Raw genomic sequence first — 144,179 nt, forward strand, 5'->3', positions numbered from 1 at the left:
CTTTCTTCCCTTATTGTAGCTGATCTCACATTTCTCTTTATCCTTGGTTCCCCTGATTCAATTTATATTCATTTACTCCTTCGAACTCCGGCTTACCAGGTGTGAGCAGAAAAATTGAGAGAGTGACCAGAGACATGACCCCCAGGATGACCACCATGGCGATCCCAATTCCCTTCCAATTCCGAGGAGGTCCTCCCGTGCTGCCTAGGTCCTGCTCAAAAAACAAAAGCAACAGCATTAACTTTTCTCCCCTCATACACATAGTTTCTGCAGTGCTGAGGGAGAATGTATTAGTGCTGCCTCATTTGCACTGCCTCAGAGCAGGGATTTCATGTGAGACGCGTGTATCAGTGCAGCAACCCTCCAGGGGAGAACGAAAGGACCTCACTCTGACAGAAATCTGTGTCATTTAGAGCATTGCTTCAGAAAACCAGCAAGAAAAAAATTCCTGGAGTGAAAAATGAGAAGCTAATTGAGTCATATTTCTGCCGTGCCTTAATTTCCACCGAATGGTGTCTCATTTCACCTATAACAGCTTTATGTACGTGAAAGTGTGCATGAGGGTGTCATTTTTCGCTATGCGGGGGGCGAGGTTGGAGTTTTAGGGTTTGGAAGCATGCAGAGATGCGTTCTCGATTGTTTTTCGAAGCTGGATCCACTGCAACAGAGCCGAACAGATGAGACGAGTGAGGATTCTCTTACGAAACAGTATATTAGATGTGTTTTCAGCTCCCAGAATGCCTCAGTGACAGCCAAGGCTGAGGAAAAAAGCTATAGCGGTGCATCTGACGGGCAAGTTGAGAGGGTTACGAGACCATCAGTCATAATCAGGAACAATAAACAGCCACTTCAAGGCTAGTGGAAAATCACTACTGGTGGCAGAGAGCGGGGACCATGGAGTAAGTGTTTACTCATTGACTGTCCATAAAACTTAGTCTTCATTATCTCTGTCTTATGTTTGTGGTTTCAATGGGAGAAGCGAAGCCACCACTTCTCACCTTCCCTCAGGGGTAAAGGTGAATGAGAGATATGTGTTAGTAGGGGGGGATAAAACTCATAACTTTACCAGCTGACATCCTAGCAGACTCCTTAACCTCAGCTGTCTCAGAACAAAAAGAGCACCATGAGAGCAGACTGCCTGCCATATCTCACCTAAACACCTTCTGACTGGCTGGTAGCTCTGTACCCTATTAATAGTGCATACAGTAGTCAAGTAAACAAAAGTTGCTTTAAGCCAGTGAGAGTTCATTACTAACAGTGTTGTGTCTATGTTACAAAAATCAGTAAATATTTCACAGCAAAAAGACAGGACCTGAATAATTTCTCAGAATTATACTAATTATATTATTAGTAGCTAAGTATAAATGATCAATCAGACAATCAAACGCATTTATCTAATTCAGATTTTTCAGTAAGGTTTTATGTTGTTAATTTAAAGGCCTTATGGTGTGTGCACACCAAAAGCAAATTTAATTATTTTTGAATTAATTGAGTAGATTACATACAAAGTCAATGTTAAGACATGAATAGATACGCCGGGCGATGCAAATAACACGAATTGGGCATTACCATGAACGAGCAATATTCGCCTCAATCGCATCTTGTGAAAATTCGCATGATGCTTTGTCGCGCAAGCCAATCAGTGAAGAGCTTATTGACACGTCCGGTTTGACATGTCCAGTTGTATCAGTACAAGTACTTGAAACACAAATTCGCATCTGGCATTGCGAATGACACAAATTGGGTGATGCGCACAATATTTGTCTCAGTCCTGTTTTCTGAGCACACTGAAAAATTTCAACTTGCGCAGGAAATTTGCATGACACGTTATTGCACAAGCCAAATAGCAAAGAGCTTATTGACATGTCCGTTTTGACACGTCTGGTTGCATCAGGAAATGAAGAAGCGCATTATGTGAGTAACGGGATGTGAACGCGATGAATACAACTTCAGTTCAAAGATGAGAATAGACACAAATTTGCAACTGGCATCGTGAATGTCGCAAACCGGGCGATGCGACTGGTGCCAACGTGTGACATTCATCTCAATCCTGTTTTCTGATTCGCATCTGGCGACGAAAATTAAGCAAATTGGGCAACATAAATTACGTGACGTGCCTGCTACGAATACACAGTATTTCTCTCAATCGCACACAAAAAGCGAATTTAATTATTTGTTTAAGTAGATTACATACAAAGTCAATGTAAAGACATGAATAAACACAAATTCGGACCTGGAGATGCAAATGACGCAAATTCGGCAACTCGATTGCCGACAATTTATAGCCTTAATCATGTCTTCCAAGAAAGCTGAAAATTTTCAACTCAAGCAGGAAATTCGCATGGCATGTTGTCATGAATGCCAGTCAGTGAAGACGTCTGGTTTGACATCCGTATGTATTGAAAAATGGAAGAGAGCATTATAATATTTTTATTCGTGAAAAGCATCTTGCGAGTAATGTAGAGCAGTGGTTCTCCACTCCAATCCTCAGGGCCCACTGCTCTGCACATTTTGTAAGTTCCTGAATCTGACACACTCATTTCAGTTCATGGATCTTTCTCTTAACAAGCTGATGATCTGAATCAGGTGTGGTAAATGAGGGAGACATACAAAATGTGCAGAGCAGTGGGCCCTGAGGACTGGAGTTGAGAACCACTAATCTAGAGCGAATAACATGATGTGAACGTGATGCATACAAAGTCAATGCAAAAACACCAACAAACACGAATTATGGTTATTATTATTAACAAGTCCAGTTTGAAACGTCTTTTTCTAACAGAAAATGGAAGAGAGCATAATTGTGTTTTTATTTGTGAAAAACATCCCATGAGTAATCTAGAACAAGTACTCAGTGCATACAAAGTCAATTCAAAGACGTGAATAGACATTACATTTGCACCTGGCGACAAGACTGCCGCAATTGTGTGATATGTTTTTATTTGCAAAAACTTCAGGCAAGTAATCTACAGCGAGTAATGAGATGCGAACACGTCAATCCAAAGACACAAATAGACAAATTTGCACCTAATGACACAATTGCCACTAATGTGCAATATTCCCCTCAAATGTGTCATCCACAGAAGTTGAAAAATTTCAACTTGAGTGAGAAATATGCACGATATGTTGTCGCGAAAGCCAATGAGCGAATAGCTTATTGACACGTCCGGTTGTATCAGAAAAAGTTTTTTATTGTTTTATTTACACAAGTGATGCAAAAAAACATCCCACGAGTAATATAGAGCAAGTAATGCGATGCAAATATTCACTTCACTTTGGGTGTGAACACACCATTATGGTGAATTCGCACCTGAAGATATGAATGACACAAACTGGGACGTTTATATCAGAAAATGGAGCATTGATACATTCCTATTCGCGAAAAGCATCCCACGATTAATCTAGAGCAAGTAATGTGATGCGAACATGATGCATATAAAGTCAACGCAAAGACGCAAATAGACACGAATTATGGTTTTTATTACTGACAAGTCCAGTTTGACACGTCCAGTTGTAACAGAAAATGGAAGAGAGCATTATTATGTTTTTATTTGTGTAAAACATCCCATGCGTAATCTAGAGTGAGTAAAGCAATGTGAATATTTGCTTCGCTTTTGGTGTGCACACACCATTAGCAATTTGTGTCGCAAATATTATAAAATAGGCTTTAAACTGTGAATTGCCACACTTAGAATGGAATACTAGTTTACTGCTATGCTATATAATGCATACTTTTATTGTAAGTGAAACAATAGACATTATTCTACTTTACACATTTAAAACTATTATGCTAGTGTCATATGATCTTGTCACTTTGCATGTTTTTTTTATTTTTTATTTCTGGTTCATTCATCGCACTAGAAATATAAGGTTAAGTCGAGCAAAATGCAGCGTATCTGTTCTATGGCTGAATTCAGAACAGTACACTAGCATTCTACACATACTATTTCAGATATATCTTTTACATGGTAGAAGTATTAAGATTAGTATGCTAGTATGCTATTCCAAACTCAGCATTTGCATACTGTGTAATGCATGTCATTTCATAGACTGTGTGTGTGTTTTTTTAGTAGGCAGTATTTAGTGCACACTGTGCATTATAAGCAGTATGTTTGGAAAACCTGTTTGGAAACAATTATTAGACGTACAAATATAGCTTTCGCAAACTTCTATATTAAAGTGCTGACAATCATTAATATATTCAAACATACAAAAGGAAATTAGCAGGTCTGTTTCTGTGGCCTAAATTCACAGCATCAGAAAGTCTAATTAGAGCCTCTGAGTTCTTGGATGCTGTTCATTGTTGTGAAACAAAAAGATAACTTCAAAAGCTTCAGAGGTTGCCAGCATGGATTCTTGCCAGAGGCTCATTATTAATAGATCTTACTGGCTGCTTCACACAATTAAAACAGCTGCTGATAGTGTCAGATAAATCTATCTGCGCTCGTGCAGCAGGAAAGAGAAAAAGAGACCAAAATTGGCTTTTTTTCAGATTCCACAAATCTATAATACTTGGGCTTGAGAAAATCATTCCCTTACATCAAGTTAATCCACAATCAGATCAAGGCTGAACTTCTTTATTATGTGAAGCAATAGCAGTCTCAGATCAGGGTGAAAGATACTGACTGCTACACTGAAAAAAAAAAAAAACTTTTTTCTTGTTCTCAATAAAAATACACCGTTCAGAAGTTTGAGGTTATTAGGTTTTTTAAAGTTTTTTTTGTTTTTTTTTTATGCAGCGAAGTTTTATTGAATTTGATAAAGAGTGACCCCAAAACTGCATTAAAAAAGACTTTCAAAAATCTATCTTGAATTAAGCCTATTTTTCTGAACTAGAAAATTGTTTCTCTTGTATTAACATTAATGTGACATCATTTAGTGAGGTCTAACACAATTTGCACAGTTGGGTAGGAAAAAAATCTGGAAAACAAGGTAAAATACTGATTAAACTGATGCTGATTTTGCAGTATAAGCTTCTGACTCACCCACACTCCCCTGTATAGTTATAGTGGCAGCTACAACAACACAATTAATGTAATTTGTTCACACTGTTGAGTACAAGACTGACACTGTTTTCATTTCAAAGGCATCTCTCTCATTACAGGCTGAGAGCCCAGTATTTTCTGTGTTAAAGCTTCATCAGCTCAGTTCCCGCAGGTCCCATGAGCTCTGAAATGATACTACACTCCCAATTAGGAAGACTGTTTTGGGAAACAGGGGAGAACCCTGCATCACAGATGAGAGTATCATCAGACTTGTATGTTAATGCATGTTATATTGGGAGAGAATTCCCCATCTGAGGGATGCAGTGATATGACCGATTTATATGATAGCAGTTAATCACAATAACAATCACAACAAATATATACAAAATTGCTGACCAACCAAAACTAAAATCTTTTAATTGAATTACATTTTTAATTCTATTTTTTATTTAATTCAATTACAGTCAAGGCCAAAAATATGGGCACCCTTGCAACTCTGTCAGAAAATGCAGCACTTCTCTTAGAAAATTGTTCCAATTGCAAATGTTTTGGTATTCACATGCTTATTGTTTTTGTTTGCACTGCAACAACACAAAAAAACAAAGAAAAGTCGAACTTGATAAAATTTCACACAGAACTCAAAAATGGACTGGACAAAATTATTGGCACCTTGTCAAAATTGTAAAAAATAATTGCTTTTCAAGCATGTGATGCTCCTGTAATATGTATTTAGACACATCTGTGGCAAGTAACAGGTGTGGGCAATATAGTAATCACACTTGCAGCCAGTTAAAATGGAGAAAATCTGACTCAATCTTTGTGTTGTGTGTCACACTGAGCATGGAGAAAAGAAAGAAGTATAAAGAGTTGTCTGTGGATTTGAGAGAAAAATTGTGGAAAAACACGGACAATCTCAAGGCTACAAGTCTATCTCCAGAGATCTTAATATTCCTGAGTCCAGTGTGCGCAATATCATCAAGAGGTTTACAGCCCATGGCAATGTAGCTAACCTCCCTGGATGTGGACGGAAGAGAAAAATTAATGAAAAATTACAACGAAGGATTGTTCGAATGGTGGATAAAGAACCCCGATTAACTTTCAAACAAATTCAAGCTGATCTTCAAACACAGGGTACAACACTGTCAGCTTGCACTATACATCGCCATCTGAATGAAAAGGGACGCTATGGTAGGAGACCCAGGAGGATACCACTGCTGACACAAAGGCATAAAAAAGCAAGACTGGAGTTTGTCCAAACTTATGTGCAAAACCAAAATCCTTCTGGGAGAATGCACTGTGGACAGATGAGACAAAAGTAGAGCTTTTTGGTAAAGGACATCATAGCTCTGTTTACAGAAAAAACGAGGCCTTCAAAGAAAAGAACACAGTCCCTACAGTCAAACATGGTGGAGGTTTAAAGATGTTTTGGGGTTGCTTAGAACACCTGTGGAGAGTTCTCAAAACAGCAGTTGGGAGAAGGCATCCTTCAAATCTGAATGACCTGGAGCAGTTTGCAAAAGAAGAGCGGTCCAAAATTCCAGTAGAGAGGTGTAAGAAACTCTTTCATGGTTACAGGAAGCGACTGATTTCAGTTTTTTTTTTCCAAAGGGGGTGCTACCAAACATTAAGTTTTGTCCAGTGCATTTTTTGGGTTCTGTGTGGAATTGTATCAGATTTGACTTTTCTTTTGTTTTTTTGTGTTGTTCCAATGCAAACAACAAAAAATGAATACACATGTGAGTACCAAAACATTTGCAACTGCAATTTTCGGCCATGACTGTATATGGCACTGCCTTTTTTGGATAATTAAGTGAACTGAACACTTTAGCAGACACAATCAAAGAAAAAATAAGCAAAATCTGCACTGAAAATCAAAACTACATACAATAACTATATATAAAAACCAAACTATTACACTAAAACTTTTACATTTGATTGCACAAGTCATTTTCAATATGATAGTCCAAGGTCTTTAAAACCCCATATTCCAGATCAAGAGTTTTATTATTCTAAAAGCTGTTATGAAAAGATGTGACAAATAAAGCCATGGAGAAAAAATGACAGAAGCTGGCCTTCAAAAAACCTGGCAACGGTGTCAAAGTGACACATTTTCGGCCGGGCAGAGTCCCAAGCAGACAGATTTCTCATTGTATTCCACTCAAGCGCTCAGTTCACAGAGCAGCGCCTCTACAAAGCTGCCAGTCACATATATTGTGCCACTCCTGCAATGTAGAAAGCAAGGCTTCCCGCGTGGGCGACAATCTCATCAGAGATGCTCTCGTGCTATAGGAGGCAAAGAAACACGTCTAGAGGTTCGATCATGTACATCACGTTAGAAAAATCTTAACGTACCAAACCTCAGAACTAGCATAGGAGATCGATACCGAGGGAAGTGAGGGGAACTCCAGTGGGAAATAATTAACATGAGAGCGGGGAGCTAATGTGAGCGTTCTAAGAGCAATGCTGTCATGTTTGAAGACTTTTCTAATTTAAAGTAGAAACCAAATAAAAACTGTGTGGAACGGTAACTTTGCGATTAAAAGAGGGCTTATATGTTGCAATAACAGATATGGGCTTATCAGTGGGAATTGCTCATATCGATTTCAAGAGTAGAGTTGTTGGTGTTGCTGTTAATAACAGCAAAGATGTAAACAAATTTGCTGAAATGAATGCTTATTTCAACAATATGTGAGTTTTTTTTACCTTGAAATATGAGTGTCAAACTCAATCTGATGGCTCATAAGGCAAATGACTACTGTTTTTCCACATGCAAGTTTCTTTTGTAAGTTTGGGGAGTGGGTACGAAATTCCGCGAAATTGGCGAATTGCTTTATGGCAGGAACAAATGCACGACAGTGAATTGCGCTCACTTAACTGCAGGAGGCTCCAAAGTCGCAAAAATACACAAAACTATGTACAGTTGCTTTAATATACACTCAAAATTAATATTAAAATGATACATTACAATAATTTGAGAAAGCTGTCCTCTAGCATTTACATTAATCTCAATGGGAGTAGGTCAGCTGGCCTTTTAATACTGAAACTGATTATAGGAAAGTGCTTTTAGCTGTCCTTCAAAAAAAAAAAACATTATATTTATAGCAGATTTTTACTAATGAAATACTTGCGATTCATATGTTGCTATAAAATATTTGGCATCAGGGATTAGAAATGGGTCGACGAATAAAAACAAATGCACTACCAGTCAAACCAGTTTTTGAACAGTACGATTTTTTATGTTTTTTGAAGAAGTCTCTTCTGCTCACCAAGCCTGCATTTATTTGGTCCAAAGTACAGCAAAAACAGTAAAATGAAATATTTACTGTTTAAAATAACTGCCTTTTATTTGAATATATTTTAAAAATTTATTCATGTGATTTCAAAGCTGAATTATTCCAGTCGCATGATCCTTCAGAAATCATTCCTATTTTTTAATTTGCTGCTCAAAAACATTTGATTAATAGAAAGTTCAGAAGAACAGTATTTATCTGAAATAGAAATGTTGTAATATTATAACATGTAATATTGTAATATTATGTCTTTATCATCACTTTTGACCAATTTAGAGCATCCTTGCTAAATAAAAGTATTAATTTCTATAATTTCTTTCCCATAAAAAAAAATTATACTGACTCCAAGCTTTTGCATGGTATAGTGTATAACGTTACAAAAAGCTTTTTATTTTTAGATAAATGCTGATCTTTGGATCTTTCTATTCATCAAACAATCCTGAAAAAAACTTGATTCAACTGTTTTAAAACACTGATGATAATAATAATAAATGTTTCTTGAACTGCAAATCAGTATATCAGAATGATTTCTGAAGGATCATGTGACACTGAAGACTGGAGTAATGATGCTGAAAATTTAGCTTTGATTACAGGAATAAATTACATTTTATAATATATTTAAATAGAAAGCAGTTATTTTGAATAGTAAAATATTTCACAATATTACTGCCTTTGCTGTATTTTGGATCAAATAGATACAGGCCTGGTGAGCAGAAGAGACCTATTTAAAAAAAAAAATCTTACCGTTTAAAAACTTTTGACTGGTAGTGTTTGTGAAAACTATCAATCCAAAGACCAAATAATTTTTTACCACTGTCCAATCCATTACTCTTATTCCTACAATTCTGTCAAAAGTACATAAATATACACAAATAAAATGTTTTTGATTAAGTTATGATTTGAAAAAAATTGCATGTGAAAAAAAAATGATTGATGTCATATTCATTTCAAAGCTTATTAGTACAATGTGCTCTAAAACATTATTAACTATTCATTTATTTTATTTTAACATGTTGCCATTTCTTACGATCTGGATTCTAGACAATTGAAGTGATTCATAAAATTGAGCCAATTGAAGTGATTCATAAATGTGATTCACAAAATCTAAAAGATTATTAACCACCAATTCACCAGATAAAGTAAAATAGTTACACATTGTCATTACATGAAATGCCATAGACAGATTTAAGAAAAAATGCTCAGAATAAACTGTGTAAAAAATAATTTCAAATACCTGATTGCTTATGAATGAAACATCCATATGTCAATCGATCAAAAGTACAACCTTAGCAACAATCTTACATATGAATGCCACTCCTGTCAGAAAATGAAAAGTAAACACATAGATCTCACTGAGTGTCTCACTTTACTGATGTTTGTCATTCCAGCTGGAAAACATTAAAAGAAGCAACATTACAATTTTTCACTCTGCTCTCTAGGGATCCTGGCTGCCTCCGTGGGGATGGAGTAATTTATAAATGAGACTCATGGGAACTTCTGAACTTCAGTGTTTGGTCATGATGAAAAATCACTTTGAGCTAAATCACAGAGCTAATGAGATGCATGAGCTTTGCATAATTATGAAACATATGGTGGACTCCTGTTAAGCAAACTTGAAGGCAAGTCTTTCAAACCCCAGAGGGCAAACAAATGACCTGCAATTTAGTAAATATCAGCTACGGCTGGTAAATGGATGCATATGAAACGAATATTGACAAATTCATTACACTGAAGCCACGTCATGTCTAATTGTGATGACAGATGCTGACTCGTTGGATAGAGCCATACCCAATATCAATAGAATGTGCCCCTAAATGTGTTATTCTGTCTGCGTGTTAGCTATTGATAAACGAGGAGCATTAAATTGTTGAATGTGTTTAAAATAGTTAAACAGACACCATACTGAATGACATATCATACTGAATGACAGGCTTTGAACACAAATGGTTTGTTTTGCAGTACAAGGCTGTTTCAATTAGAAAACATCTCCAGGGGCAAAGCATAAAAAGTCCATTCACGTTACTGACAGCAAGTCTTTCTTCTTCTTTGGAAGATTTTTTCAAACAACCCACATTAAGACAGACATAATTTAATCAACTGCAGCACCACACTGATTGCTGTCAGGAAATAACTGTTGTTGTTATGCCTCACACATACACAAGTAAAATTCAAAAACCACCTTACCAGAAATTACGCAAAAGAAAACAGCAACACATATTTGAATAGTCGTATTATGGAGCTATGTTGCTCCGCCCCTTTTCAGCACTGTGCTCGTTGTCTTCTCTCCACAGCGTGAAGGTAAGGTTGTGTGAAATTATTAATGAACCGCTCGTTTTAAAATCTTCCCGGTCTGCTGACATTTGTTATGACATCTGCTTCAAACGTTACAATGAAAAAGAAAAACTTTGTTAACGCTAAAATATAAGTAAATCCACTTCACCAGCTAATTATTTAACAGAGATGCTATCCACCTTATTTTAATAGTGGGCGTGGTCATCCGCCTCAAACTGCATCCTGTTATTTCCCTATGGCGGCTAATGAACCGGAAGTCTCGCTTATAGGCTTACTTCTGCGTTTAAGGTGGATAGTGTTACCTTAAAAATGCAAGTACAAAGACAAGATTCTAAATATGGCTGTGCAATTGTTTTTGAAAATACACTGAAAAATAAACCTGAAACTGTATCCTGCTAGCACCAGAAACTGTTCAATTATGTGAGCAGTTTTCAAATGCATTTACATTTTTTACATTTACATTTGTTTGTTTCTCACGTTTCTCATGCATGGATAAAGTTTCTCATGCACGTTTCTCATGCATGCATAAAAATGCTTTGTACATTGACTGGCTGTTAGAGTTATTAGCTTGTGTTCACAAAAACTAATCTAATATGTTTGTTTACCTACTAATATAATTGTTGTTTACCCGTTAGTGTTCCACTGTACCATCTGCGGTAGGGCCTACACTTTGCATTTAGTTAGATTTTACAGGAATGCTAAGGAGTTACCAAAAAAGGAATAAAGCCTAATTGGAAAAACTTAAACTAAAATACATTTTCATGAATCTAAAACTGAAAAAAAGCCTGTCCCAGATAAGGGTATGAATATTTATGCAATGGAATAATTTAGGTTTTTTTATTTTTAATACATTTGCAAAGATGTTCTTTTTTTTTTTTTTTTTGGTGTATGGAGTGTAGATTTATGAGGAAAAAAAATAATTTAAAGCAGTTAAATTTTAAGGGGTTTGAATACTTTCCCAGGGCACTGTAAATACATAAATACACATCTTTAAAATTCAAAACTTGCATAATCTTGCTGACAGACAGTCCTGATTAAACGTAAATAATAATACTAAAAGTAACAGTCATTGAGTGAAAGCTGAAAAGTAAAAGGATAATATAAACAAACAAACAAATAAATACAAGGCTCCGAAAAAGGCAAAACATCATGATCCTGCTGACAGTTAGTTCCAACTAAAGGTGACAAGATGAATAAACTTTAAAATTAATTTAAAATTAAAAAATTCAATAGCCCTAGACAGATAATCCCAACTAGAAGCATAAAAGTAAACTAAAAATAACTGTCATACACTGAAATTGAAATTACGTTCATAGAAAAATGAAATACTGAGAATAAATGAATAAACAAACATACATGTGTACATGCATAACCTCAAAATTCAAAACTTCAGTAACCAGACAGTGCTCTGGGGATTTAACCATAGTTGCCTCAGCATTGGAGAGGAGAATGTAAAAAAATTACATGCTGCACCTTTAACAGCATTAAAAACACTATCAAACTGAAACATTATGTCTCTAACAGTGTACTAACCAACAAAACAGACCAGCTGTATAGTCATAATGACCTGCTCTTGATGTGAGTTCAACACATTGGTGCCAAACATATGGTGAACTCCATATGCTCAGCTTCCGTGACATTATCCAAACTGAAAACACTATTCCAGGACAGCCTAAATACGCTAACCCCCTGTGTGCAACTTCGTGACACCAGCGAATGTAGCGTAACATGATTTCTCCTCTAAATTACATTCTTTGAATATTGAATTCAATCATTTTTTTAATATTTTTAATCCTTGTTGTTGGTATCGAGTTACACTATGTTGCTATAGCACTCTTTTATATTGCTCCCGCAGAAGCTGTCACTGGCCGAATGGGAAGGATGTCATAACACGAGGAGGTGGAGAAAAGGCACCTACAGACCTTTCATTATCCATCCACAGTGCAGCTCTGGTCCAGAGTCATGACAGTGTCGGCAGTGCCGCCTCTGTGTGCTCTCGTAGCTGCCATCAGAAAGTCTTACCGCCCTCCTTCACTTTTCAAACAGCCCACAGGTCCTCAGCTTCACAAAGGACCCCGTGGATGGAGCACGACAGCCCCCGCAAACCTGTCTCCCTCATTCTAGCTACAGACAAGGAAAACATCTCAGAGTTGGTGTTCAGCCATGCCACTGAGTGAATCATACATGTCAAATATGACTATGAGTAAACAAGAATTACACATTTATCAGCTAATGTGACTCGAACTCTCTGAAACAGTTTGTATTTGTGTCAGATTTACACATAATGAAATAAAATGAAAGCATGATGAAATACATCAGTGGTACTGTGTGTGTATATGTATATATTAGATATATTAAGATTTTTAAAAGTGTTCACCAATGCTGCATTTATTTGATTACAAAGACAGTAAAAACTGTAATACTGTAAAATATTATTATAATTTAAAATAACTGCTTTCTATTTTAATGTATTTTAAAATGTAAATTATTCCTGTGATGACAAAGCTGACTTTTCAAAGCCATTACTTCAGTCTTCAGTGTCACATGATCCTTTAAAAATCAATTCTGCTGATTTGTTTACTAATTATTATTGGTGCTCAACTATTAGTACTAGTTCTTATTATTATTAATGCTGAAAACATTTTGCTGCTTAATGTGTTTGTGGCAACTGTGACACATTTTTGTCAGAATTTTTGAGGAATAGAGAGTTCAAAGTTCAAAGAATTTATTTGAAATGTTTTTTATAACATTATAAATGTTATGCATCCATGCTAAAAAATATATATAAATTTTGTTTTTTTATGTCCTATTTATTCCAATCTTTTTATAATATACATACATACACTTCATGTTTGTATGTATATTATACTTTATATTATAATTCTTTCTTTTATTTATTTAGGAGTGAAACATTATATCCAATAAGACAAAATATAGGGCGAGGCTTGATTTTATACATAAACAAATGATTAGATGGTAAAAAGTGGGCGTCGCCTAGAAGATCAGAGCGAATCAGAGCCAGAGCGAATGCAAATTTGCTAAAATAATTATAATATCTAAACATTATCGGTAACACTTTACAATAAGGTTCATTAGTTAACATTAGTTAATTGCATTACTTAAAATGAACTAAGAATGAACAATACTTCTTGAGCATTTTATAAATCTTAGTTGATGTTAATTTCAGCATTTAAGTTGTATTTGTTAACATTGTTGCATTGTGAACAAACAATGAATGACTGTATTTTTATTAACTAACATTCACAAAAATTAGTAAAATTCATTGTTCGTTCATGTTAGTTACAACATTAACTAATGTTAACAAATGACACCTTATTGTAAAGTGTTACCGCATTACCCACACTTAAAGTCTCTGCATATTAAGCTGAAAAATGAGAATGAGTATTTTAACACTGAACAAAAAAGACACACTTCGCCTTTAAGCAAATGTACTTCATTTTACCCAGTACTTGCTTATATAATTACATTCCAACACTATAATGTGAAGTGTGACACAATCCTCATTAGACAATTAAATGATTTAGAGAAGTCATCCCAGAATACAAGCAAGCATTGTACTATGTGACATTGCTCTACATTTTGCCTTTACTCTGATAATGAGAGGAAGCTAATTCCCACAATTCATTTTGAGAGATGTCACTGCACGCAAATTGTCTGACTAATCACAGCAATTTAACCACCAACCGCTGAATACAAATATAAATGGGCTTGAGATGCTTTTTAATATACTCACATTGGTTGATGGACTCTTAGGAGTGTTATTTGTTTATTTATTGTTTTATTTATCAGGGTCAGAAATTAACTTTCCCATTAAGGGGCAATACTTGGCCTTCCTGGAACTGATTTCCACAGGCATTTTTTACATTTATAAGAGCAATTTTTATAATCACCTTGTCTTTAATGTCAAATACTTTTTTAAACTGTTGTCAATAACAATAGACTGTTTACAATTCTCTAAATTATATCTAAATTAAACATGTAGAAACAAGAGCTCATATGGCTGCAATATTATGACAAAAATCATTATTGTAGATTATTGTTCTTTATTGTAATAATGAGTATTAATATGTTTTGTTTCGTTTTAGGCGCGTCATATTCTGGCTTTATAGACAAACATGTCGGTCCATGACGTTACCCAGGTCCAAGTCTAGCACAAGTTATGCAAAACTCCCATTATAATCACTGAAGCCACGAAATTAATATTTTACTTACATCGTAGCTGCTTTGCGTTGTTTATGTGTGAATTCGCGAGTGTGCGCATTCATCAACAACCATTTTCAGCGCTTACTAATCAAGCGCCTCTGATTGGCCAATGCATTCCTAAGTTCAACGGAAACGCGTTTGATTGGTTATAAGGTTCAGCGCTGCACAAAACGCCGCGTAAATGCAATCTGATTCAGTGTGAGAGAATAATTTCACGAATTGACACTTTTCATTCACTTTCACAATTCATTTTAATAGCAACAGCCGTAATACTTTGTTTAATTGTGCTTTGTCTTTAATTCACGGGGCATTTTTGTTCGTTTTGGTGGCATTTTGCCACAAACCTCTGAGCCTAATATAGTATATTATATAATATGTAGTTGCCACTGAGGAAAACAAAAAACAGAAATGCAAATATCATAAATAATAACAATACAAACACTACTACTAATAATTAATAATAATAAAAAGGAAAAATCATATATAATTTAATATAGTGTAGTATTATATTTATTAATAATAAATAATAATAATAAAATATTAATGATTTTAAGATATTATATAATCAAAATAACAAAAATAGCATTATATATTAATTATAGTATAAAAATACAATAATATACTGATCATTTCTGCATATTAGATAAATAATCTATATCAAGATATTAAAAATAAAATATAAAATGGAATAAAAACAATATCGGACAATGTCTTTCAGGTATAGATTGTCTCGTGGACATTAATGGGGTAGATGTATCTACACTGAAAGAGAAAGCAAAAAAGCAAACGCTTTGATGAATATTAAGTGCTGCCATCAGCATGTTTGGGGATGAATCATTTACAGCTGTCAGGCAACACTGTCTAAGAAATATGACTCACATTTAATTGGCATCTAGCTGGATTTATGACAATGAGAAGACACTAAGGCTTACTCACAAAGATATTAGACACAGAATGCTTTATTAAGGATCTTTCAACCAAACAGAAAGCCCACTCAATCATGATCAGTCTAGGAGTAACTGTCAGGATGTGTTCTCAGAGTATCTGCCTAAAGCGGATAGCACAAAGTCAGCTCAAATCATGGTTTTCCTCCCACAGTAATGAGATGCATTGGTTTTAGTGAGGTTTAGGATATGAAATATTACCATCAGAAACGAATCTGCATTTTGAATAAATAACATCTGAGGTGTTTGCAGTCATATTCTTTCACAGATACACTCTCCCTCTGAGCAAACTTATCACAGTCGTTCACACTTTTCTGAAAACTGCCAAAGCATTCTAAATGCTCAGAAAAAAACACACTTAAAAAATTATCAGTATTTGAAAATGCACAGAGGAACCGCACTAACCAATCTCCAGCCAACTGCTGCCGTTTGATCCAAAACCTCCTGAATAGTGAATGCTTGCTGTGAAACCGCTCCTCATGAATAGAGCAAAAAACAAAGGAAAGGCTGGAAAGGGTGTTATGCAGCTTAAATCGATGACACAAAGTACAGTTACATAATTAATGAGCTTCCTCCACGGCTTCGTTCACGTTAACATTTGAAGCAGGTGACAAAGTGGTCGCCGTCTCAGGAGACCTTCTACCTGTCAATAATCTGAGAGGAAAAAGTACAGTTCTAAATATCATTTCCTCATATGTATCGCTGATGGATAACACTTTCCGAATGGATAAATGGATTTTGCGCCAGATAACATTTTAATATTATTTGATGGATTAGATTTTTACATCTTCTTTGGGCCTCATGCAAAAAGTTGCCAGGCCATTACTCTGTGTTTGCCTAAGTGTCCTGAGTGCTTTTTAACAAAATGCTATCTTCATATTATATTAATTGATATACGCTATTAAGATATTTTACATTATATATTTTTAAATTTTACATTAACATTTATTTTATGCATTATTTTATATTATATTTTTACATTTTTTATTTAGATTTATATTTTATGTTATTATATGTATTAATTTAATATATATGACTTTACACTGTATTTTATTATATTATATTTAAATTATTTTAGAATTATTTAATTAATTATTAATTTTTGTATTTTTTAAATTATATTATATTATATTTATATTTTTTGATGTATTATGTTTGTTTAAGTAATATTTATATATTATTCTATATTATTTACACATCATATATTATTTTACATTGTTATATTATTATATATTTTACTTTTTTATTAATATTTATTTTTTGTTCATATTTTAATTCTTTATTATTTATTATTTTATTGTTTACCTCATATATTTTATTATCTTATCTTATATTACATATATTGTTATATTATATTTAAATGTTTTAATATTTATATTTATCTAATTATATTATGTCTAAATAATATTTATATATTATTTTATATAATTTTACACATCATATTATATTATTTACACAGCTATTTTAGATTATTATATATTTTACATTTTTATTAAGATTTATTTTTTATTTATATTTCATTTATGTATTATTTTATTTTATATTGTTTACCATCATGTAATTGTAATATACTATCTGTATTTGATACATTACATTAAATGATATTATTTTACTATATTATAATATTGTATCCAGAGCAATTACAAATCTAAAAGAATCTGCACACACATTATCATATTATATCATATTATATTTTTGTCAAACACACTAATATATTACTAAATTACTTAATATTAATATTTTTGTATTATTTTATATCATTAACATAATATTATATTCTTTTTTACTTTTTTATATTATTATTTTTTTTACTTTTTTATTCATATTTATTTTTAGTTATATTTCTTTTATGTATTATTTTATTTTATATATGTATTATTTTATACATAAAATTAAATGACATGACTATCATATAATTATCTTCTTATATATCATTTTATTTTATATTGTTTAAAATATTATATTATTTTAGTATAATATTATATTATATATTATTTTACACTGTATTTTATTACTTTTTATTAATTCTAATTTTATTCATATATTGTTTACCATCATGTAATGTTACCACCAATTGTAATATATTATCTTACATTATATTTTATTTTATATTATTTGATATATTATATTATTTTATTATATTATACTCAATGCAATTTTAAAAAAAATCACAAAACTGCATAAACAATATTTTTGTCTCTGATTTATTGTACATTTATTACAATTTATTTTAAATATTTTGAATATTGTAATTTAATATTCTTCTTAATGCAAAATGTAGTCTTCCCTTAGCCAGAAAGTTCAGTCCAATGCATTGAATGAGACAGATCTGTATAGCTTTTCTTGCTGAGGTCAGCAAGCATAGGTTGCTCTGACATGAGGAGAGTAAATTCAAACCTTCCCATCAGGAAGATAGAATAATTTCCTGTCACTCAACATTCAGATGATGAACCAACATTTTAAAGCCACACTCAAGGTCATTTTTCCTCATTAGAAATGTATTACACATAATGAACCAAACAGAAATTTTGTAAATATGTTTGAAAGCATATCGCTGACCTATAAAACGGTTGTATTTCAAATCACGCAAAGTTGAGCCAAATTACTATTCACTTTATCACAGCAATCACTCTGTTATTGATCACTTATGAAATTAATTATTCGTGGCTAAGAACATCATTAAGTGAGAACATTAGGGAAAGCAAAAACAAAATATTGAAATTTTATCTTTAAATGAATAGATGTGTGGTGTTCAATAATATCTGCACACTAATTGCACATTGAATTTCATCAGTGCAGTAGTTATATAAAAAAACTAATTACAGGAATGCTGCAGAACATTAGTTTTCAGATGTGAAGGGGGAAATACAATGCAAAAGAAACTAATTACTCCTGGTGTTTCTTATCTGCTGGAAACAGAGCTGTATTCACAGTCCCACTCACTTCATAGACCCTTGCTAATATAATACAAAAACAATGATTAATAGAATTTACACATTGCATTTTTCTATAATATCTCTTATCTTATTATATTGACGGTCATAGCATCATGCACCTACTTAATCGTTGCTGTTTTTATTCCCAAACACAAACGCAGAAACTACAATAACATTTAGTCACAGTGACATTTCTGACATGTCAGCAGTTCTCTGGCCGTTTATCGCCATCGCTCTACGCACGCAGGTTGCTCTTTATGGTTGTGGCACCAGGCAGAATATATGCAAATGAGCTGGAAACTACAAAGAGAGGGAGTGATTTGATTATGTTTCAGTTAAAGATGCATCACATGAGTCATCTGCAACCAAAGAGGAGAAACGCTGCTCCTTCACACTCCCTTACACTCTAACAACCTTCTAGAATAGGCTCTTACATAAACATTTCAGAAATAAGCGTCGTTCGCTAGGTGATCATGCTTATCAGTGCAGCATGAATTACTGTGCAAACACTGACCAGGAGCAACAGTATCAAGAGATTGGGTTTCCCGGCAAGGAGTACAGACGAGAATATAATCTTTATTTGAAAGAGACGTGGAAATAATATTTATATGGGTGAAACCTATCAAGAACATGTGAACTGTTATATTTCACCCCCAATTCAAAACTGTTACAGGACCTTTCACATCAAAACAATTAAGCAATATTGTAATTTCCATAATGGAAAAATAATCCTATATTATAAATTATGTTTATATCAAACGCTGTTATAATATTATTTTATTTCATTATTGTATTCATGAACACTCTGGTTTGTACACTGTAAAATCTAATTAGTTGGGCTTACTTAAAAAAAGCATGCAAACCGATTGCCTTAAAAAAACTAAGTAAAGTGAAATAGGAATAGTATGTTGTAGTGACAAATGCTTAGTTAGTATAGTTTACTTACACAAGAGTTCTAGTAACTAAAACAGAACCGTAGTGGGTACTTAATCATTTACTTTAGGCTTACACTTGACTTAGTATAGCTACTCACTGACTCCCAGAGTGCACTGCGGCATGAATAAATTATGCAATTGGTTTGTTTTACTGTTGTTGTTTTTATTTGCTAATTTTATTTACTGACTTCTGTCAGTAGTAACACAACAAAAAGAGAAAATAAAATAATATAATGGTTATTGTCACAATTAATAAAAATAAATAAAATTGAATTGTTACCATTGTTGCGATTCACGTGCTGAATGTTGAAGTCTTTGACTTGAGCACATTACCACAAATATTAAAGGACTGTCTCAACCCAATAAAGTTTCTCAAGGTGTTTATGAAGAACAATAAAATTGTGAAAGATCATTAATAAATATAAAAAATACATTCGCTAAAGAATTAAAAGATTTAGCAAATCAAAATATCAGAATTAGAAGGTTACTTTCTAAAAGCAACCAACTTATTACTTTTCTTCCCTTGAAATCAAAAAATTGTGACTTCATGTTGCATTGCTGCATCAATAGGAAGAAAATTATAATAAGAAAAGCAAAGTTCCAAGTGCCCAACCAAACGGAACATTAATCACTATAATGGTAAGTAAAAAATAAATAAATAAATAAATAAAATAAGATACACAAACAACATTTTACGAAAATCAACATCAATTTATGAAGTCAGCTTGTGATGTTCTCTCAAATATATAGTTGTACTGAAACAACATTCAAGATGACTTTGGGAAATGACTGAAGGTAACTAGTGAAAAATAACTGCAGATTAACATTTGCCACCTCAAAAAAAATTATTTTCTTCTTCTTCTGTTGTTATTTCGCAAATTAACAACATATTAGTGCACTGCTGCCTCTCACTGGTTTATTAATGTCATTGGTTCCTTTGTGGCTACTTGAATATTTTAAGTAAGCGTCACTCAAAGTAGTAAGTAAACTGTTTTACTTAAAAGTAGCTGTAACTTAATAAAACCTAGTAAGTATAGCAACTAAGTAGCAACTAAGTAAAGATAACTAATTATATCTAAGTAAGGTAAACTATTGGATTTTACAGTGTATAGCATAAATAGTTTTACAGTTTACTGCACTTTGTTATTCTTCCTGTTATTTACCTATAGAAGCTAATGAATCCGAAGTCTAGCCCATTCACTACAGAGGGTTTGCACTTACATCATGGTTTGGTCAGTTACCTGGATGCGTGGCCATATTGGTGATACTTGGATGTAAACAACAGCATGGATTGTATGGTTAATGTACTATTTAATACATTGTTCTCCTAATTTATGCCGTTTTAACCACTGAAAAAACGTATGGAAGCTGCTAAATCATATAGAGAAGGACTTAGTAAGCAGGAAAGGGCACAATATTTTGACAAACTAAAGTTAATATGTGGTAAAGATACATGTGAGCAATATTAATTAAGATTTATTTAACATTTCACCTACCTGACTGGAAATGATAAGAACAAACACGAATGTTGTCAAGATTCTTGCCCTGGAAATCTTCAGGTTCAGTTTGGCCAACCACAAACGCCTTTTGTTCCTCTTTTGCACTCTTCTCTTTGATTTGTTATAACTTTTGACAGTCTGTAAGGACTGCAAATGTTTTTCCTGGTCCGACCGATTAGTACAGCCCAAAACAAAACAATAATTGACCATTCTCAGCAGCAATAATCAGCAAAATATGTGAGTTTTGTTCAGTTCAGTGGGATTGTTTACATTCAGTGCCGCCAATATGGCCGATTGATGACGCGTTGTGAAAACACTCTATAAAAAGATTATTTCTATGTTGAAATATCTAGATATAATGGAAATATTTGTCACACTAACATTGATTTAGGAATTAAATTTGTATCACAGTGATGTTTTGCAATTATTTATTTTGATTAACTGTGGCATGAAAACAGCAAACATGCTGTAAGGTCTTTAGTCACATGACAACAAAATAACGTCTTTCATGTTGGTTTGTTAACACTGACTTGGCGGTTTTTAACGGTTTTTTAATATGTTATTTTAAAAGAAAATACAATATTTTAAAAGGAAACGTCTTCACTTATTATTTTTTTTAAATATATTTTTTAAATATTTTTCCAAACTATCATTTCGTTCTTTTTTAGCTTTTTAATACGACTTTTTTTAATATAACAAAACACAATTATAGCCTCTAGACGTTTTGTTTTAATGCCTACAGTAATGTAAAAATGACTTTTAAACGTTGGTTTTCGAATCATTTTGTATAAACTATTTTTGAAAAACTGTTTCTGAAAAGATCCGGACAGCGTTCGTCACGTCATTGACTCTTATGCAGATATTTGTGTAGGATGGATAAAGAGTCTCATTAAGGTTTCTTACACATTATCGCGGCTCTTCCAACCTTTAAACAAGAATTAAACGTCCAGAGCTCTTTCCATCTCCACAGCGAATTCACATGACTTCAAGACAGTTGTCAGCTTCAGTTGCGCGACTGAACAACACAAATATCGAACTCAGCTATAACCTTTAAGAAGAAGTTGAAAACGACAGCCTTTTGGAAAAGCCCTACTTCAATTAATCAGTGAGTCACTGGAAAGCACTGCAGTAGTAACTGGTGTAACGGAACGAAGCAGATGGAGGGATACGGACAGCTCCTCTGAAAGTATGAATGAAAACCGAGGCGAATCAATGCGAGCAACACCTGTGCTGAAAAAGCACGTGTATTAATGCACTTTGACGGATAAATGAGTTGAAACAAGCTTAGATGCAGTTCAAAATAGAATAGTGGTCGCGTGCACGGATTTGTATTATCTCGCACGTGCACGCGCTCCTTTGCTGCGGCTCTAGTTCACACAGATGTGTAAAATACAGCATCAAAACCGTTTTATCCCCAGTCTGTATTTAGTCTTTGCTCATGCAAAACATAAACATGCTGTTTAGCATCGTTTACCAGCTCCGTTGTCATGTTCTGCTGTGTGGTGGCAATCATGTTTGCAGGATTCGGCACCCCAATTCAGCACGGATCCAGCTCCTAATGCAGTTCACTGCTCTTCCAGCACTTGAAAGCCTTGTTTGAGTTCGTGCTGCAAGTTGCTCTACACACCCCACTGGCGGATCCCTTTAATAGGATGGTGTAAAGTTGGCCATCCCTCTTCCTCTCTCTCTCTCTCTCTCTCTCACACAGTTACAGTGTCGATGCCTATTGAACAACTAGGATATTAATCAAGACAGCACGCGGCTTCTGGCTTCTGCCCCTTTTTTAATTTGTCTAAGGCATCAGTCACACTGTACATGCTTGATTAACAGTGAGCTGAGATAGACAGATGGATAGATAGATAGATATATAGAATGATAGATTGAGAGTAGCTTAAAAAGGGAAAGCCACTGTCAGACATACTATTTATAATGGCAATACGCATAAATAATCTCTTATTCATTAACAGAAAGGAAATATTAATTAATTATTTAACTAATTAATTTATGTTTGGCCCACTTAAATTACCAGCACGAAAAGCAGCAGTAGGACAGGGTTTTTTAAATTTGAGATATTACAGACCCCTAAATATGATCATCCTCATGCCAGGAGGGACCCACCAACCTACAATTGGAAAGGCATCTATTTGTGCATATAAAGACCCAGTTTATACTGTGGAAATTAATATTATAAATATGGGTAAAAAACTATTTGGAAAATGTTTATTTTTATTTACATTACATTATTACATTTCTTTTTCTAAAACAGTGCACTGCTGAATTTGTTCGTTTATTTATTTATTTTAATTGGAGTTTATGTCAATTTAATTTTTTTTTTTTGTTTATTTTAATCAAATTTATGTAGTTGACTAAATCTTGTTTTTTGTTATCTATTAATTACCTCTTTTTTTCCTTTCATGGAGCTCTTTATACTCCCAAGCCTTAAACATTTTCGCTAGGTTTAAATAACCAAACGAGACACTATATATATATATATATATATATATATATATATACGTATGCACACTGCACATGTATGTTAATGCACACACATATATGGTATATCATATGATGTGATATATGATATTACATAAGATATTTTACATTATATATTTTTAGACTTTTCATTAATATTTTTAAGCTTTATTTAATATTTTTACATTTTTATTTATATTTATATGTTATTTATGTTTAATGTATCATTTTACATTTTTTACATTTTATTTTTATTCTGTTTTTGTTTATTTTTATTATGTATTATTTTACTTTATACTATTTTATACTATTTATTATATTTTACTTTTTAATATTATTGTGAATTATATATTTTATTTAATATTATTATATATTTTACTTTTTAGTAAAATTTTAAGTATTCTTTTTATTTTATATTATTTACCATCATATATTATATTATATTATATTATATTACGCTGTATTTTATTTTATATGATTATATATATTTTACCTTTTAATAATATATATATAGTATTTATATTTATTGTATTATTTTACATTTTAATATTTTATTTTTATTCTATGTTTTTGTTTATTTTTATTTATATTATGTAATATTTTACTTTATACTATTTTATACTATTTATTATATTTTACTTTTTAATATTATTTTGTATTATATTTTAGACTGTATTTTATTTAATATTATTATAGATTTTACTTTTTAGTAAAATTTTAAGTATTATTTTATTTTATATTGTTTACCATCATACATTATATTATATTACATTATATTATATTACGCTGTATTTTATTTTATATGATTATATATATTTTACTTTTTAATAATATATATAGTATTTATATTTATTGTATTGTTTTACATTTCTTAATATTTTATTTTTATTTCTGTGTTTTTGTTTATTTTTATTTACATTATGTAATATTTTACTTTATACTATTTTATACTATATATTATATTTTACTTTTTTATATTTTATTTATATTTATATTTATCATTATATTCTATATTGTTTACCATCATATAACTGTAGTATAATTTATAAATTAAAATTAATTACATATTTTAATATATATAATTTTTTTCTTTTTTTTTTAAAGAAACTACATTATCCCCAGTTTTGCCTTTTTTATGTCCTTTTTTAATTGTTGAGTTTACTTGTATAACTATTATGCAGACCCCCAAATTTTAGGGAGGACCCTATTTGTCAACAAGCGGTACAGCAGACGCACGGCCTGTACGTACTGCGTCGACGCGCATACGTCAACACGCTCGGGGTGCGATGATTGGCTGGCGGGTAAATTTGAAACGCAACTCTTCTGGACGCTAACGTTAACAACATATCCGGGTAAACCTGGTTGAACAAACCGGTACGGTGCTGTTGTCCCTGGAGAAAATCTCGTTTTACGTTATAATTTTGAATCACATCGTTTCACAAACAAGGCTGGACGTCTACACAAATCCGTAAGTTAAAATATCTGACGACTTGCTTTAATGAATCAATGTTTGTTTGTAATGTTAGTGTTTGTTACTAATGACGAGTCGGTTATAAGACACATGCTAGTGTTTTACTGTATTTACATTGTTCATAACTAACTTAATCATATCGTGATTTAAATGCGAGCATGTTTATGTTATCTACAATTTATCTACATAAACCCAGCAAAAACGAGCGTGATACTTTTATTAGCATTATTGTGGTGTATAGTGAATTTTTCAAAGATATTTAAATAATAATAATAATAATTAATATGGTCACTTTATTTATGCATTTTTACTTTAGATTTTTGGTACTACTAGTAGTAGGTTACTATTATTATTTTTTTATATTTTATTCAGGCACATATTAATATTCATTATTTGGCCACGCCCCAACATTATGTAAGACTAAAAAGCTACATAGTGTCCAACCAGTGGCATGTAGATGGTCGTGAGATATTAACAATAATCCTATGCCAACTTCAAATAAGTTGCTGGGTCTCAGAACGATATAACTAGAAGCAAAATAGCTACCTAGCTAGTTATTTGAACTGATATTCACACCTAAAATGTTTTTCTGCAACGCAGGAGGACATGGAGACTGCTGTGATCAATCTTCACAGCCTTTTTGAAAGCCTGCGGGCACAAGTTGATGTTCTCAATGAAAGTATTGAACCTCGTAAGTACTGCTTGTGGCTTGAAAATTTGAAACAGAATGCATACTGTACAAAATATTCACTGCCATTCTTTATCTCATTGTCAGAGTTCATTCAGTTGGCTGTGAACTTTGAGGACAGCCGTCGTAAATGGCTAAGAGTCGAGCAGGAGCTGAATGCTTGTAAGGAGGTGCTCACCAAGGCTGAGACGGAGCGAGGAGCTCTGGAGGTCAAGCTCAAACATGCCCGCAACCAAGTAGATGTGGAGATCCGTCGGAGACAGAAAGCTGAGGCTGACTGTGCAAAATTGGTTTGTAGGCTTCTTTTTGCATGTTTGCGTTTTTGTGCTTTATACCTTTCTCTGAATTTAGGCTAAAACCAGGTTTCTCATGCTTCTGCAGGACCGTCAGATCCAGCTCATCCGTGAGCTGTTGGTGTCTGAAGGCTCCAGTAACAGCATCCAGTTAAATGAGGAGCAGCGCTCAGCTCTGGCTTTTCTGAATGCCCGTTCCCAGAATCCTGCAAACCTCAACACTAGTCGACGGTAAGAGAATGAACATGAAATCACATTATCAACCATTTTATTTCTGTAATATCATGGATTTCTGACTAAACCTTGTTATTCTTCAAGAAATCCTTCAGGTTTGGCATCATAAAACATTAGAACTGGGCCTTTCAGTTTTATAAACTACCAGTCAAAAGTTTTTAGACTGTAAGATTTTTTTTTTTTTTTTTTTTTTTTTTTTTTTTTTTATAAAGAAGTCTCTTCTCACCAAGCCTGCATTTATTTGGTCCAAAATAATAATATTGTAAAATATTTTTACTATTTAAAATAACTACTTTCTATTTGAATATATTTTAAAATGTACTTTATTCCTGTTATCAATAAGCTTTTGTAACAATGTACACTATACCATTCAAAAGCTTAGGAAAAATTATAGAAATTAATTCTTTTGTTTAGCAAGAATGCTTTAAATTGATCAAAACCTTGCCTTTAAATGGACTGTATCTTATTTATAAGGAGATAACTACATGAGTGTCAAAAGACAAAAAGTAATTTATGATTGAATTGTTTCTTACTGCTTACCTTTTTTTTTTTTTTTTTTTTTTTTTTTTTTTTTTTCCTCTCACCCTTTCTTCTAGACTGACAACCATTGATGAATCAGCCTCTATCTTGTCAGACATCAGTTATGATAAAACTGATGATTCTTTGGTATGCCTTTTTCTTGAATATTAAAAACATTATTCTTATATGTATTCCAGTCTCAAACTTGACAGGGAGAAAGCACATTAAAAAAAAAAAATTGAATTTAACATTTTAATTTTGTTAGGCCGTCTCATCTTTTATTGATTGGAGTTTTATTGTTGTGGTAATTCATTTTTGAATGAACTTTTCTCTGAAAAAAGGACTGGGACTCTTCTGCGATCAGGACTGTTCGTCTCAAGAAACGGCAAAAGAGAGTAAGCTTCCCAAATAATGCTGTATTTAGTCAAATTACTTCCACATTACGATCAATATCTGATCATTTAATCTGTCTCAACACAGCGCTCCTCCCGAAACCACACTGACGGCCCCCCTGCCGCTGCCAAGAGGTCCCGCTCCACCGGCCGAACCTCTGAGAAGGTAAGAGCGGCTTACATAAGCACAAGACTGACTGTCTAATACTGGGAAAAGACTCTTCAGTTTAAAGGCTCCCTGCAGGGCTTTGCTTTAGTCATTACGAGTAAAATGTTTCCACCAATTCCCACAACCCATAGGAGTGTGAATATTGGACGATTTTGTCTTCTTTTGACATTGTGAGGGCCAACAAGCTATTCCCTGGTTGATTCTGATATGCTGTTAATGTCCAATTAATACCTCCGTATTTTAGTTAAATGCGTAGTCGCTTAGAATTTTTTGACAATTAATTCAAGTCACGTTTTCTCAGGGTAATGAGTCTCTGGTGGCTAAGACCACCGTGACGGTGCCCGCTGATGGTGGACCCATTGAAGCTGTCACCACCGTGGAGGCTGTTCCTTACTGGACCCGGAGCCGCCGAAAAACTGGTAAGCTAAATTTATTATTGTCATTTGTGAGGGCGCACAGTGCAGAGAATATTTGCATGAGTCATTGATTATGCGATTTTCTTATTGACTGAATAATAATGTGCAGGCTGCTGTTTTATAAATAAGCTCCGCAGTGAGTCATGATATGTGGTTGCAGTATCATAAATATGTGGTACTTTATCGAATAGGGTCAAAGATTAATTTTTTAAATAATTTAATACATGCTTTGTAGGACTCTAGGGTGTTTTAAATTGACCCCTTGTTGAGTCTCCAGTCTGGTAGTCTTTATTGTTGTTTTTTTTTTTCTTTTTTTTTTTTTTTTTTTATGAGATGGCTGTTTTGTATGGGATGTTTTTCATGATCATTTCTCACACCCTGAGCCTTTGCATATCTGTTTAAGTATTCTGCAGTAGTGAGCAGTGCTTCTCTCTCTGCTTTGTTTCTCAGCTGCTCTGGAGTGGGACACTGCTGACACCGACTCTGTTCGGTCTATGGATGTGTTCAAGCAGCCTAGTCAGCCTAATGGAGAGCTCAAGGCAGAGCCCAGTACTCCCCAGGGCAACGGAGGTGTCCGCCTGCATGAGTTTGTGTCCAAAACGGTATGATGCGCTGTTGCATACAAATCTTTTTAATCTCTCAAATCAATGCGCTTCTCCAATTGCACTGCTCTCGAGTCCCAACCAAAGGGTTGCTTTCTACTAGTTTTTGAAGTTATACAATTGTTAGATCCATTTATAATATGATTCTGTAAGTCAGGGCTTTTCTAAATTGGGTTCATGAGGGAAATATAGTTGTTGTAAAGCTGATAAATAATGAAATGTGAAACTTAAAACGAATTGACATTTGAAGAGATAGTTCACCTAAAAATGAAAATTGTCATTACTCATCCTCATGTCATTCCAAACATGTAAGACCTTTGTTCATCTTCAGAACACAAATTACGATGAAATCTAAAAGCTTTCTGACCCTGCGTAGACGGCAACACAACTAGGGCTGCAACAATTCCTTGATTCTATTTGAGTATTCGATTTAATAAAATAAAATAAAATAAATTAAATAAATTTCTTGATTGCATTTTGGCCATGTCGAGTAATCAGCAAAATAACGGAAGTGGCGCATTCTACATATTGAACCCATTTAAAAATCGCATGCATAATGGTTTTAAGAATTCACAAATGCTACAAATCAATTAAATAAATGTCATGCAGGTTGTGTGTGTGTGTATATATATATATATATATATATATATGCGCTTTCATTATTTACATGTGGTAGATTATGTACGTGCATCTCAGAGCGGCTCCGTTCACAGTAAATGCTGCTACACAAACTGTTATCATTTACATGTGTGGAGTGTCTCAAACTCCATCTCTGCATGTTGTTATGAGTTTGGGATTATAACGTTAATCTGGGAACGCAACATATGCCATTTCATCAGATTTGTAAGGTAAATCATTTATAAACCTGTGCAAACACAGGAAAATACATTATCTTTCTCAATGTGCTATCTGTTCATCACGCTTTCAAAATAAGTTTAAACCCTTGGCCATAAGAAATGGCCAAATATTAAAGATTAAGTAGACATTTGAATGAAATGTTGATGAGTCAATATTAAACATGGACTAAACTGTGCAGTAAAGTGTAAAAACAATCATCAGGCTGTTGGAGCCCTCTGCAGTCATTTGTTTTAATGTAATGTACATTAGCTCTATTGTTTATAATACATTATTTTACCAGTTTACAGTTAAGACACTTTATTTTATTTGTTTATTATTGCCTCATTGTTATTATATAAGTATTTTAAGTCATTTTAAATGATATTGTTCTACTTTTATTACCACAAAATGTATTGTCAGATCACTCGATTACCAGAATAATCGTTAGTGACAGCCCTAACTGCAACTACCGCATTCAAGGCCCAGAAAGGTAGTAAGAATATCGTTAAAATAGTTATTAGTGGTTCAAATATATTGAATAAATTGTTGAATAAAGACATTATTTTAGTTTTCTGTACACAAAAAGTATTCTAGTAGCCTCAAAAAATTACTGTTGAATCACTGATCTCAGAGTGGACTATTTTAATAATGTTCTTACTACCTTTCTGTGGCACTCGTAAGCCGTATTTGTTATCATGGCAAAAAAAGCAAAATAGTTTTCCATATTATGACTCAAATGTCCACATCAAGTAAAGGATTCAAAGCATGTTAAACTGCTAAAAACACAGCTCACATCTGCCTTGCTGTTGTGCTTGTTTTAGGTGATCAAGCCGGAGTCTTGTGTACCATGTGGTAAGAGGATCAAATTTGGGAAGATCTCCCTAAAGTGCAGAGACTGCCGTGTGGTGGCCCACCCCGAGTGCCGTGAGCGCTGCCCTCTGCCCTGCATTCCAACCATGACTGGGACTCCAGTGAAATTTGAGGAGGTGACACATTTTTATAAAGCTTTATCATTTTTTTTTTTTTCTTAATTTCTTTAAACATAAATACCTTATTCACTGATTGCTTCTGGTGTCATTTTTCAATAGGGCGCCCTAGCAAATTATGTGTCCACCTCCTCTCCCATGATTCCTTCGCTAGTGGTGCACTGCGTTAATGAGATTGAGCAGAGGGGCCTACGTGAGGTAAGTCAATAAAGATCCTGAATTCTTGAATGCTAAACAAGGCCAGTATGGTCTGAAAACCTACATATTCCCTTGATAGACTGGTCTGTACCGGGTTTCTGGCTCTGATCGCGTGGTAAAGGACCTGAAAGAGAAGTTCCTGCGTGGGAAGACTGTTCCCTTGCTCAGCAAGGTGGAAGATATCCACGCCATCACTGGCCTCCTAAAGGACTTCCTGAGGAACCTCAAAGAACCCCTGCTGACCTTCCGCCTCAACCGTGCCTTTATGGATGCTGCTGGTTAGTGTGGATGTATGAATGTACACCACAGTTCGAAGGTTTGGGGTTGTTGGGGAAAAATTGCCAAGGATGCATTTATTTGATCAAAACTACAGTGAAGACAGTAATGTTGTGTAAAATGATTATATATTTTAAAATGTAACTTATTCCTATGATCAAAACTAAATTTTCAGCATCTTTAGGCCAGTCTTCAGTGTCACATTATCCTTCAGAAATTCTTTCTAATTCTAATATGTGGATTTGCTGTTCTAGAAACATTTCTTCTTAATAATGTTTAGAACAGTTGTGCTGCTTTTTTTCTTTTTTTGGGGAAACTGTGATACATTGACATGGGGTTCTTGTGAACAAAGTTGAAAAGAATAGCATTTATTTAAAATAGAAATATTTTGTGACATCGTGATTGTCAGTGTCAGTACATTCAATGGTATCCATTTACTCTCTTCTCATAGAGCTGTCCGACGATGACAACAGCATCGCCTTGATGTACCAGAACATCAGTGATCTTCCACAGCCCAACAGAGACACTCTGGCCTTCCTCATCATCCATTTGCAGAGGTAAATGGCACACATGCTGTTTGGTTCTACTGAATGCTTTATTACTGCTGCAAGTTGCTAATACTAATTAATTCTAAAAACCAACTGTTTCTTACCAGATTACACTTAAATTTGTGATATTCAAGGTTTAAAGCAGCTACAGCAGTTTGTGGTGCCTTAAAGGAGAAGTCTGCTTCCAAAACAAAGATTCACATATAATGTACTCACCCCCTTGTCATCCAAGATGTTCATGTCTGTCTTTCTTCAGTCGTAAAGAAATAGTTTTTTGAGGAAAACGTTTCAGGATTTTTCTCCATATAATGGACGGCTATGGTGCCCCGAGTTTGAACTTCCAAAATGAAGTTTAAATGCGGCTTGAAACGATCCCTAATGTGGTTGTAAATGATCCCAGCCGAGGATCGAGGAAGGGTCTTATCTAGCGTAACAATCAGTTATTTTAATAAAAATAATACTTTTTAATCTCAAACGCTCGTCTTGCTTTGCGCTGCCTGAACTGCTGTCTGGACAGTTAGGTTATGTTGAAAACCTCCAATCGTATTTTCTCCCTCAACTTCAAAAATAATTTCAAAATCATCCTACATCACTGCAGAAGTACCAACCCAGTCTTTGCAAAGTGAACATGCAAAGATCAAACACCCTTAACAAAAAAGGTAAAACAGCGATTTAGGATGATTTTGAAGTTGGAGAACATGAGATGGGAGTTTTTCGACATACCCTAACTGTCATGAACTGGAAAAAAAAACAGTCCAGCCAGAATAAAACAAGACAAGCATTTGACATTTAAAAAAAAAAAAAAAAAATTGTATTATTTTCATTAAAAAAATAACCGATCGTTAGGCTTGTTAGATAGCAGTCCATTATATGGAGAAAAATGCTGAAATGTTTTCCTCAAAAAACATAATTTCCTTATGACTGAAGAAAGAAAAACATGAACATCTTGGATGACAAGGGGGTGGGTACATTATATGTCAATCTTTGTTTTGGAAGTGGACTTCTCCTTTAAGAGATAGTTGTACCGGAGGGTGTAAAAGCATAAATGTAAAGCCTTTACTTTTAAGCATTACCAAAAACTTTCCTTTATGTATGATGGTTATACTCTTGAAATGGTGTTACAGTTGCATATTTTTGATATGTGGTGCTGTAAATACCCTGTAGACATCATGCATCATTCATCTTCAGAACACGAATGAAGATATTTTTGAAATCCGAGAGCTTTCTGAGCCTGCATAGACAGCAATGCAACTAGAGATGCACTCTCGAGAATCTGCAGTGAAGACTGACAAAGAAGAGAAGAAATTGTTTAATAAAGTCGTTCATTTTGTTTTCTTTACAAGCAAAGTGTTCTTATAGCTTGTCATTGATGTCACATGGACTATTTTGACTATGTCCTTAGTACCTTCGAGGGCCTTGAACATGTTAGTTGTGTTGCTGTCTATGCAGGGTCAGAAAGCTCTTAGATTTGATAAATAATATCTTAATTTGTGTTCTAAAGATGAACAAAGGTCTTGTGGGGTTGAAATGACATGAAGGTGAACAATTAACGGACAGAATTTTCATTTTTGGGTAAACAACTCTTTAAACTGTATTTGACCATGGCATTATTTCTACAACAAACAAAAACATCAATAATATGGTTACAAAATTTTTACCAGATATACATGTAATCAATCTTGGAAGCACTACTTTTTTTTTTTTTTTTTTTTTTTTTCCCTCTCCAAATGTTTTGTATTTTCTCCTTTTTAACAACAATGATACACAATGTAACATGAAGAGCTAATTAAGGGACTGTCTTCACTATCTTTAAACAATAACACTGAATGTGTATGGGGTGATGTATTCAGTCCATTTAAACCAAATTACAAAAAAAAACTGTCTGGATATTTAAAGAAAGTCTTTCATCACACATTGTTTTTATGATTTATTGTATTTCTCACTATAGGTTCCGCTTAATTTAGCAACATTCTTGGATATTAAAACCCAATGCTTGTAGCAGCAGTTTTTAGGCTGTCAGATGTATTATTTCCATATAATGAGACTATTGTATTTAAGTATTATTTCCATTATGTTAAGGGTGGCCCAGAGCAAAGATACAAAGATGGATGCAACCAATCTGGCTCGTGTATTTGGGCCCACAATTGTGGGTCATGCCGTGCCTGACCCAGATCCAATGACCATCCTGCAGGATACAAAACGACAGCCAAAAGTAAGTGATCTTTTGCAAAAGTATAGTTTTTTACTTGTTGGTGTTTTGGCTCTGTTTTTCACCAAGCTGTTTTTTCTCTCTGTCTCTCTCAGGTGGTTGAGCGTCTCCTGGGTCTGCCAGTGGAGTACTGGAGTCAGTTTATGATCAGTGACAACGATCATGCTCACAATGATCATATGATCATTGAGAACGCCAATGTCCATGCAACTCCTGATCAGAAAAGTATGAATTTCACAGCCAAACACACACACAAAAAAACTACTACTTTGTATTATAACATGCTTTTTTTGTTCTATAGCAAGTATGTTTGGTCCCCTTACAACTCCTGACCAGCAGATGAGCAAGACCCCGTCGTCCAGCTCTCTCTCCCAGCGCATGAAGAACGCAACTCTCAATGCAATCACTCCAAAGTATGTGAATCCTATCATGTTCTGCCAGTGTTCTTTGAGTAGAAGTGAACTAACCATTACCTGTTGTTTTTAGGTTTTCTAGCAGGAGCAGAGCTGCGGTCAGCGCCCCACGCCAGGGGCACTTCTTCGCCTCACCTCTCCTGAAGTAGCCCTGAAGCTCCTCAAGGCTAAGAGTTTTTCTTTTCTTTAGGAAACAGCTGCAATATATTACAGTATCCTACTTGCATATTTTATATCTGGTTTGTCTGTCATTTTGAACCATATTTACACTACTCTTTTTATCTGTCAAGTTTTCTAGTATCATTTGTATTTTAGTCGCTTTTAAATGTTTTAATGTACTTTTAACATTCTCACAACCAAAGCGATGGGCTGATATAAGCACTTCCATCAGTCGCTGAATCCTCAATTAACACGATCTGCATCAGTTCGGGAGTTCTTTATAAAGAAGCCTGAACTTGATTGTAGCACCTAAAACAAAAAAGGTTACGCTGTATGCAAGATTTGTATATAGTATAATCAGAAACTGTAAACTTGTGTATTGCTTGCATATTGTAAGTGTGTTTTACATGGAACGACAAGCAAAGTCTCAGTTTTGTAGAGGGTTCAAGGCTGTAGTGACTATCAGGTTTTTCTATGTAAAGTGTAAATTGTGTTTTTAAACACGGTCAAGTTTAGATTTCACAGCCAGTACGTTTAATCCAAAATTTGTTGTTTAAGATACACTGTGCTTCTGAACCCTCTAAGGGGTTCAGAACAAGAAAATTGAGGTAATTCTATGCAATTTGTATGCGAAAACAATATTGGTTGTTTTGATTGGGCATTTCGTCTTGCAGCTTCATAATTGTTTTTGATCATAAATGAACATGGCCAGATTTCTTTCAGATTTTCACTATGGCATTGATTTGTCTTTATGCAGTTTTGGCTCAATCTGTTGAATTTTATACCATATTTAAAGTAGAAACAAAAAAGGTGCCCTCTGGGAGAATTGACTGATTTTGAAGGATCTAGTGTACCTCATTCAATTCATAAAAGATTATTCTGATTGGACACTCTTTACTGTATACAATTAGTCATTTTTATTTCAGTGGTGCACCGTTTCTGGACCAGTAGTTGTGCAGCACTGAACTGTCGAGATTTTGTTGTTTTAAAAGGGCAATTGTTTACCCTGTTGAACATGTTGATTTATTAACTCCAGTTGCTTTTCACTTTGAGTGGTGTGATATATTTTGTAAGACTTGTGCTGTTTGTAAAATACATTCATTTATTGCAAGTCCTTCGTGTCTGTCTTTTAACACATCGCATTGGGATTTCGAGTTGGACTGAAGTGATGAGACTTAAATGTTCACATTTAAAATATAATACAAAATCACTGAGGCACAAATTGTGCAAGACAGGAAATTTATGGAAAAGAGGATTGATAGATTTCTTGAAAGCCCTTGTGGGTTACAACTGTCAAGTAACTGATCTGGAAATTAGGACATCTATATAGTGTTTATTTTATTTTATTTTATTTTATTTTTTAAGTTCAGAAGTTTGCTTTATTTGTTCAAGTAGATGTTTTTTTTTTGTTTGTTTGTTTTCTTTATCAGAACAATGCATCCTCTGCAGTAAATGGGTGCCATCAGAATTAGTCTAAACAGCTGATTAAAACATCACAGTAGTCCACAAGTAATCCACATGTCTCCTTGAAATCCTTGAAAGTTTGTGAATCTAAAAAAAACTAATTTCAAAGCCCCGGACAGTTAACATACTTCGATATAGGCCCTTGAAATTATTTTGTGCAAGAAGTTTTCTGGAAAAAAATTCCATATTATTCCTTCCGGCCCGCTAATGTGTTATTTTGCCAACATTTTGTGGTCTATGCATACTATCTTGCTTGATTTCCAATAGTTAGGGTGACCATACGTCCTCTTTTCCTCTGACATGTCCTCATTTTGGACCTAAAAAAATGCGTCAGGCTGGGATTTCTATCGCCCAAAATGTCCGGGATTCTGCTTTTTGTATTAAAGCCCTAAGCTGGACTGTTTTCTTGGTCCCGCTGAATTTAGGGCCATTACTGCCTGCATACGCAATGTTAAATATAATTTTTACACATCGGGGAGCTGGTATCGTATGTGGTGTATGAGCAGCTATTCACTTCGACTTTCAATTTTGCGATCACACATACTCTATATAAAGGGAGCACATTAAATCCTCCAGCATGATTTTTCAGTCATCTCCTCTTACTCTTGTCTTGACCCACGACCAGTTAAATCTGATTCCTGCATCTTGTGTTGGATTTAGGGTTGCCAAATCCACATTTTTTGCATGGAATTAGGCTGATTTTAAACTGTTGCGAAAGGTTGTTTTTTCTCCTGTAAGTTAAATGTTTGAAATACCTTTATTACCTAAATTACCTTTGACTGAAATGCTTGTATTATGACATTTTGCATTCTACCTGTGATAAAACTGTGCAAGCTATTAAGTTTTGTGATGGCCACTGGTAGGAAGCTTTTTAGCTGTGTTTATGATCAGTCTGCACAAAGGGTGACTGTGAAATATACATTTTAGGTATGGGAATTAAATATTTTGAGTTTTCATGTGGGATATGGTCATTGCGCTACTTTGGGGGCTTTTTAATTATAATAACTAAGATTACAAAGAATGGCTTGCCAGAGATCCAAATAGTTGAATTTATAAAAATTTATAAAAAAAATGATCTGGTTCAAAAGTTTACATCCCCTTGATTTTTAATACTGTGTTTTACTGTTGTTTGTCCTGAACAGTTAAACTGCCTGCTGTTCTTCAGAAAAATCCTTCAGGTCCCACAAATTCTTTGGTTTTCCAGCAGTGTATTTGAACCCTTTCCATCAATGACTGTATGATTTTGAGGTCCATCTTTTCACACCGAGGACAACTGAGACTGATACGCAACTATTACAGAAGGTTTAAACACTCATTTTATATGATCCTCCTTATTTTGTTAAAATAATGAACATTTTTAATGATTCTGAAAGGGGGGGGGGGGGGGGCTCAACTGTATATTCAGACATTCACAAGAGCTCTCAATGTTCATTTGTCAGCGTGAGCAATTACTGCAAGTTCTGTACATATGTTTCATTCTCCTTTAAATTTGGGGAAGGGCCATAGGAGTGGAGTGTTCTTGATGTAGTTCTGGAAAGCAGGATCCGATCCCCACTTCTTCATAGCTTGTTTCTCAAGGATGGGGATCCCACTAACGTGTCTCAGTAAGAACCAAACGAAGAGAGGAGAAAGTGCACTGAGGTATTGAGGTCCACGCATGACGGAGGAAGCGGCCAGGAACAGGCCTGACCATTGCAGAATCTCCCCCCAGATAGTTTGGGTGTCTGCTGTATGCCCACAGTCCATGATGAATAAACCTTCCCTGTGAATACAAGTAGGCTTACATGATTAATGCCTTAACATTAATTAAAATGTCATATGCAAATGAATAAGCACTCAAGTCAGGATTACTTGAAGCTAAATTCAAAATATTTAGTTAAAGGTGAAGTGTGTAATTTCTGCCTCACTTCCCCTGCCTGCCGTTGGTTGGGCAACAGATAGCCCCACCCCAAACACATTTGGTTAAGCAAAAAGCTGTTTCAGGCTGTTTAAAAAAATGTTTTGTAAAAGAACAACCTACATATGGTTAACATTTAGTGTCTGTATATTTAACCCATTTGGGGAAAAAACACTTCTCTGGTATTCTTCCTTTAGTAATTTGTGCAACATTTTTTTGCATAAAATGGCTTAAGACAACCAGACGTTAAGAACAACCAGTTTGATCCAGCACATTATCTTTAAAGGCACAGGCCTTACAAAATTGGTGCTAATATCTCTTTAGGATATAGGTTAAATGACTTATATGTCATTATGTACTTTTCCACAACTGAGTAGTCTTATCAAGTTATTATTATCAGTGCATGTTGTTACTCACAGCGTTATCTGGATCACTCCTAAAATTCCACTTCTGCTGGTCGGCAATGGCCTCTGTTGCAAAACCCAGCCCCCATATTCCCCACCCGATGTAGTCACGTGGGCCCAGGGGTTCATCTCTCCTCTCACTGTTTAGAATTAGGGTGGGCAATAGGGTAATAAAGACCCACAAAGCTAGAAAAAAAAAAGGAAACAAGTTTCATTTTAATGAAATGTCAGTTTTTTAGTACTTAAGTTACTTTCCTTGTTGGTCCTTCCTAGTGTAGAATATTGGAATAGAATAGAATAGAATATACAAATATAATAGAATTGAGAAATATGTTCATTATGTGAACATACAGAAATTGTAAGTTCAACTTCTGCTTATGGTATTTGAACCATAATATAATATACACTGACCAAAATTATAAACACAACACTTTTGTTTTTGCTCCCATTTTTCATGAGCTGAACTCGAAGATCTAAGACTTTTTCTATGTACACAAAAGGCCTATTTCTCTTAAATATTGTTCACAAATCTGTCTAAATCCGTGTTAGTGAGCGCTTCTCCTTTGCAGAGATAATCCATCCATCTCACAGGTGTGGCATATCAAGATGGTGATTAGACAGCATGATTATTGCACAGGTGTGTCTTAGGCTGGCCACAATAAAAGGCCACTCTAAAATGTGCAGTTTTATCACACAGGACAATGCCTGCGCAAGTTTTGAGGGAGTGTGCAATTGGCATGCTGACTGCAGGAATGTCCACCAGAGCTGTTGCCTGTGAATTGAATGTTCATTTCTCTGCCATAAGCCGTCTCCAAAGGCATTTCAGAGAATTCGGCAGTACATCCAATCTGTAACCACACCAGCCCAGCACCTCCACATCCAGCATCTTCACCTCCAAGATCATCTGAGACCAGCTACCCGGACAGCTGCTGCAACAATTGGTTTGCCTAACCAAAGAATTTCTGCAAAAAACTGTCAGAAACTGTCTCTGGGAAGCTCATCTGCATGCTCATCCTTCTCATTGGGGGCTCAACCTGACAGCAGTTCGTCGTCGTAACCAACTTGAGTGGGTAAATGCTCACATTCGATGGTGTCTGGCACTTTGGAGAGGTGTTCTCTTCACGGATGAATCCCGGTTTTCACTGTACAGGACAGATGGCAGACAGCGTGTATGGTGTCGTGTGGGTGAGCGGTTTGCTGATGTCAACGTTGTGGATCAAGTGGCCCATGGTGGTGGTAGGGTTATGGTACGGGCAGGCGTATGTTACGGACAACGAACACAGGTGCAATGTATTGATGGCATTTTGAATGCACAGAGATACCGTGATGAAATCCTGAGGCCCACACCTGTGAGGTGGATGGATTATCTCAGCAAAGGAGAAGTGCTAACACAGATTTAGACAGATTTGTGAACAATATTTGAGAGAAATAGGCCTTTTGTGTACATAGAAAAAGTCTTAGATCTTCGAGTTCAGCTCATGAAAAATGGGGGCAAAAACAAAAGTGTTGCGTTTATAATTTTGGTCAGTGTAATATAAATTAAATAGAATTTATACGGTCATTATGTGACAGTATAGAATAGGTGCAAAATTCAACTTTGACTTTTCATAATAATTATTCATAATAGAATAGAATAGAATAGAATAGGATGAATATTTGAACTTTGCTATGTGATACAGAATAGAACTTGTAAGCGACGTATACGTTTAACTTCTATTTATGGTATTTGATTTATAATAGAATGGAATAGAATATTGAAACAATAGAACTGACAAATTCAACTTCTACTTTTCATAATAATGATTCATAATAAACTGAAATAGAATATGTTGAATATTTGATCTTTATAATGTGATAGAGAATAGAACAGAATAGAGTTTGTAATTAACTTGTAAGTTCAACTTCTACTTTTGGTATTTGGTTCAAAATATAATGTGACCACTCCGAATAGTTTGGGTCAGAAAAGTATTAAATTATTTGTATATATTTATTTTGTATCTGTTTATGTCTATTTCTGCTTACATGTGTATATAGTTTAATTTCAATTACTTTAATGTGTGCTTGATGTGAGTTTGCACTGAAAAGTCAAGCTGCATTTTCCAAATTCCGGTGGCAGTTGAGAGAGTAGAGTTACCGAGACAACCGCGGTGCATCCTCAGACAACAAAGAGGACCACTTGGACAACCACTAACTCTTGTCTCTCTCATTTACTATTAAGGTTAGTTAAGTTTATTAAAATTTAATAACAAACTTTAATTGAAGTGCTTTAATGCTCAAATAACACGTTGATAATCAGTTGATAATTTGTGTAACTGTGTAATTTTAAGATACTTGTGTAAAAGGGATGTCCATTCATGTATCACTTATCTGAGTCGTTTGTATAATATTTACCTGAAATACTTGCCTGAGTTGTTATAAGTCCAGTTGTGTGAAAGAATAAGAATATTTCTGTATATATGGTTATGTATTTATGCATTTATTTACTGTGATTTTATTGAAGTATCTACATGTACTATTACTGTGATTTAAAGTGTCTAAATTAATACAATGGTTATTAAAGACAACAAAGAGGACCGCTTGGGCAACCACTAACTCGTCTATGTCTCTCTCATTTACCATTAAGAGAGTACTACAATAATATAATATAATATAATATAACAAATTGAATAGAGATATAAAGTTGTGGTCATTATATGATCGTATAGAATAGGTGCAAAGTTCAACTTCTACTTTTCATAATGATAATTCATAATAGAATAAAAATCGGATAAACATTTGATCTTTATTATGTGATATAGAATAAAACAGAATAGAACATGCAAACAACATGTAAGTTTAACTGCTATTTATTGTATTTAATTCATAATAGAATAGAATAGAACAGAATAGACATAGACATGGTCATTATGTGACAGAATAGAACATTTTAGAGTAGGTCCAAAGTTAAGTTTTGTGCGACTCCAAATAGAAAAGAATGTAACAGAATATAGAAATAGAATAGGCTGACTATTTGATCATTATGTGAAATGAATAGAATAGAACAGTATAGACTAGGTGCAAAGTTCAGTTTTTGTGTGACTCAGAATAGAAAAACTTTGTAATAGAATATTGAAACAGAATAGGTTAAATATTTTGATCATTATGTGAATAGCATAGAATAGAATAGAATAGAATAGAATAGAGATATATGATCATTATGTGACAGAATAGAACAGTATAGAGTAGGTGCAAAAGTCAGCTATTGTGTGACTCAGAATAGAAAAGAAAGGAATAGAAAAGGTTGAATAATTGATCATTATGTGAAATAGAATAGAACAGTATAGAATAGGTACAAAAGAACAGATGCTTCTACTTATGTGATTCATAATATATCATATCATATATCATATACTATCATATAACATAATAAAGTTTGTGTTTGTTGTGACACTATTTTAGAGTGATGTATGAAGACTGAACACAAATGGCCTACTGCAGCCATCAATTAACAGTAACTATGCAAATAATCAATAGCAGTAGTTGAAATACCTTGCACGGTCCAGTACACAAAGAATGTCCCAGGGCTGTCTCTGACATTGTTAAATCTCCGGTCTTGTCCTTCCTTTAGGATTCTAAGAAAGAGAAATGTCCCGAGCCTGCAGGACAAGGCCCAATCTGTTACTTATTGACTTATTAACCAGACTTTAATGGATACATTAATACAACATGAAGCTGGACTGACTTCACTTTTATTAATGCTGGTAAAGCAAAAAGACTCCAATAAATAGACCTGTCTTTTACTTTATTGATCACTTTCATCTATCTATCTATCTATCTATCTATCTATCTATCTATCTATCTATCTATCTATCCTTACCTCAGCCCCCAGGCAGAGACAAGTCCAGTTTGTACGTTCTGTCTAATGTGGCCATTTCCGCCCCAAATACGACTCAGATGAGCCAGCATTATGAAGGTTCCAGATCCTACAAAATAACAAAATTAATTTGTAGTTAAACTGATAAGGCATTCAATATCCTGCTAGATATGGGCAGCGCAGCCAGTCACCTGTGTCCGTCCATTTTAAAAGTGAGGCGTGTTCACTGAATATTTCACCAATGAACCTAGAGACAATTGGTAGCAAAGTTCAAGGATTCTCAAGAGCACATTTCTCAGAGAGAAAGAGAGAGGGAATAGCGCTCAGGGAGCTGGGTTTGAAAGACTGAAATGATTGGATAATATTTGCACTCTACAGAAAGGAAATGCAAATTGAATGGTGACAGGTGAGTAGAAGCTAATTTTTATTTAGAAAATAAGACTATGAATAAGACATGGATAATCCTCATATCCTCATAAGCCTGGAAGTTGCTGTTACTCTATCCATGCCCTGCGTAAAATGCTAATCAATATAGCTGTTAAAATTAATATATGCAGTATTAAACTTATTATATATTACATTCTAAATGGGGGTTAAAATGAAATATATTCATGTATTTTAAATATCTGACAGATGTTTGTTTAAACTGTATGTTTACGTACGAAAATAATTTATTTTCGATGTCTGCGCATACGTTTTGATTCATAAAGATTAAAATAACATATAATTTTGGACATCTACTTATTTATGTATTATTCAAAATCATATCCGAGTTACAGCCTTTCATTTTTCCACCCGTTTTCTGACAAATCCCGCCTCTCCTGCAAGATTGACAGTGACGTATCCAGAATTTGGCCAATTATAGGACGGATACTCTATGAGAAATTGATCTGATTGGTTGAGAGCCCGGCTTATCGGAATACTGGAAAGCCAAGCACTTCAGTAAACTGGTGGAAGATCGTGCCTTGTGGGTGGAGACGTATTTATGGTCGTTTCACAACAAGTTATTGTAGTTTAGATAACCGCCGTCTCGAAATACAATTTGATAACCTATTTGTGACGTTAAAAAAGTACGGGGAAAAAACGCTTAATGAGTTGCGACACAACAAAACAACTAACTTAACGTTACAATATTCTTCAAGGCGAGATACCATTTATGTGTGTGCATTCTAATGCATAACCATTACATATCCGACAAAGCAAGGGTAATATTAATATTGTGTGACTAAGTTACGCCTTTTGGATAAATCATTTACCTGCCAAGTCGTAAAACTTCTCCGTTTTGAGAGCAGACGCTAGTGCCCACCCGACCCACTGAATGGCCAGGTCGGTGGCTGCACATTTGGCCAACGTGCTTCCCATGATCATGTCCAGCAGGTCCTGAAGAAGCTGCACTGTTACAAACTTAAGAGTTCAATCAGCAGAGCAAAGTTCATAACGTCAACATTAGTGAAGAGGAGGGGGAGTGGTCAATGCTTCTTATGTATGTGCTGTGACTTCTGGGAAGTGGAGTTTGAATATCTGTAACACAGAATAGAATAGAATAGAATAGAATAGAATAGAATAGAATAGTTCAGCTTCTTCTCATTTCTTAGATTTATTTATATAGTGCTTTTTCAATTTCAATTTTTTGAAATATTTTTACTATTTAAAATAACTGTGTTCTGTTTGAATATATTTTAAAATGTAATTTATTCCTGTGATTTCAAAGCTGAATTTTTAGCAACATTACAGTCACACGATGCTCCAGAGATCATTCAAATATTGTTGAAAACAGCTGAGCAGAAATTTTTCAGGTTCTTTGATAAATAGAAAGTTCGGAAGAACAGCATTTGTTTGGCATAGAAGTCTTCTGTATCATTCTAAATGTCTTCATCATAACTTGATCAATTTAAAGCATCCTTGCTAAATAAAAGTATTAATTTCTATAATTGTGACCCTGGACCACAAAACCAGTCATTAAGGGTCAATTTTTCAAAATTGAGATTAATACATCATCTGAAAGCCGAATAAATAAGCTTTTCATTGATGTATGATTTGTTATTATATGAAAATATTGAGAAAATTGCCTTTAAAGTTGTCCAAATTAAGTTCTTAACAATGCATATTACTAATCAAAAATTAAGTTTTGATAGATTTACAGTAGGAAATTTACAAAATATTTTCATGGAACATGATCTTTACTTAATTTCCTTGGCATAACATAAAAATCAATCATTTTGACCCATACTATGTATTTTTGGCTATTGCTACAAATATACCCCAGCGACTTAAGACTGGTTTTGTGGTCCAGGGTCACAATTTCTTTCACAAACAACAAAAAGATACTCCAAGCTTTTGAATGGTATAGTGTATGTTAGAAAAGCTTTTATTTCAGATAAGTGCTGATCTTTGGATCTTTCTATTCATCAAAGAATCCTAAAAAAAACGTCAGGATAACAATAATAATAAAAAATGTTTCTTAAACAGCAAATCAGCATATTAGAATGATTTCTGAAGGATCATGTGACACTGAAGACTGGAGTAATGATGCTGAAAATTGAGTTGTGATCACAGGAATAAATTATATTTTAAAATATATTCAAATAGAAAGCAGTTATTTTAAATAATTTAAATAATTAATAATTTTGGATCAAATAAATGCAGGCTTGGTGAGCAGAAGAGACTTCTTTAAAAACATTACAAATCTTACTGTTCAAAAACTTTTGACTGGTAGTGTAATATAATATATGACTCTAGAATTCCTGTGACCCTACATAGGACAAACAGTTTGGAAAATAGATTAATAATATACTGTAATATAGGCCTAATAGAATAAAATTTCATTGTTCTCCACAAGTAGGCCCTTACATGACCATTCACTATAAAATATGACTCAGGGGCCGCCAATGCTCAAGTCATGTCCTAGAAAGATAAGAGGTTTATGACTTATGACTGTGGAAGAAGCCAAGAAAAGGTGTGTCTGTAGTAGAGTACAGACGTATGTAATGACACCAAGTCAAGTGTCTTTGCTCTAAAAAATTTCTTTTATTTTCCAGGGCTGGCCAGGTGATTTAAAGGTCTAACAAAATATTATTTAAGAAGAAAACAAGTGGAGAACATGGCAGAGAGCAAATCCAGCATCAGCTCGAAAGGAGGGGCCAATGTGCTTGCTAAACGGGTGCAGAAACAATTCAACAGAGCACAGGAGAAGGTACGTGGCTGGAATCATAAAACCCAATGTAAAGTCTTTCTGTTTGAAAACTTTAGTCTTATTTTCATCTAATAATCAATCTAGACATGGGAGAAGCTGACACAGGTTGCTTTATCTACTCCTTTGAACAAGAGCCAATGTAAACATGCAGCTTCCTTCTGCTTAACTGGCTCATTTATAGCCACAATTGTATACTAAGGCTGACCAAGTCACCTTTTACTTTTCTGTTGTTTTTTCACCTACTGAGTCTGTTTAAGCCAGAGGTGTCCAGTCCTATTCCTGAAGATCTACCTCTTTGGGAACTTCGGCTCCAACCCTTATCAAACCAGCTAATTAAGATTTTCAGGAGCACTAGAAAGATTTGTTTGAGCAGAGTTAGAGCAGAACTCTGATCTAAGAGATCTCCAGGAACAGGGCTGGACAACTCTGGTTTAAACCCTTCATATCTTGTCATCTCAAACTGTCTGTTGGAAAAGTCAGCTGAACAGTACCATCTACAACCATGTAAGGAAGCTTTTTCTTTGCCAGTGTGCACTTATCAATATTTCAAGGTTCAGGTGTAACATCCATTGCAGTGCTGTCAGTATAGTTTGAGAATCCCCTTGTCATGGCTATCAGGTATGTAATAAGTGATGCCATTGCAGGTGTTGCAGAGGCTTGGCAAATCTGAGGAGACCAAAGATGAGCACTTTGAGCAGTACGCGATGAACCTCCAGTCCCAACAGGTACATTACATCTGCTGTGGTAAACAAAATAACTGCTTTGATGATGAAAAGAATGCCTAATATGTCCATGTGATCTCCTTTGCAGAGCGATGGATATAGAATATACAAGGACCTAAAAGCGTACCTCAACGCTGTCACAGGTTGGCTATTCACTGAGCCTCATGTAGGAGATCTGCATCTTTAAACAGGATGACTGACATGCCTAATTGTGTGTTTAACAGTAATGAGAGATGCCTCAGGTCGACTGTTTCAGTCCTTGTATGATGCCTATGATGATAGCTGGGACGGCGCAGAGGATCTTGGGGCAGTTGTGGAGGTCAGTCTCAGAGAGCACTATAAGAATATAGTCATCAGTCGGCCATATTGGTCACACTGAACATAAACAACGCCATTGAAACGAACGAAACTTGTATATTTTGCTGATTACTGCTGCTGAAAACGGTCAATTATTGTCATGTTTTGGGCTGTACTAATCGGTCAGAACAGGAAAAACACTTGGAGTACTATAGACTGCCAAAAGTTATAACAAATCAAGAAGAAGAGTGCAAAAAGGAACAAAAGGTGTTTGTGGATGTCCAAACTTAACCAGGATTTCCAGGGCAAGAATCTTGACAGCATTCATGTTTGTTCTTATCATTTCCAGTCAGGTAGGTTAAATATTCAGCTAATATCTTTATTAACACTGCTCGTATGTATCTTTACCAGCTATTAACTTTAGCTTGTTAAAATATTGCACCCTTTCCTGCTTGCTAAGTCCTTCTCTATATGATTTAGCATTTTTTATATGGTTTAGACAGCATAAATTTGCAGAACAACTATGCAGTAGTGCATTAACGTGCAGTCCATGCTGTTGTTTAGTACTGTTTGCGGAGTATTGTGACGTAAGTGCAAACTCTCTATAGAAAAACAGAAAAAGTCATCTTCTGACAGGACATTATGACATAAAGCCTATAAATCACTTGTTGTCCAACAGCTACACCAGCAGGTAAATTTACAGCAGGAGTCTGCGTCTGTGCAATGCCTCCATTGCGATATGGTTGTATATGACTGGTTATGATCAGCTGTAATTGGTTCATGCTAATATTTCACCTACCTGACCGAAAATGATAAGCACAAACACAAATGTCAAGATTCTTGCCTTGGAATCCTGGTTCAGTTTGGCCAACCACAAACGCCTTTTGTTCCTCAGTTTATTGCACTCTTCTCCTTGATTTGTTGTAGCTTTTCCCAGTCTGTAGTACTCCAAATGTTTAATGTTTTTCCCGGTCCGACCGATTAGTACAGCCCAAAACATGACAATAATTGACCATTTCCAGCAGCAATAATCAGCAAAATATGCGAGTTTTGTTCAGTTCAGTGGCATTGTTTACATTCAGTGCAGCCAATACAGCCGACTGATGATGCATTATGAAAATGCTCTATTAAAGGAGAACTCCACTTCCAGAACAACAATTTACATATAATTTACTCACCCCCTTTGTTTTTTGAGGAAAACATTTCAGCATTTTTCTTCATATAAGGACTGATATGGTGCCCTGATTTTGAACTTCCAAAATGCAGTTTAAATGCAGCTTCAAATGATCCCAAATGCAGTAACGATCCCAGCTGAGGAAGAAGGGTCTTATCTAGTGAAACGATTGGTTATTCTCATTAAAAAAAAATACAATTTATATACTTTTTAATGCCAAACACTCGTCTTGTCTTACTCTGCTTGGACTGTTTTTGTTCCAGTTCATAACAGTTAGGGTATGTCGAAAAACTCCCAACTTCGAAATCGTCCTATATCGCTGTTTTACCTTTTTTGCTAAGGGTGTTTGATCTTCTTTGCATGTACACGTTGAAAAGACTGGGTCGGTACTTCTGAAGTGATGTAGGATGATTTTGAAATGATTCTTGAAGTTGAGGGAGAAAATACGATCTGAGTTTTTCAACATACCCTAACTGTCTTGAGTCAGAATACACAGAGTTCATGGAGAGCAAGGCAAGACGAGCGTTTGAGATTAAAAAGTATTTAAATTGCATTTTTTAATGAAAATAACTGATCGTTTCGCTATATAAGACTCTCCTCCTCGGCTGGGATCGTTTACAATCATATTTGGGATCGTCTGAAGCCGCATTTAAACTGCATTTTGGAAGTTCAAAATCGGGGCACCATATCAGTCCATTATATGGAGAAAAATGCAAAAATGTTTTCCTCAAAAAACATAATTTCTTTACAACTGAAGAAAGGACGACATAAACATCTTGGATGACAAGGGTTTGAGTACATTATATGTGAATCTTTGTTTTGGAAGTGGACTTCTCCTTTAAATGCACATCTTATCTGTGACCAGTGATGACTGATGACTGATGATGATGACTGATGATCAGAAAATAAGTTTATTATGAAAAAGAACAGCTGAACATCAGTTCATAAATAAAATATATTGTTTAAATTGTTACTGCCTTGAGTTTATCATTTTGGAATAAATGTAAAATGCTTAAAAACACTAAACTGATGAGATTTATACTTGATAGATAGATAGATAGATAGATAGATAGATAGATAGATAGATAGATAGATAAACAGATAGATAAATAATTACTTATATAAATACAAATATGGCTGTCTGTGTTCCAAAGGGAGAAGACCTTCTGTGGAAAGATTATGAGGACAAGCTGTGTGATCAGGCATTAATCACAATGGAGTCTTACATGAGCCAATTTCCAGATGTCAGGGTAACAACGGCTGCCTCATATGCTGGCAGATGTACCTTACATTAAGTCCTCAATCATTTTTTTAATGCACAGTACATGCACAACTATTTTTCTTCATGACTCAGGAAAAAGTGGCCAAGCGAAACAGGAAACTCGTAGACTATGATTCCGCTCGCCATCATGCGACAGGGCTGCAGAATGCTAAAAAGAAGGATGATGTCAAAATTGGAAAGGTATTATATGACATGTTCAAACTATTTCGTATAGTCTGCCTGACACTAAGTTCATAGTCTTACTGGTCATTTCCAACCTTCAATGCATGTTCTTTTCTATCAAACTTGACATTACTAGCAACATATTGATGTGATTCAGATTTAATGAAGACTAAATGTATAGGATTTTATGTTTGTGCTATTGTTTTTATAGGCAGAGGATGAGATGAATGCAGCAAAGGCGATATTTGAGGGCATGAACAAGGAGCTGAAGATGGAACTACCTATTCTATTTGACAGGTGATTTTTTTTATAGAACACAGATGGTTTAAATTTTAATGTCTATTACCTTCATTGATTTTTCTTTGTTCTGCATTCTGTAGTCGCATAGGATGCTATGTCACAGTCTTCCAAGCCGTTTGCAACCTCAGAGACATCTTCTACAAGGAACTTACCAAGGTAAACCAAACAATTTAAAATAAAATACATGGATCAAACAAGTGATTCCTCATGTTCTGCAACTACCTTTTTTCTTTTTTTGCCCCTAAGAACAATGAGGATTTACAGACTGTAATGAAAGAGCTGAGCAGCCAGCATCCAGACAAGAGCTTTGTCGTGAAGAACTTCAACCGGTATAAGGCTTTATAGATTGTTAAACAAGTTGAATATCAGTAGTATAATACTTTATAGTAAATTACTCTCTTTGTTTTTCCTTAAAGGTCTGGTTCCTTGAAGAGAAGGTCATTTAGAGACACTTTGTCCCCCAGATCACTTAAAAACTTTTATGATTTCCACACCAGTTACAACCCCAGGGGCTCTCTAAGGTAAAAACATCATTTCAGGTTCTCTCTTTGTTTTCTCACTTTAAAAGGTTTGGAACTAATGCCATCTGCTGGTGAATCTGCATGATAAATAATATAAAGTTACACACCAGTCAAACATTTTTGAACAGTAAGATTTTTAATGATTTTTGAATAAGTCTCTTCAGCTCATCAAGCCTGCGTTTATTTGATTTAAAGTACAGCAAAAGCAGTAAAATTTTCAAATATTTTTACTATTTAAAATAAGCACTTTCTATTTGAATATATTTTAAAATGTAATTTATTCCTGTGATTTCAAAGCTGAATTTGTAGCATCATTACTCCAGTCACATGATCCTTCAGAAATCATTCTAATATTTTGATTTGCTGCTCAAAAAACTAAATTATTATTGTTAAAAACAACTCAGTAGATTTTATCAGTTTTCTTTGATAAATAGAAAGTTCAGAAGAACAGCATTTATCTAAAATCTTTTGTAACATTATAAATGTCTTTATCATCACTTTTGATCAATATAAAACATCCATGCTAAATAAAAGTTAAAATATATAATCATATATATATATATATATATATATATATAATCATATATATATAATCATATATATATATATATATATATATATATAATCATATATATATATATATATATATAATCATATATATATATATATATATATATATATCATATATATATATGTATATATATATATATATACTGACTCCTGATCTTTCTATTCATCAGAGAAGACTGGAGTAAAGATGCTGAAAATTCAGCTTTGATCACAGGAATAAATTACATTTTAAAATATATTCAGATGGAAAGCAGTTATTTTAAATAGTAAAAAATATTTCACAATATTACTGCTTTTTCAACATATTTACAATATACTTTCTATTACAGGAGAGACAATTCATCCAGTTTTAAGTCTAAGAGACCCACATATGGGTCATACAGCCCTAGGCAGACCAGCCCCACCAGCCCTCATTCCCTTTTTGAGAACGTCCCTGGTGCAAAAGGCAGCCCTACAAGATTAGATTTTCCTACAGAGGAAGGTACCTCACCCCATAAGCCACAACTAGATAACACCAGCAGCTCTGAAGATAAACCAGTGCAGGAAGACAAGAAAGCCAAAAAGAACGAGTCTTCTCAAGCCTCAGATCAAGATACACCAAATGAAGAGGAGTCTTCTGACGAGGACAGTGATGAGTGTGAACTGAAACCAAGCGCAAACTCTGAATGCTCCAACATCACAGATCAAAAAACACCTGAGAAGGTGAGAGACGATGGGCCTTCAGGTGCGGAGAATGGAATAGCCTGTGAGACTAAGTCAGATCTGGAACAACCTGAGGCTTCAATCAATGTGAGCAAAGATGTAAACACATTATAAATACAGTTATTTTACCAAAATAAGTAATTTTGTTTAGTTGAGTCTCTTGTTTGTCCTGAACAGTTAAACTGCCCACTGTTCTACAGAAAAAATCCTTCAGGTCCCACAAATTCTTTGGTTTTCCAGCATTTTTGTGTATTTGAACCCTTTCCAACAATGACTGTATGATTTCGGATCCATCTTTTCTCACTAAGGACAGCTGAGGGACTCATATGCAACTATTACAGAAGGTTGAAACTGATGCTCCAAAACGAAAAACCATGCATTAAGAGCCAGGGGGTGAAAACTTTTGAACAGATTGGTGATGTGTACATTTTTCTTATTTTGCCTAAATATCATATTTTCTCATTTAATACTGTCCTTAAGAGGCTACAGAAGATAGTTACATGTTTTCCAGAAGACAAAATAAGTTAAATTTACCCTGATCCTCAAATTTCAAAAGTTTTCACCCCCCACTCTTAATGCATTGTGTTTTCTTCGAAGCATCAGTGAGCATTTCTGTAATAGTTGCATATGAGTCCCTCAGTTGTCCTCAGTGTGAAAAGATGGATCTCAAAATCCTACAGTCATTGTTGGAAAGGGTTCAAATACACAAAAATGCTGAAAAAACCAAAGAAATTGTGGGACCTGAAGGATTGCTGGTGCATATAGTGTGGTGCTCAGTAATTTTAGTAGGCCAATGTTCCATTCTGAGCATTATGTTATTTCTTAAAAATGTAACTCAAAACAAGGTGTCATTTTTATTTGTTTGACCCGTTTCAAGGCTCTTACCAAGGGTGACCGTCCATCAGGAGAGGTGAAGGAGTGAGCGACAACAGAGGCCCCTAAATAGCAGACAAAAGGTCAGCATAATTTGAGAGCACTTCTAGCACACTCATGTTGTGCTCATGTGTTTCATTTAATCCACTATGAGCAGATGGCTAAATATGTTTTTCATTTAAATTTCATATCTGTTTACAGAAAAGACAGTGTTTATTGGCAACACACTGGAATCGGGCTGCAAATGCACAACGTAATTCTTGATCTTTTGAGATATATATTTTTAGATGTTTAAATTGTGGGTTTTAATTCAAGAACAGTTTCTTTTAGAATATAATCTCTTTAATGTATTTTATCCTATGTGGTGGTCTTCCTTAAGCATTTTAATGTTTTTAGCTACATAACTTAATAAATGACATACTTTTATCTAATTGATCAAAGAAAACAATGGAAATGTTACTTGGATAATGTACTTGCCAATCATCTATCATTAAATAACTTAATAAAAGTGAACTTGCCTCTCAGTTGCCTATTGTTTTTACATGTTCTTCATCACGCACTTAAGCAATTAACGTTGAACTAATGATCCAAATCTTCTATTTTTTTTTCTCTGAAGTTAGCCTAGAATGCTTGCAGGGTGGTGGTTGTTGGTTAATATTAGTCATTTCGTGGAATGCTGCCATTGTTTGATTCTTCACAGGAGCAGGCAGGAGGAAACGCTCGTGAACGCGCCCACACTCCGCCAAGGGAAGTCACTCGTTTTAAAGAATCGACTCTTTCGAACTGATCTTTGTTCCAGAGAAGGATTAAATGATTCTTTACGTCGTGACGCAATTACGTAATCTGGCCGTATGGATACACAATGAAACGTCAGAATAAAAGCGAATGTCGTTTATTTCTATTACGAGTTTTTAATTTAATTTCATGTGCCTCAGTTCAGTTTATCGCAGCTATGATATAGCTTATAAAAACATAAAATCATTTTTTTGCTTTTACATTAGGCCTAAACAGTATATAAATTCGTGTTTTTTAATGTTTTTGCACGTTTTAATAAAATAGTATACATAAATGAATTATATGACAGTTCTACATTAATGGATCAGTCTGAATACGTTTGTAAGTGTGTTGATAAACTGTCCTACACTCAGTCCCTTACAAAAATTAACTATGATTTTACTACAAATAAAACAAACGAACAAAAAAACATGGTTACTATACTTAAACCATGGTATTCTAACCATAGTTTAACCATGGTATTTGTAGCAAAACTGTGGTTATAAAAATACGCTAAAAAAAAACATGGTTACTATAATTTTACTATAATATAACCATGGCTGATTTTCGTAAAGGAAGTTGTAAACCTTTCCGGTACGTCTTAAAATCCAGGGTTGTCACGACAACGGTTGTTTTTGACTTAATCGTTTATGGACTCAAAAACGGCAGACCTATTCGTGAACGAATCGTTCAGGCCGGAATTGTGAATCAGTTCAACTGATTCACTAAAAAGATCCGAATCAAATAAACGATTCCTTCACAAATCGGACATCGCAGACTTAGACAGTCTTGTGGATGAGCGTGTGTTGGATTCACGCTGGTCTGCTTTGGCTTCAAAGCTGCTTACTTTTAATGATTTCTCGGTCTGAAGTTTAATTTTAATAGCTTTGAGCAGCGTCTTCAACTAGAAGTAGTTTATCCGCGACTTTGACACTCAGACAGGTAAGTTTTTTGTTCTTGTTGGGTTGGAAGTAGATCTGACGGTTTCAAATGGCTAAACAGCTGTTAAATGATGAGTTTTACGGCTCTTTAGTGGTCGTTCACAGTGTGAGAGGGGATTTTCCAGTACTATCGATCAAATCTAATACATGGGCTCGTGAGGATTACAGTTTTAGGTTGTCTATACTGCAAACAAACACATAATCAATCTCACCGGTGCGTGTTTCTTTGAGTATCTGGTGACCCAGCACCTCTAGCTTTTGTGTGTAGTGTAACCTAACTTACCTACAAAACGATGAGAGCCGTTTAAAATGACTTTTGTGTTTTAACCCTACGAGATTCGTAAGATGGAAAGTTAATTCAATTTAGGAAGTGAGACTTGTGACTGCTACCACAGCGTTTTATTTATAAGTTTAAGGGTCATTGAACAAAACGGGTGCCTTTGTGTACATTACATGCATGCGGGTGAATACAAGTTAAAGAATGGAAAGCTAATGCAAACATTTAATGTATGTTGATATAGACTTTTTCCCTAATCACGGTATAAAAAAAGAGAGAGAAAAATTCTTTGTCTTTTCTCATGCCTTATCAGACTTGTCTCCACCCTTGTGTACCCAGCTTATTCACATTAGCATTTTATTCTATAAAATATAGTTGTTGTAATATATGTGACCCTGGACCACAAAACCAGTCATAAGTGTCAATTTTTCATCTAAATATACTTTATACATCTAAAAGCTGAATAAATAAACTTTCCATCAATGTATGGTTTGTTAGGATAGGACAATATTTGGCCGAGATACAACTGTTTCAGTATATGGAATCTGAGGGTGCAAAAAAATCAAAATATTGAGAAAATTGCCTTTAAGGTTTTCCAAATTAAGTTCTTTGCAATGCATATTACTAATCAAAAATTAAGTTTTGATATATTTACAGGTGGAAATTTACAAAATATCTTCATGGAACATGATTTTTACTTAATTTCCTAATGTTTTTTGGCATAAAAGAAAAATCTATAATTTTGACCCATACAACGTTTTTAGATTTTAGTTAGTATTAGCATTATTAAAAAGACTTAAAGTTGTGTCCACGTGTTATGGCTTAAACATGTTTTATTTATTAATAAATAGTAATTCAATAAATAAAATAGTTTGTCATAATGACATTGTCATCCTGTCAACAAGTGAAATTACAAGCACAATGTATTTTATGTTGTATGCTTGTCAATTACATTACTATAATTTTGTGTAATAAACCAAAATTAGCGTTAAATACTCTTTTTAATAAGAATTTTGTAGTTTAATACATTTGAACAACATTTTAAATGCCAATTTAAAAGTTTCACTTCACAACAAGCTTAATTGTGGTCTTTAATCACAATTTCACTTTTTTTTTTTTTTACATAAAGTTTCATAATTTATAAAGAAAATATAACATATTTGTTTAATCAAAAAGATATTTTTGGGATAGCCACCTCCCAACTTAAAGTACCAAATAAATGGTGATTTTATATTAAGTTTTACTGATGTTTTAAATATTACTGTGGGTTTCAATAGACAATAAAAGGATCTTGGTAAGCATCTAAGATTTGAATAATTAAATGCTTTTTAAAGGAGAAGTTCACTTTCAGTACAAACATTTATAGATAATTTACTCACCCCCTTGTCATCCAAGATGTTTATGTCTTTCTTCTGTCGTAAATAGTTTTTTGAGGAAATAGTTTTTCAGGATTTTTCAGTTTAAATGCAAATAACCGTTCGTTTCACTAGATAAGACCCTTCTTCCTCGGCTGGGATCGTTTAGAGCCCTTTAAAGCTGCATTTAAACTACATTTTGGAAGTTTAAACTCAGGGGCACCACTGAAGTCCATTACATGGAGTGAAATCATGAAATGTTTTCCTCAAAAAACATAATTTCTTTACAGCTTAAAAGAAAGAAAGACATGAACATCTTGGATGACAAGGGAGTGAGTAAATTATCTGTAAATTTTTGTTCTGGAAGTGAATGTCTCCTTTAAATGTGTTTCTTGGTTGTGGGACAGCAGTTTGCACCAATTATGTAGAATGGCCCATATATGTGTGTATATATATATATATATATATATATATATATATATATATACATATAAATAAAAGCATTACAGAAATAGTTGACTGAAAATAAAAATTTGCTAAAAACATACTCACCCTCAGAACATCTGAGATGTTGATGAGCTTATTGCAGTGGATGGGTGCCGTCAGAATGAGAGTCCACACAGCTGATGAAAAACATCACAATAATCCACACGACTCCAGACATCTTGTAAAGTGAAAAGCTGCATGTTTGTAATAAACAAATCCATCATGAAGATGTTTCTAACGTCAAACAAACTCATCTACGTCTTGGATGGCCTGAGGATGAGCAAATTTTAAGCAAATGTTCATTTTTAGGTGGACTATACTGTTAATTTAGTTTGAAGTAGCAATTATATTTAATTTATGATATATAAAATGTATAATGTATCTGATACAGTGTTTGAAAAATTGCCATATTAAACTAGAATGAACACCTGTTCTATAGAATGACCCTTAACCTGTGACGTTTAGGTGTAGAAATATTTTGAAAAGCAGGATGTCTTTGAAAAGTACTAATCTTTCAATAAAATCAAAATGTAGACATTTCTAAAAGTCATAATGATTTTTAAGTCCCTGAACATGACCAGGTTGAGCGTTGCGTACATCTGTCTCACAACCCAGTTATGTTTGTCCACCTTTAGTTAATGTTTACACAGAAGTTTACTTATCCAGTCATATCTGTCTGTTACAGAAAACACATATTTGTAATAAGTTACAGTTGGTACTATAATTTTGATGTTGAAATAAGTCCTCACTGTTTGTTTTGCTCCATATAGGTGTCCGTTTCAATACAACTATGACTTTCACCATGACCAGCATTGCACCTACAGGTAAGTTCTACAATTTTTCTTCTAAGACACTTTTTTAAGAGCATTAAAAGTTTCCCTCACATCCCACTGGCTTTGGGAGTGCCACTCATATCACACAGTGAATCTAAACACTATAATAGGCTAGTGTAACATAATCTTGGCACTAGCACCATTTATTTTCCATATAATACTTATACACTAGTTTAACCTGACCTCATTTGGGTCTAAAAATGTTTATTTGGAGGCTGCACTTATAAAATCTATGTGCAGTAAATGCCTAACTTGTTGCATTTCTCCTAATCTGATTACTCTTTAACAATGCTGAACAGTTTGTCCAGCTGGAAATGGTTGTAATTCCACACTTCAGTGCTTGTAATCTTGACATACAGGTTTAGTGTGTCATCTTCAGTGTTTTTGTTTTTGCTCATGGACAGATGTTGCATCAACAACCGCAGCTCCACCGCAAGCAGACACAACTGTCATTGGAGGTAATTGACTGTTAGTCTAGCTTGTGCATATGATGGTATTAGACTGAAGTCACTGAATTACGTTAATGATTAGGAATTATATATTATGTAGGACAAACCTAGATAGTATGGGTACACAGTACACAGTGCTTGCCAGCAGGTGTCGTGATGATGCTACATATTTGTGACTTGACTCAAGCCTCAAGCCTTTTTATCCTAATTTGATTTATTGTATATTACTGGCTGTTTAAAGTCATTTTTCTTTTCTCTTTTAGTGGTAATAGCCCTCATCCTGGTCACTCTTGTTGTCTGTAGCATCCTGCTGTACAGATATCTGTGCCACAGTAAGGGTGTTTACAGAACCGCAGGTGAGCCTGCTCCAGGAGTGGATCCTGACCAGGTCTACAATGACACCGTCACTGACAACAAGAAGGAATACTTCATCTGAACTGCTTAGCATTAGAGGAATTCAACCCATGATCAGTACGCATGGACTGTGGCAGCCATAGTCTATGTAGAGAGGTATATGTGCAAAACATATGGGACATAAACCACTAGTCCGTGCTGTATGAAAGAATGTTTAGTTGAAGGGAGGCAGTTTGAGTTTTATGTGGGGAGGATAAGCCAGAAGTAAAAAGTTGTTTATTCGTAACGTCAATAAGCTCACCATCGGTTTTCGTATGGTAAAGTTACCATCAGTTACTGAGACAATCATTTTTTTTGTTTGCTGTCAAATTGTAACGCTTGTGTATAGTTTATAGTTCACACACACAACTCTAAACTTTAATTACAAGAAACTTCATAAGCAAGATTTATCAACAAATCAGTAATTATGGAATTATTATCAGCTATTATTAGAATTCAGTTAGCATTTGTGCCACTGCACCTCAATCAGATTTGGTTTTATTGACTTATCAATTCAGTATGCCTTTTCCCTTATTTTGCCTGGCTTTTATAATTATTTTTTATTATTTATTGGGAGAGTATTTAGATTATGAGTAGTTTGAGACTCCACTGTTACAGTGCCTTGTAAAACATTAGACATATTTTTTTTTTAATTGGCACATTTTATAACTTAAGATGATTTTTTGTTAAATAGGCATGCTGTAACGGTGCCAAATATAATACCTCTGTCACTATTTGTAAAACAAACACATTGATTATAATATCAAATGCACATATGATACTTGATATTTTTTTGTGCAGGGTTACAGTTGTTATGAAAATGAATGTAATTTATATATCAGATTCTGTGTTGTCTTTTTTCATTCATCTATATGTTACTGGTTATATTACAATGTGGCTAACTAGTTATAATTTTCTAGTAAGAATTGGTTCACTTTCAGAATAAACATTTCCTGATCATTTACTCACCCCTATGTTATTCAAAGATGTTCATGTCTTTCTTTCTTCAGTCACAAAGAAATTAAGGTTTTTGAGGAAAACATTCCAGGATTTTTCTCCATACAGTGGTGCCCAATGGGTTGAAGGTCCAAATTGCATATATATTTTTATATATATATATATATATAGAGAGAGAGAGAGAGAGAGAGAGAGAGAGAGAGAGATAGATAGATATAGATATATATAATTTTTTTTTTTTACGACCCTGTCAGGATGACGGAAAATTTTGAAGACTAGCGCAACCTCTGATATATAAATGTAGTTTTATAACCACAAACTTTTTAACCACAAATGCTCATCTTGCACTGGCTCTGCAATGCACATGCGTGTCTTCATGCATTACATTGTCAAAATCATCCCATATTGTTGTTTTACCTTTTTTTTGTAAAGGCCGTTTGACTTTCTTTGCATGTTCGCTTTGTAAATACTGGGTTGGTACTTCCACCTACAGAAGTCAGTGCAAGATGAGCATTTATGGTTTAAAAAGTATATAAATGTACTTGTAATTTGCACCTTCAACCCGTTGATCCCCATTGAAGTCCAATATATGGAGAAAAATCCTGGAATGTTTTCCTTAAAAATCTTAATTTCTTATCGACCGAGGAAAGAAAGACATGAACATCTTGGATGACATGGGGTAAGTAAATTATCAGGAAATTTTTGGAAGTGGAAGTGAACTAATTTCTGGATTGTGATTGACAACATGATTCATAATTTCATTTGACATTTATGCAAAAAATTTTGTCTTAGCCTGGAGATAAACCTCTAAGTCAGCAGACAAAAATGCAAACATGAAAGACATATTACAACAGATGTTTCAAAATTCAAAATAGCTTTTATTCTAAATTTTGTTTTATACTTAAGGTTTAGTATAAAAAAAGTTAAGTGCACCACAATTTCATTGGAGACCATTTATCATGTAGCAAACTAGGAAGGACCTCGGTTCCTTGATGCTGCAGTATGCATCCATTCTAACCCATCACAATCTTTTTATATTATATTTATATATAGAAAAAAAAATCAAAAGGGTTCCCTGAACTGTAGTGCCCACATAGACGTATACCATCCATGACTGTCATGGTATTGAGGCTCAAGATAAGCAGTGTATCCGCTACATTGCATACACAAACACACGGTGCCACATGCCATGGTAAAATGCTGCGCTAAGATTGAAACGGATAGTGAGTTCTGAAGGCTTTGCCCTCGTTTTTTTTTTTTTTTTTCTTTTTTGTTTTTTTGCCTTGTGTTATTTTCCTAGCAAAGTAAGAATAAATGAAATGGAATTTAAATAAGGAATGGCATATAAGTCAGTTTAGGAATAAAAATAAAACTACCTACATCACAGAAAAGTATAGAAATGGTGCTAAGGCAATGCCAGCATACTTGGCATGTTTAACATCATCAAAAAAATTCCTTTATTTGCAGAGAGAACATTTTTTATTTAGATGGGCAAAACCTTTAGAACTGTACGGTAGTGTCGGATACCCAGTGATGCACTTCATACATGTAAAGCCTAAAAAGTGCCCCATTTGCCAGGCTAGCATAAAATTTTCTCTGTTGAATTCAGTCAGAAAATGTATATATGGTATAAGTGACAAAAAATAATCTGATACCAGTGAATGTTCGGAGAGTGAGCTTGAGTAAGCATTTATAAGCATCTGCTATCTAGCCAAAAAGCAGCATTTTAGATTTACAGTCACATCTAATAGTATAACTGCTACAGAATGTGTGCAGTTTAGTGTCAGAGGAAACAGCTGATTTTTTTTCTTTTTTAAAAATGAAGATTTAGCAATTAAATAAATTAGAAGCACAAAAGGTGGTGGAGACAACTGCTGGTGTAACTCAGTGCATTCTGTGAGGTTTTTTTTTTTTTTTTTTTGTCAGGTTGTTTTTCTAAATCACATTACAGACACTAGAGAGGAAAACTTGAATCCCTTGCGAAACATTTATAAATCAACACCACAATTTTTCAGCCGTCCTATATGCTACGATGTATTACAGCACTGCTTTGAAAAATCAAAGCGGCGCCAAATATAACTGATGCTTTTTGTATTTTAAAGCGTATGTACAAAAGAAACCTGCAAGAACATTTCAAAATTAGTTGACAGTGCACATAAATTAATCTAAAAATTTGACCATGAAAATTCTTTATTAAGAACAAAACTACTGAAAAGTGCATGCAGAAACATCAAGATGCAACTAGGAAACATTTAGATTTTTTTTTAACACAAACCCCTACAAAAAAAATGCAGTCACAGCAGTGGTGTGCTCTGCCCGGAAAGCAATCACCGTTATCTAAATGTGATATGTTTTTCATTTCAGTATGAATCTGTGTGGATGTACTATGACAGAAGACTTACAAAAAGCTAAAAGCTTTTAGTGCATTCTAGTCCAGATCTTTGGTACAAGCAGCTCCCCACAAAACAAAACCAAAAAAGCTTGATGTGCCAAATTATTTAAAATACTGAAAATAAATTGTCTCTTGATTAAGCCCTGACCTCTGTAAACAACTCTGCCTTTGTGAAAAATGCTAAAAAGGTTTGTGTAGAAGCACATATAGCTGGAACACACACAACACGCGCTAAACTAAGTGAAATGGCTATATGTACACCTCTGGGTATCCGACATTGGAGGGAAGATATTGAAAAAAAAAAAAACTTTCTTCTTTTCTGAACCAGTTTAGTTAATCTTGTTCACTCTCTCTTTTACTGCATTTAGGTTCATTCATATGTAAATTCCTTTGCTTTTAAATAATGGTGCAGTTTTGGCACCTGATAACGTTTATATAAGCTTGCCCAAAGGTACAACACGCCGCCGTTGTTTGAAGTTGTAAACACATCTTTCTCTTTGACTTAGAGTGCTTAAATCTGCATTTTACATATCTGACAAGACTCTAATAATGATATGCGTGAAAGGCAAAATTAAGCGTACTATTCAAAGAGAAAGTTTCAAGTGCATAGCTACGCAGATGATCAAACTGGCTCGGCAATTCTCTTGGCATGATCTCTGGCTCAAGAAGACAACCAAAAACTATAAAATGTATTGTAAAAATTAAGTTGTAAGGTAAAAATGACCTGGTTTTCACCTTAAACGTTGTCTGCTTTCTAAATTAGCCAACTAATAATTACGTTAAATGACAATCTACAATTATCATGCTTTTTTTTAAAATTGTGAATATGCAATTATTGTGTTTTACATTATGTAATTGCGATATTACACAATTGTATCAACAGCGGCGTATTGTACCTTGAGTAAGGGGCTCTAAAATATTACATTCCATTAGATTAAATCAGTATTGTGGCTTAGCCAAGCAGCCCCAAGGGAGGCAGGGGTGGGAGAACAGGTAAAGGGAACCAGGGAGAAGGAAGGAGGGCTTCGGTCCAGGCCCGGAGGATGTGGGTGCTCACTGTTACCAGATGGTGTAACCGCCGCTGGAGCCACCCATGAAAAAGTTGCCCTTACGTTGTGTCATCACAACATTTGCACCTTGCATGGCTGCCATCTGAGCCGCGTTAGGGAGGTGTCCAGGAGGTGGAGGCTTGAATGTAAAAAGGAAATGTGTCAATTGAAAATATGTTTCATCAGCTGCATTTTTAGTCACATCTATGCCAAGAGAAAATGTGAAGTTGTAATTTATAGGAACTCACTGAACAGACTGAACCTACTGAGTTTTGTGAACGAAATGTTGAGTTGAGGGACAAAACAGGCTAAAGAAGCGTGGGAAAAAAACATCACATTGTGATGTTTTTTAATTAATTTATAATTAGGGTTAGTGCAACCTCCTACTTCTATTTTATCAAAAGAATTCACACAAAAAAAGAAGTTTTTTTTTTCTTATCACCCAATGTGATGTCAACACTGTCAGATACAAAAACAAGTCTTGTCGCTTCAATGAAAGCTAATGACTAATGTTTTCATTGTTGTCATCACTAATCTTACAGGTTGACAGCTGACTTTGACAACATTTTTTTTCCCATATCACATTTTTCAAATTTTGAGGTTCAAAATGGATGAAATAATAAAAAAAAAAAATGTATAATTTCTTTACACTACCAGTCAAAAGTTTTTGAACAGGAAGATTTATAATGTTTATTTAAAGAAGTCTCCTCTTCTCACCAAGCCTGCATTTATTTGATCCAAGGTACAGCAAAAACAGTTACATTTTGAAATATTTTAACTATTAAAATAACTGTTTTCTATTTGAATATATTTTAAAATGTAATTCCTGTGATTTTAATGCTGAATTTTTAGCATCATTACTCCAGTCACATGATCCTTCAGAAATGATTCTAATATTCTGATTTGCTGCTCTAAAAAAACATTTATGATAAAAACAGCTGAGTAGATTTTTTTTCAGGTTTCTTTGATGAATAGAAGGTTCAGAAGAACAGCATTTATCTGAAATAGAAATCGTATGTAAGATTGTAAATGTCTTTATCATCACTTTTGATCAATTTAAAGCATTCTTGATAAATAAAAGTATTAGTTTCTATAATTTACATTTCAAAATTTTATTTTTTTTGCTGTACTTTGGATCAAATAAATGCAGGCTTGGAGAGCAGAAGAGATAAAAACAAAAAAACAAAAAAAACATTAAAAATCTTGAACAAATAAATTTGGACTGGTAGTTTATATATTTGCATAACAAGCAGAATATATAAACATGTATATATATATAAAGTGTATTTTTTTTAATCAGCCTTCTTTGTCTGATTAATTTAAAAGTGTAAATGATGGACATTTTAAAAACTACTAGAAGGTAAAACTGTAGGTTATGTCAAAAGGAACCGCCACTAATATGGTTGTACAATTAAATCCTCCAACATGAACTGGATTTGCTTAAAGGAATAGTTCACCCAGAAAATGTATTCACTTTCAGGCCATCCAAGATATAGGGATTTTCTTCATCGAAAAAAATTGGAAAAATTTAGCATTTCATCACTTGCTCAGAATGTTATGTCAGAATGAGAATCAAACAGCCAATAAAAGATCACAGTCCATCAATTTACATTTGTGAAAAGCTACATGTTTGTATGAAACAAATCCACCAAACGGTTGCCTCTGACAAAAATACGATAGTAATGCTTGCTCTGCAAAAACGCTTATTCCCTCACATCAAAATCCAGACTTAGAACTGTTTTTGCTTGTAAATAGTGCGTGATCTGTGCATATTTCTCTCCTGATTCAGACAAGACGATTTGGTGTGGAGGCGTTATTAATAATTTTGAACTCCTATTTAGCTGAAGGCAAAGGTTTGAAGTTAAAATGTCTTAACGATCAATTTGTTTACTTGTGAATTATTGTAATGTTTTTATCAGCTCTCATTCTGACGGCACCCATTCACTGCAAAGGATCCATTGGTGAGCTATATTTTTGCCAAATCTGTTCTGATGAAGAAACAAACTCATCTACATTCTTGGATGGACTGAGGATGAGTAGGTTTTTAGCATATTTTCATATTAGGGTGAGCTATTCCCTTAATTGCAGGTCGCTAAATATAAATGCATATTACTTCCTGGATGTTTACTGGGAATACTCACAGGAATGGAAGTACTGGTGCCAGGCGCGAAGCGAGCTCCAGCATCAAATCCACCTTCCACCATAACGGTGGAACCAGGGGGGTACACAGGCCCCATCGGATAATATGCCATTGGGACACTGGAGGCCATGGCCCCCATTGGCACAGACTGAGCATGCATGGGCATGTACATCTGAGTACCAGGGTATGCTGAGGTCATTGGGGGCATCTGTCCAGGGCCTGGGGGAGGAGCCATATACCTGGGCTGATAAACCTGAGGGAAACATTTAAAAAATGTGAAATTATTGTAATCATTTTTGTATGTAATAAACACAGAATATTCATTATCAGTCAATCAGTAAGATTTTTTTAATGTTTTTAAAGAAGATTAATACTTTTATTTAGCAAGGATGCTTAAAATTGATCAGAAGTGATGATAAAAACATTTATAATGTAACAAAACATTTCTATTTCAGAAAAATGCTGTTCTTCTGAACATTCTATTCATAAAAGAAACCTGAAAAAAATTTTACTCAGCTGTTTTCAACATATAATAATAATAATAATAATAATAATAATAAATGTTTTTTTAAGCAGCAAATCAGAATATTAGAATGATTCTTAAGGACGAGTAGTGAAATTCAGATTTGAAATCACAGGAATAAATTACATTTTAAAAATAAGATTTTTTAAATAAGAAACTTCTTTACAAAAACATTAAAAATCTTACTGTTCAAAAACTTTTGACTGGTAGTGTATATAAATAGGTGTTTTTTTTTTTTTTTTTTAAATAATCTGCACTGTAAAATGCAGATAAACACAAATCTGCAACTGTAAAATAGCCTAAAGTTATGAATAATGAAGTTACCATTTTATTAAACAATGTATTTCTTCTGCAATTTATATAAAAATTTAGGGGTTTTAAAAACAACTCATGGTAAAAATCACTGTAACAAATGGCCTCTTCTTGCTTAATTTTTCTCAAAATCAACATCACTGTTATAAATCTAGTTTACTAGAATACCTCTTTCCTCTGGGAGTCTCATGTTGACTAATTCATTGCTAAAATTGCCTTTGTTTGAGTGGTAGCACTTGCATCACAACAGATGATTCATCAAGCGCAATTTCCAAAAATGCTTCATATTCTAAAGCAGGAATCTTAGCATGCAGATTTGAGTAATGATGCATACACTTTTAAAAATGCTTCTCGAGCGCTTCCAAAACATGTCTTTAATACAATGCTATATTAAAATGTGATGTGAAGTTGTAAAAAGAATAGGAAAGATCCATCTGAATGCTTTAATGAGAAACTGTACATTCACACGACCAGATAAAGAGTAATTAGCACTGGTTACCTCAGAATATGGAGGAGGGGCATCTGGATATGGAGACACCTGAGGAGGGACTTGCATAGCAGGCGGGTAAACGGGTGCTGTGCTCTGCTGAGGGTAAACAGCTTGTTGTGGATATGAACCTGCATGGACACCAAGAAGAAGAAAAAAAAGACAGTTAAGGGTTTAAAATTAATATCACAACAGAACCTTATGTTGATTTACTGTAAAGTAGCAAGCAATGTTTTGGTTTTGTACCGAACATATTGACCTAGAGAATAAATTCAGCGGTTTCTCCTTAAACCAGAGTAAAATGCTTGAAGGCTTGATTAAATGAATAAATCAGAATTAATTCTAAAATGACCCAGACATGTTATTAAAAGGTTACTATAAGAAATAATGGCTGTAGATGTGTATATGTATTCACACACGCACAAACGAGACAAAAAGGCCAGTCGTAACTGACAGCTAAATCACATTAGAAAAATAAGACAAAATGTTCTTGAATGAATACCACACGGTATATAGATGAAACACATTCAAATTAGATTAATTAAATGATCAAATTGATGCTACGAGCGTCTCGTTTTTGTTAATGAGGTCACCTTTCCGATCACGTCATCGCGCTGTAGCAGCAAAGCTACGCTAGTCACCCTTTACCTGTTTTCAGTCCAAAACATTACCCAGTCCGCTAAAATACGACATTACCGCGTTAAGTACTTAAGTGTCCGTCAGGACATAGTCGATGACAAATGTTTTTGGCACATAATCAATAAGAGTTATGTCTGTAAAGTCGTTTGTTATGTAAGTCAGTTATGCTGGCTAACTCCATTGGTAGTTGCTAGGAAGCGGCTAAGCAAAATAGCAGAAGAGCGAAGGTGATCGTGTATTTACCTTTGTTGTTCATTGTTGTTCACTGTAGATAAAATATTCTAGGGAACGAGAATACCAACAGACCGAATTCTGCGTTTATATGGCAATAAATAGAAAATTTAGTCTGAGTTCCTCGTCCTTTTTACTCGTTACTTCCTTGTTTTCGTCGGGTTATGCTTTGAGTATATTTGTGTTGGGAGGAGCTACGTCACGCACGCGTCAGTTTTTGGACGCCACTCCCTATTAAAGAGAAACTCATGACTCATATTATCGCGAAAACGAAAGTCTTTGTAAGCCCCACTTTATACTAAAAAATAAACGTTAGGTATATGTAAATATGTGTATATAAAATTATAGAACATGTATTGCATTTTACGTATTCGTATATCTATAGTTAGCCTGTATGTATGGCATGCGTCACAAATGGGATTTGTCACAAAGGCCGTACTTTATCTTAGTAATTATATGAGTTGGAGTCAAAAGTCCAGTTACACAATTGTGTGATTTCTCAAAAAGTGGTTATATAGGTTTTAAACGCCTAGGTCAAAGGGCTCTTAGATTAAAATATAGGCTAATACTTTTGTAATCAGTGTTGGGTAAACAAGTGGATATTAAAACCACACTAGCATACACTAGTGTCAAAAGTTTTTGAACTGTAAGATGTTTAGTGTTTTTTTTAAAGATGTCTCTTCTGCTCACCAAGCCTGCATTTATGTGATTAAATAAAAAACTGTAATATTTTTACTGTGTAAAATAACTATTTTCTATTCAAATATATTTTAAAGTGTCATTTTAGCATCATTACTCCAGAGTCACATGATCCTTCAGAAATCATGCTAATATTCTGATTTGCTGCCCAAAAACATTTATGTTGAAAACAGCTAAGTAGAATTTTTTCAGGTGTCTTTGATTAATAGAAAGTTCAGAAGAGCAGCATTTATCTACAATAGAAATCTTTTGTAAAATTATAAATGCCTGATCAAATGAAAGCATCCTTGCTAAATAAAAGTTTTAATTTTTATAATTTCTTCCATTTGTATTTATTTATTTATTTATTTTTTTTACTGACTCCAAGGGTTTGAATGGTATAGTGTATAATGCCTTGGATTTTTCAATTTATTATTCTTATTCTATTTTAATTAAATGATTCTATTTTACTCTTTTAAATATTGATAATAATAATAATAATAATGTTTCTTGATCAGCAAATCAGCATATTAGAATGATTTCTGAAAGATCGTGTGACACTGGAGACTGGAGTGATGGTGCTGAAAATGTAGCTTTGATCACAGGAATAAATTACATTTTAAAATATGTTCAAATAGAAAGCAGTTCTTTTAAATAGTAAAAATATTGAGTAAAAATTGTATAAAAATATTTGGATCAAATAAATACAAAAAACATTACAAATGTTACTGTTCAAAAACGTTTGACTGATAGTGTATATTTAGACAAAGTAGATTTAACTAAAAGGTTTGACTAACTTCAGGTTAAGGGTACTTCTAATAAAAAAAAATATGTTATAATTTAATATGCCATTTATTAATTACAATTTAATAGTTTCATAAACACTGTAGTGTGACAACATGCCCTGTTATTACTCAAGTGTTGACAATTTGGTATGTTGTTTATCTGCTGAAATATTTCCCAGTAACATTATTACTGACAGCAGCATGTAATATGAATTCCTGTCTACTCATAGGCTTAGTTAGTACAGACCGATTCTGCACACTTGATGAACCTAAAGTAATATTGCATAATTAGGCCCTGGAAAGTACGCCAAGCAAAGCAGGGGTTTCATTACGATTTTTTTTATTTAATTGCAATATTCAACCCAATATAATACGTGTCAGACTTTGAACAGCAATGATGATCCAAAATTTGCTTTGCACCTGTGTGACTAAATTAAATGTCATTTATGCTAGTATCACAGGTTCCTTAGGCAATATAAAGATGCATTTAGTGGACATCCCTTGTCTGCACCTATGCAAAAATGTAAAACAGGGCAGGGCTTTGTCAAGAAAACTAAAAGCCATTTCTAATGAACATTTTTGATTGCGCTTTAAACATCTTTTTATCAGATGTATGTCTAAAAAGGAACTTCTCTCTATTAGTTGGAGCCTGCATACTGGATGTGAACCTAATTACAGATTCGTCTGTATTCAGCAATCCCAGTACTCCTTTGAGCTCCATGGCAATATGCTGCTAATGCATGCAAATGGAAGTGTTTGCCAGCTGGCTTGGCAACAGAGGAAAGACACAGAGTGTGTACAGAGACACGGTGTCTCTTTCATAAGCCAGATCATTAAAAAAATAGGAATATTCCTTGTAAATCCCATATAAGAATATGCATCAGGTTTTTCTTGAAAAAGCACAAGGAAAGAAAATCTGATTTTTAATGCATTTAAAGGTGTGTAAAGCTTTCTCAAAAAACATGCAATCATCACAACAGATTCACATAACAATGCAACAGATGCATTTGTCTGCATTGCCCAAAATGATCGTCTCTGGGGAACAATCAGAGGGAGAATTGCGCTTGCAGATTAAATGGCTTTGTAATTTCTTTATAATTTCATTTCTTGATTTACATTGAGTAGTGTAAGTGCTGAGATTGCTTCTTTTGTTTATTAATATTTTACATGGAATTATATAATAATATGTCTGTTTTCATTTAAAATGTTAAACTTTAAAAACTACACAGAGGTTTAAATATCAATATTGTAAATTATTTAAAAATTCCCATTCACATTTTTTTTTACATTTTGGAGAAACTATTATATTATATTATATTTTTGTAATATTTGTATTATTAATAATAATATTAATAAACATATACAGTTATTAATATTATTATTAGTAATTTTACTATTAGTCCATAACCTCACACCTGAACTTAATTGTCTGTTTTTTTCTGTTTATTCATATGTTGCATTTATATCATATAATAAAAATTGCCTTTATGATTCCCTTTAAAGCTTTAAAAAAAACTGCATGAATGGAATGACATAAATATTTATATTTTACTTTATCATTTCACATAATTGTTTTTGGGGAACAGCAATTCTATAATAATAGTAATGTTAATAATAAGCATGATACAATTATTGTTATCATTGCCATTATTGTATTAGATAATGTTATTAGTAGTAATATTGTATCATGTAATATAAATATTATATATAATATATTTTATATTTATTTTCCTGTTCATAATTATTAAATAAATACATTTATCTCATTATTCATATTAGTGTTATTCATTTTACTGTTAGAGCATAACCTCAGACTGTAATATCACAGTGTGAATGAAGGGTTTGAATAGTGCAGTGAACTGCAGTAACACTGTGCGCTGTCCCTTTAAGACGGCCATCGCTCCCGTTCTGTCGAGCCAGCGCCATTTTTTCAATGCAAGACTCGGCCTGCATAAATTATGTTCATGACGTAGTGCAAAAGAGCAAATTTGTGTTAATTTTTGGGCACTTTTCTGCAGATAAGGGTTTACCTTGGCTATTAAGGTGCACTTGCTTCACCGGCACGCCAGTTAACGGAAAGACGTCATTAAATATTTAGTTAAAAAGAGGAGCAGCGCTTTCCCGAGCCTCCTTATCAATGCAAATAGCTCTTTTGTGTGCATTCGTAGCGCGCGTCGGAAGCTGTGAGATGAATTTTTAATTATGCATATTTAAAACAAACTGTGGCAAAGCTCGCCGAAGGAGGAGAAATAAAGAAAATATCCCACCTTTCAGCGGGTAAGTCGTGAATATGATCACAGCTTGCACGTATTTTTGCACAACGCAATACGAAGTCGCGGAGTCGAAATGAGTTTTTGGTTAATATGCAATGGTCTTAATTAGCATAATTTATATATTTATGATAAAGAGAAAGGAAATACATCAAATGCCGTCCCGAGTCGTGGCATATTGGCATGTGAGGAGTGTGATCAGTAGATGAAGTGTGTGTCCCGTGAGGAGAGTTTTTATTCTTTCATTGTGGATGTGTTGGGAGGGCTGCACTAGTACCTCACGTCCAGGCCTGCTTGATGTGAAAATGCGCAAGCCTTACATAATGCTCTATTGTTTTTAGGATAATTACATGCGCAAATTTATAACGCAAGACATGCATCTTAAATCGCACTTGCACGGTGATGACATTGGAACATGCTCGGTCGTGTTTACATGGAAAGAACGTACCACATTTTTAAGAACTGTGTTTACGTTCCTCCATGAGGTACCTGGGTTCTAATATTTTAAGTTGACAACCTTGAAAGCGGCCGTCATAGACGTGACGTTACACACTTAACTACGTCATGATTATCTGGTCAATGCCTTGCAAAGATTTACCATGGTAATCATAGTTCCCGCCAAAAGACTATAGTATTTGCTATACTGAATGTTACTACTGTAAAACATAACAAATGTAGTGTTACTAAAACGATGCAGAAACTGTTATTTGTTCATTTTTGTGACAGTCACATTATTATTGCAGGAACAACTGTAAAAGCTATGGTGTTACAGCTGAAACTTTACCATGGTGAATATTCGTAAAGATGTGCTGCTAGTCACCTTCATTTTTTAAATATAAATAGGCATTCATATTGTGGTAACCTAGTAGTCTTGAGACAATTAATGTCTCAAATAAGTCGAAAGTGTTTAGAAAATTATAACAGTTTTGTAAATGTATTTAAATCACATTTATCTTCATATTAAAGCATTTCTGACTGAAATGAGAAATGTCAGTATTACCTGTGTAACCTAATACTGTATTTTAAATCATAATGTTTCTTTCATAGTGTGAAGTATTTCTAAATGGGATATTGGTCAGATTTATTTGCACTAAATCACATATATTTTGACCTTTAAAACTTAATATTTAAAGTAATATATTTTTCTGTAAAGCATTACTGACTTAAACAGGATATATGTTAGATTTAGCTGCACTAAATCACATACTTTTTTTACCTTTTTAACTTAATATTATAAATAATTTTCTTAAGCATTGTGAAGTATTTATAGTTGAAAGAATGTTTGTCAGCTTTGGCTGCAGTAAATCACTTTTTTTAGCTTTTGTAACTCAATGTTTGTGAAGTATTTGATTGAAATGGGATATCTGTCACATTTATTTGCACTAAATCACATATGTTTTACCTTTAACACTGAATATTTAAAATAACATTTTTCTTTTAAAGCTTTTCAAACTGGATATATGTCGGATTTAGCTGCACTAAATCATACTTTTTTTTTTTTTTTTTTACTTGTATAACTTAATATTTAAAATAATAATGTTTTAAAAAATTGTAAAGTATTTGTGGTCAAAATGGGATATTTGTCAGATTTATTTGCACAAAATTGCATATTTTTACCTTTAAAACTTAATATTTAAAAAAAAAAATATTGTAAAGCATTACTGATTGAAACGGGATATGACAGATTTAGCTGCACTAAATCACAATTTTTTTTTTTTTACCTTTATTACTTAATATTTAAAATGGTAAATTTCTTCCATATTGTGATGTATTTCTAATTGAAATGTGATATTTGTCAGATTTATTTGTGCTAAATCACATATTTTTACCTTTAAAACTTAATATTTTACATTTTCTTAAGCATTGTGAAGTATTTATGGTCGAAATGGGATATTTGTCAGATTTATTTGCACAAAATTACATATTTTTACCTTTAAAACTTAATATTTAAAGTAATGTATGTTCTCGTGAAGCATTACTGACTAAAACACAGTATATGTCAGATTTAGCTGCACTAAATCACATACTTTATATATTTTAAATAATTTTCTTAAGCATTGTAAAGTATTTATGGTTGAAATGGGATATTTGTCACATTTATTTGCACTAAATGACATATATTTTGACCTTTAAAACTTAATATTTAAAGTAGTGTATTTTCTTGTAAAGCATTACTGACTAAAACACAATATATGTCAGATTTAGCCGCACTAAATCACATACTTTTTTACCTTTATAACTTAATATTTTAAATAATTTTCTTAAGCATTGTGAAGTATTTATGGTTGAAATGGGATATTTGTCACATTATTTTCACTAAATCACATATGTTTTACCTTTAACACTTAATATTTAAAATAATATTTTTCTTTTAAAGGTTTTCAAACTGGATATATGTCAGATTTAACTGCACTAAATTTTTATTTTTTTGCCTATATAACTTAATATTTAAAATAATAATGTTTTAAAAAAAATTGTAAAGTATTTGTGGTCAAAATGGGATATTTGTCAGATTTATTTGCACAAAATTACATATTTTTACCTTTAAAACTTAATATTAAAAAAAAAGAATTATTGTAAAGTGTTACTGATTGAAACAGGGTATGACAGATTTAGCTGCACTAAATCACAAATTTTTTTTTTAACCTTTATTACTTTTTTCTTTCATATTGTGATGTATTTCTAACTGCAATATGATATATGTCGGATTTAGCTGCACTAAATCACATTTTGACTTTATAACTAAAAAACTGTGAAGTATTTCTGGTTGAAATGGGGTATTTGTCAACTTTAGCTGCACTAATTTTTTAATTAAATTAGTTTAAAATAATTTTTCTTTCATGTTGTGAAGTATTACTAACTGAAACATGATATATGTCGGATTTAGCTGCACTAAGTCACATTTTGACCTTTATAACTTAAAAATTGTCTAAATGAAATGGGATATTTGTCAAATTTATTTGCACTAAATCACATATTTTTACCTCTAAAACTTAATATTTAAAGTAATATATTTTCTTGTAAAGCAATACTGACTTAAACAGGATATATGTCAGATTTAGCTGCACTAAATCACATACTTTTTTACCTTTTTAACTTAATATTTGAAATCATTTTCTTAAGCATTGTGAAGTATTTATGGTTTAAATGGAATTTTTGTCAGCTTTGGCTGCAGTAAATCACTTTTCTAACGTTTATAACTCAATGTTTGTGAAGTGTTTGATTAAAATGGGATATTTGTCACATATATTTGCACTAAATCACATATGTTTTACCTTTAACATTTAATATTTAAAATAATATTTTTCTTTTAAAGCTTTCAAACTGAATATATGTTGGATTTATCTGCACTAAATCACATACTTTTTTACCCTTATAACTTAATATTTAAAATAATAATTTTCTTAACAATTGTAAAGTATTTCTGGTTGAAATTGGGTATTTGTCAGCTTTAGCTGCACTAATTTGTTAATTAAATTAGTTTAAAATAATTTTTCTTTCATGTTGTGAAGTATTACTAACTGAAACATGATATATGTCGGATTTAGCTGCATTAAGTCGCATTTTATATAACTTAAAAATTGTGAAGTATTTCTAAATGAAATGGGATATTTGTCAGATTTATTTGCACTAAATCACATATTTTACCTCTAAAACTTAATATTTAAAGTAATATATTTTCTTGTAAAGCATTACTGACTAAAACAGGATATATATAAGATTTAGCTGCACTAAATCACATACTTTTTTACCTTTTTAACTTAATTTTCTTAAGCATTGTGAAGTATTTATGGTTGAAAGAATGTTTGTCAGCTTTGGCTGCACTAAATCACTTTTCTAACCTTTATAACTTAATGTTTAAAATAATTTGTCTTTCATGTTGTGAAGTATTTGATTGAAATGGGATATTTGTCACATTTATTCGCACTAAATCACATATTTTTACCTTTAAAACTTATTATTTTAAATATTTTTTTCTTATAAAGCATACTGATTGAAACAGGTTATGACACATTTAGCTGCACTAAGTCACACTTTTATTTTACCTTTATTACTTAATATTTAAAATGGTAATTTTCTTCCGTATTGTGATGTATTTCTAATTGAAATGTGATGATTGTTATTTATGCTAAATCACATATTTCTACCTTTAAAACTTAATATTTTAAATTTTCTTAAGCATTGTAAAGTATTTATGGTTGAAATAGAATTTTGTCAGCTTTGGCTGCACTAAATCACTTTTTTAACCTTTATAACTCAATATTTGTGAAGTATTTGATTGAAATGGGATATTTGTCACATTTATTTGCACTAAATCACGTAATTTTTACCTTTAACGCTTAATATTTAAAATAATATTTTTCCTGTAAAGCATTTGAAACTGGATATATGTCGGATTTAGCTGCACTAAATCATACTTTTTTTTTTTTTTTACCTTTATAACTTAATATTTAAAATATTAATGTTTTAAAATATTGTAAAGTCTTTATGGTCGAAATGGTCAAATTTATTTGCATCAAATTACACATTTTTACATTTAAAACTTTATGTAAAGCATTACTGATTGAAACAGGGTATGTCAGATTTAGCTGCACTAAATAACTTTTTTTTTTTTTTTTCTTTTTTTTTTTTTTTTTTTTTTTTTTTACCATTACAACTTAATATTTAAGATGGTAATTTTCTTCAATATTGTGATGTATTTCTAATTGAAATGTGATGATTGTTATTTATGCTAAATCACATATTTCTACCTTTGCTGTTATCAGATTTAGTTGCACCAAATCACTTTTTTTTTTTTTACCTTTGTAACATTGTTTAAAATAATTCTTCTTTCATGTTGTGAAGTATTTCTGATTGAAATGGAATATTTGTTAGATTTATTTGTGCTAAATCACATATTTTTACCTTTAAAACTTAATATTTTAAATAATTTTCTTGTAAAGCATTTCTGAATTAAATAGGATATATGTTGGATTTAGCTGCACTAAATCACATACTTCTTTACCTTTATAACCTAATATTTAAAATAATATTTTTCTTAACAATTGTGAAGTGTTTCTGGTTGAAATGAGGTATTTGTCAGCTTTAGCTGCACTAATCTTTTAACGTTTAAAATGTTTTTTCTTTCATGTTGTGAAGTGTTACTAACAAACCTGATATATGTCAGATTTAGCTGTACTGAATCACATACTTTTTTTAACCTTCATAACTTAATTTTTAAAAATGTAGGACGGGATGTCCTACAATTCCTTGAAATGTGAAAAATGTTCTCTGACAAGTGGTTGTAGCAGAAAGGCTAAAAAAAAAAAAAAAAAAAGTTCAAAAGCTCTTGATGAAAAGTAAATGTAAGAAATAGTTTCGGAGGCAGAGCAAGTTATTACATTTTGGAATAACATGCACTGATGAGTAATTCGCAATAAGACCAGGAATGTGCTTTAAGGAAGTAAATTGGGTCAATTTTTATATTATGGTGATATAAGTTAGCAAGTTAACAGTATCTAGTGCTGCCAGGAATCCTTATTAACCAGCTTTTTTTTGTCTCAGGTGGTACTGTGGAGCTGGTGACATCCCTTTCAACCACTATGCAGAATCAGTGATCCCGTCAGAGCTTAGACTTCATCATGGACACTGAGGATCTCCCTGCAAACAATGCGCCACTCACTGTCAACGAACAGGTATTCCTGACTCAAGTCATAATTCCCATACGTTTCTCACTACTTAACATGAAGTGTTACTGAAACACAGATGTGCCCTAACATTTCATCACATGTCCAGCCTCATGCTCCACGTGTGTGAGTGTTCAGTCTGCGTTCACAGCACAAGCAATTCTCTTCTGGTGGTGAGGTGTTCGCAGAAAGCATTGCTTATGCCAGGTTTTGGGCAGACGCTCTCGTTCGTTTGCTGTTCTCATGTCACTTGTGTCTTTGTTGGGTTGGTTCTTTGTGTCCTAACGTGTGCTTGGCATCTCTGTTCTCTTTAGCCATTCACTGTCTGACTGCAGAAGTGTTTTCTCAGCTTTTAGGTTCCTGCACTTTGAAATTCCCAGCACAAGACGACCAGGTACGCACCTTCTCCTGCCTCTGTTCTGCTCTCTGTGCTGCGCTGAGCTGAGCTTCCCTCTCTGCCTGAACCCTGCATTTGCTCCTGTGATGTTTCTCTGATCTGGACTGAAACATGATCGAGGAATGTTTGTAATAAAAAGCTTGATCAAATATTATGCTGAGCAAAAGCTTTGAAATTGCGCCATGCAATATTACACTACAGTTTAAAAGTTGAATTTATTTGACCAAAAATATAGTAAAACAATAATATTGTGACATTATTGCAATTTAAAATGTTCTGTTTTTGTATATTTTAAATGTAATTTATTCCTGTGATGCAAAGTTGAATTTTCAGCATCATTACTCCAGACTTCAGTGTCACATGATCCTTCAGAAATCATTCTAATATGCTGATGTGCTGCTTTAGAAGCATTTTTTATAATGTTGAAAACCATCATGCTGCTTCAGATGTTTGTGAAAACCCAGATACATGTTATTTCAAGATCCTTTCACAGTTAGAAACTTCAAAAAAACTTTTGAGCTGTAGTGTCATAGTTGGACAGCAAAATTTGCTCATGTTGACAGCAGAGTTTACATGGTCTTCATGGGCATCTGTTAACATATTAAAGCATCTTCTGCTGCTTTTTTTCTTTTCCTAATTGGCTTTTTCAAACTATTAAGCCTCTTGTACAGCTGTTAAATGCATATGAAACATATGTGCCAATTAGGACTGGGCGATATAGCAAGAAATCATGTTTTACATACCTTTCGTTCAATAAATGAACCCAAGGAATAATTGTGTGTGTATATATATATATATATATATATATATATATGACTTTCTTCCCTCAGACGAATACAGTCAGAGTTACATTAAAAAATGTCCTGGCTCTTCCAAGCTTTATAATGGCAGTGAATGGGTGTTGAGATTTTAAAGTCAAATTAAGTGCATCATTCCAGTATAAAAAGTATTCAACACGGCTCCAGTAAAACAATAACAAATAATAAAGGCCCTTTGTAGTTTGTGTAAGAAAACAATCCCTGTTTAAAACTTTATAAACGTCAGTCTTCATGAGAGCTCATGAAGTAGGACGTAGGCGTAGCGTAAGCTCTGGTGAGAATGTGCTAGTCTCTCGTTTTGTTTGCAGCAAAGGAAAACAAGTCTAAATCCTCAGACCTCATTGACCTCTTTTTTCTTTACAAATTCAAGCTATTATTTAGTTGTTTTATTAAAGTCATTGCATATATTTATTATATCGCCCTGCTCTAGTTGCAACAGTTTCATGTTATTTTGCTCAGCAAACATCACCAATAATTCAATAAATTGTCTGAGAGATCAGAATATGCGCACAGGTGTAAACTCATCTGTAACCGACCATGGCCCATTTTCATCTTGTCAGCACTTCCCCTCATTACTTCGGACAGGAGAGCATTTATAACCTGTTCCTAACACCCCTTCCTCTAGGTCATTGTCATGTCAGGACAGGAGACCATCCGTGTGCTGGAGGTGGAGGTGGACACAGCCTTGTCCTCTACGGGAGCTGATGGGAAGGTGGAGTCAGGAGGCGAGGAGGCCGCTGTTCATACCCTGGATGTGGCTGAGGAGGCTCCATTGGACAGTCCAGTAACCACAAGCACTACCACAGCTGGTGAGACTAATCAGATTGACTGATATAAATAGCCACATTAGTTTGGTATCATAGCAACCCAGTATTCAAGCCACCACCATCAGAGGCATTTAGTGTCATAATTGTAATAAATGCATGGCTTGAAAGAGATGTCACCATTCATTATATTTCCTGTGCGTGGAAATATCATGACAGTTTTTTTAAAGGTTTGAGCAAATCTACTACTTTCTGCATGTAGTGTCTGTGGAGGTCTCAGCACCTGCAGTCCAAACCATGGTCTCCAAAGCCCCCATCAGTGTGTCTGTGGCCCAGCCTCAGACCAGCGTACCCATCACAGTCCAGGCCTGCCCACAGGTGAATTTTGCCATCCAAAATATTAAGGGCCACTAGGGTGTGCAATACCATGATTTTTGATCGTGGACAATTACAATGTCTCCATGATCTGCTTTTGAAAAAATAGCGCACATTGTGTCAGTTGCAGTTCTGGTACCTCTGTCTCAATATACTGTGTCTCGCAACATACTTTCACATCACATGTTATCTCAGTGGTAGAGTTATACTCATGGGACACTGCACTTATTTGCAATCACTAAAGTACATTATTTGCATTATATGTGCTTTACAGGAGTAGTTAACTTTCAGAACAAAAATGTACAGATTATTTACTCACCCCCTTGTTTTTTTCTTTCTTCATCATAAAGAAATAGTTTTCTTGAGTAAAACATTTCAGGATTTCTCTCCATTTAATGGATATGTATGGTGCCCCCGAGTTTGACCTTCCAAAATGTGGTTTAAATGCAGCTTCAAAGTAGGGATGGGTGATATGGGCTTAAATTTATCACGATAATTTCTGGTATTATTGCGATTTAATGATATCAATGATGATAATTCAGGGAATCCTGTTTCTTTAGAGAAAGGAAAGGAAAGGAAAGGACATGACGTGTGGCCAAGTATGGTGACCCATACTCTGAATCGGGGAGCAGTTGGGGGATCGGTTCGTTGCTCAAGGGACTCACCTCAGTCGTGGTATTGAGGGGGGGAGAGAGCGCTGGTTATTCACTCCCCCTACCTTTAATACCTGCTGAACCTGGGACTCGAACCCGCAACCTTTCAATTACAAGCCCGACTCAAGTGTTCATTATATTCTGACCATAAAGAATATTTTAAAGCCACATTTGGTTTTTACAATTTTCTCATTGTAGCAAAAATCTTGACAAAAATTTGACATTTATTATGATAATTATCGATAATGACTGATATGAAAAAAATATTATCATGATAACTTTTTGGCCATATCGCACAGCCCTACTTTGAAGTAGGGATGTTAACCGATGACCGTTTGACCGGTGGTTGACCGTATAAACGTTAACCGGTCAAAGTTGTCGGTAGTCGGTTAAAAAAAAAAGTGATATCTAAATTAGGCTATTATAGACAGTGGACTATACGCTACTACAATTAGCCATCTCATTCCTCATCTTTTTGTGTTAAGTGAACAAATTATCCCTCACACTCAATTTTTCATAACTCGCCTGTTTGTACTTAATAAACCAATAAAAACATTTTGGCGCGAGGTCACAGCGTTTGGGTTCGCGCGCTCACAAGGTTTGCGAAAAGTAAAGGCAACAGGCTAAAACATTTGAGGTTAGAGCGGCGTCTCTTCGGAGCTGTCATTTTCTTAAATGAGCCGTGGCAATGTTTCAAATGAGCTTCTAACCTAGACAAACGCCTTTATTTTCAAAGCGATCACCTTGTACCCAAACCATTTGAAACTAAGGAGCCATTTGTCCTACGATTACATACAACAAGCTCTTCGGCGCCGTGTTTGCGGGACTCATGTTTCGCGCTGTAGGGGATTTTAAAAAAGTGACGTGAGTGGCAGTGTGTGTGTGTGTGTGCGGGAGGCAGAGCGGCAGAGAGATGCGACAGAGTTGCGAAATTGCAGGCGCGGCTCGAAATGGCTGTTATTTCAAATAGCGTACCATATTTTAAACTAATCGGTTAACCGGTTTCAACCGGCTAATGAGGCTCGGTGGTCGGTCAAGAAATTTTTTAGTTTTCGCCATCCCTACTTTGAAGCTGCATTTTGGAAGTTCAAACTCAGGGGCACCATAGAAGTCCTCTATATGGAGAAAATGTTTTTTTCAATTTTAAAAATTGAATTATCTGTAATTATCTGTAATTTTTTGTTCTGGAAGTGAAATAATCCTATCAGAATGGAATACACTACATGACTTTTGCCCAGATTTTTGCTTTGATTATAGTCTGCATTGATTTGAAATCTTTTATCTTTTGTAACCATTAACGGCTTGTCTTTTTTTTGATTAAGAGAATAATAGAGAATAACAGCATTGGTGAAAAATGTCAGCAAAGTACCTATGAATGTCAAAACATGTGAAAAACCTTTCTCAGAATAATCAAATCTGCCGTTACCCTGCCAGGTCCTGACTCAGGATGGTTTGGCCTCTCTGATGACTGGCATGCTTGCCCAGCAGGGTTCTCTGGGTCAGCCCCTGCTCATTCCTCTGAGTATGGCTGGATCAGTAGGGGGTCAGGGGGGTCTGGCAGTGCTCACCTTGCCCACCGCCACTGTCGCTACCCTTCCTGGTCTCGCTGCAGCCAGCCCTGCTGGAGGATTGCTGAAGCTGCCATTTGCAGGACTGCAAGGTATGCTTCTCATTTTGCGTACTTATCCTGTGGAAAAAGTGCTTATATTTACTCCATTGCCATGGAATTCGATTTAAAATACATGGATTCAGGGCAGAATGTTGTGTTTATGTGAAATGATGGCTTGATCAGGCCAGTCAGCAGTTGATAATAAAGAAGTGTTTTACTGAGCAGACAAACTCAGAAAATCTTTTGCTTTTTGCCTGTCACAAAAGAATGTTTTTCTTTTCCAGCTGCTACTGTGTTGAACTCTGTCCAGACGCAGCTGCAGTCACCTGCACAGGCGGTCCTGCAGCCCCAGGTGTCTGCTCTGCAGCCAACGCAGACCACGGCAGCCACCACTGCATCTGTTGTTCAGAAGGTGTCAGAGCCCAGTGCCTCAGTCGCAACACTTCAGACTGCAGGCCTGTCCATCAACCCTGCTATTGTGAGTAGACAACACTTCTTTTGTGGACGGAAATATGTTATTGGGTTCAGTTTTATCATATATGTGGAAAATAAAGCAATAAGCCCCAAGAAGCCGTGGTTTACAGTGAATTTATAACAGGCACGACGCAAATCCCCTTAGCTGTTATAAATTCAGTGTAAACCACAGCTTGACGGAGATTATTGCTTTTATAAAATAGTTATTCCATATATGTAGTAAGGTTTCACAAAATAAAACAGAGCAAATGAAGTGTAAAGATATTGATAAAAACACTATTCTTCTGCCAGACAACGTAGTTCCTCAGAAACGGTTGTGGTTGCAACAAAGTGGTTGGCGAGCAACACACAGACGTAAACAAAGGTGTATGTTTGTAGAGTAATTTACAACAGCTTCAAACACGGCTCAACCAATCAGAATCAAGGACCGGAACTATTCATTTTATAATTCAATTTTCAAGATGTTTGTACGAATGCACAATATATCAGTACAAAATGATTTTAAAGATTTTTTGGCTAGTGCTGGATATTTAAGAGAGAATTTCTTCATATCAACAATTCATCTTAAAATAGGTTGTGATTTTAGGTTTTGTTTTATTATTTTTTTTGTAGACAAAATAGTGTAGATTTTTACTTTTACTTTTTTGTTATTCATTATTGATTTATTTATTTTATATATATATATCTATATATACATACAAGTAGGGGAAAAAAAGGAAGAAGAAAAATAGTAAATCAATAAATAATAAATCAAATGCAAACTAGATACAGTTGAGGTCAAATCTGCAAAATGTTAATTATTTTACCAAAATAAGAGGGTTCATACAAAATGCGTGTTATTTATTTTTTTTTTATTTAGTACTGACCTGAATATGATATTTCACATGAAAGACTTTTACATACAGTCCACAAGAGAAAATAATAGTTTATTTATAAAAATTACCCCGGTCAAAAGTTTACATACACTGTTACCTGAATGATCCACAACTGTGTGTTTTTGTTTAGCGATAGTTGTTCACGAATCCCTTGTTTGTCCTGAACAGTTAATCTGCCCACTGTTCTTCGGAAAAATCCTTCAGGTCCCACAAATTCTTTTTTTTTTTTTTTTTTTTTTTTTTAGCATTTTTGTGTATTTGAACCCTTTCCAACAGTGACTGTATGATTTTGAGTTCAATCTTTTCACTGAGGACAACTGAGGGACTCATATGCCGCTATTACAACTATTACGGCTTTGCATTTTTTTTCTTCTGGAGCAAAATTGGGAAAAAATGTAACATTTAAACCTAAGCTCATCTAAAACACATATGTGTGTGTGTGTTTTTTTTTTTCCTCAGATTAGTGCAGCTTCTCTGGGAGCTCAGCCTCAGTTCATCAGCTCTCTCACTACAACTCCCATCATAACCAGTGCTATGTCTAATGTGGCAGGACTTACAAGTCAACTCATTACCAATGCACAGGGCCAGGTTAGTACTCCATTAAAATGTACATTTATTCATTTAATAGACACATTTCCTCTAAGGGAAAGCCTTCTTACACAGTTTTTACCTATCTTAGTCTCAATATTTTCATACCTGTGTTTCAGGTAATTGGAACACTTCCCCTGCTGGTCAACCCTGCGTCATTGGCTGGAGCTGCGGCAGCGTCCGCGTTATCCACTCAAGGGTTACAGGTCCAGACCGTGTCCCCACAGCTGCTCCTCAACTCCCAGGGCCAGATCATTGCTACGATAGGAAACGGTCCAACAGCTGCTGCCCCATCCGCTGCCTCTGTCCTCCCAAAAGCCACTGTGCCCCTGACACTCAACAAGACCACCACACCGGTACTGGAGTGCTGCCCACTATGGCTTTTCATTAGTCTGTAAACATTTTATGTCATCTGTGCACCATTTTTTACATTTTATGTATAACACCTAAGAAGACCCTCTAGCAATGCCCTATCATCCATTTAGAAAGCCAACTGGAACTGGCATGATGCATGCAACAAGCAATGTAATAAAATGTTGGATTCATGTTTATCTGTTTCATATAAAACTTAACAAGCTTTTAATGCCACTCACAAAATAGCGACTGTCATGTTTGTTAATGGACCGTGATTTGTTGTCTAGGGTCCTGTTGGGAAAGTGGCCCCATCTAAAGTCATCATTGCTCCCCAGCCGCAAGTGGTTAAATCAGTCACATCCCTCACCGGTGCCATCGCCTGTGGAGACATGCCTACTGTGGGGCAGCTTGTCAACAGTAGGTTTATGTTTTACTAGTACTTTACTGGTTATGTAATGTTTGCAATATTGCATTTACAACCTTCTTCAGTCACATAATTGAATCGGAGCAATTCTGTAAGGTGTGTTTAGATCAAATTTCAGTTCTGGAGATTGATGTTTCAGTGACTCATTGGTAAATTACTTGCCTTGTTTATGATCTGGAGAGGATCCAGAAGTCCTAATTCAGTTTTTGTTTTCATTAGAGCCACAGTCTGCTGTGAACGAAGAAGAGGCCATTAATCTGGAGGAGATCAGAGAGTTTGCCAAGAATTTTAAGATTCGACGGCTCTCTCTGGGGTTGACACAGACTCAAGTGGGTCAGGCACTCACTGCTACAGAGGGTCCCGCCTACAGTCAGTCAGCCATCTGCAGGTTATTTTCTTTTCTATCTTCTTTTTCTTTCTTTACTTGTCTAACAGGACTTATTGGGCCACTCCCATTCTATTTAAAGGAGAAGTCCACTTCCAGGACAACAATTTACAAATAATGTACTCACCCTCTTGTCATCCAAGATGTTCATGTCTTTCTTTCTTCAGTCGTAAAGAAATTGTTTTTTGAGGGAAAACATTTCTGCATTTTCCTCCATATAATGGACTGATATGGTGCCTTGATTTTGAACTTCCAAAATCCAGTTTAAATGTGGCTTCAAGCGATCCCAAATGCAGTTGTAAACGATCCCAGCCGAGAAAGAAGGGTCTTATCTAGCGAAACGAACCGTTATTTTCATAAATATAATACAATTTATATACTTTTTAATGTCAAACACTCGTCTTGTCTTACTCTGCCTGGACTGTTTTTGTGTCTCATGTTCTCCCTCAACTTCTAAGTCGTCCTCTATCGCTGTTTTACCTTTTTTGCAAAGGGTGTTTGATCTTATTTGCATGTTCACTTTGCAAGGACTGAACTTCTGCAGCAATGATTTTTAAATGATTTTTGAAGTGAGAAAATACAATTGGAGTTTTTCGACATACCCCAACTGTCTTGAGTCAGAATACACAGAGTTCGCAAGGCGAGCGTTTGAGATTAAAAAGTATGTAAATTGTATTTTTTTTTTTTAAATGAAAATAACTGATCGTTTCACTAGATAAGACCCTTCTTCCTCAGCTGGGATCGTTTACAATCGTTTGGGATCGTTTGAAGCTGCATTTAAACTGCATTTTGGAAGTTCAATTTGGGCCACCGTACCAGTCCGTTATATGGAGAAAAAATGCTGAAATGTTTTCCTCAAAAAACATAATTTCTTTACGACTGAAGAAAGAAAGACATGAACATCTTGGATGACAAGGGGGTGAGTACATTATATGTGAATCTTTGTTATGGAAGTGGACTTCTTCTTTAAGTTGTGGAAATAGTCCCATAAAAGAAAGAAAAAAAGTAACCAGTGACACACAGGGCTGCTCATTGTATCCAGCATTCTTTAATGAAGTGTAGTTTACATAAATGTTATATATTAGGGGTATACGTACCTTGGTTTTGAAGTTGCATTTCGGTACAGCAGGTAGAAAACGAAACATAAAATGGTGAACAGTGAACAAATTGCTTCTCTGTCCTTAAATAAATATAATTAGAACTAACATTTTCTTAAGGATAAAAAAAACAACAAAAAAACAACCAACTTTCAGCTAACGTTGTAAACTATATAGGGAGCCTTATTACTTGCATATAAAGAAGTCTGTTATGCTCATCAAAGTTCCATTTATTTGATAAAAAATACATAAAGTAGTATTATGAAATATTGCAATTTAAAATAACAGTTTTAACAGTTTTAATATACTTTAAAATATAGTTTATCTCTGTGATGCAAAGCTGAATTTTCATCAGCCATTAGTTTTACATGATCCTTCAGAAATCATCATAATATGCTGATTTATTATCAGTGTTGAAACAGTTATGCTGCTTTTATTTATTTTATTTTTTTTTGGAATCTGTGATAATTTTTTCAGAATTCTTTAATGAATAAAACTTTAATAAAAAGAACAGCACGTATTCAAAATAGAAATCTTTTATCTTCTACAATATATCACTTTTTAGCAATTTAACATCCTTGCTGAATAAAAGTATTAATTTAATTTAAAAAAAGAAATAAAGAAAAATGTACTGACCGCAAACTTTAAATGGTAGTGTATATATTGTTAAAAAAAATATTTCTATTTTAAAGCTGTCTTTTTAAATTTTTTATTCATCAAAGAATGTTGGAAAAAAGTATCTCAGATTCCAAAAAAAAAATTAAGCGGCACATGAGTTTCCAACATTGAAAATGAATCATCATAAATCAGCATATTAGAATGATTTCAGAAGGATCATGTGACACTGAAGACGAGTAATGATGCTGAAAATGTAGCTTTGCAAGTATATTAAAATATAAAACTGTTATTTTAAATTGCAATAATATTTTACAATAGTACTGTTTTTTTCTGTATTTTTAAACAAATAAATGCAGCTCTAATGAGCAGAAAATGCTTCTTTAAAAATCATACTGACCCCAAACTTTTGAACGGCAGTGTATATAAAACTAGGAGTTTCAAAAAAAAAGTTACACACAAAGTTTTTAAAACATACTGTTTTTTTATCTGTCTATCTATCTATCTATCTATCTATCAAGATTTGAGAAGCTCGACATCACTCCTAAAAGCGCCCAGAAGCTGAAACCCGTGCTGGAGCGCTGGCTGGCAGAAGCTGAGCTCTGGAATCAGAAAGGTCAGCAGAACTTGATGGAGTTTGTGGGCGGAGAACCCTCGAAGAAGCGCAAACGGAGAACCAGCTTCACGCCTCAGGCCATCGAGGTCCTCAACACTTACTTTGAGAAAAACTCCCTTCCGACCGGCCAGGAGATTACGGAGATCGCAAAGGAGCTGAATTACGACCGAGAGGTGGTTCGGGTCTGGTTTTGTAATCGTCGACAGACTCTGAAAAACACTAGCAAGATCAATGTGTTTCAGGTCCAGTAGAGCATCTCTTTTAGAGTGCAACAGAAGAACTTTTTGGACATTTATGTATTGGTGCTAGTTGCAAAATGACTGAAATGATTGACTTGCTGTTGTGATGAAGCCAACGGCACTCAAATTGTGTGCAGTCCTAGAATAGTATCAAACATACTCTTTCGGTTGTTTTTTTTTTTGTTTGTTTGTTTTGTTCCGTTATGCTGCATGCAGTGTGACCTTTTGCCGTACCACAATTTTCAATGCTAAAATGGCTTTTGAACTATTTAAAATATGGAAGAAGCTATGAAGTCCTGTAGTTGCTGTTTTTATAGACAAAAAGAAGCACTTCATTAATACAAAAAAAAAGAAAACTTCCAAAATGTTCTCCTTTTCATTTAGTGTTTTATTTTTAATTTTGTGCACAAACTGATGTTATTCTTGACCGTTAAAATTTGCTTTTTCGCTGTAGTAATAACAGCTATGCCTTTTGACTACATAGTACATTTAGAAGGTTATTTGATCATTTGACAGATTTTTTTTTTTTATTATTGTGTTCATATAGTTTTGCTGTGAACTTTAAGCTGTTCATTGCCTGAGACAAAAATGGTATTTAGTTATTTTAACCTTCCAGAAAGTCCATCTAATAGGGCGTATTCAAGTTTTTAGTTCAGTTTCCATGAGTACAGTGGTTTCCCTGTCTTTGTGCATACTGTAGATGTGGTTTGGTCAATGGACAATCATAATACTCTGAATCAGAAAGCATGCCCTGCTCTTATGTGGCTAAATCCAATTATTCTGTTTCGGCTGTCATTGTAATTTCATTTTCAGAATTGTATGATTTCAACTGTTATGTCTGTCTTTTGATTTAAATAGAAAACTGTAACTGTATCAAAGATTACAATGACTGACGTAGAATATGTCCTTTGGATTTTACTGTTACTGTTTTTGACATAACCAGTGTAGTAAAGCAGATCTTCATATCGGGAGATGCTATTGAAGAGAGACTTCCATCTATATGAGGCACTTAAGAAATATTAGCTGAAAATTTGTTTTAATGTTGATCAATGAGGCGTCAAATAAGTGTTACTATTATAAATGCAATTCATCATTAATGAATTTGGATTGTGCTCTTATTTGTACTCTTTGTCGCAGCAATATTCACAGGTCATATGAACTTTTCCCCGTTTAGTAACGCTGTCCAGACAGAAGTGTGTTGTAACATGTTTCACATGTTTGTTCTAAGCATAAAGCTATATTGTTCTTATGGACCTTCAGTATTTATCTAATGGATTCTTATCTTGATTGGTACAATACCATGCATTTACATTTTAATGTTGTGAAGAAGGAATGGTATTAGACATAGTGTTTTAACTGATGCTATACATAGACTAAACGTAAAAAGGAGCATTTGTTCAACACTTTAATCTTCACAGAGCTTATCGATTTTAAAATGATGCATAAATGCATTTACAGATTATAAACGATTGTATGGTACTCCATTAACTATATTTATTTTGTATCAGTTGTAATGTTTGGTATTAACTTGTTATTTGAATAAATTAACACTAAACAGACTTGTTGTATTTGACTTGAAAATATTGGTAAGTCCCATTTGTCATGATTATATTCATCATAATTGGACTACAAAGAGTTCACAAATTAATTCTCACAACATAAAAAGTAGCCTGTAGACCACAAAGTACCACCATTATAAAATCTATGTTGTTTTTTTTTTTTCAAAAAAAGAAAAAAACAAATCACGTTTAATAACATTTTTCTAAATGTATTTACATTTTTTGTTTGCCCTAACAAATATTGTATATAGAAAGCATGATGATAATGAGGAGCAATCCTCAGTTTTTCTGTTTTCTGTGGCCTTAAAATAGCACTGGTAAACCTATTGTTACTATGCAAAAAATAAAATTTTCATTGCCATGGTAACTATATTTTTCCACCAAAATACCATTTATAGCATTCCCTGAAATTATAGTACATATGATATCTTTGGACAGTCTAATAATCTTTCAGAATTCTTTGTATTTATGTATATTTATTAACAGTGTTGGTGAAAGTTACTTTTACAGGGTTCCTACGGGTCCTTGAAATCCTTGAAAGTTTGTGAATCTAAAAAAAAAAAATTCAACGGCCTGGAAAGTTTTTGAAAATAAACATGCATACATATAGGTCCTTGAAAGTGCTTGAATTTATTTTGTGCAAGACGTTTTCTGGAAAAAATTCCATATTATTCCCACCGGTCTGCTAATGTGTTATTTCGCTCGGATATGTTCTCTTTTTAGACTTAAAAAAATGCGTCCGGCCGGGATTTCTAAATCGGCCAAAATGTCCGGCTTTCAGCGTTTGCTTTCATTGTTTTTGCATTAAAGCCATATGCGGAACTGTTTTCTTGATCCCACTGCCTCTGAATTTCAGGCCATTACTGCCTGCTCACGCAATCATTCTAATATTGAATATAATTTTCGCGCATCAGGGAGCCACTATCATATGCGGAATATTTAAATCTCTTTTGAATGAGCCGCTATTTACTTTCACTTTCAATTTCGTGATCGCACGCATGTATAAAGGGAACACATCTTACAAGATCAGATATGAGCACATCATCTGCTGAGCAGCAAATCCTCCAGAATGATTTGTCAGTCATCTCTCCTTACTCTTGTCTTGACCCATGATCAGTTAAATCTGATTCCTGCAGCTTGTATTGGATGTAGGGTTGCCAAATCCACATTTTGATTTTAAACTGTTGCAAAAGGTTTTTTATATATATATATATATATATATACATGCATGTATGTATTTAAGAAATGTTTTTGTATTAAAAATATTTATTTGTAATACCAATTATATAAATATAATTATATACATGTAAATACATGTAAATATTTCCAAAATATATACTGTATGTGTGTGTATTTATACATAATAAATATACACAGTAGCCTATACACATATATTATGTAAACAAAAACGTTTATTTTGGATGCGATTAATCACGATTAATCGTTTAACAGCACTATTTTTAATATAAAAAGTTATATTTTGGTAAATGTAAAAGCCCTTTCACACCAAAAAGTGAAATGAGTAAGCCTCAGGCTGAAGGAAAAGTAAATTTATGTCTATACAGTAGAACGTAGGAGACGAAAGTTCAACACTCAGTTCAGCAATAAAAAATGTTAGTTAATCTGAAGTAATTTTTGCTTATTTAGTATGGTTAAAATGGATCATCAAACGTCAGCAGCAAAGACAACGCTTAATAAAATTGGATTAAATACATAAAAGGTATTTGTGTTATTTAACAGTTAATTATTGCAGGTTTGCGTCATATTCTGAGTTTGCATTTCTCTGTTTCACAGCATAAACAACACAACGCCTCTGTACTTACTCCCGATTTCTCTCAACACGGGGACAGGAGACTTGTCAGTTAATAAATAGGAAAACAACCCTGCTGAAAAAACAGCTAAAACCAGCCTAAGCTGGTTGGCTGGTTTTAGCTGGTCATAGCTGATCAGCAGGCTGGTTTTAGAGGGGTTTTGGCTACTTCCTTAGCTGGCCAGGCTGGGAGACCAGCTAAAACCAGCTATTTCCAGCTTAAACCAGCTAAGACCAGCCAACCAGGCTGGTTTTAGCTGTTTTTTTTTTCAGCAGGGAAAGTAACTCAGATATTTTCTTGTAAATAAAAAGTAATGCGTTACTTTACTAGTTAAAAAAAGTAATCTGATTACGTAACTCATGTCACTTGTAATACATTACCCCCAACACCGGTCACTCATGTCAAGTTACAGTTTTATTGTTGTAATAACTGGTATTCTAACAGAATATATAGGCTAGTGAGTCCAAACATTTGTACACTTTTTAGTGAAATTTTAGTGAATTTGTTCAGTTGAGTGATTTTTAGCGAATATATAAAGTCCATCTTAAATTTACACAGGGGTTCTAGCAGAGCAAACGAAGGTATAATTTATAATAATTAAAATGTCTGTGAATGTGTGAGACTTCCAGGTCATTAGCCACTGTGGTGAGAATAACAAAGTGCAGTAAAAGGTAAAACCGTTTACACTACAAACCACTGTGTTCAGAATTAAGATGATACATTAAAAATATATGGTAGGACACAACAGTTTGCAATATCAAACAGCAAAACGAGCTGTTTTGTACAGCTAAAAATAGAACGGAAGCCTTCCCTGGTGAAAAAAACAGCATATGCTGGTTAGGTATGTTTTGGTGCTGGTTTAAGCTGGTTTATGCTGGTGATGTTGCTGGTCAAGGACCAGCATAAACCAGCAAAGGACCAGCTTAAACCAGCACCAAAACATACCTAACTAGCATCCCAGCATCAAAACATGCCTACCAGCATATGCTGTTTTTTTCAGCAGGGTTGCACATAAAATTTAACATATAATTTGCTGCGCCCACTCTATGGTGGACATTGTTTCTAATGTTGTTAGCCTTTAAAAATATATGTATTACATATTTTATTATTAAATTATGAATTGTTTTATTAATAGTATGCTTTGTGTTTGTTATATTTTTCTTAACGAGTCCGCTGTTCCGTCTCTGGCTGTTTGTTGTCATGAAAAAAAGGCAATTCACCTCCGTGTCGATTGGGGTCGCTAGTACACTTGAGCCGTTCACTGTTCCAGCCGTTAGTGAGGAAGGCTACTGCGGATATTACGGCAATTTCTACAGAGTAGAACAGATAAACAAACATGTAATATTATACCTAAGACATTTATTCAATCAAAATCCATCCTATCTTCATCCTATAAATTTTCCTCGAATTTCTCGCAGCGTCGTCACTTTTTACAGCGACTGGTGAAAGAAATTACTCTTCTTTCGAGCAAAACGAAGTTGTCTTGCCAAAAGAAGGACGATGGGTGGAAAAATGGCGTGAAACGATGAGCTTTACCGCATTCTTTATCTGACTGCTGTCAGAGGTAATTTACACTCTTATTATGCAATTTGTGATAAAACAAACTATTTATTTGTAAACGATATCTGTTAGTTTTTACCCCCATTTGAGTTATGTAATGTAATAAATGTGCTTGTCATGTGTAGGTCTGTACCTGCCTCTGAATTTGAAGTCATTTTGCCGATTTGTGATGCAATTTTCTGTCACATTTATCGTATCTTTCTTAAACTAAGTTAATGTATTTTCTAGTTTAGAAGGAATATTGTCTACCATAATAATAAATACATAATCCACCTAATCCATGTTTTCCTCTCTTTCTTTAGACAAGTGTCTGTGATCATCCCTAAATCCAAAGGGAGACTGTCAAGACTGATTTGCTCCTAAGTTCACTTGAATTAGACGTCTAAAGTCATGGCTTGGGCTCTGAAACTACCTCTGGCCGATGAGGTGATTGAGTCTGGTCTTGTCCAGGACTTTGATGCCAGTCTGTCAGGGATCGGGCAAGAGCTTGGAGCTGGTGCTTACAGCATGAGGTGAGAAAACTTTTTTTTTTACATTTGAAATTATTTTTGGTGTGTTCTGACGCCTGTGAGGCTTAATAAATGTCATCTTTTGTTCAATTTTAGCTCTTTAAAATACTGTATGTTTGGCTGACTTGCATTTTTACCATATTGAGAAGTGTTGTTTAATCTGTTTAACATGCTTACCATGTCTGTGCCAACTACTTCTGCTGGGCTGTTTGAAATGTCATGATGAATGTGTTTTGGCACATTTTGTGTCTGACCTTCCGGAGAGGCACAGTCTGTATCTTGTATTCCCTTCCATAACTGTTGTGCAGAAAATTAACCGTTAAATCCGTCTGTGCTGATGTTATCATGTGTAGTGTTTTATTAAATATTTAGGGTTTGAAGTAGTTTTAATTTACTGTCAAATTAATTCTGTATGACATGACTGCAGTCTGCATCTTATATTTTGTTCTACTAGTTTATTAAACAAATATCTTTAATTTTAAATGGTTCAAGTAAAATGCATTTCCATGTTGATAGGCAGATAGAGTCACTCTGTCTAGCCTCATTAGTTGGTCTCCAGGTAACAAAATAGTTGTCTGTTATAAACCACATGTTCCAGTCCTGCTTTGCCATCTGTGGTGATTTGCTCCCAGATGTTTCTGTAGCATTGGAAATGTCTGTTGAGCTTGTTGCTGCATTGTAAAGATCAAATGCCAAAATTATATATATATATTTCTCTTGTTGTTTTGCAGTGATGTGCTAGCTCTCCCAATCTTTAAGCAGGAGGAGTCGAATTTACCTCCGGAAAGTGACAATAAGATCCTTCCTTTCCAGTACGTACTGTGTGCCGCCACCTCTCCTGCCGTCAAACTACATGATGAGACGCTCACCTACCTCAATCAAGGTCTGTTCAGCAACACTGGCTGAAAAACATCAAAAATTTCCTTAGCTTTACATTGAATGTCAATATAAATCTATTAGACTGAAAAAATTGTATAGAAACAATTTTGACTCAGTAATTACTAGTATTTTGCAAAATTTCGCAGTTACAAAGAAGCAGCACGTGAGGCACTGAATTAAACATGAAGTTTAGTAGTAGACAAACTGAAATTGTACTTTCTTGAAAAATGTGCTCCAATAAGCTTTGTTACTTAGAAAAATACAAAATAAAATTTTATAGTGCAATACACAGACATTGCTCATGTTAATAGTTTATTAAAACAGACAAATTGAGTTAAAAGGGTTTGTGTTTCTGAAAACTTGAAAAATACACTACCATTTAAAATTTGTGGGTTAGATAAGCATTTGTTTTTAACAAAGACATTTTTTTTATTCAGCAAGGATGCATTAAACTGATCAAAAATGGCAGTGAAGAAATTTATAATGTTACAAAAGATTTCTATTTCAAAAAAATGCTGTTCTTTTGAACTTTCTATTGTTCAAAGAATCCTGAAAAAAAAAAAAAAAAACTTTTTCACAGAAATATTAAAGGAGAAGTCCACTTCCAAAACAAAGATTCACGTATAATGTACTCACCCACTTATCATCCAAGATGTTCCTGTCTTTCTTTCTTCAGTCGTAAAGAATTTGTTTTTGAGGAAAACATTTCTGCATTTTTTCTCGATCTAATAGACTCATATCGTGCCCCGATTTTGAACTTCCAAAATGCAGTTTAAATGCGGTTTCAAACGATCCCAAACCCTCAAAGGATCCCAGCCGAGAAAAAAGGGTCTTATCTAGCGTAACGATCGGTTATTTTAATAAAAATAATAAAATTTTTATACTTCTTAATGTCAAACGCTCGTCTTGTCTCACTCTGCCTGAACTGTTTTTGTTCCGGTTCATGACAGTTAAGGTATGTTGAAAAACTCCCATCTCATGTTCTCCCTCAACTTCGAAATCGTCCAATATCACTTTTTACCTTTTTTGTTAAGGGTGTTTGATCTTCTTTGCATGTTCACTTTGCAAAGACTGTGTCAGTACTTCTGCAGTGATGTAGGATGATTTTAAAATGATTTTTGAAGTTAAGAGAGAAAACATGATTGGATTTTTTTTTTTTGACATACCCTAACTGTCTGAGTCAGTCAATACACAGAGTTCAGGGAGAAAAAGGCAAGATGAGCGTTTGAGATTAAAAAGTATTTAAATTGTGTGTTTTTTTTTTTAATGAAAATAACCGATCGTTTCGCTAGATAAGAACCTTCTTCCTCAGCTGGGATCGTTCACAACTGCATTTGGGATCGCTTGAAGCCGCATTTAAACTGCGTTTTGGAAGTTCAAAATCGGGGCACCATATCAGTCCATTATATGGAGAAAAATGCAGAAATGTTTCCTCAAAAAACATAATTACTTTATGAATAAAGAAAGAAAGACATGAACATCTTGGATGATGGGGGGTGAGTACATTATATGTGAATCTTTGTTTTGGAAGTGGACTTCTCCTTTAAGCAACATTGATAATAATAAGAAATATTTATTGAGCAGCAAATCAGCATATTAGAATAATTTTTAATTAATTGCTGCTGAAAATTCAGCTTTGCAATGACAGAAATAAATGACTTTTAAAAATAGTAATATATAAAACGCTTAATTTAATACTGTATTTTTGTTCAAAAACATGCAGCCTGCACTTTTTTTCAAATAAAAACATTGCTGACCACAAACTTTTGAACGGTTGTATATTTATATGTGACCCTGGACCACCAAACCAGTCATAAGTAACGCAGATATATTTGTAGCAATTACTAAAAATACATTGTATGGGTCCAATTTTTTTTTTCTTTTTTGCTAAAAATCATTAAGATATTAAGTAGAGATGTTCCATGAAGAAATTTTGTAAATTTCCTACTGTAAATATATCAAAACTTGATATAGGTTATTTTCTCAATATGTTCAGTTTTTTTTTTTTTTTTTTTTTTTTTTGGACCCTCGGATTTCAGATTGTCAAATAATTATATTCATTCAGCCTTCAGATGATGTATAAATCTCAATTTTAAAAAAAATGACCCTTTACACCACATACATGGTTTTGTGGTCCATATCTTAACACCGTCTGTCCAAATTCACATTCATTGTATGGGAAAGAGTGTTCTGTTTAAAATCAAATTATTTATTTTATTTTGTCCATTCCCATTGATGCATGATAGGTAAGAGCTTCCAACCTTCCATCATGATGGAATGTTTCCATAAACTATTCCATTCCATTCTACACAAGGAAACATAATAAGCCACGCAATAACAACAAACAGATGTAAAAATGTTTTTACTGGTATTGCTAAAAAATTTTTCCCCCCTCGACTGCAGGACAGTCTTATGAGATTCGAATGCTGGACAATCGAAAAATGGGGGAGCTTCCTGAGATCAATGGTAAAATGGTGAAGGTGAGAATTTGCTGGCTGTTTTTTCACATCCTCCGTAATTCATGCTTCCTACATACAGATTATGCTTGCATCAGGACTGAATCACTTCAGCTGTTGAGAATCCTTTAAGTGTCCTGGTTAATCGTGCTGTTTTATGTCTGAAGAGAGCTTGCATCATATGTGCTTTTTGTGACTATCTGTGGTTTATCTCTACCACTGCTTTTCTTGTGGTTTCTCCCTGCAGAGCATCATCCGTGTCGTGTTTCATGATCGCCGCCTTCAGTACACTGAACACCAGCAGCTGGAGGGCTGGCGCTGGAACAGGCCGGGAGACAGAATCCTTGATTTAGGTAAATACTGTAAGCCGTTGCTAACTGAAAGTAAAAAATCAGTGAATAATCGGCACTTAAAGATAAGATAAGATGTCAGTGTTGTGAAAATGCAGGACTGTATTAGACATTAATAACATGCTTGCAATGAAATCCTCAGATATCCCGATGTCGGTAGGGGTGGTCGATCCCAGGGCAAACCCTACACAGCTCAACACTGTGGAGTTCCTCTGGGACCCCTCGAAAAGGACCTCTGTGTTTATTCAGGTATCATAGACTGCTTTTGCTGACTTCAAGAACAACTTTCCCATACACTGTGAGTGGAGCCCTAAAAAATCCCAACATGAGGTTTCGTGTTTGTGTATGTGTGTGTTTAATTTGTCCACTGATACACACTGTATGTATTTTGACAGCTCACCTTTGACCTCCTCATTAGGATGGGTTTTGGATAGTGCATCAAAAAATGAAAATTGTCATAATTTACTCACCCTCATGTTATTACAAACCTGCATGACTTTCTTTGTACAGAACACAAAAGAAGATATTTTGAGGAATGTTTCAACTGTGTCGAAGCCTATAGGGTCTGAATCAACTCTGGATTCCATTGACAAAGACAGTTTTCTGTGTCTTTTTAATATCATTCACTGTTGCTTATTGTCCTCTTTGATTAGGTCCATTGTATAAGCACAGAGTTCACTATGCGTAAGCATGGAGGAGAGAAGGGAGTGCCGTTCCGTATTCAAATCGACACTTTCAAGGAAAACGAGGCAGGGGAGTACACCGAGCATCTGCACTCTGCCAGCTGCCAAATCAAAGTTTTTAAGGTGGGCTGAGGCCTCCATTGATAAACATTTACAATGTGACAATGCACGTTTCAGTGCAAGTACTGTTTCATTAGTGCAGCATGATTTTTGGGCAGTCTTGCAGCTGGAACCAGGTTTTCATATTAGATGCTAATACAAGGTTTGTTTTGTTTTTAGCCTAAAGGTGCGGACAGAAAGCAAAAACAGACAGAGAAAAAATGGAGAAACGAGCGCCGCAGGAAAAGGAGAAATACCAGCCTTCATATGAAACCACCATTCTCACTGAGGTGTGTATCTGCTTCCTTGGAAAGCATGGGTGTGACATGAATAGTTAAAATAATCTTTGAATTTGTTTTTCCAATATTAGAGATTTTTGTAATATAACATTTATATTATATTTGTGACCCTGGACTACAAAACCATTTATAAGGGTCTTTTTTTTTTTTTTTTTTTTTTTTTTTTCACATTTCCATCCGGAAGCTTTTAACTTTATGATTTGGTTTGTTGATAATATTTGGCTGAGATACAATTATTGAATATTTGATTCAAATGTTAAAGACTGAGTCACATTTTGTCTTTTAACTTTATATTTGACATGTGATAATATTTGGTGTGTGTTATATTGATTCTGTTCTCTCCATTGTCTGGAAAGCATGGGTTTGATATGAATATTTACATGAAATTACTGAATTTATCTCTAAAAAATAATTAGATTTTATTATTATTTTAACATTTTTTAACTTGATTTTAATATATGATGATATATTATGTTTTGTATTTATCCAGTGCTCTCCATGGCCTGAGGCTACATATGTCAACAATTCTCCATCACCAGGTTTCAACAGCACCCACAACAGCTTTCCTGTAAATGAGGGGTAGGAAACATTGATCAACGCTGTCTGAGCTTTATAATCTTGAAGCTAAATATAATATTGAATAGGAAACAGAGCAATTCATTATATTTCAATTAAAGACTATGCAAACATTTGTCTTCTTTGGAACCGCATTTACTTGCATCTAATGGCTAATGGTTTTGTCTTGCAGAAATGGTTCACCCAATCACCAGCCGGAGCCTGTGGCACAGTTAGCAGATGTAAGTGTGTCTGTGTTTATCTTCTCTCATATTTGAGATCCACTGCTCTCAGTAACATTAATCATTAAACGTTTCTAGTGACATTCTAGGATCAGCATCACTCTGTCCATATATGTACATTTGAGATATGAAAGGCAAACTACCTGGCACTTAGACACTGAGACATGGTCTTTGATAGATTCATTCCAGTGTTCTCTTGTGTGTTTCTTCTCTTACAACATTTATGCATTCTACATTTGTACAAGCAAATTTATCTGTGTTCCATTTGCATTTGTGTGAGATTTAGTTCTTAACTGATCTTAACTAGTTAAGTAGTTGAGATGTACTGGAAATGGAATGGTTTATAGCCACTCTTCAGTATAGTGTGTGTGTGTTTGTGTGTGTAAGGCATGCTCCATGCTTCCATAATACATTAATAATGTCAGGAGAACTACAGTAGTGCAAAGACCCTTTGTTTTCATTCATATCGTTGCAGCTGCTATTATAAAAACAAAATAGCTGTAAAAGGCTTTTTTTTGTTGCTTTGCATGTTCATTAGCACATTTCAGAATGTATGTTGCCCTTTGTAGCTTTTTTTTTATTAGAACTAATAGTTTATAATATAGCATGGGTTGGGGTGAGCAGTATGACCTAAATATTAGTTATTGTTTGCTGAAAATGCAACCCAAAAATGTTTATTTTATATTTGTTTAATATAATTTACATTTAATATATTTAAATATAAATATTATATATACACAAATATGTTAAATTGGTCCAGTAGATTAAATGTACTAATGCAGTGTACTTCAGGTGTTTTTTTTGTTGGGGGGGTTTTCTTACTTAAAGCATGCTACAGAAATACTATAACATAACATTATCAGAGGGTTAACACATTTTCTACTGTTACACATTATATATGTATATATCATGCTGCCCAGCCCTTACATAATTTGTTAAAAGTACATATACACTACTGTTCAAAAGTTTAGGCTAAGTTAGTTTTTTTTCCAGTGGAAATCAATACATTCATTAAGTAAGGATACCTTAAATTGATCAAAAGTGGCTGTAAAGACAATTTATCAAAGAATAAAAAAATATTTATCAGTGACGACAAAAGTTATTTGAAGTAGAAATATTGTGAAATATAATTTGTTTTTAATGTATTTTAAATGAAGCCTTGTTGAGCATAATAAATTGTTTTTTTTTTTTTTTCAAAAAAAAAAAAATATATATATATATACTTACTGACCTCACACTTTTGAACAGTAGTCTTATAGATACAGGTACCAAATTGGACATGAAAAGCCTTTTATAGGCTGATCTACAATAACCGTTTGGTTTGGCACCTTTTTCTGTAACAAATCTATTTTGATTTCCTCATGCTTATGATTGTATGTTGATAGACTGATAGACTTCTAAAATTACTTCAAGCATTGCATTAGTTTATAGGCTGATGTTATGTGAGGTTTTAGCCCATTGTTTTTTTTGTTTTTTTTCCATTTGTAACGTATAAGCCCCGTTAGTCACCACATGCTTCCTCATAACAAGATAATATCACTCGAGACAAATTTGAGATTTTAAAACTGAGAGACGTTCTGCCTTACAGTTGTCGTGCCATCTACTTAGAAGAGACAGTGAAAGCAATCAGGTACATGAATTTATTTGCTAATTTGAATATGTTGAAATGTTTATTTGCCAAAGGTAACACTTGGTTGGTGTGCAAAGGTTTTCTTAAATCTGTTAATAAGCTCGGTTCAACTCAGGCCGGACAATTTAAGGGGGAGTGTCTGACTTCAGTACAGGGACTGTTCAATGGAAAAACAGACTAATTATGATCAGTTTATGGTCAGTGTGCTAAGGCCTATTTTGTCCTTTCTCTTTGCCCCCGAACAAACAGAATCTGTTGCCAACGGCAACGCCACAGGAAGCACAGCAGTGGCTCCATAGAAACCGTTTTTCACCATTCTGCCGTCTCTTCTCAAACTTCTCGGGTAAAGGGACGATCGGGCTTACATAAGTGTGCATCACATTCCATACAGCTCTCACATCAGGCTTTGCTCACTCAGCAACCATACAGTGCCCCACCATTCCTTACATCACTCTCACTCAAATGCCACATGCTCACCAATCTCATTCTCTTATTATAATCTACTCAGAAAAATGTAATATACCTCTTGACTTCATGTTAGTTTTAGAATCGTATGAACAAATCCTAGTGTGAGTGTGTTAATGGTTCTTTGATGTCACTCAGGGGCCGATCTGCTAAAACTGACCCGTGAGGATGTCATCCAGATCTGTGGACCTGCTGATGGTATTCGGCTATTTAATGCACTCAAAGGACGGTAAGAGTCTGTTACAGGGATATTTTAAGGAGCTAAAATTAAAACCGTAAAATTTTTGTTGGGTTAAAGGAGAAGTCCACTTCCAAAACAAAGATTCACGTATAATGTTCTCACCCCCTTGTCATCCAAGATGTTCATGTCTTCCTTTCTTCAGTCGTGAAGAAATTATGTTTTTTGAGGAAAACGTTTACGCATTTTTCTCCATATAATGGACTGGTATAGTGGCCCGATTTTGAACTTCCAAAATGCAGTTTAAATGCAGGCTTAAATGATCCCAGATGCGGTTTGAATCTTTGTTTTGGAAGTGGACTTCTCCTTTAAACTAAACATTAACTGAAATAAAATTGTTAAAAAAAAAAAAAAAAAACTAAAAAGAAGACTGAACACACCAAAATTACCAATACTTAACTACAATTAATTTCAAAATCAGAAATATAAAAAAAAACTAGAACAAAATTTGAAAAGAATAAATGAATAATAGTATCTCAGTGATGCCAGAGGAACAATTACATATATGTAACCCACACTGAAGTGTCTTATACTTACTAAAGCTGCATTTACTAGATCAAAAATACAGTAAAAGCAGTAATGTCGTTAAATATTATTACAATTTAAAATAACTGTCTTCGGTTGTATTACATTTTAAAATAGAATTTATTTCTGTGATAGCAAAGCTAAATTTTCAGCAGCCATTGCTGCAAAATGGTAGTACTGCTTAAAGGATTAGATGACTCCTGAATTAAAATTTCCTAATAATTTACTTACCCCCATGTCATCCAAGATGTTCATGTCTTTCTTTCTTCAGTCAAAAAGAAATTAAGGTTTTTGAGGGAAAACATGGGTGAGGGTGAGGGTCCAAATGGCAGTTTCAATGCAGCTTCAAAGGGCTCTACATGATACCTAGTGTACTGCGGTTAAAAAGGTAGTGTATGGTGGAAAAACTCCATCTCTGTTTCTCCTCCAACGTCAAAATCATCAGACATCGCTGTTTTACCTTTTTTGTAAAGGACGTTTGAATTTCTTTGCACGTTCGCTTTGTAAACACTGGATCGGTAGTTCCACCTACATCATGTGACCTTTCCAGCGTGTCTATGTAATACGTGAAGTCGAGCTGGTGCAAGACGGACACTTGTGGTTTAAAAAAAAAAAAAAAAAAAAAAAAAAAATATATATATATATATATATATATATATATATATATATATATATATATATATATATATATTTATATTTATATATAAGACCCTTATTCCTCTGCTGGGATCGTGTAGAGCCCTTTGAAGCTTTTTCACTGCAATTTAGACCTTCAGTCCGTTGATCCCCATTGAAGTCCACTATATGTAGAAAAATCCTGCAATGTTTTCCTCAAAAACCTTTTTTTCAGCTGATTTACTCTGCAATATTTACTCTGAAAGTGAACTAATCCTTTAATATTTTGTGGGAACCGTGACTCAGTTTCTGTGTTTTGCCTTGCTTTCGATGTTTACATATTATGAACCAGTATTTATACTGTGTATGTGAATGTCATTGTATAGGGTTGTCCGTCCAAGGCTTACCATCTATGTGTGCCAGGAGTCCCAACAGGCTCGTGAACAGCACCAGAAACATGAGAACGGAGACGGGTCTAGCAACACTTTCTTTGGTAAGTTTAACATCAGGTATATTAAGATCAAACATGATTACGTTTGTTCACAAAGTATTTGTAGGAATTAAATGTTAGGCTGTGATGTTATTAGGTAATCATTTTTCCTTACCTGCATGTCCTGGTTATGTCAGCAAAATAGAAAAGCTTTTTAGAGGCAGCAATGCTTTTTTCCTTTTGAATAATGTGCACTTATGAATCATGCACAATAAGACCTAGGGGATGTGGTAAATGGGGTCAAATAATTTGGGAGAATTAAAAATAGGTTTTTAATAGTTTTTTAATGTCACATTTGTGACTCTTGTTTTCTTTGTTATTTTGATGTGTTTCCTTTTGTTTTTGTTTTTTCTTCAGTGATTTGTTGGTTAAGGTCTCATGTTTCTTTACCCCCTTCTTAGTGTATCATGCTATCTATCTGGAGGAGTTAACAGCTGTGGAATTGACGGAAAAGTTGGCTCAGCTCTTCAGTATCTCTCCACGCCAGATCAGTCAGATCTTCAAGCAGGGGCCCACTGGTATCCATGTGTTAGTCAGTGATGAGGTGAGGGCTTCCACAGGCTTTCTTTTTCTTCAGTGTTTAGGCCAGAATTTTCCAAATGGGGATTTTGAAGCTCTAGGGATTCGTAAAGGAACTGCAGGAGGATTATGAGCCGATGAAAAGCTGGTTAAATGAAATGTAAAATTAAAGTAAACAAATGAGGCTGTACAAATAATGAAAATAAAACAGTAATCACAATTTAGCTAATATAGTGCAATTATCAAAGGCTACGATTAAAATCAATAAGCATAGTCTTTTGCGAGTGAAGAGCGGCACTGTACTGTACACATGTGCAGCTTTGTTGCAAGTTTTGGAAAGCCTGCTTTTAGTTCGCTTTTACACATTTGCATAATTTCCATCATTTCTGTAGACAGATTTTCAAAGAATTTCACCAGTGTTCCCCAAAATAAAAGCTTGAAGATTTGAAATGTTAAAAGCTTTAAGGGTTTGAATGTTTGAAAATGAATTATTTAAAGGGATGGTTTACTCAATAATGACATTAAAAGAAGATTATTTGAAGAATGTGGGTCGCCAAACAGTTGATGACTTCCATAGTATAAAAAAAAACAATGGAATTCAGTGGTGACCAACAACTGTTGAAATTCACACAGGTTCGAAACAACTTGAGGATGAGTAAATGACAACAGAATTTTTATTTTTTATGAACTATCCCTTTAAGATATAAATACCTGTAGTGTAAAACAATTTCATTTTTGTCAATTATAATTTTATTATTTTATAGTACGGTAATATACTGATGTCTTTAATAATTAGTTAAAACTAATAATAAGAAGAAAGACAGACCCTGAAAGAGGTCTTAGTTGGTTTCAGCAGTAGCAATAAGAGACTAAGAGGAACTGTGACAAAGTCTCCAGGATGCTTCAAGAAACCTACCTGCAAAGCTGCAGCACTGTTAAAAGTTTTAGGCACTTGTGTAAAAATGCTGTAAAATGAGGATTTTCTTTATCAATTACCTTCTATTAACTAAATGAAATCAACATTTGGTGCGACCATTCTTTGCGTTTACAGCAGCTTTTGCCCTAGGTGCACTTGCGCAAAATTTTTCAGGTAGTTTTGCAGGTAGGTCTCTTGAAGCATTTTGGAGACGTTGCCACAGTTCTTCTGGATTTACTTCAGTTTCAGTTTGTTCTGTTGTCAGACTCCTTGTGCAAACAAAAATCTCACTGGATTATTACAATTAATGGCAAACAGAATGTTTGGAAATGTAAACCGATATTTTTTTACTGACACACTACAGCAAAAGATAGAAATAACTGACTTTAAACCATTTTTTTTTGCTGGTGAAAATACTAGTGGCCTAAAACTTTTGCACAGTACTATATATATATATATATATATATATATATATATATATATATTTATATTAGATGAAATGTGACCCTGGCCACAAAACCAGTCTTAAGTAGCACGGGTTTATTTGTAGCAATAGCAAACAATACATTGTATAGGTCAAAATTATCGATTTTCCTTTTATGCCAAAAATAATTAGGATATATATACTAGAATAAAAAGATCATGTTTAATGAATATATTTTGTAAATTTCCTACTGTAATTATCAAAACTTAATTTTTGATTAGTAATATACATTGCTAAGAACTTAATTTGGACAACTTTAAAGGCAATTTTTTTTTCTTGTACCCTCAGGTTCCAGATATTCACATCCGGGCCAAATATTCTAAATATGCTAACCATACATTAACGGAAAGCTTATTTATTCAGCTTTCAGATGATGTATAAATCTCAATTTCAGAAAAAAGTTGACCCTTACGACTGGTTTTGTGGTCCAGGGTCACAAATCATATCATTGTTAAAATCGGCATGTTGCAAAATTATTAAAATGTTAACTTAATCCTACGTATTTCTTCACGTAAATGTTTTGTGTCAAGCAGTGTGGCTTTCAAAACCCCTAGTTTAGGGACTTCACTTTCAGTGGTGATCAAAATTAGAGAACAAACTATAAATACTTTCAGTCTGACTTCTCTTAAATTTGCCGAGACGGGTTCTTACCCTGTTCTGCTCTGAGCTGGCAAGCAATTCCAGCTGCGGTGTTGAACCGATTTCCCCATTGAGAGTCTCTGCATTATTCTGTCTTCTCATCTATTTTACGTGGACGACCAGCCTTTTTGGAGAACTTGAATAAGTGTCATTGTAAAGCTGCAACATTCAAGAAATCACAGATTTGGAATGACCAACTTCTCGTGCAGTGGCAGAAAGGGTCGTCCCTTTGGCCTTCATCTGGACAAACTGTCGCAGGGTTTTAGTAACCTTAGAGCGGCCTGCCATCTTGCAATCTCAGAGAAAATTATAATGTAGGAAACATATAATTAAGGAAATCTCATTGAAGTTTTTTATACTGTGCTTCAGAATACAATTAATTTATGAAATATGCTTAAACTGCCTTCCTACTCCTGTTAGGATAACTTCAAATAGGACTAAACAGTGACTGTGAAATTTAGAAAATTATAGGTTGTTCTCTAAGTTTGATCTCCACTGTACATTTGTTTAAAATTCCTTGCATCAACCTGAATATTCCCTGAGTGGCAAAGATCACTTTACTGTTGAAATTTGCTTGCTTGAACTTTATAATTCATCCTGTAACACACTCATGTGTTAAAGTAGTCTCTTTGGGCTCTCTCCCTAGAAGGCAGTAGTTTACTCAAGGACACAACAGCGATGAGGCATGATAGTCATCCCAGGATTGTGACCCTCCATTTTCCCCGTCCACCATTAACCCTATTGCTACTTAATAGAGGGCAAGCTTAAAGCTATTTTCACACTTTGTTTCGATTGTTTGGTCTGAAGATGCATTGCAAAAGACGCGAGCTGCTCGCCAAAGGCCATTTCTGCAGAGCTTGCAGAATTTGCTGCTGTGCTTGCAGTGTATCGGTCGTCATCAATCCATCATCAATAGCGGTTCATTTACACAAATAAGAGCAGATTGCTTTTCATACCAATTGTGCACCATACTCAAGTCCACATGGACTGTGCACCCAAGTTTGCAAAACCAAATGCAATAAGGTTTGTGCCAAAAGCTCTAGTGTGGAAAATAACAGACAGCACTTGATTTTATCCGTCAGTAATAGAACTTAGTCAGGCTAGACAGCATGTTGAATTTAATGTGGATGAAAACAAGGCTGTGAGGGATAGACTCTGTATGAAGGTCCTAGATCACAGTTTTTGCCAACTCACAGTTTCAAAGCTGTTTTATGGAGTTTATGTCAACTGGAAGTTTGTACGGAAAGATGTTTCGTCAGCTAAACAGTTGTGTGTTGTTAAACAACAGTGCAATCCATTATAAACACTACTTCAGTCCCTCCCAGCTTCATTTTCATTCCTGTCAAAAAAAATAAATATAGCGCTTTTTAATTAAATATTGATTGGATTTGAAAAGTGAACATTATGTACCAGAATTAAGCTAGATGTTTGAATAATAGGGTTGAAAAATAAGAAGCCGGCGAGTTAAAAATGAAAACCATTGTTGTTGTGATGTGCACAATAAGACCAGGAACATGCATTAGGAAAGTAAATGTCATAAAACCAGCTGACTTTTCTCTGGTGGTGTATGATTTATTCGCACAAATTCATTTTGGAGTTAAACACCCACGTCAAAATATGTTATCGCAATACAGCAGACAAGATCTGACGCTGCTTCCTTTTAAATACGTAATATCTCTAATTCTCTCTTTTTCTGACTTCATCTTTATGTTCTCATTCAAACAGATGATTCAGAACTTTCAAGATGAGATGTGTTTTGTCCTGGACACGATGAAAGGTATGAGCAAGCCAGTTTTTTTTTTTGAAGTGTTGACTAGTTTTAACCCACACGTCCTTGATTCCAGGTCTTCTCTGTTTTATAACTTGCACTCTTTTTGATTGAATTTGCAGCCGAAACAAACGATGGCTATCACATCATTTTGAAGTGAAAACAAAGAATGAGGGGGAGTGAACAGGCCCCTTATGTTTTTCTTAAGATTCAACCCACAGCCCCTTCCCTGCACACTTCCTGGACCTTACCGAAGATCGTCTGGCTTGGAATAACGATCATGGGAAAAGGAAAAAAGGCACCTGACCCATTTTGAAACCTGTATTGTATTATCTATGGAGTGTGTGCTGCCTTTTTCCACCCCTTTCCATTTACATTGCAAAATTTCTATTTTACTAACTTCCTATGCATCAATTTGCTTTGTTTCCCTTTTTAAACCAGAAAAGAAGTTTATAATGTGCTACGGCCTTACCACTTCAAATAGAGAGAATTGGCTGGCGTTAATTACAGTATTGTTTGGTGTTGTCTACCTGGATGTCGCCCCATGAGCATTTTAGCTGCATATGCTAGAGTCCCATGTCACAGAGATCCATGGTAGGCCCAGAGATTTCCAGGACACTTATGAAATTGCCTCTGTTCATGATGAACGTCAGTTCTCTCACCTGTGAGGAAAACATAGGCAGTCCCATTGTCATATTGTCCCCCTCATTTTTACAGAAACGGTTTAGAGATGGACTGAATGAAAGGAATTCGCTCTATACTGCCACTATTATCAAGTTCAGTTTTTTGGCAGGTTCACGGCGAGCAGCTTGACTAACGCATTGCTGCGTGAATCATTTGTTTTTCGTATGTTAATTGTTGATTTCTTAAGCCTTGTGGACGCAACTGTGACTGTTGGGCATGATATTAGGTTCTGTAGCTTTGATCCCTGATGATTTTTTAAGTGTTGCTGCAAATGTACGTTATTTTACAGACAGGGGTTGAACAGCAGCAGTGGGCATTATATATGTGCGTCTTTATATTTTATTTTTATAACATTGTGCTTAACACCTCTCCCCCCTTTAGTTTTTTTCATCGTTGCATATACTAGAATAGTTTTTACAAATGTCAGACTTGCCAGAGCACTATTTTATGGTATAAGAGAGATCATGTTTTACTTTCTGTTTGTTTCCTTTTGGATATGACCACTGATGTACTAATCTTTCAGGTTGGGTAAAGGGGAGAAATCTTGCACTGCATGAGAAATGGTAGCCGTGGTTAGTGCTAGACGCAAACCAGACCGAGTTGGTAAAGACGTGAGGTATTGTCTGTTGTGACCCTTTACCGTGTCATTGCAATGATTAAAATGACTTACCTTGAAACAAGCTGTTTTGTTTTATATGTTGTATTAAGTTTTTCCTCTCACACAATTGTTCCTCACAGCTGTGCTGAAAAAAAACTGCTAAAACCAGCCTAAGATGGTTGGCTGGTCTTAGTTGGTTTAAGCGGGATGTAGCTGCTTTTGGCTAGTCTCCCAGCCTAGGCTGGTCAAGCTAGTTTTAGCTGGTTGTTCCAGCTGGTCTCCCAGCATGACCAGCTAAGAAAGTGTCCAAAACCCCTCTAAACCAGCCTGCTGACCAGCTGTGACCAACTAAGACCAGGCTGGATGACCAGCTTAAAACCAACCAACCATTTTAGGCTGGTTTAATCTGCTTGAAAAAAACAGCTAAAACCAGCCTAAGAGATGGTTGTTCCAGCTGGTCTCCCAGCATGACCAGCTAAGGAAGTGGCCAAATCCCCTTTAAACCAGCCTGCTGACCAGCTGTGACCAGCTAAGACCAGGCTGGATGACCAGCTAAAACCAGATGACCAGCTAAAAACCAGCCAACTGGTTTAATCTGATGAAAAAAATAAATAAAACTGCTAAAACCAACCTCAACTGGTTAAAGATGGAAGTAGCTGGTTTTACCTCGTTGTTCCAGCTGGTCTCCCAACATGACCAGCTAAGGAAGTGGCCAAAATCCCTCTAAACCAGCCTGCTGTCCAGCTATGTCCAGTTTAGACCAGGCTGAATGACCAGCTAAAAATCAGCCAACCATTTTAGGCTGGTTTAATCTGCTGAAAAAAAGCTAAAACCAGCCTAATCTGGTTTAAGATAGAAGTAGCTGGTCTTAGCTGGTTATTAAAGACGGTCTCCCAGCATGACCAGGTAAGGAAGTGGCCAAAACCCTGCTAAAACCAGCCTGCTGTCCAGCTATGACCAGTTTAGACCAGGCTGGATAACCAGCTAAAAACCAGCCAACCATATTAGGCTGGTTTAATCTTCTGAAAAAAAAAAAAAACCCCCAGCTAAAACCAACCTAAACTTGTTTAAGATGAAAGTAGCTAGTTTTAGCTGGTCTCCCAGCCTGGCTAGGCTGGTCAAGCTGGTTTTAGCTGGTTATTCCAGCTGTTCCTTCAGCATGACCAGCTAAGGACGTGGCCAAAATCCCTCTAAACCAGCCTGCTGTCCAGCTATGACCAGTTTAGACCAGGCTGAATGACAAGCTAAAGGCTGGTTTAATCTGCTGAAAAAAATAAAACAGCTAAAACCAGCCTAATCTGGTTTAAGACAGAAGTAGCTGGTCTTAGCTGGTTGTTAAAGACGGTCTCCCAGCATGACCAGGTAAGGAAGTGGCCAAAACCCTGCTAAAACCAGCCTGCTGTCCAGCTATGACCAGCTTAGACCAGGCTGGATGACCAGCTAAAAATCAGACAACCATTTTAGGCTGGTTTAATCTGCTGAAAAAAAGCTAAAACCAGCCTAATCTGGTTTAAAATAGAAGTAGCTGGTCTTAGCTGGTTGTTAAAGACGGTCTCCCAGCATGACCAGGTAAGGAAGTGGCCAAAACCCTGCTAAAACCAGCCTGCTGTCCAGCTATGACCAGCTTAGACCAGGCTGGATAACCAGCTAAAAACCAGCCAACCATCTTAGGCTGGTTTAATCTCCTGAAAAAAATAAAACAGCTAAAACCAACCTCAACTGGTTTAAGATGGAAGTAGCTAGTTTTAGCTGGTCTCCCAGTCTGGCTAGGCTGGCCAAGCTGGTTTTAGCTGGTTATTCCAGCTGGTCTTCCAGCATGACCAGCTAAGGCTTTGGTTAAATGCATAAATGTAAGAATAATTTACCTGGATAACATTTCACTTCAACCAATAGAAATTGATTTTGTATAAAAGAAATGAAACACATTTTTAAGACCGTTGTACTGTTATGTACAGATTTTCCTTTTGTGTTTTAAGATGTAATGTGACCCCAGTGTTCATAAGTCTTTCTGAAAATTTACCCATCTATGTTTTTATATTCGGAATTTATTTTTCATTGTCTTGCTAATAGTGTTTGACTACAGTTTAAAAACGACCCCACTTAGTTTCCATGGAAACCGAGCTGTCAAAAAAAAAAAAAAACGAAGAGAGGACTACAAATAGGCCTAGCTAGCGTAGCGTAAATGTCACAGCTGGGACGTTTGTTTGAGATACAGTTGCCCTTTATGGCTTTACACGCCTTGTTCCCAAATATAACTGCTCAGAGAAACAATATCCGTTTTCCTGTCGAGTAAGACAGCATAGCAGCCAATGCTAACAATAGGCTCTTTAGAACTACTATTCCCGGCACCCTCTGCGCCGACACATCAATGACGTCACAATAAGTATATATGTGTCCCGTGCGGCATTCCTTCCTCTATTGTTACATTGTAACAAACCGGGGCAGAAGAGAGGCCCATAGGGTCCTCGGGCCGACAGATACTACACATCATTTTTGTTTTTTTCTTTCCTTCGGGGTGGAAATATAACGTTGCGATTTGTCTAAACATAGCGCCGAACACAACCACCTATTCGGAGGAAAAAAAACCCCGAAGGCTCGGCTCTATTTGGTCTTTTTCAATGCAGGCATTTTAAAGGATCACCTAGAGGTTTTTATCTGCATTTATGGGATGCATCTGCGCCGGGATTTGTCATTTTTAATGAATACGGTCCTTGTCTGCCTTCGTCTGCCCCGTTTGAATTTTTGCAGAGCTTGACTGCAACGTTCAGTGCTCGCATAGCCTTCTCGACACACAAAACCCCCCCATTTGTAGTCTATGTCAAGACTAATATCCATTGTTTACGATGCTTAAATGTTCGGACATCACTGTATCTTCGTGAATAAACTGCTATTTCCTTAGTGGTCTGGCCATTTCGATGGGCTGAAGTCGCTTTTGTCTGTCATCTTGTAACCTTGTGGAAGTCTAAAGCCGAAATAGCCTCAAAATCCCCAAAGAAAATAACCATCCAAATAAAGGAAGCACGGATCGAGCGACAGCTTCGCCGGTTTAAAGGCTCTCTATTTCTGCCCAAGGTAAGCCGAAGAGAAAGGTTTTGTGTTTCACTTCTGTCTTTCCCATACAACCCAGCCTACGAGGAAAAACGAGTAAAAATGGGTTGATCATTGGACCGCTTGCAACACAGCATACCATTTTCTGCTCTGTCATAAGACCGTCTGTCTGTGTTTTCCAGTGAACAGTAAAAAATAAAAATTCATAGGACAGATCATATGTGATGTGTCATCCTAATCATATTGGGTCACACTGTGGCAAGCCTTTTTAACATCTAAACATACTCCTTTAAACCAACTAGTGTCTAATTGTGTTTCACTAGCACTTAATTTACTAATACTGTTATTACACACTCTTTCTCTGCTAACAATTTGTGCAATTGTGTTCTATAGAAATATGTGGTTAGGTGTTAACTATTTACCTATAACTACTTTTTACTTATTCCTTAGGTAGTTAATACTTAGTTATTAGTATTTGCACCAGATTTATTAGTACTTATTTGTTAAACATGATAGTTTGAGACACTTTTACCTATTTACCACCTTTACATATTTATCGATGGATTTTTGGGGTCAAAATGGATACTTATAGTGAACTAGTCGGAAAAACTAGTAATAATTTACACACATACTACATCTCTAATAAACCATATCCATTGCATTTGAATAGTTAGTACTATAAATACCAATAAATACAATAAAATGAATAAACACCAATGACAATTAAAACACTAAACTATAGCAGTTTATACAAGTATTATTAATATAAGATTATATACTAGTTAGTTTAAAGCAATAAATGATACCACGGCCTGATGCGGTCATGTTTTCTAACAGTGTTCATATTGCATGATGTACGTGTTTTGCAAATTATTGCTGAAATAATTATTTCTAGTAACATGGACATGCCAAGTGTGATGTCATATTGTAATAAATCAACTTTTTGTATTGCTAGACCTGTTTAAAATTCCCAGTTGCTGGTTGTGCATGCATGGATGCATCCACAGAATGGAAATAATGTTTGCATTTTAAGAAATTGCAACGTCATCTACGCAGAGTTTGTTGGTTCTGGAAAAGAAAGATGTGACGTTTATGTGTCATTTGTCTACGATGGGCTATTTCAGTGCAGACCAGTCAAACAGGCTGACGCGTAGTCAGTACTGTAAGGTGATTATTCACGCTTTCTGTCCACCCCAAATAGGCCACAGGATGTGTGTCAGGAGATCTGCAAACATATATCAGCCTCACAGTCGCATCCCTGCTTTTCCATGACCTATGCTGCATTCAGAAACTAGTTAGTTTGTCTGCCTTTCTTTCAGTTATTGGCATCATACACCGATGCTGTTGGAGATGGATTTGATTTAATGCTATTTTTATAAAGATGGAGCATCCCTGGATGCATGGCATAGAAATTATTGCCACGTATCTCTTTGTGGAGATCTTTGGGATATACAAACATGCTTTTACCTTTACATGATGTTTATTTCTCACTTATCTGATGTGCACTGAGTTGCATTTACTGTTTGAGGCCCATATTTAGTCTTTGCATGAAAAAATAGAGTGCTTTTAAAAGTGTCTTACCACTTGCCAATGATCATAACTCACAAATCCAGGACTAATTACTTCTTTACATCTAAAACAGTAATCTTACCTGGGTTTAGTGCTAGTTAGTTGCATGTCTGAGTAGTTTTAGTATTTGGTCTATGATGTAGATTGGACTTTGATAGTAAGTCTCAGGTTGCAAGATGAATGCTTTTCAGATAAATCATATGCATTATACACATGTAATCTACCTAAACACCTCAAGCAATTTGGGTTGGGATAAGATGTGTTTGTTAATAACCTTTGCAAATATTTGCTGTGCGATTTGGTAGCACTGGAAAGCTTTCTGTTCTCACTTTCTGCATATAATTGTGTTGCTTTACCATATGCATATATATGTTAGAACATATGCTTTTAAGACACTGAGTGTACATGATGGTGTTCAATAGTAGTGATGTGCTTTAAGTTTGGCTTTGAGTCTAAAGAGAAATCTTGGCACGCTTGACTGAACGCAGAGTAATTGGCAGATGTACTGCGTTATTTGCTAGCAGCTTACTTGTACATCACATCATTTCTCTGCATTTAACTGCATCACCACGGTAGCATTAATTATAAAAGGAGCACATGAAAGCGAGGTCGGTTTCGGAGAAAAATGGACTCGTTTCTTAGCATTTCTTGTTTCTATGGATACGGTTCATTCAAGAGCAGGGCCCTGTGTGTCAGACACTTATGCGTAAAGTAGCGTATACTCTCGTTTCATCATCCTGTTGTTTTTCACAGCTGTTTCAAGGTCGTAATGTATTATTTGCCAGTGATAGGTGATTGGCATGTATGTGGCTTGAATTCGAGGCTTCTGTAGTATGAATGATTGTAAAAATGAATAAATAAGACAGGCTGAGTCAGGCTAATGCTATTTCCTTAGCATTCATAATCAGAGTTCATAAAACTAATCCAGTTTTTGTGGATTTGACAAATCTGTGGGATTAAATCCATGTATGCTGTGAGTTTAATTGTCAGCTGTAATTCACAAGTTCTGTTCTCATTTAACCCAGCAAAAAGCCACTGCCTGTTTAAAAATACTGTTTAATCACAAAGAAAATCAAGGAATGGAGCCGCTCAAAGCAGTTGTATTACACAGCTCCCTCAGGCTAAGGAGGTGGTCTGATCAAACGTCCCGACTCGGCCTTGTTTGACCTCTCTGGTTTGACTGAACTGGTCTCATCATCGGCTTGCAAAGGCTTGTTGTTTGTAAGGTTCCACCGGTTTAAATGGGAGTGAAAGAGACCCAAAACGTGGATGCAGTTTTTCCACGGCTATTGCTTTAAACCAGTTACCATGGTGATGTTTGCAGGCTTCATGATTTTTAAGCAGGACTTTCATGCTGGATGGTGAAAGCGAATGTCAAGGATTAGGTAGCAAAATTGGTTACATTACATAAGCTTCCAGATTGTTCCTTTTTTGGTTGCATTTTCATGTTATATTTGGTCACTCTGACCTCTAGAATGAGGTATTTTTATTCAGCACTGCAGCTGTTAATTAATCTCTGTTCCTGGCCAAGTTTCACATTGTTTTTCCTCTTACAAGTGTTATTTTTATCTTCATTTTATTTAATGAAACTTGAAATCATTTAACTTAATGTTTGAAGAATCACTGTTTTGTTGTGAAAAGGTTTAATATTTAATTAGCAATTTAAAAATTAAAGTCTAAACAATATCCATTTATCTATCCATATAATATTTAGCAATTAAGAATCACTAAAGTGATTCACAAAAATATTTGAAATCTTAAACAGATTGTTTATTGACAAAACTGTCAGGAGATTTTGGAATAAGCAATTAGGTGGGATGAAAAAAGTACAAATTATTATTTATATAACTTGTATGAGAAAATGTATTTCGAAAGCATTTCTCAAGTAAAATTCTGCTCTTATACATATACATATCCTACTTGCAATGTACAGTCTGTAGTCACGATTGTTCATGTTTAAATTTCGCCAGCAATGGTCTGTCAGTCTGTTGGACAAAGCTTGTACCTATCTGTAATGCCTCCAGACGCAGTGTTTCCATGGAGACAGTGTCATCTCGTGGCCTGAAGCGCAGATTCGAGGAGGTGGACAGCGGCTCGCCGTGTTCCACACCCAAAGATTCGGATGATGACATCTCTAGCAGTGACAGCGCTGATAGCTGCGACAGTCTCAATGCTCCCTCCAGCTCTCTCACACGTAAGAACACACCAGAAGTTAGTCTTATGATTTCAATATTATAACAACTTCCTGGCTGCAAGTTAAGGAGGAGCTCAAACAATTTCCCTGTGTTATGTTTTGTTCCTAGCCCCTGAGCTAATTCCGGATATAACATTTACACTATTGCAGCAGTTGCAAATCAGAACCATTTTAGTATAAAATGCGACTGCTTTTTTATTTAATTTGTTTTACACACTGGTACATTTTTCAGAAATATACTATAAAGGCAGTCTGTGGACCATGATAACCTCTTTAGTTGGTTCTCCAACCAAGTTGGCAATTTTCTTTAGTTTTGTAAGAGCCACAACACCCTCATCCATAGATGTTTCTGGACCACCATTCTTGTTGGAATGGAGCAACATTGCTTTTAAACCAGGAGTCTCCGAACTCAGTCCTGGAGGGGTTAGGGGATCCTAGGCATGCTAGAAACTTCCAGACAGGTGTGTTGAGGCAAGTTGGAGCTAAACTCTGCAGGACACTAGCCCTCCAGGACCAAGTTGGAGTCAGACAGGTTTTAGTAGGAGAAGGTTTAAGGCAGGGGTGCCCAAACTCCGTCTTGGAGGCCGGTGTCCTGCAGAGTTTAGCTCCAACTTCCCTCAACATACTTGCTTTGAAGTTTCTAGTGTGCCTAGTAAGAGCTTGATTAGCTGGTTCAGGTGTTTTTGTTCAGGGTTGGAGCTAAACTCTGCAGGACATCAGCCCTCCAGGACTGAGTTTAGGCACCCTTGGTTTAAGGTTAGGGTTAGTCTTATACAGGGGTTCTCAACTCTGGCCAGCGAGATCCATTTTCCTGCAGTTTAGCACTAACCTTGAACAAACTCACCCGCCTGTACCTTTCTAGTGATCCTAAAGACCTTGATTAACTTGTTCAGGTGTGTTTGATTAGGGTTGGAGCTGAACTCTGCAGGAAAATTAGCTTATCAGTTATTCTTATCAGTTAATTATTTCCCTCAGATGTGAGCGATAGGTTATGTATAGGGATCGGAGTAAGGTTTAGGTTTCCGTTATAGGAGTGTTGTTTCAGAAATATGTCCTACTTGAACATCATGGCTAATGTGGCAAGCCTTGAGGTGAAAAACTCTTAAACACCATTTTAGGACAGTTTTAAAGGGATAGTTCACCCAAGAAATTATTTTATTAATTACTCACCCTTATGTTGTTTCGAATTCATAAAACCTTTGTTTTATGAAATCTTCGGAACAAAACTTAAGATATTTTTGATGAAATCCAAGAGCTTTCTGACCCTGGATAGACAGCAACAGAACTACCACGATGAAGGCCCAGAAATGTAGTACAGACATCGTTAAAATACTCCATGTGACATCAGTGGTTCAACCGTAAGTGGTTCTTGTGAATGAGCATTGATGGCTGACACTGAAGAGAAGAAATTGTTGAATAAAGTTGTTATTTTTGTTTTCTTTGTGCACAAAAAGTGTTCTTGTAGCTTTGTAAAATTAAGGTTGAACCACTGATGTCACTTGGACTATTTTAATGATGTCCTTACTACCTTTCTGGGTCTTGAATGTGGTAGTTGCATTGCTGTCTATGTAGGGTCAAAAAGCTCTCGGATTGCATCAAAAATATCTTGATTTGTGTTCCGAATGTAAACTAAGGTCTTGTTGGTTTGGAATGACATGATTTGGTTGAACTATCCCTTTAATGAGGGTTTAGGTTGAGTACTAAAGCAGTAGACCAAACATTATTGTTTACGGTGTCTCTATCTTGTTTCTGTAGCCCCCTCCATTCTAAGAAGACACAAAGCATCTTTAGGTCGTAAGCAGGTACGCTTTGACGCGGTGACGGTCTACTACTTCTCCAGGAGGCAGGGCTTCACCAGCGTGCCCAGTCAGGGTGGCAGCTCCCTGGGCATGGCACGCCATCACTGTGCTATACGACATTACACCCTTGGCGAGTTTGCACGAGAACAAGAGAGCAGCCACAAGCATGTGCTGCGTCAACACCTGCGGCAAGAAAAACTCAACGCTCGCAAGTTAAAGGTTAGTTGTGTGCCACTGTTCTATTGTAGCTTCTGTTTCTATAGGATTCTGCTTTTGCAGCAGCCATTTGGTTTTAATTTTAAGATGTCTTTTGGTTGACTTTTCTCAGCTGACACGGAATGGAACTGTGGATTGTCCCGAAGCCGAGTTGCTTACCCTGGACGACATATCCGATGAGGATCTGGACGTCGAGAGTGTAGAGGTGGACGATTGCTTCTTCTTGCAGCCTCTTCCAACCAAGAGGCGTCGGGCACTACTGAGGGCCTCAGGTATTGCCCGCATAGATGCCAGAGAAAAGGCTGAGCTGCGTGCCATACGTTTGTCCCGGGAGGAGTGTGGTTGTGACTGCCGCTTCTACTGCGACCCTCGGCATTGTGGCTGCAGCCAAGCTGGAATTAAGTGCCAGGTAGGACACGTTGTAGTCTCAAAAGTCAGACTTGCCCAGGGGTGTCCCATCCTGCTCCTGAAGGGCCACCTTCCTGCAGAGTTTAGCTCTGGGATACCTGCCTGGAAGATTCTAGGACTGGAGCTAAACATGAAAGGTTGTCCTTTAGAAGCAGGATCAGACACCCCTGATTTGGCCTATTGGCCTATTCAAATAAAAGACATACTCTTTCTCTTGTACCTTGTCCCAAAGGTGGATCGGATGTCCTTCCCATGTGGTTGCACCCGTGACGGTTGTGGCAATACAGCTGGTCGCATTGAGTTCAACCCTCTTCGTGTGCGTACCCACTATCTTCACACTATCATGAAACTTGACCTGGAAAAGAGAAGCCTGTTGGGTGTAAGGCCTGGAGAGGACTGTGGGGAAGAGACAGAGTTAGTCTCCTCTCCATCTCTGTCTCTTTCTCCCTTGGACTCGGATGTGGAGGTGGAAAGCCAAAGCATTCAGGAGCTGCAAGAGGAGCACTGCGACAGCCTGGAGCGTGAGAACGAAACAGCCGTGCTTCACCTACAGAGTGCGGAGGAACGGGAAAGGAGACTGGAACAAGAGGAACAGCAGGTCGAAGAGGCGCAGACCACTGACCCGACCCTTTGCCTCCTGCAGGGTGCCCTCACCAGCCAGGCTGGGATGGAGGGCATGGAAGGTGTTGAGGGAGTCCTTCTCGAAGGACCTTTTCCTGAAGGTGCCACCCTGCTGTGTATTACTGAGAACAATGAGGATGAACAGACCGAGCAGAGGCTCCTCAAAGACCCTGCCTCTGTCCTCTATTATCAGGTAGGTCATGTAGAGACAGCAGCCTTTGAGACGCTTCCTGCGCAAGTAGAGGAGGTGGTGAGCGAAGGCGGGGATCCAGATACGGAGAGCGATCGGCAAAAACAAGAAACCTGCGGGCAGGATTCGGCCAAGAGCTTGTCTGTCGAAGTACCTCCACCTCTCGAGGATGGGGGCGAAGAACAACTTTGTCCAGAACAGGCCTCAAATGACGGGGAATGCCTCGAGACATGCCTGGCACTGGATGAAAAGGCAGTACAACTTCCTCCAGAAGTGTAGAGCCCATCACCTCTGCAGATGTTTTGCACAAGTTAGTCATTAAATTCAAAGAGAGCCTACTCCACACAGTGCGATACGTTACAAGACTGCATAATGTTATTAAATGTTAACTTCATGGGTTCGTATCCAATTTAGCCGGAGATAAGCATGTACTGTGTTTGAAGTAGGTTGTCTGTGGTAAAATAAGTTATTAAAAAGAAAAAAATAGAATAATTTATTTAAAAAAAGTGAAAAAAGAAACTCAAGAAAAGCAGAGATCCTGATCTGTCAACAAGTGTTTGTTTTTCCAATATGGTATCAGTTTATTACTCGATACTAGTGGGGAAAAAGTGGCCTTTATGTCGAGGAGCAAGCATTTTCAGGATTATCCAGCGCCTTTGTATGGCCTTTCCAGTTTGTAGAGTTCCGATAGCGCACTCCAACAACTAATCGGCACTGTCGAGAGCGGGTATGCTAACGCTATGTTCACGTCTTGATGGAATTACCACAGTTATGGGATGAGAGCTCTCATTTGAGTTGTTCATATACTATATGCTAAATGCTCATAACGCCAAAATGTATCCATACATGGCTTGTTGCTTATTACAATAAAATCTCTATGTTAACCTTGGAATGGAGCTTTTATAAAATGAATAAGTTCCGACCTAGGAATTACAAATGTTTTCAAAAGCCTTGAATGGTTTAAATACTCCTGTAATCCTATAATTATGGTAATTCTTCCAGGGCGTGAATGCAACATTAGTAATATGCATATGGCTAATGCTAACTCAGTGCTAACGCTAAGAGGAGGAGTTGCTAATTTTAGAAGAGGGTGTTGTTTGTAGCATCCTTCCTGTGAATAGACCCAACAATCCTGGAAATACTTGGTTTTCATGTACTGTACAAGTGTTTTGCTAAGAGCTAGCATGAAGATGAGTGAAAAAGCTGCTTGTTCTCTGTATGCACGTTGAAAACTTGATTCGTTTGATCTTGCTGAGAGGGGATCAGGAGGATGAATGAATGTGCAAGCCATTTGCACAGCAGTTCTTTACTGATTTATCGTAGTCTTGACCTGACACCGTTTGAAGCTGTAGCCTACCGTCCCAGTTCGTGGACGTTTATTTATTTACCACCGCTTTGTATTGTTAGGGCGAGGACAATGTGTGTGAGTATTGTCTACAATCATTTATGATTTTTTTTTTTTTTTTTTTTTGATGTGTTTTAATTTTTCAGGAGTGAATGAGATCATACACATTTATTGCACGTCAAGCCTTTAATGATTACAGAAGAGATTGTATGGGTGTTATGGGTGAATCTCATGAAAACACGTCACTCCAAAATCATTTTACATAAACAATACAATGCTTAGGGCCATAATGTTGTTTTAACATCAGTTTCACCATCAAATAGCCGTTTTAATTCTGTTTGTTACTCTGAAATGTGATTCTCATTCAACACAGAAGTTTGGGTAAAAATGGGGTGAAACTGACAATGGCGCAATGCAAGAATTTACTATATTTTGTGTATTTTGCGCAGGAATATGATGCATGGCGTGTTCTTGACATATTTTGTGAGATTGACCCGTCTAAGTTCAACCTTTAAACCCAGTACTTAAAACCCAAGGTGATCTTATACATCATGTAGGCCTTTATGTACTGTATGACAAGGCAAAGAAGACTTTGAGGAGACTATACATTGTAATTTTGATTTACACATTTGCCTTTTTAGTTTATCTCACTAGGCCACAGTTTTAACCAGTCCTGGTATTTAGGCCACATTACAAGTTAGGCTGAATATAATTTTGTATTAACAGTGCACCTTGTTTTTAAACGTCCAAACCCTCATTTAAACCCTGTGAAGACCATCCTTCCACCTCTTTTGCATTTTTATAGTCCATCCCTCTCTCATCCCTCGTTTTAGAATATGAATAATGTTGATGAAAATTTTACTTGGATGCTTTCTGTTAAAGCTGTTTTAGTTCACCTCTGTTTAATGTTAGTTAAAGACAAAGTAATAATTTGAATGGTTACATGAAAAAATGGTGTCTTCAAATAGTATAACGAGTTCTGTGATGTTGCTAAATTATTTAAACGTAAGGAACCGAAGAAAAATGTCATTTTGCAGTGTGTATGAGCGCGTGTGAGTGTTTGTACGTGTGCTTGAATGATTTATGCTGATTTGTGAGATGAACCAATGTTTGTGAGTGCAGTATGGGGTCATCACGTTTCAAAAGGTGCTCTTATTTTAGTTTTTACATATTCATATTAACACTATATGTAGAATATATGTAGAGAGAAAAATGAAATGTTAATATCCACACATAGTTGGTTATGAATGCATATGTTGCTGTTATCTCTCTGCTTCAAGTTTACTCACCCTTAAAACACTCTTAAGTCCTGAGTAAAGGAGATGCTTCATTATGTGATTACTTTAGCTAAAATGGAACACGTGAGGCTAATCATGAACTTGTTAGCATGGTTGCACCCTCATGACTTAGCATTGTAAAGCTCCAAGCATTAAGTGTAATTCAAACCTAAATCTGCAATAATTAAGAGTTTTGCAAATGACCAATCAAGAAGGATTTTGTTTTATACAGTTACTGTGTTTATAATGTTTTTCTTACTTTGTTTTTGCCTCATTGTACTGTATGTTAAAATGTCTCTTCGTCTCTGTTTACTGAATGATCTTTATGTATCGGCTAAGTGTGTTATATGTCGTTTTTATGTTGAACACGGAAAAATATGCCACCTTCACACATTCCTGCACTCAAATGAGTTTTGTCTGTAGCAGTGTCCGAGCTAGAAACTGACACATCCTTAAAAATGGTGGTCTAAGGACCTGCTATTGACCAAAACATGGTAGACAGAGTCATGTTTGGTGCTCGTTGCTTTTATGTATGAACATCCACCCGTCCAGTGGTCCAAAACCTAATGGCTTTAAAAAGGAGGATTGAATGTCGCACATGCTAACATACCTGTAACTGTAACGCTAAGTATCTTTTTAGTCAGATAACGTCATATTTTTGGTTTTCATGTCACCTCCTTTTTGAATACTCAGATTTGAGACCACTACAGTAACCGAAAACCAACTTACGTTATGATTGTGTGTGTTTATGTTTGTTTGTGTGTGTGTGAGTGTGTGTGTGTTAGAGGCGCTTTATTAATAAGGCTGAGTGGAGTTGAATTCTACGCTGTAAGAGTGACTTATGCTATCTGTTGCCTACAGAGGAGACAAAACATACAAAGTTTTATATGAAAATGTGAGTGAAATAAAATCTAAAATGAAGAAAACAACTGTGTCCTTTTTTAGTATGAAATTATATATTAACAGTATTCATAAGGGAATTAAAATTACCTTGCAGCACAGGAACGGTCGCACTTACGTCGCGATTTGGTCATTTACCCTGATCGCGCGGCCATATTGACGATACTCGGATGTAAACAACAGAATGAATTGCAAGGTTAATGTACTACCGAATACCTTGTTCTGCCAATTTATGTTGTGTAAACCACGTAAAAACGTGTGGAAGCTGTTGGATCATACAGAAGGACTTAAGGGTGCGATATTTTGACAAATTAATGTTAATAGGTGGTAAAGATATGTACGACCAGTATTAAGATATTAGTCTAATATTTAACCTACCTGACCGGAATAAGTAAGGGCAAACACAAATGTTGAAAACCACAAACGCCTTTTGTTCCTCAGTTTGTTTGTTTTTTGTTTGTTTTTTTTCACTTTTCAACTTGGTTTGTTATCTTTAACATTTGTCTGACCGATAAGTACATCCCAAAACATAAAAATAATATTAATCTTGTATCCAAGTCATTCTTTATTTCTAACAGTCACAGCTCAGTCGTAGTTTATTTACATATCACGTACTGTAGGAGTTTTAACAATTTTGATGTAATAACTAAAAGTATGTAGTAAAAACTATCATATTTAGATGGCAAATCGAGTAAATCTTTTAAAGAAGATCACATTAGTGGAACTCCACACGTTTAGTGAGCAGTTTGAGGGAACGTCAGGTGATAAATTCAACTTTGCATTTAGCACAAAGCGTTCGGTTCCACTAGAGGGCGAAACTCTTCCATGAATGGAGTAGATCTGAGCAAGATCCTGGCATGGCAAATGTTTAGTTAGCAGGCTTACATCCAGGGAAAACCTGCCTTTTCCTTCACTTCATCAGACGTAAACCTTATGCTGTATGAGGGGATGAAGGGAAATTTTCTGTCTTGTTCACTGTTTACCCTTGTTCTTTGCTACTGAACCAAAAATAATCCATGTCAGGTCTGGGAAATGTATTTGTAGATACACACACACACACACACACACACACACACATATATATATATATATATATATATATATATGAGCATTTAATTATGTCAAATATGAGGCCTACCAAGCCATCTGAAGATTCTCAACACCTCATTGTTTGCAGTCATCTTCTGTTTATTCACACCCCAGATAAAACCAGCAGAAACCAGCCCGTCTTTCAGCTCAGCTTTTGCACGTTCAGTCATTTATCACTTTAATGTTCGCACAAGACTGTTTTTGGTTACAGAATATGAGTAATGATGATAGCATCACCGACATGCTGTGAAACCATACAGGGCTTTCAATAAACACATGAACGTCTCTAATGTTCCACACAGTTATTCAGAATGAAAGAGGAAGGGATGGCCTGAGGAAAGCTGCTGACATCCTGGTGAAGAACTGCATTTAGGGAAAGAGCAGGTTTATTTCGACATTCAGTATGCCTTGCTGTGCACTTTTAATTTTAGCAAAGGGTGGAGGGCACTTAGCAAGTGTTTGTTAATCATGCAATTTGAAGTTAAGTCTGTATTGTATCTGTTTTGGCAGCCGCTAATAAAATTGTGACCATCTTTTCAACATCACTTCATGCCTTGCCTGGAGAACAATGAAATTTTCCTGTATCCCTGAATGGGAGGAAACGGCTTGGTGGGTACAGTGACCAAATGCCTCTTTGTCTCAGGGGTGTCTGAATTCTCTTCCTGTATGCTTTAGCAGTGGAAAACATTGCTGAAATGTTGTGATATCCTTTAAAGATGTACCCAGCCACTGCTATTTGCTTTTCACTCATGATTATTTTTTGCAAAATATCTGCATTTGAAAGATGCATACATCTATTTAAAACATTGGCTTAGTTTCATTCTGAAATGTCAAAGTTACTGTGCTTTTTCTATAAATTTAAGGTATAAAAATCACCAATGCTGCCAGCAAATATCATCTAATATTTTTGCTGTATGTATGACGCTATGTCAGCATACCAGGATCTGAGCAATAATCAAGAAGCGGTAAGGGAGATTTGTTAGTGATCCATCATTTCCTGGCTCGGCTTCACCATTGTGTCGTGCTTCCAAAAGCCGGAAGAGCCCAAGGAATGCAGACAGAGTAAGAACCAATGACTGTGCAATACAATGCAACGGTAAGGAAATGCCAAAGTGTTAACATGTATTTGCTGAATAACTAAACAGAATGATGTGAACAAGAACACTTGAACATTCAGTAGCATTCAGTAGTTATTCAGAATGAAAGAGGAAGGGATGGCCTGAGGAAAGCTGCTGACATCCTGGTGAAGAACTGCATTTAGGGAAAGAGCAGGTTTATTTCGACATTCAGTATGCCTTGCTGTGCACTTTTAATTTTAGCAAAGGGTGGAGGGCACTTAGCAAGTGTTTGTTAATCATGCAATTTGAAGTTAAGTCTGTATTGTATCTGTTTTGGCAGCCGCTAATAAAATTGTGACCATCTTTTCAACATCACTTCATGCCTTGCCTGGAGAACAATGAAATTTTCCTGTATCCCTGAATGGGAGGAAACGGCTTGGTGGGTACAGTGACCAAATGCCTCTTTGTCTCAGGGGTGTCTGAATTCTCTTCCTGTATGCTTTAGCAGTGGAAAACATTGCTGAAATGTTGTGATATCCTTTAAAGATGTACCCAGCCACTGCTATTTGCTTTTCACTCATGATTATTTTTTGCAAAATATCTGCATTTGAAAGATGCATACATCTATTTAAAACATTGGCTTAGTTTCATTCTGAAATGTCAAAGTTACTGTGCTTTTTCTATAAATTTAAGATATAAAAATCACCAATGCTGCCAGCAAATATCATCTAATATTTTTGCTGTATGTATGACGCTATGTCAGCATACCAGGATCTGAGCAATAATCAAGAAGCGGTAAGGGAGATTTGTTAGTGATCCATCATTTCCTGGCTCGGCTTCACCATTGTGTCGTGCTTCCAAAAGCCGGAAGAGCCCAAGGAATGCAGACAGAGTAAGAACCAATGACTGTGCAATACAATGCAACGGTAAGGAAATGCCAAAGTGTTAACATGTATTTGCTGAATAACTAAACAGAATGATGTGAACAAGAACACTTGAACATTCAGTAGCAGGTTTGTGTAGATAAGCTAAAGAATGTGTCAGGAACACAAATAATGCTTTCAGTGGATTAACAACAACATCCTTTAATATGACGTGGCAAAAGCGGTAAGGAAAAATGATTCAGAGAATTAGTCTGAAAGAATTAGTCCACTTCCAGAACAGAAATTTACAGATAATTTACTCACCCCCTTGTCATCCAAGATGCCCATTTCTTTCTTTCTTCAGTCATAAAGAAATTATGTTTTTTGACGAACATTTCATGAATTTTCTCCATATAGTAGACTATTGAACTTCCAAAATGCAGTTTAAATGCAGCTTCAAAGGACTCTAAATGATCCCAGCCAAGGAAGAAGGGTCTTATCTAGTGAAACGATCTGTTATTTTCTAAAAAAAAAAAAATCTAATTTATATATTTTTTAACCTCAAATGCTCGTCTTGTCTAGCTCGGCGATGCGTACTCTGTGCACTCCGGCTCAATACAGTTATGTCGAAAAACTCATCTCATTTTCTCCTCCAACTTCAAAATCATCCTCCGTCACTGCAGAAGTACCAACCCAGTGTTTACAAAATGCACGCACAAGGAGGGTCAAACACCCTTTACAAAAACAAGGTAAAACAGTGATCTAGGACAATTTTGAAGTTGGAGGAAGAAATGAGATGGGAGTTTTCCAACATACTCCAACTGTCTTGAACCGGAGTGCACAGAGTACGCATGCGCGCATATCGCATTGTGGTTAAAAAGTGTATAATATACATTTATTTAAAAAAAATGACCAAGGGTTTCACTAGATAAGACCCTTATTCCTCGGCTGGGATAGTTTAGAGCCATTTGAAGTCACATCTAAACTGCATTTTGGAGTTTGGAGTTCAAACTCACCGGCACCATATGGAGAAAATTCCTTAAATGTTTTCCTCAAAAAACATAATTTCTTTACGGCTGAATAAAGAAAGACATGAATTAAGCAACTGCCTTTTCAGTGCAAGTTAATTTGTCTGTCCACACAGACAAAATACAACGCAAACTTAAACGAAAACGTCCAATCGACCAATGAGATTTCACTGTGGGCGTGGCCTCCAAACGTATCGCCATGGAAAAAGAAAGTAACCTTAACAGACTCGTCATGAAGTCTAATTTACATGATGAGGAGCGGGACCACAGTTACATCCAAAGGGTAATTAACTGTATGTAGTTCGCAGCGATATTTTATGTTGCGTTTAAAAGCCTACACTGCAAAATATTGTGTTGATAAATAGTTTTATTGTGCATTTCCAACGTTCAGCGAATTACACGCGGCAAAATTAGGCACCACAGAGAAATGTGAATGATATTATGGGCGCCAAAATAAATAGGCGCAGCTTTTGTATGAGGTGTGAAACAGGCCTCGTTTATCCATTTGTACGTACTAGTCAGATTTTCTGTGAAAATATTTCTCCTCTCATTTGAGTAGTAAGCCCTTGCTATAATCTGGTCAATCAATAAATTGTTGGGAGGCCAAAAGAAAGACATTTTTAGGCTGAAGTGAAAGTTAATTGTCTCAGGCTGTTCTTAGAAAGTTTCAAAACAGCTGGTTGTCTCTTACCATTTGGACTTGTTCTTTGAAGATTCAGTGCTACTGTGTATTGTGTGTGACTTGACTAAAAATGAATTATACATCTCAAGTTCAGTGGCCGCCAAAGCACTATGCTATTTAAATGGGTTTCATCAGTGAGTATATCTAAAAAAAAGCCCAGTCAATGATTAAAAACAACACTCTCTGATCACAGCCAGCTCACCATCATTAGAGCTTCACAAAGTTTGATGAGCCACAATGAACCGCAGCCTGAGGGAATTCTGTAATTCTTACAAAGAGAATGATACAACATCTCCCGTTAAAGGCACTGCACTCCAACATCCACACTTGGAATAGATTTAACACCTCCCTCTGGAACGCACTGAATGGAGGAAAACTTAACATGTGAGGAGAGAAGTAAAGCTGTAAAAATGTGACTCAAGAATGATGGAAGGGCACTTTTTGCCATTTTATGCACTTGTAAATTTGAATGAGCAAGTTAAGAACTTGGCAAAAAGAAGCTGGTTGACAAATGGAAAATAGTTTCTTGTAGAAAAAGTTAATAGTAGGCTAAATGTCAATGTTTAGTTTTAAACTTTTCTAGTGTTAAGAATTTGTCCACAGAGCTCAAATACTACATGACCAAGCAAATATACACAATTATTAGTTGTGCTGTACTCGGTGCTGTTTTTATTTATATATTATTATAGTATTTTTTAAATATTTGTAATAATATTGTAAGTTTTCACATGTGAAAAAACCAAAACCAAAAAACGACCTAACGTTGTGCCAGTCATAAATAAAAATTGTACTGGGTAAAAAAAATTGTATTGGGTTCAATTTTCTGCATTTTCGTATCTGTAGGAAGCATTTTGAGAGTTTTGACACCCTGAGGTTCTGTGCATGATCAATTTTGACAAAGAAAAACACACATGAAAAATTCGGTGTGCAAGTACCTTTACCGTTTTTCTTTTATTTTCTAAATATTTATACATAGCTTCAATGAATCAATTCACTTTTAATGTTTTTTGTTCTTCTTAAACTTATTTCACTTAGTTGCCAAAGCAACATTTCTAACTTCTAATTAGATTTTAATATAATTTTTCTATAAGTGCATAACTCTAATCATGCCACTTGTTGAGATGAGGTATGCTTTTATTTTTCTAAGTGATCTGACTTATGATTTTTACCTTGAAGACAATAAAACCAGAAAAAACACCACAGACATGCATTAAAAGAAGAATATATTTAGAATATATGAATATCCAGACTTATGTAATACATAGTAACCATCCAGAAAGCCCTAGCGACGACAACATAGTGACATGTTAGAACATTTTGGAACAGAAACTACATTGAGATCCTTGGCAACCGCCTGCAACAACCTAGCATAATAACTGCGAGTTTGTGACATTTTCACATATTGCTTCAAAAATTATGCAAGTTGAGCTGTGTCTCATTTTTGTTTGTAGTCACATCATGCTCCCTGTTATGTCACACTCTTATGTTGTTATTCCCTGATGATATAACCATTCTTAAAAATGGTTAAATAAACAGTAGTCAAGCCTCAAAATTATTTTGGCTGAATAACTCAATAAGCTACATGTACATGCTTTTTTCCATTGAATGTTTTCTTGTAAAACTTAGAAGGTATCCTTTACAGGTAACGGAAACAACTTCATGTTCTTGTTCCAGTGGAGGAGGAAAAAACACAAAGGCTGCCATGACAGCTGAAGAAACAGCGGTGAGTGGAGACATTTCTGTTGTACATACAGTACTGTCCGCTAAACCGTGCTAGTGACTCATTTTGAAAGAGTAAACAGTTTAGCCTCTAAGCTTTGTTTGTTTTATTGTTACTTGTGGTTATAGCAACATATTAAATGTTGTTAAGCACATTAAATACAATTACAATTTGTTGAATGGCTGTTAGAATATTCAGTTCCTCTAGGCTTCTAAAATAGAATCTAATTAAATCACACATAGCGTCAAACCAAATTCTAAGCATATGTTTGTTCAGAAATATTGCCTTAGCAAGCTAAGGCAGCTGTGAAAGGAAGTTGTGGTTCCTTTTCTAAAGAAGATTCAGTTCTGTGGGAGCAGAAGAGGGGCTAGTAGCGGATATTGTTTTGATGTACTTCCTCATTTTGCAGGCAGAGGGAGATCTATGAATCACACTTTGATAATCCACCCATAAGATGTAAATTGTGGTTGACCTGGAGCACTGAACTCTCAGATGGGAGTTTATGTAGCATTATTGACAAAAATATGCAGGTGAAATCCCAACATAATATTGATTGTGTTACAGTATGCGCTTTAAAATCTTCTTTGTCCTGAGATGTTTATGTGATGCAGCAGAGGTACTACTGAACCATACGGTTAGAACCATACGAAATCAATTATGTCATATGTTTGCAGGCGCATGGCCATCGTGCAGGAAAATAAGAGAGGAACTTAGCAAAGACAGAACATGACAACATAGTCAGACTGTTCCAAGAGGACCCAGAAAACAGCTGCACGTCAGCTGAAGTTTCCTGAAAAGAAAAATAGGTTTATAGGAAAAGAGTTTGCGTGAAAGGATGAATCTCACAAAAGCTGTCAAGAACATCTCTGGGTCCTATTTCATTCCAAAATCCAAAAGCAACCTAAAAAAGAGGAAAATAACAAGCTAATCCTCATAGGAGTTAACAGTATTCATAGTACACAATATTAAGTTTAAAAGAATAAACAAAATGCAATTGAGGTCAAAAGTTTACATACACCTTGCAGAATCTGCTAAATGTTACTTATTTTACCAAAATAAGTGGGATCATATAAAATGCCCTAAGTAGTATATTTTACATGAAAGACGGAGAGAAAATAATAGTTGAATTTATAAAAATGACCCCGTTCAAAAGTTTACATACGCTTGATTCTTAATACTTGTGTTATTACCTGAATGATCCACAGCTGTGTGGGTTTTTTTTAGATAGTTGTTCATGAGTCCCTTGTTTGTCCTGAACAGTTAAACTGCTCGCCGTTCTTCAGAAAAGTCCTTCAGGTCCCACAAATTCTTTGGTTTTTCAGCATTTTTGTGTATTTGAACCCTTTCCAACAATGACTGTATGATTTTGAAATCCATCTTTTCACACTGAGGATAACTGAGGGACTCATATGCAACTATTACAGAAGGCGCAAATGCTCACTGATGCTCCAGATGTGCCAGGGGTGTAAACCTTTGAACAAAATGAAGATGTGTACATTTTTCTTATTTTGCGTAAGTAGCACTTTTTTTTTTAAAATTTAGTACTGTCCTTCAGAAGCTACAAAAGATGCTTACACGTTTCCCAGAAAACAAAATAAGTTAAATTTACCCTGAACTTTAAATTCAAAAAGTTTTCACCCCCCGGCTCCTAATGCATTGTGTTTCCTTCTGAAACATCAGTGAGCATTTGGACCTTTTGTAATAGTTGTGTATGAATCCCTCAGTTATCCTCAGTGTGAAAAGCATTGATCTTTAATATCTTTTTTATATCACTGACTGCAAACTACACTCTTACTTTTTTCACAGGGATTTGCCTGCTATGCTCCAAATGTGTAAATTCTTGTGTAAATTGTACCTTGCTGGGAAGAGGCCTTCTTTCTAACCATTTCTCACTGGTAGGAAAAAAATGTTGCCTCAAATATCTATTTTCATCTTTATTCCCTGCCATCGCTTTCTTTGTAGTTTTTCATGAGTCTCCGTGCCTCCCATTGTTCTGACAACACTGATGTATAAACACTTGTGGTGCTGAAGTGCCTTTTGAAAACAATACGGCTGCAACCTCTTCCAAATATTTTTTGCGTTACCTAACAAATGACATCTTCATTTCCAAAGGAAAACAAAGAAGGTCACAGTAAATTACATGTTAAATGAGAATCTAACTCACCCACTCACATTTTTCATGTAAAAGCTTATTATTTCATACATAATCCCTTTTTTAAGTGGCTCTCGTGAGACGTATCACGGTCAACTCGCTCTGCTGTAGATCTCCAAACACATAAGGGACGTGCTGACATCATGCAGATGAGTGATGAGAGAGGTATGTAATTAGCTACAGTATGGTGGAAGTCATGCCCCGAGCCTTTTATGGTCTGCTAGAGGGAGACCTCAGGAGACTCAACCAACGGAAACACTATTAGACCCTTCCTAGCTGTGAGAGTAAAGTTAATTTAAAATCGAACTTTACATTATGTACTTTCTTAACATAAAGTCTTCGTCATTTCAGGTGTCCTCAGAATGTGTCTGTGAAGTTTCAGCTTAAAATACCCCACAGATCCTTTATTATATAATTTTGAAAATGCCCATTTTGAGTGAAAGCAAAAACACGTTGTTTTCATGCATGTCTCTTTAAATGCAAATAAGCTGCTGCTCCAGTCCCCTTTTCCAGAATAGGACTGTGCCTTTAGAGCAGATACTCTGCTAAAAAAACATCTGTTTGGTTTTGATTATCATGTCTAGTGTGCTGAAATCTTGCGTTTTAAACCATATTAGTTTAAACTTCTGCTATACTTCTGATTTGCACATGTGAGTACTAAACTAAGTTCTCTTTCATTTCTTTTTACTTAAACTGTCAAATACGCACAAGTTTATGTTAAAAACACACAGGAGTTACAAAAAGAGTTATGTCTGTGAAGGTAAACAGCTGGGAAAGAAATTGCATGTTTATATTAGATGTGTATGGTAGCAGAGTAATATACAGTAAATAAATGAATAAATCCACTGCTTTCTTGTCTCCTCTGAGGCTGGGACTCTAAACAGTGTTCTGTGCTCATCTGTGCAGCCAAAGAGTTATCATGCTTTGCTTGAACTTTTGCCATGGCGTTAGAACTTGTACATCGTTGTTGCTTGCGAAAACAGAATGGCGGCAATTCCAGCTGCAGTGTTGAACCTATTTCCCATTGAGAGTGTATGTAACATCCTGTCTTCTCGTGCATTTGTCGTATGTGGATGACCAGCCTTTTTGGTAGGGATGTGACAAGATCTCGTGGAATGTTAATGAATCAGAGGGTCGGGGTAAATGGGAGCGCAGAAAAAGCAAACACAAACGGTCTTTTCAACCACATTATAATCATTATTTCTGTGTTACAGACATACTGGGATAAAAGTTTATAGTTTGGGTATAAGCACTTATTGTCTACAGTAGCGATCAAAACGAAAGTATTTTAACACATGTATGTATTGTAACGCTTATCCTGTTCCGCCAGGAGGTGTCGACAATTGCCCGTTATAAATATATGTCATTGAATCATTCATTCAGGAGATTTCAATGGTCAAATAAGTCTTAATGAAGTGAGACACTGACTCCTTCGTTGAATGTTTTTTTTTTTTATTTTGTTTAAATGAATATATGTTTTTAAAAGACTTAAGCAATGAACAGTTTGTCAGAACCACTAGTAAATTACGTTATTTTGTTTAGTTTTCTTATTTTTTTTTTTCTCCAGAAGCATGAGAGAATCATGGTCTCCAATTTATTAAAAACAACGAGGATTCTCAATTTATCCAGAATCGTGAAGCTCTTGTTTAAATGTTGTTTATTACTGCATATAATTCATTAAAATGGAAGTTTAATTTCATAAAGTTCAAAATGCAACTACATTTTTTTGCATTTTGTCTCTTTCAGTTGAATAAAAGACTACTTTCCATATATATTTTATCATTGCGGATTTCTTAAGAAAAGTTTAAAAATCTTGTCTCGTCTCGTTCTCGTGAACCCAGTCTTGTGTCTCGTCTCGTCTCGTGGAATAAGAGTCTCATCACACCCCTACTTTTGGCTGTCATTATTTCCAAATACTGCTTTACTTTTTCACACATATTTGAAACTACAAATGAATACCTACAAAAGTAGGTCTGACTTTGTTCTGGTACCACCCACTTTTTATAATTCAATCAATAATCAATAAATATAAAGAACTACTGTCCTACATACCAAAATATGTCGCATTATAGAAGAAAATACAGAAGGTTTTTCATGTTGGCTTTAAAAACATTTGAGATTACGACTCGATTACGACGAATTACAGTTATCCTTATTTGTTTGTCATACACTCTTAAAAATAAAGGTGCTTCATGATGCCATAGAAGAGCTTTTTTTGTCTAAATGGTTCCATAAAGAACCTTTAACATCTGAAGAACCTTTCTGTTTCTCAAAAGGTTCTTTGTAGTGAAAGAAGGTTCTTCAGATTATAACAAGGTAAGAAAGAGATGTGACTGTGACTGAATGGTTCTTTGTGGAACCAAAAATGGTTCTTCTATGGCATCACTGTGAAGAAACTTTTAAAGCACCTTTATTTTTAAGAGTGTACTCTTTCCCTGCGTCAATCTCTCAGCGTTCCTCTGCTATCGGAGATGTGTCCTACCGCAGGTGTGACCTTGTTTTCGGCAAAAGCATTGTGTCATGAGCGTTACATCTGTTGCCTCTTCAGCATACACTTCAGATTAGCTCAACACTCTTCTATTTACAGGACCTGAGTGCATCTGGGTGCTCAGGGGCCTCGCCTGACATGAATTGTGCACGGTGATGTCAGCGGAAAACCGTGGTGTTGCTGAAGTTTTGGTAGGGGGGGTGAAGTGACATCATCTCATTAATGCTTTAGCCATGAAATCATTTCAATGCATGGAGGGCTTTGCATCGTTGGGTCACATAGAAAGGGATTGCTGGGAGTTTGCACATTGAAAGGAAAGATACGGGTAAAGGGAATGCTGGGAAGGAGATTGTGGTGCCTGTCGGTCCGTTGATCTTGTCTTTAAATGTCTATCATCATGCTGATGTTGGTCGATCAAGCCTTGATCATTCTGTAAGGGAGGAGAAGATGAATTAAGTGTAAGAATCTGTGGGAGGAAGGAAACGTTCACGAGTAGATGTTATCGTGAGAAAGTATAAGGGCAGATTTTTAGTTTCTCAGGGTTGCTAAAGGCCTTCACACCATCAGGGTGAGTGTGGCCAGTTTGGGTGTAAAGGGTAGATGATTGTGGCTTGTCATTTCTGACTTTCATGTCTGACCACATGAGCTAGTTTATCTGACATGTGATACTTTCTAGATTACAAGGAGGATTTTCAGTATCTCAAGGGTTGCTAGACAGCGTTATTGAGTGATTTAAGATGTTAATGGTTTCAAATCAACAACTTAGGGAGCTAAAGATGGACAGACGAAGATACAGGCAGGGCAAGAGGTCACCACTGAGTCACACAGGAGCTGTTTAGTGATGAGAGATAATATATTCTGTTAATTGATAACATATCCCAATGCATTCAATACCCGAATGCTTCCTTAAAACTAGATAATAGAACCTTTTTGGATCTAAACTGAAAAGTATACTTGGAATAAATATGAAAACTTTTTTTATTTATCATAATGCTCTGTGCTGATGATCAGTAAGTGTCTGATAACCAACATAAAATCAGATTTGGTAATTTTGTCTGAAATCTGATCATATGCAGTCACAAGAGATCCCTGTTAAAGGAGGAGATCACTTCCAAAACAAAAATTAACAGATTATTTACTCACCTCCTTGTCATCCAAGATGTTCATGTCTTTCTTTCTTCAGTTGTAAAGAAACTGTTTTTTGAGGAAAGCATTTCAGGATTTCTCTCCATATAGTGGACTTTTATGGTGCCAGCGATTTTAAACTTACAAAATGCAGTTTCAATGCAGCTCCAAAGGGCTCAAAATGATCCCAGCCGAGAAAGAAGGGTCTTATTTACCGAAACGGTTATTTTCTTTTAAGCTCAAATGCTTGTCTTGTCTAACTCTGAGTATACTCTGGGTGTTTCGGTTCAAGACAGTTAGGGAAGGTCGAAAAACTCCCATCTCATTTTCTTCTCCAACTTCAAATCACCCTACATCCCTGTTTTTTTTAATTTTTATTTTTTTTGTGAAGGTCGTTTGATCTTCTTTGCACGTAGACTTTGTAAACACTGGGTCGGTACTTCTGCAGCAATGTAGAATGATGTTGAAGTTGGAGGAGAAAATGAGATGGGAGTTTTTCGACTTACCCTAACTGTCTTGAACCAGAATACACACAGAGCTACACTCTTAAAAATAGAGGTGCTTCACGATGCCGTAGAAGAACCTTGGTTCCATAAAAAACCTTTAACATCACATTTTGTTTCACAAAAGGTTCTTTGTGGTGAAAGGAGGTTCTTCAGATTATAAAAAGGTAAGAAAGAGATGGTTCTTTAAAGATCCTTTGACTGAATGGTTCTTTGTGGAACCAAAAATGGTTCTTCTATGGCATCGCTTATTTTTAAGAGTATAGACAAGATGAGCATTTGAGGTTAAAAAGTATATAAATTGTAATTTTATTTTTTACTAGATAAAACCCTTCTTCTTCAGCTGGGATCATTTAGAGCCTTTTAAAGATGCATCTAATCTGTATTTCGGAAGTTCGAACTCATGGGCATCATAGAAGTCCACTATATGGAGATGGAAAATGTTTTCCTTAAAAAGCATAATTATTTTACAACTGAAGACAGAAAGACATGAACATCTTGGATGACAACGGGGTGAGTAAATTCTATACGTCTTTGTTCTGGAAGTTAACTTCTCCTTTAATACCAGGTGTAAACTGCAATCTGACTCTGAACCACTAGTGATCAGATTACCTGAGATGGATGTTAATACCCAGGCTAAAATGACAACAGTGCAAGTTGCAGAGATATAGAATAAAGCATAAAAACAAAAGAAAGACAGTTTGGGAGAGAGATGGAGAATAATTTACTACTAAATCACCCCACAAGAGGCCCATTCACTCAAGTCACATGAAATCATTGGAAACACAGACAACGATCATGCTGAGGGATGGGATATATAGAGGGGTGATTCAGGGTGAAGGGAATGTTTCCTGTGTGCCTCAGAGGGAGAAATCAAGCCCTCCGGGTCAAGAGAGACAAGAGTCTCAAGTAAGAGAAGGAAAACACTTGTTTTTGGGGAGATAATAAGGAAGTGGTTTCTGTAGAATTGGAAATACAGAGGATGCACATTTCCTCTCTGCTACATTTCTCTTCGTGGCATCTGTTTCCTGGAATAATAATATTTGAAGAAATTCTAATTATTTGGATACAATTGGAAATATTTGTATTTCTTCTTAAAGGTCCACTGAAGGGCTTTGAAACATGTAGTGTTATTCTGTGTTGACGTAATTTCAACTGAAACAGGAAGACAAGGCGGAACATATCAAGCATCCCCGTTCCCTTTTTGAATAGCCAATAGCGCTTTGTTTATATTACAGCGTTGAGCTCAGTAAAGCCGCATTTGATCACGTATGAGAGTCACAGTCTCATCCATATTGCTGTAAAATATACCATTCTGTGTAGAATTGAAATGTCTGCACCGACTTGCACATATGATCTGCCCCGTGCTATCGTTTCTCTGGACCCGAGCAGACTATGTGTGTCCTTTGGCAATTCGCATGACAGTGCAAAACCAGACTTCTTTCACCCCAATAGAAAGCATATTTACACTGTCTAAATCGTTCTCTATCCCCTATATAGTGCACTACGTGCCATTCACTGTACGGAAAATACTAAATCTGTGAACAAGTGACCGATTTCAGCCGCAGCTTCAGCATCTATTTATAGTGTAAGGGGGCGGGGTGCTTCGGATTCGACAGAAGGCTTGATGAGAAGCTGAAGTGCAGGGTGATGTCATCAAAATCGTTGATTCATATTGGTGGAAGTTAGAGACTGTAAGTTTTGAATGCTTATATCTTGTAAATGCAAATTTTGTCATTGTTTTGAAACACACTAGCTCAGGGGTGGCGAACGTTGGTCCTGGAGAGCCGCAGCCCTGCAGAGTCCAGCTCCAATATCCTATATCCGGTAGGCGAAGCAGTGTATCCCCACTTCCGGTCCCATCGCAACGCAATGAAAACTAATGGGAGAATCCTCTCTTTCCTTTCTTTCGCCGGTGTTACTGCAGTGTACCTGTCTGCTTTTATTCTAAACAATGACACACTGCCTCAGTTTTCACGATTTCCTGACACAACACGGATGAGATGCGTGGGATGAATGAAAGGGCGTTGCCCTTTAAAGAAATAACAATGTTGAACATTTTAGCTAATTAATCTAGACAGTATAACGCATTGACAGCGTGATTTGAGTATTATTTAAGAATTTTGGCGTAAGCGTGAATTACATACAGTGAAATGACTGTGAATGAAAAATGACAGAATAAAGACAAAAATTTGATACAAATAAATAAATATGTGGATTCTGATTTTATTCATCAGGTCTCACACACACTGCACGCACTGATGCAGTGTGGTGAAATCACGCATGTTTATGAGCCATGGGTTTCTCAGATTGGTACGTTGGATTAAAACTACAAGTTCCGTTGCGTTTGGAAAATTATGTGCACAGTAATCATCAGAATATTTCTTCGCCTGTCTCTGAAAATGTCAGGATTTTGAAATCAACCTGCAGATGCTCATTTTAGGCTTTTATTCAACTAGTGATTACAGCATATTGAGAAATATACATAACCGGAAGAATCGATACACTGCTTCGACAAGCGCTTCCGGTGTTCAATTCCGGTGTGATAAAGGTCCATTAAAACTCACCTGCCTGTTGCTTTCTAGTAACCCTTCAGACCTTGATTAGCTTGTTCAGGTGCGTTTGATTAGGGTTGAAGCAAGGGCTGCGGCTCTCCAGGACCAATGTTCGCCACCCCCGCACTAGCTTATAGATAACCTTTAGGCTAATATATTCATACTAAAAGCCAAAAAACTTCACTTTTGATTTCATGGGGGCTTTAGAAATTAGTGCGTAAAGTAATCTCTGTGTTGAATCCAGTGCCATTGTTTTCTTGAGCGCACACTTGTTTTTCACACTTTCAAAGAGCTGCTCGTAAAATTTAGCACCCTGGGCGGTGACAACAGGCCTTCGTTGGTTTTCCCACAAGGACACCTGTTGTGTTTACTCTGGCAGTGTTATCTAGGGCTTTTGGGGTTCCTGTTTTGGAGTAAATGTATTGGAAGTGGAGAGACTGAGCTTCAAAGGGATCCAGTCATCCAGTTAGGGTATGTCGAAAAACTCCCATCTTATTTTCTTCTCCAACTTCAAATTCGACCTGTATCTACCTATACCTGTTTTACCTTTTTTTGTAAAGCGCGTTTGATCTCTATTGCATGTTCATTTTGTAAACACTGGGTCGGTGCTTTTGCAGCGATGTAGGACAATTTTAAAGTTGGAGGAGGAAATAAGATGGGAGTTTTTCGACATAACCTAACTGTTTTGGACCGGAATACACAGAGTTCACACAGAGCTAGACAAGACAAGCATTTAAAGTTAAAAAGTATATAAATTGACAATTATTTTAGAAAATAAATGATCGTTTCACTAGATAAGACCTTTCTTTCTCAGCTGGGATTGTTTAGAGCCCTTTGAAGCTGCATTTAAACTGCATTTTGGAAGTTTGAACTCGCTGGAGAGAAATCCAGGAATGTTTTCCTCAAAAAACATAATTGACTGAAGAGAGGAAGAAAACACATGAACATCTTGGATGACAAGAGGTTGAAATGATCTGTTAATTTTTGTTCTGGAAGTGAACTTTTCCTTTAATTACACACCCTCATGTCGTTCCAAACCCGTAAGAACTTGGTTTATCTTCAGAAAACAAATTAAGATGTTTTTGATGAAATCCGAATATCATAAAACAAAGGTTGTGCCACTGTTGTCACATTAACTATTTTAACAATGTCCTTACTACCTTTCTGGGCCTTGAACGTGTCATTTCCTTTGCTGTCTATGAAAGTTCATGGATTTCCTCAAAAATGAAGATGAATGAAAGTCTTACAGGTTTGGAACAGCATGAGAATGAGTAATTAATGACAGAACTTTCATTTTTTGGTGAACTATTCCTTTAATGGCAGAGGGTGGGTTATGATTATAATATTATTGCTATAAAAATAACATGGAGGATGTTATTTTCACACAGGCTGTGTTTTCTATTGCGTGGTTCTCACCCAAGTATGAAATTTCAGAACAACTGTAGCTGTTGAAAATTATCACACTCAAGTTAGTGTAATGCAAATAATCTCAGAACAGACATACGTACACCGACCATAAGACCAGTACGCTTTCAAAGTTTATGTATCTTTAATTGAACTCAGAGTAGAGGAAGTGTCGTTTTAAACACATTCAGATGTGAACAGATTTACTGCTAAAGTCTGTACAACAGCCAGAGAGAAAAAAAAAGAAAGAAGACAGACACTAGCAGGACAGCCACTGTTTCCGGTCTGTAATGTGTTGATTTGTCCAGCACCTCTCTTGGTTTCCACAGCGGTCATTACATCCCAGCAGGAGACACTAACCAGGATACCGGTGGGAAAACAAGCCCAGCATGGGCCCGACAGGTGACGGTGGGTCTTGAGGGACGACTGGGTGTCATAATACCCCATGGCTTCTCCTGTAGGGATCCCCTGCCTGTAATTAATTACCATTTGCAATGAGCTCATAATGTTATTTATAGGGTCTCCCCGGGACAAGGGGCTTGCAGAGGGGGGATCATGTTATGCTCTTTGAGAATAAAGGACATCTGGGCCGTATGCCTTGCGAGTGTGCTGTGAAACATAATTTTACCACAACTATGATGAATGTTTGTAGTCATGGGAATGGAAATGGACTCTATTCCGAGCCGTAGCATATGTATGAACCGTATGTTTGTACGAGAGCACGCCAGTGTCCTTGGCTAACATTTATAAACCAATGAGGCCATCCATCCTTCAATCTACTGTAAATAACATTCCTCAAATCCTCTAGAATTAAAACGCTCTGGTAATTACCAAAGAATCCAATTCCTTTTACGATCGTGGATAACCTCCCTTCATAAATCAGCGGACACAGAAATCCCCGTATCAGCAAATGTTCTGCATGAGGGAGACCTCATCAGGATCGGTTCTTTATTTCATCATGGACTCTTATTTGTCTTGTAATGCTGTCCTGGTGAAGTTGTAAAGCGGGTACAGAGTGGGGGATTCTGACAGGCATGGCTGGAATTTAGGGTCAATGCATGGCTGCTCACCGTGACGTGATTTACTGCCATCTTGGATGGGGAGATTTAGAATAAAGCACCACCAGCCGCCCAAAGTCATTTCTCTCTTTTGCACTGCATCGCCCGTCACCTGTGCCCGCCTGGCTGGACAGTCGACCCCCATACCTCTCTGAGAGATGTATCTCTCCTTGGTCTTCCGCTCAGCAGTGGGATTTCATGGTGCTAGGCTGCCTAGGGTACTCATTTATCTCACTCTCCCAAACCAGGCCTGACAAAACGAATTCCTGAGGACTTCAGAAGAAAGGGTCGAATCGCTGCAGATTTACGTTATACTCCCATGCTGGCTGGCTTCCAGAGGAACTGATAAAACAATTTCAATGGCAACCCAATCTCGCCTACACAGGATCCAGCTCAGAGGGAGGGACAGGAACGGCTTTTAGCCACCATAAATTCTCAGGCGGTAATTCGAGCTGGCTTGAGATGTTACGGTTTGTTCCTGATTAGTTAGTAACCTTCCACAGGTACAGTACATTACGCATCCAGACCATCCAAAGCACATGTTCTTCTCTGTCTAAATACAGGAAACTCAACTCTAAAGGAAAAGGGTGGATTCTTGGCATGCATCAGAGACAAAGTCCATTGAGATTTTCAGAGAAATGCCGTTAAAGCTGTGAGACTTGGCATGCCGGGTGTTAAACTGGAAAGGAAAGATAACATGCATATAAAATTAATTAGATTTCACTGGTGCTTAACCATGGAAAAATCACTACCATGATGCTAGGCTATTGCTATGCAGCTGATAAGGTGTTTTGGACTACTTTTTAGCACATTGCTGTGCAGTTGGTCTCTGTCAGAAAATCCTGAAGAAATTGTATCACAGTATCCATAAAATATTAAGCAGCTCATCAATTTTCAATGGTTTTATGAGCACCAAATCAGCATATTAGAATGATTTCTGATGGATCATGAGACACTGAAGACTGGAATAATGGCTGGTAAAATTTCAGCTTTGCAGCACAGGAATAAATGACATTTTAAAATATGTTAGAAAATTGTAGAAAATAGAAAATTGTTATTTTAAATTGTACACTGTAAAGATTTTCTCCAGTTTAAAAACATAAGTTCAGCAGCTGCCTTAAAATTTTAAGTTAAACAACTTAAAAGTACAAGTCATTTCAACTCACTACAATAAAATAAGTTTCAATGACTAGTACTTTTAAGTTGATTTAAAGGAGAAGCCTACTTTCAGAACAAAAATTTACAGATAACGTACTTACCCCCTTGTCATCCAAGATGTTCATGTCTTTCTTTCTTCAGCCATAAAGAAATTATGTTTTTTGAAGAAAACATTTCAGGATTTTTCTCCATATAATGGACAGATATGATGCCCTGATTTTAAACTTCCAAAATGCAGTTTAAATGCGGCTTCAAACAATCCCAAATGTGGCTGTAAACGATCCCAAACGAGGAAGAAGGGTCTTATCTAGTGAAATGATCGGTTATTTTTATACAGTTAGGGTATGTTGAAAAACTCCAAACGTATTTTCTCCCTCAACTTCAAAAATCATTTAAAAATCATCCTACATCACTGCAGAAGTACCGACCCAGTCTTTGCAAAGTTAACATGCAAAGAAGATCAAACACCCTTAACAAAAAAGGTAAAACAGTGATATAGGACGATTTTGAAGTTGAGGGAGAACATGAGATGGGAGTTTGTAGACATACACTAACTGTCATGAACCGGGAAAAAACAGTTCAGGCAGAGCGAGACAAGACAAGCGTTTGACATTTAAAAGTATGTAAATTGTATTATTTTTTATGAAAATAACCGATCGTTTTGCTAGATGAGACCCTTCTTCCTCGGCTGGGATCATTTACAACCGCACTTGGGATTGTTTGAAGCTGCATTTAAACTACATTTTGGAAAGTTCAAACTTGGGGCACCATAGAAGTCCACTATATGGAAAAAAATGTTTTCTTCAAAAAACATAATTTCTTTGCAACTGAAGAAAGACATGAACATCTTGGATGACAAGGGGTGAGTACATTATATGTAAATTTTTGTTTTGGAAGTGGACTTCTCCTTTAAATTATGAGTTGAAATGACTTTTAAGTTAATTTAACTTCAAATTTTAGGGCAGCTGCTAAACTTAAGCTTTTAAGTTGAAACTGGTAAAAACTTTTTACAGTATACTATTAAAATCTAAATGCCAAACCATAAAACTCTAGATGGCACAGACTGATGGGTCGTTAATGCAAACTGTTGATATTCACAGCATTAAACAACATGGCACAAGCTGATTGGTTCATGTTGCATATATGCAGCCAATGAGCTTACTGCTTTACATTTTGCAGCTCGCTTTCAGAGTTTCTCTGAAACCCTCCACCTCCCCACCTTCACCTGTATAGATATACTACAGGGTTATAATACTTGCGATTTGTGCAGCAGCAGTATGTTTTAAATACTCACAGCTGTGTATTGGTGTATTGGCAGTAGCAAGTTCCTGTACTTGCTTTGCAGCTGCAGAAAATAATCTACAACAACAGCAATAACCAATAACCAGCAGTGTAGCAGATCTATTCCACCAAGACCAAAAACATTAACATTGTCAAATCCATTACCATGCTAAAATCTTTTGAGAGCTGTCATGATAGAACTGTATTTTGCCAAATAAATGCAGCCTTGGTGAACACAAACTTTTTTCAGAATTTTTTAAAAACATTAGAAATCTGACCCCAGCTTTTGAACGATCATGTAATGTAACAGCAACTAATATAAACATCAAATTCACTATTACACCGTAATATAAAATATTAAAACATAATATCAGTTTCCCCATATGTAATAGACACTAAAAAGCAGGAACAACTAATCAAAACAGTCGTTACATACTAAATCCGGTTTCCATATTTGAACTTAATGATCCAGAAGTGTTAATGGAAGACCCGTGTGGTGTGTTATGGCTGGGAAATGGATGGTCTTTCTCATTTCCTTCCCACCCATCTCCATCAACAGCTGAGGTGGCACAAAGCCTGAATACAAGTTCCACACTTAATCTATGGATCTTCCATTTACAAGTTTTAATGTGAGAAGTGGGATTCTCACACGGCCAATGGCGGCAGGTGGAACCTGATGTCACTGAACTATGTCAAATTAATTTTCAGTATAAAGTCGTTAGACTGAAATGAGTGGGTAAGTTGTAAAGAAAACAGTTGGCAATGTTTAGACTTTATGAAGGATCCTGTCTCATGATATTTGCCATGGTCTAAATTGTTTAACATAATTGGTTATGGGTATTGTACATGAAATGGAAATGCTAGAGGTCATGCAGTTTAATTGTGTGTAAGATGAGCACAGCACATATACACACTGAAAGAAAATATGCACTCTAATTCTGTCTTCTCGCAGGGCTTCAATTGAGGCATGTAGGGTTCTTTTAATTAATCATTCCCTCAGGGTTTTCTCCATTGTGTTCATCCCCTCCTCAAGATCTCCAGACCTCCATGATGAGGGGTTTCCTGGGGAGTGAGAGGTCATAGGTTTCTCTTTAATGTGTAGACATATTATTCCCTCTAGGTGAATCAAAAATATACTTTGTAAAAGGGACTGAAATTTGGCTTTGGCAAAAGAAATTCGAAACACTTCAAACAACAACAACAACAACAAAATGCAACTGCATTGATCTATTAAGTTTTAGGAAAGGTCAGAAATTGAGGCAAAAATCACACTTAAAGTGACAAAAATGCCCCATAGATCCAAAATATGGGGGTTAAAAATGTCCCCATATTTCTTAAATAAACATATATTTAATAAAAACATAAATGTATTTTTTAAATAATTAGTAATGTATGCAGCCTTGGTGAGCATAAGAGAAAAAAAAACTTTTAAACAAAACAAAATCGGAAAAAAACAAACAAACCTGCAATGTATATAAGTTCCACATAAAGGCAAAATATGCCCCTAAAATTCGGTCCCGGGGGCAAATATGCTCATTGATAAAGAAATAATTTCTGAACTGGTTTTAGACCAAGCACCTGGGTTCAAAAGTAACAACTCAGATGACTCATGCTTCTAAATTGTGCCCCAGTCTTTTCTATGGAAACTGAATAAAAATGAAAAAAAAAAGAAGCTAATTGTTACTTTTTTATCTCACAATTCTGACTTTTGTTCTTGCAATTCAGAATTGCAAGTTATATAGTCAGAATAGCAAAACATATTCTTACAATTCTATGAAATAGTTGCCATTCTGACTTTTTTTAGAATTGCAAGTTTCTATCTCAAAATTTTGACTTTATAACACACAATTCAGAATTATAAGATATAAACTCGCAAATCTAAGAACATGTTAGTTTTTGTACCCCTCAAACTGAAATTTATAACTTGCAGTTGTAAGTTTATATCTCACATTTCTGAGAAAAAAGTCAGAACTGCTAGAAAAAAGTCAGATTTGTTTGTTTTTATCTCGCAATTCCGATTTTTGCAATTGCAATTTCTAGCGATTGTGAGTATATATTGCAATTCTAAGAAAATTGTCAGAATTGCGAGTTTATATCTCACAATTGACTTCAGTGCTGACTTTATAACTCTTAATTGCAAGTTTATATCTCACAATTCTGAGGAAAAATGTCAATTGCTTGCTTTTATCTCGCAATTCTGACTTTAAAACTCGTAATTGCGAGTTTATATCACGCAATTCTGAGAGAACAGTCAGTTTATTACAATTCTGACTTCATTTCTCAGAATTGCAAGTTTACATCTCACAATTCTGAGAAAAAAAGTCAGAACAGCTAGAAAAAGTCAGATTTTTTTCTTTATTTTGCAATTCTTAAGTGTGAGTTAATATCACGCAATTCTGAGAAAAAAGTCAGAACTGCTTGTTTTTATCTTGCAATTCTGACTTTATTTCACGCAATTGAGAATTTATATCATGCAATTCTGAAATAAAAAGTCAGAACAGCTAGAAAAAAGTCAAATTTGCTTGTTTTTGTATTGCAAGTTTATATTGCAATTCAAAGAAAAAAGTCAGAATAGCAAGTTTGTATCACATAATTCGGAGAAAAAAAAAGTATATATATATATTTTTTTAATTCAGTGCCGGAAATGGGCTTCCATTTTTCTCTGTAAAAATACTTTCTGTAAAAAAAAAGGAAAAGCACAGGCGAAAAGAGGGTGAATGAATTGACAAAGAGCCATTATTGTCACTTAGACATAGCAGGTGACCAGCCTTAACCATCTTGAGGGCACTGACTTTTAATGGCCCCAAAAAGTCATGCTGAGATAATGAGGGTGGAGTGGCTCACTGTCTCTACCCAGCATGGATGCTCTCTGGGTGGACTAGATGTGTGGAAATCACTGGTGCTGGTGGGACCTATCCTTAAAATGATAAGCTAAGGAATTTCAATAATGAAAAGTAATTCAATTTTTTGGCGTTGGAATGTTGTTTGAAATAGTCACAGCATTAAATTCATACAAACTTCTCAAAGTAACAATGGCAGATTTTTAATGCATATTCTGGTATTTAAGTGCAGTCTAGTCTGGAGTGAAGTGAAAAACTTTACTTCATTACTTCAAATGTGCAATCAGTAAAAAGTCCCTCTTGTATTGTTCTGTACTTTGCATTCATTTCTTCTTAATGAGGAATGAATCACCATTCAAAATACCAGAATAATAGTGATTCTAAGGAAAATTCAAAAGGAAACTTAATGGGAAATCTAATGCTTTATCACTGTTTCAAAAACCCCCAGAGCGTTTCTTGGAAAACAACTGGAGCTTGATTATTTTTTCTTAACTATTTTTACACCGAATAGCATTGTTTGCATCTATTAAAAATAATAATAAATTGATTGTTTTTATTGAAATGGAAGCAGAACTTCCCTTCTAAGCTCCAATGATCTGTGAAGTTTCCATTGTGTAACCTTGGTCACCCAGGCGTGTTGAATGGCCCTTCAGGATAAGATAAGGCCAGAAAGCTAGTGTTTGGTCATTTATCTTTGCCGAGTGTCAGCTACGTTGACTACGTGTCCACTTCACTTAATCTAGATCACATTCTTTAAGCCTGTCAAACTGTGATATGCTCCTCCTGAGGTCACCAGGCCTATAAACTCCTCACTAGGGTCAAAACAGGTCAAAATATAATGCTTTACCACAGGACGTCCTGCTCCTTATTTATGTCTTGATTTGATGACACATTACACAATACCATGTTGACAACTGATGCTCAAAGGTCACCTTTTCTGGGATGGATGATACCACTTATTTTCTCTTCGTCCCAAAACCAAAGACTATCAGGGCCATTATTGATGCCTCATGTGAAGTTATATATATATATATATATATATATATATATATACCATTTACCAACCAGTCTTTAGTGTCACATGATCGTTCAGAAATCATTCCAATATACTAATTTGGAATATACAGTTGTTGATATTGTGATACATTTTTTCAGTTTCTACAAAAATATAAGAAGCAAAAACTCTTTTTAGCACTGATAAAAAGAATAATTTCCTCAAACACAAAATCAGCATATGAGAATGATTTCTAAAAGATACTGACTTGATTTTAATTGGTACTTCAGGATTGGTCCCCCAGTCCCTCTGTGTTTCATATAGTGCTTTGATGATATATAACATGACTGCTGTTTAGACTTTGTAATGGCATGTTAGTTTGCAAAAGCAATGAGGATGAGGACAGATACATAGCAGAGTAATGCTGTAACTCTCTACCATGCAGTACCTATGTTTATCTAATAGTTTTTCCCAAAACATTCCAGTATGACGCCAGACATTGGAGAGAAAACAGAAAGACGAGGAGGGGAATATTGAGAAAGACATTAATAGAGAATGCATTTCCTCTACCCCTTCCTGTACTTTTTCATTCAAGTCAAGCGCATGTCAGTTTGCAAGTTTTTGCGTAAGAGCGCAGATGCATACATGTGTGATCTGCTTGAGCATGTGACCTTACTAAAGTACAGATTCAGATAACTTCTAGGGCCTATTCCCACCATCTTC

General features: G+C 35.4%; 8 protein-coding genes across 13 annotated transcripts in view; 5 read left to right on the top strand and 3 right to left on the bottom strand.

The window, feature by feature from the left end:
• The window catches only part of LOC127154611 (inactive dipeptidyl peptidase 10), a 70,775-nt gene extending 48,030 nt beyond the window's left edge, over positions 1 to 22,745 (bottom strand). The window contains exons 1-2 of one of the 3 annotated variants that reach the window (XM_051096248.1): positions 22,577 to 22,745; positions 97 to 211 (exon numbers count right to left, since the gene is read on the bottom strand). In XM_051096248.1, the coding sequence (XP_050952205.1) occupies positions 97 to 211; positions 22,577 to 22,615 (154 nt within the window). In that variant the 5' untranslated portion in view covers positions 22,616 to 22,745. Of the gene's footprint in view, positions 1 to 96; positions 215 to 16,137; positions 16,378 to 22,576 lie in introns of those variants that run through there. The other 2 variants (XM_051096247.1, XM_051096249.1) reach the window with 2 other exon arrangements.
• Positions 22,746 to 24,894: 2,149 nt separating this feature from the next.
• On the top strand, positions 24,895 to 35,096 carry racgap1 (Rac GTPase activating protein 1). The gene is made up of 17 exons (XM_051096647.1): positions 24,895 to 25,042; positions 25,646 to 25,736; positions 25,821 to 26,023; positions 26,115 to 26,257; positions 26,857 to 26,926; positions 27,121 to 27,174; positions 27,260 to 27,337; positions 27,642 to 27,759; positions 28,207 to 28,358; positions 30,017 to 30,181; positions 30,284 to 30,379; positions 30,459 to 30,657; positions 31,107 to 31,212; positions 33,283 to 33,415; positions 33,508 to 33,637; positions 33,714 to 33,825; positions 33,899 to 35,096. Exons 2-17 carry the CDS (start codon positions 25,652 to 25,654, stop codon positions 33,972 to 33,974), a joined length of 1,920 nt encoding a protein of 639 aa, XP_050952604.1. The 5' UTR covers positions 24,895 to 25,042; positions 25,646 to 25,651; the 3' UTR covers positions 33,975 to 35,096.
• A 1,440-nt stretch (positions 35,097 to 36,536) lies between these two features.
• si:ch211-210c8.6 (uncharacterized) lies at positions 36,537 to 43,015 on the bottom strand (the record flags this gene model as incomplete). Its single annotated transcript, XM_051096649.1, is given in 6 exon segments — positions 36,537 to 37,155; positions 37,157 to 37,210; positions 37,763 to 37,935; positions 41,278 to 41,384; positions 41,606 to 41,711; positions 42,859 to 43,015. Coding segments are annotated over 6 exon segments (831 nt in total), but the record flags the coding sequence as incomplete, so codon positions are not given.
• Positions 41,840 to 51,922, top strand: bin2a (bridging integrator 2a). Its single transcript, XM_051096648.1, has 14 exons — positions 41,840 to 42,008; positions 44,641 to 44,795; positions 45,440 to 45,520; positions 45,606 to 45,660; positions 45,742 to 45,836; positions 48,143 to 48,238; positions 48,343 to 48,450; positions 48,644 to 48,729; positions 48,813 to 48,888; positions 48,979 to 49,061; positions 49,149 to 49,253; positions 50,153 to 50,612; positions 51,403 to 51,481; positions 51,600 to 51,922. The coding sequence occupies exons 2-13, from the start codon at positions 44,703 to 44,705 to the stop codon at positions 51,445 to 51,447; spliced, it is 1,383 nt and encodes a 460-aa protein (XP_050952605.1). The 5' UTR covers positions 41,840 to 42,008; positions 44,641 to 44,702; the 3' UTR covers positions 51,448 to 51,481; positions 51,600 to 51,922.
• A 7,186-nt stretch (positions 51,923 to 59,108) lies between these two features.
• dazap2 (DAZ associated protein 2) lies at positions 59,109 to 65,827 on the bottom strand. Its single transcript, XM_051096211.1, has 4 exons — positions 65,649 to 65,827; positions 64,779 to 64,897; positions 63,446 to 63,697; positions 59,109 to 61,443 (listed from the first exon to the last, which is right to left on the bottom strand). Exons 1-4 carry the CDS (start codon positions 65,659 to 65,661, stop codon positions 61,315 to 61,317), a joined length of 513 nt encoding a protein of 170 aa, XP_050952168.1. The 5' UTR covers positions 65,662 to 65,827; the 3' UTR covers positions 59,109 to 61,314.
• Positions 65,828 to 69,026: 3,199 nt separating this feature from the next.
• Positions 69,027 to 86,870, top strand: pou6f1 (POU class 6 homeobox 1). 4 transcript variants are annotated; one of them, XM_051097071.1, is made up of 12 exons: positions 69,027 to 69,376; positions 74,914 to 75,044; positions 75,385 to 75,429; positions 76,876 to 77,059; positions 77,277 to 77,392; positions 79,477 to 79,702; positions 79,936 to 80,129; positions 81,460 to 81,588; positions 81,708 to 81,944; positions 82,230 to 82,359; positions 82,586 to 82,754; positions 84,985 to 86,870. In XM_051097071.1, the coding sequence occupies exons 2-12, from the start codon at positions 74,991 to 74,993 to the stop codon at positions 85,328 to 85,330; spliced, it is 1,830 nt and encodes a 609-aa protein (XP_050953028.1). In that variant the 5' UTR covers positions 69,027 to 69,376; positions 74,914 to 74,990; the 3' UTR covers positions 85,331 to 86,870. The 4 variants fall into 4 exon arrangements, with proteins under 4 accessions (XP_050953028.1, XP_050953031.1, XP_050953030.1 ...); XM_051097073.1 differs by lacking the exon at positions 69,027 to 69,376 and adding an exon at positions 69,538 to 69,579; XM_051097072.1 differs by lacking the exon at positions 69,027 to 69,376 and adding an exon at positions 69,572 to 69,590.
• A 3,083-nt stretch (positions 86,871 to 89,953) lies between these two features.
• tfcp2 (transcription factor CP2) lies at positions 89,954 to 105,965 on the top strand. The gene is given in 18 exon segments (XM_051096628.1): positions 89,954 to 90,252; positions 90,551 to 90,760; positions 91,489 to 91,640; positions 94,040 to 94,116; positions 94,340 to 94,445; positions 94,585 to 94,691; positions 95,096 to 95,248; positions 95,405 to 95,423; positions 95,426 to 95,514; positions 96,014 to 96,102; positions 96,272 to 96,320; positions 97,909 to 97,950; positions 98,200 to 98,293; positions 98,554 to 98,644; positions 100,180 to 100,286; positions 100,685 to 100,827; positions 104,567 to 104,618; positions 104,732 to 105,965. Coding segments are annotated over 17 exon segments (1,530 nt in total). The 5' UTR covers positions 89,954 to 90,252; positions 90,551 to 90,638; the 3' UTR covers positions 104,770 to 105,965.
• A 2,336-nt stretch (positions 105,966 to 108,301) lies between these two features.
• Positions 108,302 to 118,921, top strand: csrnp2 (cysteine-serine-rich nuclear protein 2). The gene is made up of 5 exons (XM_051096957.1): positions 108,302 to 108,963; positions 112,533 to 112,702; positions 114,458 to 114,720; positions 114,830 to 115,126; positions 115,358 to 118,921. Exons 2-5 carry the CDS (start codon positions 112,546 to 112,548, stop codon positions 116,213 to 116,215), a joined length of 1,575 nt encoding a protein of 524 aa, XP_050952914.1. The 5' UTR covers positions 108,302 to 108,963; positions 112,533 to 112,545; the 3' UTR covers positions 116,216 to 118,921.
• The last annotated feature ends 25,258 nt before the right edge of the window (positions 118,922 to 144,179 follow it).

The sequence above is a fragment of the Labeo rohita genome, chromosome 23 (genome assembly GCF_022985175.1).
Source record: "Labeo rohita strain BAU-BD-2019 chromosome 23, IGBB_LRoh.1.0, whole genome shotgun sequence".
NCBI classification, from domain to species: domain Eukaryota; kingdom Metazoa; phylum Chordata; class Actinopteri; order Cypriniformes; family Cyprinidae; genus Labeo; species Labeo rohita.

Excerpts from the sequence above, each read along its gene's own strand:
- csrnp2 (XM_051096957.1), top strand. The coding sequence starts at position 112,546 with ATGGAGACAGTGTCATCTCGTGGCCTGAAGCGCAGATTCGAGGAGGTG. Across the intron at positions 114,721-114,829 it reads TCAACGCTCGCAAGTTAAAG|CTGACACGGAATGGAACTGT; the intron begins GTTAGTTGTGTG and ends GACTTTTCTCAG. Across the intron at positions 115,127-115,357 it reads AAGCTGGAATTAAGTGCCAG|GTGGATCGGATGTCCTTCCC; the intron begins GTAGGACACGTT and ends CTTGTCCCAAAG.
- bin2a (XM_051096648.1), top strand. The coding sequence starts at position 44,703 with ATGGCAGAGAGCAAATCCAGCATCAGCTCGAAAGGAGGGGCCAATGTG. Across the intron at positions 49,062-49,148 it reads GTCGTGAAGAACTTCAACCG|GTCTGGTTCCTTGAAGAGAA; the intron begins GTATAAGGCTTT and ends TTTTCCTTAAAG. Across the intron at positions 49,254-50,152 it reads AACCCCAGGGGCTCTCTAAG|GAGAGACAATTCATCCAGTT; the intron begins GTAAAAACATCA and ends TTTCTATTACAG.
- pou6f1 (XM_051097071.1), top strand. The coding sequence starts at position 74,991 with ATGGACACTGAGGATCTCCCTGCAAACAATGCGCCACTCACTGTCAAC. Across the intron at positions 81,945-82,229 it reads TCAACAAGACCACCACACCG|GGTCCTGTTGGGAAAGTGGC; the intron begins GTACTGGAGTGC and ends TTTGTTGTCTAG. Across the intron at positions 82,755-84,984 it reads AGTCAGTCAGCCATCTGCAG|ATTTGAGAAGCTCGACATCA; the intron begins GTTATTTTCTTT and ends CTATCTATCAAG.
- dazap2 (XM_051096211.1), bottom strand. Across the intron at positions 63,698-64,778 it reads CCCCTCCTCCATATTCTGAG|GTTTATCAGCCCAGGTATAT; the intron begins GTAACCAGTGCT and ends TGTTTCCCTCAG. Across the intron at positions 61,444-63,445 it reads GCACCAGTACTTCCATTCCT|CCTCCACCTCCTGGACACCT; the intron begins GTGAGTATTCCC and ends TTTACATTCAAG.
- racgap1 (XM_051096647.1), top strand. The coding sequence starts at position 25,652 with ATGGAGACTGCTGTGATCAATCTTCACAGCCTTTTTGAAAGCCTGCGG. Across the intron at positions 30,182-30,283 it reads CTCCAGTGAAATTTGAGGAG|GGCGCCCTAGCAAATTATGT; the intron begins GTGACACATTTT and ends ATTTTTCAATAG. Across the intron at positions 30,658-31,106 it reads TGCCTTTATGGATGCTGCTG|AGCTGTCCGACGATGACAAC; the intron begins GTTAGTGTGGAT and ends CTCTTCTCATAG.